General features: G+C 44.7%; 1 protein-coding gene across 1 annotated transcript; it reads left to right on the top strand.

The window, feature by feature from the left end:
- Positions 1-67,858: 67,858 nt before the first annotated feature.
- On the top strand, positions 67,859-137,600 carry LYPLAL1 (lysophospholipase like 1). The gene is made up of 5 exons (XM_073553335.1): positions 67,859-68,012; positions 92,886-92,985; positions 114,857-115,026; positions 133,397-133,512; positions 137,317-137,600. Exons 1-5 carry the CDS (start codon positions 67,904-67,906, stop codon positions 137,551-137,553), a joined length of 732 nt encoding a protein of 243 aa, XP_073409436.1. The 5' UTR covers positions 67,859-67,903; the 3' UTR covers positions 137,554-137,600.
- Positions 137,601-144,179: the final 6,579 nt, after the last annotated feature.

Here is a 144,179-nt window from a genome sequence, read left to right as displayed (position 1 = left end):
TACATATATACTACATGCATGCTACATACATACTACATGCATGCTACATACATACTACATGCTACATACATACCACATATATACTACATACATACAATACATTCATACAATACATACATAGACATACAGTACATATAACATAGAGTAACATACTTACCAATACTTGTCACATTGTTCCCCGAAGCCATTGTCTTTTCCGGGATAAATATTAACATAACAAACCACAAAAATACTCACCCACGATCCGAAGCAGTCCACGAGTGTGTCCCACGACGATCTTGGGTAGAGAACTGCAGCATCAGATGATGCTGCCGTTCTCTACGGGCTGCAGGAATCCAATGACGGAAGGTAGGTATCCTTCCGCACTGTATTCCTCCGCCACTTAAAAAAAAAAAGTCCCTAGTCTCACTTTATGCCATTGCTGTGTGGGAATTTCCCACACAGCAATGGCATAAAGTGAGACTAGGGACTTTTTTTTTTTAAGTGGCGGAGGAATACAGTGCGGAAGGATACCTACCTTCCGTCATTGGATTCCTGCAGCCCGTAGAGAACGGCAGCATCATCTGATGCTGCAGTTCTCTACCCAAGATCGTCGTGGGACACACTCGTGGACTGCTTCGGATCGTGGGTGAGTATTTTTGTGGTTTGTTATGTTAATATTTATCCCGGAAAAGACAATGGCTTCGGGGAACAATGTGACAAGTATTGGTAAGTATGTTACTCTATGTTATATGTACTGTATGTCTATGTATGTATTGTATGAATGTATTGTATGTATGTAGTATATATGTGGTATGTATGTAGCATGTAGTATGTATGTAGCATGCATGTAGTATGTATGTAGCATGCATGTAGTATATATGTAGTATGTATGTAGCATGTAGTATGTAGCATGCATGTAGTATATATGTAGTATGTATGTAGCATGTAGTATGTATGTAGCATGCATGTAGTATATATGTAGTATGTATGTAGCATGTAGTATGTATGTAGCATGCATGTAGTATATATGTAGTATGTATGTAGTATGTATGTAGCATGTAGTATGTATGTAGCATGCATGTAGTATATATGTAGTATGTATGTAGCATGCATGTAGTATGTATGTAGTATGTATGTAGCATGCAGTATGTATGTAGCATGCATGTAGTATGTATGTAGCATGCATGTAGTATGTATGTAGCATGTAGTATGTATGTAGTATGTATGTAGTATGTATGTAGTATTTTTTTTTTTTTTTTTAACATTTAACACATTAGCCGGATGATGGGACTACTACTGTCCCATCATTGGCTAATGTGTCAATCACTGTCATGGTAGCAGGCATCGCCCGATGGGACTTGTAGTCCCATCGGACGATGCTTGCACAGACCCCCGGACATCAGCACAGCCCCCCGGCAGGCCGGCACAGCCCCCCGGCAGGCCGGTACAGACCCCCACAGGGTGCACAGACCACCGGCAGGCCGGCACAGCCCCCCGGCAGGCCGGTACAGACCCCGGGCAGTCCACACAGCCCCCCGGCAGGCCGGCACAGCCCCCCGGCAGGCCGGCAGAGACCCCCGGAAGGCCCGAAATGACGGCACATCATGATGCGCACACACCGCGCATCATGATGACGTCAGGCCGTCAATCAACTGAACTTCCGATTCCGATGCCGAATTCCGATATTGAAAAAATATCGGAAGTCGGTATCGGAATTCCGATACAGCAAGTATCGGCCGATACCCGATACTTGCGGTATCGGAATGCTCAACACTAAATACAACATATCTGACTTTCTTTGTATAAAGTATTCAGCCCAGTATTATGAAGTCATTAGCAAACAACCTCCTACTGTTGCACAGTCATAGTCTTACAGCACCATAGTGTAAAACAACATATCTGTTCTTAGCACCATAAACCGTGAGCCTGTTCCTCCATCCCCGCATCCCTGAAATGTGTTGCTTTCCTGCCCCTAGAACTCTTTGCCTCTCATTATTTGCACATAACTTCCATTCTTCACTCACTTTCTGGAGTGGGGCACCACCAAGAACAATGGAAAACTTCTTGAAATGCTATGTAGGACATTCCCCGTGGGTTGACTGCCACTAATCTGAATAGCTAAGTCCACCTCCACTGTCTGTGCATCAGCTATGGCAGATAAAGGGGAGCTGGCTCAGCTATTAAAATTCTTAGGCTCATCCTCCAAGCCGAAAGTCCAGGTGAGCACACGGGCCATGTGCTTCGGTGCCATTGGGAGATGAGGGATCGGGGAAACAGATAGCAGAGGTACCAGAGACTAAAGGGAGACCGGAAACAGATAGCAGAGGTCCTGGAGACGGTTGGCGGACAGGATACTGGGAATAGGTAGCAGAGGTCCTGGAGGCCACAGGTGGACAGGAGACTGGGAATAAGTAGCAGAGGTCCTGGAGGCTGCAGACGGACAGGAGACTGAGAATAGGTAGCAGAGGTCCTGGAGGTCGCAGGCGGACAGGAGACTGGGAATAAGTAGCAGAGGTCCTGGAGGCCGCAGACGGATAGGAGACTGAAAATAGGTAGCAGAGGTCCTGGAGGCCGCAGACAGACAGGAGACTGAGAATAGGTAGCAGAGGTCCTGGAGGCCACAGGCGGAAGGAGACTGGGAATAAGTAGCAGAGGTCCTGGAGGCCGCAGATGGACAGGAGACTGAGAATAGGCAGCAGAGGTGCTGGAGGCAGCAGGGGGATAGGATACCTGGGACAGGTAGCAGGGTTCCTAAAAGCCGCAGGCAGTCAGGACTCAGGAACGCTAGTCTTGATACCAAGGCTCATGTGTATGTCTTGGTAGCCCTTATATAGGCCTACGTAGATGATCACATGGCAGCAAGATGGACTACTTGCAAAGCCCTACATAGGGCACAAGAGAGTTTAGCGGACCAAGGAGAAAGGAGGGGATGCCAGGTCAGAGACAGTTGTGTAACAAAAATTATATAAAACAACACCATACGGAACCAAATATATTTCCCAATAGAGTCACCCACTTTATAGTGCCGACTCAATGGGAATGAAGAATGGACACTCCGGCATAACATATTACACAGGGAGAAATGGAGTACGAGTCCAATATCATAAAAAATGACAAGATTTATTAAACATGTAGTACTGACAAATTACATACATATATGACAAAACTGAAGGATCAGATAATGTCCGCTGCTTATTAGTCCTACAGATTACAATATAAAGTGCTTAGTGCTTATGATGGATATGGGCCATACTTAAGGGATAAAGAGGTAAGGAGAGATCCTAACAGGTGCGCATCCTGAAAAGAATCCCACTATCCCATGCAATAGTGCTTACCCATATTAAACTCCACCAGGACAACAAGCAGCGCCTCCACCGACGCGCGTTTCGCCTCTTTCTCAAGGTGCCGTGATGTGTTGTGTAAGGGACCAGGTTATATATCCTGTTACCAGGTGCTCAATCATGTGGCGCGTGTGTCCGGTGTCCTGCCCCGGAAGCTGCATCACCACCGGCGACAGCACACAAATGTGATCCGAATGGACTACAAGTGTGGGGTATTGACAGGATCCGTGCGGGAATAAGAGGGGGGTGACACGAAACGTGTTTTAGCTCAAAGGGAATACCGGTGGATTACGGTTCTTGATACCATCACACTGGCTGGACTCAATGAGCAGTTGAGTTTCAGCTCATATTTGTAAATTTTGTGTTGTGATATTAGTTTTTTGTGTTTTTTATTCATATATGTATGTATGTTTATTGTATTGGTTTGTTTCCCTATTCAGTTATTTCTAATTGGACACCGTAATTTCTAGGACGTTTGAGTGGGGAAGATCTGGAGGGACCCCCAGTGTTATATCCTTGGCTCAAGAACATCATATCAAGTTGGGTGAATGGGACTATATGTCAATTAAAAAGAAAAAAGAAGAAAAAAAGACAAAAAAGAAAAGAAGATAAATAATATTCATATTCACGTTGGTGTATCATATTATTCCTATATATATATATGTCACATATTTCTTGTTTTATTATGTGTGTACTTCTTTGAAGTACTTCACATGCACTCTTTTATATATAAAAAGATGACATAGTGGATAGTGTAATCACATAAATGTCTATTATAATGGATTAATATTTTATCAATCACTGATGTTCACATTTACTAATAATGATATACAGTAGATGTCATTAGATTGCATTCATGTAATATTTTAGCATTCGTTCACACACGTATTCATTTTGCACAGCCACCATTCTTAGGATCCATTTCCCCCTCCTTAGATGTATTGCCTAGACTGTGGCTCTAGTGCGCATGTCTGCGGTGCGTGCCTGTGGAGCATTGCTGAGGCGCACCAGTGACGCCACAGTGACGTCTTCTGATGCGCGACGCCACGCTGTCGCCGGTGGTGATGCAGCTTCCGGGGCAGGACACCGGACACACGCGCCACATGATTGAGCACCTGGTAACAGGATATATAACCTGGTCCCTTACACAACACATCACGGCACCTTGAGAAAGAGGCGAAACGCGCGTCGGTGGCGGCGCTGCTTGTTGTCCTGGTGGAGTTTAATATGGGTAAGCACTATTGCATGGGATAGTGGGATTCTTTTCAGGATGCGCACCTGTTAGGATCTCTCCTTACCTCTTTATCCCTTAAGTATGGCCCATATCCATCATAAGCACTAAGCACTTTATATTGTAATCTGTAGGACTAATAAGCAGCGGACATTATCTGATCCTTCAGGTTTGTCATATATGTATGTAATTTGTCAGTACTACATGTTTAATAAATCTTGTCATTTATTATGATATTGGACTCGTACTCCATTTCTCCCTGTGTAATATGTTATGCTGGAGTGTCTATTCTTCATTCCCATTGAGTCGGCACTATAAAGTGGGCGACTCTATTGGGATATATATTTGGTTCCGTATGGTGTTGTTTTATATGCTTGCTATCTGTGTTTTCACAGTTACCAATAAGGAACATATGGATTTCCGTGAACGCAAGAAAGCGTGGCAGACTGAACTTGATAAAGTTTTTAATGAAGGATCTGGTATTAATACGGATTGTAAACTTGGTGACACTAGTACATTGATTATTAAATATAAAGAGCTACTCAACAAACGTACACGGTTATGGTGGAATAAGGCCGGTTTCACATTAGCGCATTTTATGCGCACGCACGGCCGGGGGTAGCTCCGCCCCCGAGCCGGCTCTCTGCCCGGCGTGCCCGCCCCTTGCCTGTAGCGCCGCCTCCTAGCGGACGGCGGCGCCTGCGATCGGCGCACCCTATCTTTAGCATAGGGTGCGCCGATCGTGCGCAGGTCGTGCGCTAGTTGCGCTTTGACCTGCGCTGCGCACTTTTGACGGTGCGCGCCAAAATCGAACTTTTCGGATTTTGGCGCGCACGGCGCACTGTCATAAGTGCGCAGCGCAGGTCAAAGCGCAACTAGCGCACGACCTGCGCACGATCGGCGCACCCTATGCTAAAGATAGGGTGCGCCGATCGCAGGCGCCGCCGTCCGCTAGGAGGCGGCGCTACAGGCAAGGGGCGGGCACGCCGGGCAGAGAGCCGGCTCGGGGGCGGAGCTACCCCCGGCCGTGCGTGCGCATAAAATGCGCTAATGTGAAACCGGCCTAAGGCATTCATGGATAAATACCTGATCTGTGGCCTCATACCAAGAGGCTTACGGTTACAGGTGTTTCCAACTTTCAATATCAATGACAGTGATTTTGTCAATCAGTGGGAGGATGCTGCTTCCACATGCTCAAGGAAATATATGGAGTTACTGTCTAAATATAATGAAAAACAACTGAATGAATTGGATGTAGAAATTGGATCTATACAGGATGAGGTGAATAAAAATCTTACTGGTGAGATGGTAGCCAAGGTGAAATTGGAGGTGGAGACATCTTTAAAAAAATGGGAGACGGAGATTGTTCAGAGAAAAACTAAAAAATATCAGCGTGATTTTACTGATCGGCAACAAGATCGGATGTATAAATGGCGTTCCCGCCAAACGAATAGTAATAATAAAAATCCCATAAGAGGAAGGTCCACCTCATTTTCATCGGTATCATCATTGGAAGAATCCATGAACGGTTCAGATGGTGTACGGTCTTTGTGGGATAGGAGGGATCATGTGAGAGATGGACGTTGGAAGAATGGAAAAACCAACAAAAGAAAAATGGTTAATTCGCCAAAGAGTGATAAAAAAGCTTGTACAAATACATTAGAGGTAATTAACCTCTCCTCTCATGCGCTCTCTGATCTTCACAAAAGTGTATTACAACTTGGTTTATCGTTCTCTCCAGTAAACAATTTTGATTATTTTACAGCGGTAAAGGATCTCCACCTGTTTTCCCGAAAGATCATCCTTAGAAAATTACATTCACGCCCTTTGTCAGATCAAAATCGGTCTCAGAAGCTGAGGCAATACGCACTCTAGAAGATTTGGAGAGTGAGTCTAACGGAGATTCGGTAAGTGGATCTTTGCCCCCTATTGCAGCCAGATGCACCACGTTTCCCCCTTTCTCACTATGTCCCCAGGTTGAGATATTTACGAGGTTGGTGACTGAAGATCTTAAAACCATCACTAATTATAAAAAAAGTGATAATTTGACTCCACAACAAAGAGAGGCTCTATGTGAAATTGGAAGTTGGGATGACATAGTTATTAAATCGGCTGACAAGGGGGGAAACGTGGTACTTTGGCCTGTAGATAAATATGAAAAAGAGGCCTTTAGACAATTGAGAAATAAAGAAAATTACTCTCAGTTGCCAAACAGTCCTCTTAAGATCTTTCAGAATGAATTACATAATATTCTTGAAATGGCATATGAAAGAGGCATTATAACCAAAAAAGTTTTGCAGGGCCTGTTGGTTCATACTCCGGTGGTTCCCACTTTTTATCTTCTCCCCAAGGTCCACAAGGATCCTGTGCTTCCTCCTGGACATCCTATTGTGTCTGGCATGGGGGGGCTATGCGATCCAGCCTGCAAATTCATTGAATACTATTTACATCCGCAGGTTGAGACGCTGCCCTCCTATGTCAGAGACACGAATGATGTCCTTAGGAGATTGGATGGCCTGTTTGTGGATGCGGATATGATTTTGGTGACAGCAGATGTCGAATCGCTGTACACCAGTATTCGACATGTGGATGGACTGAGGGCTTCCAGATTTTTCCTGGAAACAAGTAATTTAGATCTGGACATGCGTGAGTTGGTCTTGGAGCTGTTGGAGTTCGTTCTTACCCACAATTTCTTCACTTTTAAGGATAGATACTTTTTACAGAGACAGGGCACCGCAAAGGGAGCGGCTTGTGCGCCATCCTACGCTAATCTATTTTTGGGTTATTGGGAGAGGGAGATTTTCTCGGATGGCGCACAGGCCGCTCCCCAGATTGCAGGATGGTTCAGATATATTGATGATGTTTTATTCATCTGGCAAGGCCCTGTCTCTGAATTACATGACTTTGTGGGTGTTCTGAACCAGAACAGCTTCAACATCCATCTCACGTATGTTTTTCACCATCGTCAAATTACATTTCTTGATGTTATGTTAAAAGTACAGGATGATGGCTTTATCCATACTGATTTATATAGAAAGGAGACTTCTGTAAACGCCCTTTTGCACGCATCCTCGTCACATCCGCATTCCACGATCAGGTCCATTCCAGTCGGACAATTTCTGCGTGCCAGGAGGATTTGCTCAACTGATGCCTTATTTGAGGCTCCAGCGGTGGACCATGGGGAAAGATTTGTCCAAAGAGGATATAGTGGGAAATGCATTAGGAGAGGTTACTGGCGGGCCAAAAAGTCTTCTAGGGCTGATCTCTTGGGAAACAGGTGGAAAAAATCCAAACCTAAAATGGATGGAGAAGTAAGATATATATCAACGTACAATCATAAATGGGACCTGATGAGATCCATTTTGAATCGACATTGGGCGGTTCTGAGGACTGACCCAATTCTACGTGAGTGCCTTTCTGAACGCCCCCTTATGACTGCATAGAATCATAGAATCATAGAATCGTAGAGTTGGAAGGGACCTCCTGGGCCATCTGGTCCAACCCCCTGCTCAAAGCAGGATTCGCTAAATCATCCCAGTCAGATGTCTGTCCAGCCTCTGTTTGAAGACTTCCATTGAAGGAGAACTCACCACTTCTCGTGGCAGCCTGTTCCACTCATTGATCACTCTAACTGTCAAAAAGTTTTTTCTAATATCTAATCTGTGTCTCTTCCCATTCAGTTTCATCCCATTGCTTCTAGTCTTTCCTTGTGCAAATGAGAATAAAGTTGATCCTTCTACAATGTGACAGCCCTTTAGATATTTGTAGACAGCTATTAAGTCTCCTCTCAGTCTTCTCTTTTGCAAACTAAACATTCCCAAATCCTGCAACCTTTCCTCATAAGACAGGGTTTGCAGACCGGTCACCATTCTGGTCGCTCTTTTCTGAACTTGCTCCAGTTTGTTGATGTCTTTTTTAAAATGTGGTGCCCAAAACTGGACACAATATTCCAGATGAGGTCTGACCAAAGAGGAGTAGAGGGAAATAATGACTTCACGTGATCTAGACTGTATGCTTCTGTTAATACATCCTAGAATTGCATTTGCCTTTTTTGCTGCTGCATCACACTGTTGACTCATATTCAGTCTGTGATCTATTAGTATACCCAAGTCTTTTTCACATGTGCTGTCACTTAGCCCTATTCCTCCCATTCTATATATGCTTTTTTCATTTTTATTGCCCAGATGTAGTACTTTGCATTTCTCCCTGTTAAAAACCATTCTGTTAGTTGCTGCCCACTTCTCCAGTTTATTTAAATCTTTTTGAATCCTCTCTCTCTCTTCTCTAGTATTAGCTATCCCTCCTAGCTTTGTGTCATCAGCAAATTTAATCAGTTTACCCTCAATTCCTTCATCTAAATCGTTGATAAAGATGTTGAACAATACAGGGCCCAGGACAGAGCCCTGTGGTACCCCACTTGAGACATTCTTCCAACTGGATGTGCAGCCATTTACGACCACTCTTTGGGTCCGATCACTAAGCCAGTTATGAATCCACCTAACAGTTGCCTTGTCCATTCCATACTTAGTCATTTTTTCAATAAGGATTGTATGAGAGACTTTGTCAAATGCTTTGCTGAAGTCAAGATATACTATATCTACAGCATTTCCTTGATCCACCCAATCAGTGATACCGTCATAGAAGGAAATTAAGTTAGTCTGACATGACTTATTAGTTAGAAACCCATGCTGACTCTGTTTAATCACTTCATTCTTATCCAGGTATTGACATACATGTTGTTTAATAATTTGTTCAAAGATCTTTCCTGGTATAGAAGTCAGACTCACCGGCCTATAGTTGCCTGGGTCCACCTTCTTCCCCTTTTTGAAGATAGGAACAACATTTGCTCTTCTCCAGTCTTCTGGCACTTCTCCTGTTCTCCAAGAATTTTCAAAGATTATGGAGAGGGGTTCAAAAATTTCTTCTGCTATCTCCTTCAGTACTCTGGGGTGTAATTCATCTGGACCTGGAGACTTGAATTCATTTAGGTTAGCTAAGTGTTTCCTCACTATCTTTCTGTTTATAGATATCCTGGATTCTTCTATTCCCTTAATAGGACAGTGAATAACAGTTGATGTTGCATTTCCTTTCTGAGAGAAAACAGATGCAAAATAGGAATTTAAAAGTTCAGCCTTCTCAACATCCTGTCTTACCATTTCATCATTTTCATCCTGTAAAAATCCTATAGCATCTTTGACTTTTCTTTTACTTTTCACATATCCCCAAAATCCTTTATTATTGCTTTTGACATCTCTTGCAAGCCTCAGTTCATTTTCAGCTTTAGATAATCTGATTTGTGCCCTGCAGGTTCTGCAGACAGCATTATATTCTTCTTTAGATATGCCTCCCTCTTTCCATTTTATAAACATTTTTTTCTTCCTTTTTAGCATGTGCTTAAGTTCTGTGTTCATCCATCCTGGTTTCCTTAAATGCTTCCTATTCTTCCCTCTTTTCAGAATTGTTAACAACTGTGCTTTGAGAATTTCATTTTTCAAGATTTCCCATCCTTCCTGGACATTTTTGTCTTTAAGGATATCCAGCCATTGGATCCCTCCAATTCTCTTTCTGAATGCATGGAGGTGTAACACCCTTAAGAATATGTTAGTTAGAAGTCATTATACCACTAAAAGCACAGATTTCTTTCAGGCTGGCACACCCAGAAATGGATTTTTTCCATGTGGTGGGTGCCTAGCATGTAGGAATCTTCGGAGATCATTATCGTTCACTTCATCGGATGGCCGTCAAGAATTTAAAATCAGAGGTTATATCTCGTGTAATACCACATATGTGGTTTATTATGCAGTTTGCCCGTGTGGGCTAATATATGTTGCATTAACTACACGTGAACTACGTGTCCGCATAAGAGAACATGTGAGAGATATAATGGCCGCCCGTGAAGTGGAGGATATTAATGTTCTCAAACCCATTCCGAGACATTTTCGGTTGAAACACAAATGTGATCCGAATGGACTACAAGCGTGGGGTATTGACAGGATCCGTGCGGGAATAAGAGGGGGTGACACGAAACGTGTTTTAGCTCAAAGGGAATGCCGGTGGATTACGGTTCTTGATACCATCACACCGGCTGGACTCAATGAGCAGTTGAGTTTCAGCTCATATTTGTAAATTTTGTGTTGTGATATTAGTTTTTTGTGTTTTTTATTCATATATGTATGTATGTTTATTGTATTGGTTTGTTTCCCTATTCAGTTATTTCTAATTGGACACCGTAATTTCTAGGACGTTTGAGTGGGGAAGATCTGGAGGGACCCCCAGTGTTATATCCTTGGCTCAAGAACATCATATCAAGTTGGGTGAATGGGACTATATGTCAATTAAAAAGAAAAAAGAAGAAAAAAAGACAAAAAAGAAAAGAAGATAAATAATATTCATATTCACGTTGGTGTATCATATTATTCCTATATATATATATGTCACATATTTCTTGTTTTATTATGTGTGTACTTCTTTGAAGTACTTCACATGCACTCTTTTATATATAAAAAGATGACATAGTGGATAGTGTAATCACATAAATGTCTATTATAATGGATTAATATTTTATCAATCACTAATGTTCACATTTACTAATAATGATATAGATGTCATTAGATTGCATTCATGTAATATTTTAGCATTCGTTCACACACGTATTCATTTTGCACAGCCACCATTCTTAGGATCCATTTCCCCCTCCTTAGATGTATTGCCTAGACTGTGGCTCTAGTGCGCATGTCTGCGGTGCGTGCCCGTGGAGCATTGCTGAGGCGCACCAGTGACGCTTGCGGGTCAATGACGTCACAGTGACGTCTTCTGATGCGCGACGCCACGCTGTCGCCGGTGGTGATGCAGCTTCCGGGGCAGGACACCGGACACACGCGCCGCATGATTGAGCACCTGGTAACAGGATATATAACCTGGTCCCTTACACAACACATCACGGCACCTTGAGAAAGAGGTGAAACGCGCGTCGGTGGCGGCGCTGCTTGTTGTCCTGGTAGAGTTTAATATGGGTAAGCACTATTGCATGGGATAGTGGGATTCTTTTCAGGATGCGCACCTGTTAGGATCTCTCCTTACCTCTTTATCCCTTAAGTATGGCCCATATCCATCATAAGCACTAAGCACTTTATATTGTAATCTGTAGGACTAATAAGCAGCGGACATTATCTGATCCTTCAGTTTTGTCATATATGTATGTAATTTGTCAGTACTACATGTTTAATAAATCTTGTCATTTTTTATGATATTGGACTCATACTCCATTTCTCCCTGTGTAATGTGTAACAAAAATTAGCAGTCAGGCAGCCCCCTATACACACAGAACTGGTTTCCTACCAACACAGGACTGAAAGTGGGACTTCATAGTCTCTTCTTTCTGGTCCCCTCTTACCCACCAGAAATCCCCACCGAACCAATGACTGAATAATGCTGGTCACTGTTATGGCCAGTGATCGTTTGAGCGAGCATATCCAATGTGTAAGGATGGAACCAGGTTAGTATTAGTTTTTCTGATTATTTTTGTCAGTCTGAGAAATTTTTAAGAGTAATTTTTATCGTTTTCATAATTCATTTAATAAAACTTAAAAATATGATAAAACTACAAAAAGTTTAGCATCATGTGACATACAACGTAACTCTGGTTAGTGGGAGTGCACTGTTATTCTCTAGGGGGAACACCGCACTGATATAACATGGGCTGGCCACTGTTTGCAGAACATCGTGCTTGTTATTTTGACACGATGATGATGTCTCACGTCATGAATGGGAGAAGCACTGAAACATTTTGTAAAATTAGTCTCCGGGGAGCTTATTGCCAAAGAACTGACATAGATTTAACGAGGAACATGAGTCCTGAAGACCTCAGCATACTCTTGGGTGAAAATTAGATTTAGCAGTTTAGGGGATTAAGAGATTTACTTTGTTACTGAATGTTGGGTAATTAAGAGTTGCTTTGTGCGAAAGGTATTTACTGTGCCTCATTGGACTTGACAGAACACATGTACAACTTTACAGAGCAAAGGGATATTTTAAGATCTAAAAAAATAGCCTGTCTCATCGTTTTGGGCTTTTTTTTCTTTTGAATTTATTGCTAAGATTCAAGTCATTAAAATTCTGTCTTTACAGAAGAAAAATGTCTTAATTAATGAGATTTGTCTTTATTTTCCGTATCCAGAAGTTTTGCCGATTCAACTGCAAATTCAGTTCATGCAAAACGACTCTAAATACCAAGAATTTCCAATTTCTAAGGAGATAAACTGGGATAGTCACTGGAGAAAGATCAGGTAACTTCATCAATCATAGGCTGAATTTTACAGAACTCCTCAGAGAAAAGGAACCTCAAATGGTCTGGGCAGATAGTCCAAGCTTAGGAGCCATCCTTTCCTCAAAAGCGTCTCACTTGGTTTGGCACTGACTTAACAAAGGAAGATACACGTAGGGACCCTCCCTCCTCCAGGGTCTCAGTCAGTTTGACACAGGCTTTACTTAACTTATGTAACCTATAAGAAATCTTCCAACCTCTAACAGTGCCTTAGTTGGTTTGGCGCTGACCTTGGCAGGAAAAAATTCCAAAGAAATCTCCCATTCTTCACCATTACCTCCACTGGTTTGACACTGACTTAACCAGGGAAAATATTCTAAGGAACCCTTCCATTCTTATACATTGTTTTAATCAGTTTGGTAATGAATTAAGGCTAATAGACACTAAAATAACTCCACATCTTCATCACTGCCTCAGTTGACAAACCCAGGGCAGATAGGCTAAAGAAACCTCTTCTGCTTCACCAGTTTCATCTAATGGACACTCTGGGAAATCCTCCTGTTCTCCCGTCTTTCATGACTGCCTCCATTGGTTTGAGACAGACTTAACCAGGGACACTGTAGGAAATCTCTTCTAATGTGTCAGTCGGTTTAGCATTGGAAGGCCTTAGTTGATTTGGCACCAACTTAACCAAGAAACATATTTTAAGGAACTCTCTCGTTCTTATCCAGTTCCTCAGTCAGTCTGACACCGAATTACGGTTAATGGACACTAAAAAACTCTCCAGTTCTTCACCGTTGGATGGAACCAGGGTAGATAGGCTAAGGGAACCTCCTATTCTTCATACCTTCATTGGTTTGGCACTAACATAACCGGAGAAGATATTATAAAGAACCCTTCCATTGTTAGCCAGTGTCTGTTATTTTGGCATTGTCTTAACCAGATCAAATAGTCTAAGCAACCTCATGTTCTTCAGTTGTTTTGGCACTGGCCCATCCAGTTAGTCTGCAGAAACCTCCCGTTCTGTTCCAGGGTCTCCACTGATTTGGCACGGACTTAACAGGGAAAGATATTCTAAGGAAAGGAACCCTTCTCTTGTTATCTAGTTTGGGTTTGGCACTGATTTATCTAGACTGGATAGTCTAAGAGCCTCCCCAGTTTTTCACCAGAACCTCAGTTGGCTGAGCACCAGACTTTCTCGGTTAGATTCCCAGGAGGCAGCCCAAAGTAGGTATTGTCTGATGACAAAAGCACTTCTGCAGATATTACAGAGGATGAAGATGGAGGTATAGAAGTATGCCATAAGATTATTGAATATCAGCACCAGGAAGATGATCAGAACTGAGCAGAAGTACCAGGGAAAAGCCACAGATGTAACTAGGGGACAAGCTGAGACCATAACCAGGAACACAGGCAAGAAGAATTATAGGATTAAATCCAAGGGGTGAAACTGGAATGAAATCTGAACCTAATGCAAGGTAACCTAATAATCAGAGAAATAATCAAGATGAAGGATACAAATGATAAAGACGAATTCAAAGTCGACTTGTCAAGACAATTTACTGCCTGAACTAATGGTACGGCTGTATAGCTCTTGGAAGAACAATAATAATGATATCTGTCTTGTAGTAATCCGATGTGCGAGCACGGAGAAATTAAGCTTTGAAACCATATGCAAATTAACTTAAGAGTGCATTAGGGGTGTACCTATGCGCTCTGAGAGCATTGACACATGCCCAATTGCACCTCCAGGCTAATTTGCATGTGTCTGCAAAGCTTGATTTCTCCACTCTCGCAAATTAAATTACTATAAAACAGGTATCATTGTTATTGTGGTACCATGAATATAAATCCGTACCATTAGTTCAACTATTAAAATTGTCCAAAAAGTTTCCCTTTAAATATGCCACATATGAATAGTGACACTGCTGTGAACATAAGGTGACAAGTCACCAAAAAAGATGATTTATCGGTGCTGGATCATGTGGAGTTGAGTCTGATTCTGCAAGAAAGTAGCCATGTTTTTCTAAATCCTGTACAACCCCTCAGCTTTCCTTCCCCACATCCGTGCGGAGCACATGTAAGTTACAGTCCTTATTATTTAAAATTAGACATTTGTGCTCGTAAAGAAAGAGCAAAAAATGTCAACCAACAAAGAAAAATAATCTTCATCTCAGGCCGTTAATGATATATTTATACCAGCCACTGTGTAATAATAACACATTAGGAACCTTGTGTAACTAAATAATGGCAGAACTGAATAAGGCAGTTCCCGAAATGCGTTTAGCCGTGGTTGTCACTCTTCTGCTTTGCTAGGCCTGTAGGGTTATATTCGTACGAATGTGATAATTTATGGATGTCACAGGGTCTGAGTGTAGCGCTGTGTGCTCATCCACATCTCGGATGACCACAAGTGCCGTGTGATACTATTTAAATAATCGCTATATGGTACGCAAAACGAGCAATTCACAATGTTTTCCACATGAAGCATCAGCAGGTGGAGATACTTCTAGTAAAGGAAGTTTTCTTTGCACCACTGGTAAGTTCTAGATTGTTCCAATGTAGGGTTCATCCCACCCCACCCCAGCTTACAGTGCGGGTCCTAGTTGAAACATGTGAGGTTTAGACAGACTTCATGGAAGTGACGATGCAGATGCGTGAGAATAGTGACAGTAAGAACTGTGCATGGAAACAAATACTGAAGAAAATGACTGTTATTTCAAGTTCTTACATGGTATATTCTGAAGACATGACCATCCGTTGCAAATCCATACAAGTCAATTGGAAGCTCAAAAGATACCCAGATATTCAGCAAGGCTTGTCTGCCTAGCTAAATATCTGTTTGTCTGCTGCCTCTCGGATGTTCTTAATGGTTTCCCTCCCCCAAAGTGCTATAATTTTCTCAGATTTTCCTCCCTCCAGTCTTCAAATCCTAGACCAAAACCCAATCGATGTGTTATTTTGGCAAAAATCAAGTTTAATGCCCCATATGCTAAGTAGTCAATGAAATGGAGATGTCTGGTGGTTGCTTCCTACTTGGTCTTCTTCATGCTTGAGTTCCATCTAGTTTCCAACATCCACTAGTCCTCATGACATCATGATGGGAATCGGGCCTTGATGTCATGACATTGTGAGGCCTACTGGGCACTAGAGACCCAATGGAACCCATGGCATGAAGAAGACTGGCAATCTGTAATTGAAGACTGGACCGGAACGACCAAGTCAGGAACCGTGCCCACAAGCTATCTATTTTTGTTCACCCTGTATTTATTGTTCTGTGGGGTATAGCGAGAGCCCCCTGAGCATTATAAGACTCAATCAATTTGCATCAATAAATTAAAATTTTCTGGTCAAGTTTCGAGTGATCTGCTGAATTCACATTTTGGTAAATTCTCACATCAATAATTGGAAGAGTATAAGAACATTTCATACACAAGGAGATAAAAAAAAAGATGTCACAGACAGAAAAATATTTGAATGGGAAATGAAAATGTTGTGACGGGTCCTCTGTAAAGTTCAACTATAAACTAAGCATGAATTAATATTTCTCAATTTCATCATCATCCAAGCCTCCCACTGCTTTATTGTGAAATCATTTGGAAATCCCAACCAGATCCCCACCGACCGTGCCGTCATGGTGGCCTAAGTAGAAAGCTAGGATATCTCTCTGTGGGAAAGATTATCTACAGGTTGTAATAAGATAAATTTACATTTAGACCCCAAGAAAATTACTAAAAAGATCAAATATCACGGAGTAAAGGCCCATCGCCCCCCAGAGAACAGAACTATATACAGGGCCTCTAATAAAGACTATGCAAAAAAATATCCACATGTTTATTAAGGGCCAATTAAACTTTACAGTTGGTTATAAATGTAATAATTTTATTGATCCTCCCTAGGGTTAAATCTATATTAAATGGTAATAACCGTGCAGATATATGTAGACGCTTTATTAAAATATAACTAGATTTAATCGTCGTCTACCAGCGAAGGAGTTTAGGTTCATATAAGGGTAAAGTGTAAGAAAACATATGGATCCTCATTTTGATACTTTCCCAATTTTTGAAGCTGGTGCAATAATAGGCTGTGTTCGCTCTTGTGTTACCCCTTTTACCGGGGTTTCCGGTATTTCTCACGACAAGAATGACACAGTCTGTAGAAGAAAAAAAAAAATTGCGGAACTCCCAACCTGAAACAGTAACGTTCCTCACAAATTATGTCTGCATCCAAAATGTTCAAGTGTTCTACCTACTACCTGTTCTACATACATAGTTCCAAGACGAAGTAAACAAGAGTACACATGTGCATGTAAGGGAGGGACAATACTGTAGTCGTGACCTGAACAACCGCAATATTTGTGTCCAGTCCTTCCCCTACAGAAAACTGTACTCCTCTATTCAGCATACCTGCGTCCTCAGATTCAGCTTCCTCTGGGTACTTCCCAGGCGACAACGGTCCCTCTTTCAGGTGACCCCCAGCAATGGAGACACAGTCCAAGTTAACTTTAACATTTTCTTTACTGAGTATTTCACAATTAATGCATCGAGACATTTACTGGTTTCCTCATCTTTCCCTTTCTGGCTGTCGCTTCTGTGCAGTACATGAACTGTCCTAGACTGCTCCCCAGTTCCTTCCTGGCCTAACTTCGCCATGATGACAATGCCTTCTGCCTGTTTCGCACCAGACTCGAAATCATCAGTCACCAGGTTTGGTTGCCTCTGGTAAAGCATCCGGCCCATCTGTATCGATCTCGTCGAAGCTCCAACCTCCTTCATCTCCTCAGTCCAACCGACTCCTGCTCTAAAAGCATCTGCCCAGGCGATAAGTCGCCACATCTTTCCTTTCTTGTTCTGGCCCACTGCTACGACACGCAGCGGCCATGGCTAACGTGGGCTGTAGCGATTCAACGTTATGTGGCTGTCAAGCTGTCCGGGCCTATAGTCCATGTGGACCCTAGGGTGCCCTGGCCCCGTCTGACTTAACTTCCTACAAGCTTTCCTGTTACTACCCGGCAGCCCCTCCTACAATTAACCCTCTATAACCATCCTATAAGCTATGCCTATAAGGCCCACTAGTATGCCCCCCATCTAGTGGCCCACAACAGAACTACACTTACCCTATGTGTATGAACTATGTACTAAAGTGGCCTCCTCTAATGTCCCCAAAAGGATGCACTTAATTACCCTATACTAAACATCAACATTAATATTAATCACTTTATCTTATATACAGTGTAGCTCTAAGGAACACAAACTCTAGAGCATGGTAACACATATGTATGTGGCAGTAATAAAGTGAGCAGTAATACATCTTTATATGTAGCAGTACTGCAAGCATTCAACCTATACATTATCAATATCAGCAATATGTACATATTAACACATCAAAGGCAATTAGAGGAAGGGAAGAAGAACATTATATCTCAGCCACTTACATGCACACACCGAGACCCCTTTGGAGGGTGTTTAGGAATGCAGAAATAACAATTGTACAGTTACCTCCCTTATATCTAAATCGGCGTGATTAGCAGGATGTGGTCTCCCTGCGGGAAATGTTTTTGGGGGAGAACACACATGGTGCAAGTGATGAGATGGTGTCTGAATTTGGATGGCCTAAGATGGCGGCCAGAGACATGTACTCAAAGATGGCGATGGTTAGTGCGCTGAGAAGAATAAAGACCGCCTATGATGGGAGTGGATGGCACCAGGGAGCACAAAAATGTGCACAGCCCATTGAAATATCGGCCCAGAAGAGGGTATGTCCTGCAGCCAGGACCCAGCCAAGAGGTGCGCGCTGGAGGAGGCTGCAGTGTAAAACGAAGTACGGCCCATCAGGTGAAGAAAGGTGAGCGCACGAGGTGTGATCGAAAGCAGAGTCACCAGATGTGGCGAGTGATGCCGCTGAGGCAACCCAGTGGAGAAAAAGTGTGACCTACCACAGTAGCGCAACTCCACCTCAGACGTGGGAAGTAACCCATCTGAATGGTCAAAAGGGGCTATGGGAGGTAGTCTAGCCCAGAAGCAGACTGGTCTGGTGCATCAGAATATCTGGGTGTCCACATTCAGGACTTCCATAGTAAAACTTGTTGGTCCAGCACAAGCTATAGAAGAACCGGCGCAGACAAGGTATCCAGATCAGCCCTGAAAGTGGAAAAAGCCATCTTCCCCTACTGGATGAAAAGTCCATATGCAATTAACAAGAAACCCTCCTAGAGGTTGATAGGAGGATGTGGATGTATTCATTCCTATAGCTTGAGCTCCTGGTTGGCCAAAGTGGGGCCATGTTTGTAAGCTGGAGTCCAGTCGGATCTCAGGAAGACTTGAAGTTGAAGGCGTAAGATCCTTCTTCAGGGGTGACATTATATCCTCGTGTTCAAGAAGTCATGTACCGGTATGCGTTTTTGCTCAAATGAAATCTGAAGAACTGTTTCATACTCTTGTGGCCTTAAGATAGTCGAGTAGGCTGAACTTTAATTTTATTTTTTTTTACTTTTTATTTTGGTTTTGTTGTGCCCATTGTGCCTTTTTCTGATTACCAAGAAGAACTGGATCCAGTTAGTTTTTAAGGACTATAGCCATGTTCTGGACTGTGTAGCTTGCCTTTCGGCATCCTTAACTTAGAAGGACCAGGTACTGTGCTGATATTAGCAACCTGTGTAGAACAGGTCCAGATACCTCAAGACATCAGACATGATTGTATTTTATAGTGTGTTATACGAACCGGTTCTTACAAGTTCTGAATTGCAGAGGACTGCAATTATTAAAGATAGGGGTATAAAGGAGGAGAAGATGATGAACACCCTCTCTTAAGATCCCTGTCATTGTATCTAAAGTGACCTGTTTGTTTCATGTAATTATTCATCATGTAGACTGCAGTTTTCCTGTGAACAGTGGTAGACAGGGTTAACTGTAGGGCCAGCCCATGGTTTGGGAGGAGTAAATAGGCACTAGGAGTCAGTTCTTGTTTATCAGTTAGCTCCAATTCAGCTAGAGGAAAGGGAAGACTACACTCAGTATTGTGAGGCGCATTGGGTGTGTGTGCAGAGAGGAGCAGGCTCAAGAGAAGGCAGTAACATCCTGCAATATCCAGCTACAGAGATGGCAGTCTCTACTCTTACCAGACAAGTTGGGGCATCTACAAGAGACTTTTCAGTACAATTTTAGTGTTAGCCAGACCTGGAGATCAACATGAAAGAAGACTGGGTCAGCCAGGCTGAAATACATCAGGAAGGTGGTAGACACCTTTATAGGGTGTTTAGGGACGCAGAAGTAACAATAGGCCAGTTGCGTTCCTTCCACACATATGAAGCATCAGCAGTGTGTATAACTTTCCAGACCCGTAGATAATAATGTAGGTCGTTCCTTATAATCATCATCTTCATACTGACACGTTCTGCAGCTGATGTCGTTACCGAGGCCTGTTTTACCTTACAGTTGAGATAGTCCAAAATCATAGCAAGAGCAATGCCAATGGGATTTAAAAAGTGTGATTTTCTTTTCTCACTTTGTACAAATCCTCGCTGACGGGAAGTTTTATTCACTGCACGTGAGAGTCTGATAGTGAAAAGAGACATGAGATGGACATTCTGCAGATCTGGAGCCTCAGATGGTTTTATATGAGCAGAAATAAAAAAGAACACATGGCGGGATTAAGAGCAGCAAGAAACAAAGGCTAAGACATGAGAGATTATAAAGGGGTTCTCCGCTGAGATACAAAAGGGTCTTAAAAGGGCTTCTCCAACATAGACAATTTGTAGCATTTTACAGTAATTTGTCAGTAAAATTAATGGACCCCGTGTCGAGAACCCAATAGAATTTGTTGCATACCACTGGTGTCAGATAATGGTCTGACAGATCTGGCATTTTTGCTAACTTTATCCATGATGCAATGTCTTTATCGCCTTCGTACGGGACAAAACATGAAACCTCAGCTGCTGCAGAACATCATAACAAACACATCAGCTGCTGCAAAACCTCATAATATACCTCAGCTGCTGCATAATCTCATAATGCAGACCTCAGCTGCTGCAAAACCTCATAATACACAATTTATCTGCTGCAGAACATCACAATTCACACCTCAGTTGCTGCAGAACCTCACAATACACTTATCAACTGCTGCAGAACCTCACAACACACTTCAACTGCTGCAGAACCTCATAATACACACCTCAGCTGCTGCAGAACCTCACAACACACTTCAACTGCTGCAGAACCTCATAGTACACACCTCAGCTGCTGCAGAACCTCATAATACACACCTTAGCTAAACACAACACAGAACAATATGGAGAAACATTGTGTAGTTTCTGACTCTCGGTACCTGAGGTTATGAAAGTGATGGTAGTAGTATTTATTAGTGGTAGTTGTAGTGGCAGCAGTGGTAGTAGTAGCAGTAGTAGAAGTGGTGGTAGTAGTAATGGTAGTAGTAGTAGTGGTGGTAGTAGCAGTAGTAGAAATGGTAGTAGTATGGTAGTAGTAGTAGTAATGGTAGTAGTGTTAGTAGTGGTGGTAGAAGTGGTAGTAGTAGCAGTAGTGGAAGTAGTAGCAGTGGAAGTAATATCAGTAGTGGAAGTAGTAGTAGTAATAGTGTTGGCAGTAGTAGTAAAGTAATGATAGTAGTAGCGGTAGAAGTGGTGGTAGTAGCAGTAGTGGAAGTAGTAGTAGTGCTAGTAGCAGTAGTGGAAGTAGTAGTAATAGTGTTGGCAGTAGTGGTAGCAGTAGTAGTAATGGTATTAGTAGGGGTAGATGTGATGTTAGTAGTAGTAATGGTAGTGGAAGTGGTAGTAGTTGTAGTATTAATAGTAGTAGTGGTAGTACTGGTAGTAGTAGTAGTAGTGGTAGGAGTAGTAGTAGTATTATGGTAATAGTAATGGTAGTAGTAGTAATGGTAGAAGTGTTGGTAGTAGTAGTAGTGGTAGTAGCTGTAGTATTATTAGTAGTAGTGGAAGTAATAGTAGTACTAGTAGTGGTATTAATGGTGGTAGTAGTGATAGTAGTAGTAGTGGTAGTAGCAGTGGTAGTAAGTAATGGTAGTAGTAGTGGTAGTAGTCGTGGTATTAAGTAATAGTAGTAGTGGTAGTAGTAGTAGTAGTAGAGGTAATAGTAGTGGTAGTAAGTAGTAGTAGTGGTAGTGTAGTAGCAATGGTAGTAGTAGTAATGGTAGTAGTGGTAGTAGTAGTAGCGATAGTAGTAGTAGTGGTAGTAGCAGTAGCAATAGTAGTAGTAATGGTAGTAGTGGTAGAAGTGGCGGTGGTAGTAGTGGTGGTAGTAGTGGTAATAGTGGTAGTATAGGTGGTAGTAGTGGTAGTAGTAGTGATAGTAGTAGCAGGGGTAGTAAAGGTAGTAGTAGTAATGATGGTATTAATGGTAGTGGTAGTAGTAGTATTGGTAGTAGTAATGGTAGTAGTAATGGTAGTAGTAGTAGTAAGGGTAGTAGTATTCCTTATAATGAAATGAAGAAAGAAATTCTGACACACAGGAATGTCTCAGGATGTAACGCTCCTGATACTTTCAACATTTTACCAGCGTCTGTGTGATCTGATTGGCATGAAAATAAATAGAGAGGGTGGTCTGTTTAAGGCTCTTGTCCAAATCCAATCACATTATATTTTCCTAGTATCAACACTGGAGAATACTGTGGCTGTTCCACTAACAGAACGGCTTGGGAATATCTCCGGTGCAGATGGCTATGAGCACATGGCAGAGGTCAGCCCCTGCCCTTTATATTTTGGGAATTTATTACGTCGTGGGATCTAAAATTTACAGTATGTTAGACCAAATTCATATGTAAGGACCACCATGACCTGAGATCATTAGAAAGATGAAAGGAAGTTGTAGAATGTTTGGCATCGCTTCTTTTTATAAAAAAAAAAATTGCAAAAATGTGACAAAAATTTTAATTTGAGATATACAGAGGATCCACCCACATGTATTCATTATTCAAAACTTTTAACTGACTCCTCCGCCCATCACTGCCCCCTCCAACCACCCTCATCTCTGCTGAGGACTTTGCCACACACTTCAAAAATAAGATCAACCAAACAAGGCAAGTCTTCATTGTTCAACCACCACAACCTCTTTTGTATACCAGACCAATGCCCAAACCCGATAACCTCCCTCTCCAACATCACTGAAGGGAAGCTTAATTGTCTCCTCTCCAAATCGCACCTTACAACCTATGCACTCGATCCCATCTCATCCCACCTCCTCCCCAACCTCACAACCACACTTATTCCATCCTTAACCCACCTCTCCAACCTATCACTAACTTCTGGTACCTTCCCTTCTGGTTTCAAACATGCTACAATCACGTCTATCTTTAAAAAGCCAACCCTCGACCCAACCGCTATGTCCAGCTATCGCCCAATATCGCTGCTTCCATTTGCTTCCAAACTCCTGGAGCTGCACGTCCACGCTGAACTTTCCTCCCACCTCTCATCTAACTTTCTCTTTGACAATCTACAATCTGGTTTCCACCCCATCACTCCACTGAGACAGCCCTGACCAAAATTACTAAGGACCTACTCAGAGCCAAAGCAAACGGACAATACTCTATACTCCTGCTTCTAGACCTGTCCGCTGCTTTCGACACAGTTGACCACTGCCTCCTACTACATATCCACTCCTCTTTTGGCATCAAAGACCTCGCTTATCTTGGATCACCTCATACCTTTCCAACTGCACATTCAACGTCTCCCACTCCCACACTACCTCCTCATCCCACCTTCTCTCTGTTGGAGTCCCCCAAGGCTCTGTTCTAGGACCCCTTGTTAGCAGCGGATTAATCAGCGTAACATCCAGAGTCGGCAACACAGAATGTAAATTTATTCATATCCAGGTTGAACAGATTACAGCATGAAATGTGATCAGTCTGGTATCTGCTGTGGCTTACAGCATGGGAGCATTACAACAACAAGAAGGGAAGAGAAGGAGGGGGCATCCTGTCTGTTTTTTGTTTTTTTTTGTCACTGAACTTTGTTAACAATCTCACAATATGCACAATATATCAAACAGTACAGTAGTAGTTGTTGCAATACATACAGATCAATATGCATTATTCCAACACCCCCACTCAACAACTACTTATCCTCTTAGTCCCAGTGTGGTTCTCAATTCTTGGAACCTGGCCCGTGGCAATGGCTTTGTCATAATGTCAGCTGCCATCTTATCAGTTTCACAGTAAACGAACTGAATTATGCCACGATCTATCAAATCACGTAAATGATGATGTTTGACGTCAATGTGCTTGGTTCTAGCACTGATCTTTTCACTGCATGCAAGTTTAATGCATCCTTTGTTGTCCTCATAAATCACTGTCGTCTGAGTTGACGGTGTGCCAAGATCATCCAACAATTGTCTTAGCCAAATGACCTCCTGGCTTGCATAGGCTGCGGACACATACTCCGCTTCTGTAGATGACAAGGCAACAGACACTTGTTTCCTACTAGACCAGGAGATTAAACTTTCTCCAACTTTAAACAAGTATCCGCTAGTGGATTTACGATCATGCGAATCACCAGCCCAATCTGCATCTACATAGCCGGTGAGTTCTAGATCTCCCGTTGCAGACAGCTTTAAATTTACATCTTGCGTTTCTTTTAAATATCGGAGAAGTCTCGTAACAGCATTCCAGTCTCTTTGGCGTGGTTTTTTCCACATATCTGCAAAGGATTCCAACTGTTGTTGTGATATCCGGTCGAGTCATAGTTGATATGTATAGAAGTGCCCCCACTGCCTGACGATATTTCTCATTCTTTGGCAACAGGTCATCTTCTCCTTCCAGCTTCAGGTAGGATGATTCCATTGGGGTTGATATACCTTTGGCTTCTGACATTCCAAACTGATTCAGAATCGAATTAATTTTTGCACTTTGGTTTAGAAGAAAACTTCCATCTTCCTCTCTCTGGATTTGGATTCCTAGATAATATGTCACATTCTCAAGATCTTTTGTTTCAAAATGCTGGTTCAGAATTTCAGCCATTTTTCCAATTTCTGCGTCTTCCTGATGAACTACAATCACATCGTCCACATATAAGAGAATATACATCCACTTTCCATCTGTATATTTTGTGTGTAAGCATGGATCCGCTTGACCTCTTTTAAAACCTTCTTCCAACAAGACCTTATTCATCTTGGTATTCCATGCTCTTGCTGATTGCTTAAGACCATAAAGGGATTTTTGCAGTTTGCAAACAAGATTCTCTTCACCCCCTTTTACATAACCTTCAGGTTGAGTCATGTATACGTCCTCCTCAATGTCACCATTTAAAAAGGCAGTTTTTATATCCAAATGTCTGACATTCATCTTTTGCACAGCAGCTACAGCTAACAAAGCTCTGAACGTGGTCTGTTTAGCGACTGGAGCAAACGTAGCATCGTAATCTTCGCCATACTTTTGAGAATATCCTTTTGCCACCAACCTTGCTTTAAATCTGTGGACTTTACCTTCAGAGTCATATTTGGTTTTGAAGACCCACTTGCACATGATTGCCTTTTTGCCCTGTGACAGCTTGGTGAGTTTCCAAGTTTGAAGTTGATGAAGCGATTTGATTTCCTCATTAGCAGCATTGATCCACTTTGTTCTTTCATGGACAGGTAGTTCTTGCATTTCATCCCATGACTGCGGCTCTGATTCAGGTAGTGTCTTGACTATGTAGGATAGACGTTTAGCTGTTACGCCTCTGTTTGATCTTGAAGATCTCTTGATTTCAGATTCACCTGATTTTTCTGTTGTTCCTTCAGTGGTTGAAGAATCCAGCCAGACCTCTACATTGATGTCACAAAACTTGGGGGACACAAAGTTCTCATCAGTCACTACATCTCTACTTATTGTGACCTTGTTTGTTTCTGGGTGTAGAATCCAATAACCTTTCTGGGTTTCACTGTAGCCTACCAGGATCCCTTCCTTAGCGTGAGATTCCCACTTAGTTCGCCTTTCTTTGGGAACATGTACAAGCGCGTTACTTCCGAATATTCTTATATGATGTAGTTTTGGCTTTCTGCTGTTCCATTGCTCAAACGGAGTTTTCTCTTTAGCTTTACCTGGTAGTCTGTTCTGAAGATAGCAAGCTGTCATGATTGCTTCACCCCAATATGCTGTGGGCAGATTTGCATCAAACAACATACTTCTTCCACTTTCACAGAGTGTTCGGTTCCTTCTTTCCGCAACACCATTTTGCTCAGGATTGTACGGTACAGTGGTCTGAAACAGGATTCCATTTTTCTTTAAAATGCTCTGTATCTCATTACTTGTGTATTCAGTCCCATTATCTGCACGTAGAATCATTGGCATTCTCCCAAATGTATTATATACCTCAGCTAGATATACTTCAAGTTTCTCTGGAACTTCTTTCTTGCTGTGAAGCAGATGGACAACTGTATATCTTGAATGATCGTCAATAAATGTGAGAAAATATCTCTTCTTCCCAGGAGTCTGAGTGCTCATTGGACCACAGACATCTACATGTATTAAATCTAGTGTCTGTTCTGTGCTTGTAGTACTTCTCTTAGGAAAAGCTTTTCTAGACATTTTCCCTTTGATGCAGCTAGTACATTTCATTATCTAGTTACATAGATCAATTGTAATGTCCTCAGCTAGTTGCTTTTGAACTAACTTCCTTATTGCTTCTGGGTCTCTGTGTGCTAGGCGCCTATGCCATACATGAATGCAGTTATTGTGCCTTTCTTCCTGAGCAGCGTACACACACTCTTTGCATTTAAGCTGGTAAAGTTCATTTGTGATTTTTCCTTCTGCTAGTGTGTGGCCCTCTTTTGAGATGATGCAGCTATCATGCTTAAATGTAACTTCATTTCCTTGTTTTGTGAGTTTCTTCACAGATAGTAAATTACTCTCAAGACTAGGCACAAAGAGCACATCTTTTACTGGGATCTTCTTGCTTTGTGTTGGTGAGATTTGACAATCAATATAACCATCTCCTATACCTTGTGAAGTCATGTACTGACCATTAGCCATAATCACTTTCTCTGACTTACTTTGGTTAAGCTTAGAAAAGAAGTCCCTGTTATTAGTCATGCTCCAGAGTCTATACACCATGCATGCTTTGATGTATTTACACTGACAGTAAATGCAGTTTCAGTATTCACAGAATCATTTTCTGCAGACACAGCACTTTTAACCCTTTGAAGACTGCTTTGCTTTTTCAGCTGATTCATTCTAGCTTTCCAGACTCTGCAGTCGGCTTTCAAATGTCCTGATTTCTTGCAAACAAAACATTCACGTGTTTCTTTTAGGTGCTTTCTGTTATCATTTAGATTTTGTGTCTGTAAAGCAGATTTTGCATCGCATGTCCTGCTGTTTACACCTTCCGCTTTCCGCTTATATTCATCTAAGAGCTTCCCTCTGACATACTCCAATGTAAGCTCATCATCTGGGCGCGCATCTAGTGCGGTTACAAGCATGTCATAGTTTTCTGGAAGACCACTAAGCAGTAATGCGGCTACATGAAAGTCCTTCAAATCTTCCCCAATGCCTCTCAGGCGTTCTACAATCTCTAGAATGCTTGTTATGTAGTTCTGCATATCCTGGCCATTCTGTAGTTTAGACTGGTACAATTTTCTCATGAGTAGTGTTGAGCATTCCGATACCGCAAGTATCGGGTATCGGCCGATACTTGCTGTATCGGAATTCCGATACCGACTTCCGATATTTTTTCAATATCGGAAGTCGGCATCGGAATCGGAAGTTCAAAGTTGATTGACAGCCTGACGTCATCATGATGCGCGGTGTGTGCGCATCATGATGCGCCGTCATTTCGGGCCTTCCGGGGGTCTCTGCCGGCCTGCCGGGGGGCTGTGTGGACTGCCCGGGGTCTGTACCGGCCTGCCGGGGGGGCTGTGCCGGCCTGCCGGTGGTCTGTGCACCCTGTGGGGGTCTGTACCGGCCTGCCGGGGGGCTGTGCCGGCCTGCCGGGGGGCTGTGCTGATGTCCGGGGGTCTGTGCAAGCATCGTCCGATGGGACTACAAGTCCCATCTGGCGATGCCTGCTACCATGACAGTGATTGACACATTAGCCAATGATGGGACAGTAGTAGTCCCATCATCCGGCTAATGTGTTAAATGTTAAAAAAAAAAAAAAAAATACTACATACATACTACATGCTACATACATACTACATATATACTACATACATGCTACATACATACTACATGCTACATACATACTACATATATACTACATGCATGCTACATACATACTACATGCTACATACATACTACATACATACCACATACATACTACATACATACTACATACATACCACATACATACCACATACATACCACATATATACCACATACATACCACATACATACTACATACATACTACATACATAACACATATATACTACATGCATGCTACATACATACTACATGCTACATATATACTACATACATACTACATACATACATACTACATATATACTACATGCATGCTACATACATACTACATGCTACATACATACTACATGCATGCTACATACATACTACATGCTACATACATACTACATATATACTACATACATACTACATACATACTACATGCATGCTACATACATACTACATGCTACATACATACCACATACATACTACATACATACTACATACATACTACATGCATGCTACATACATACTACATGCTACATACATACTACATATATACTACATGCATGCTACATACATACTACATGCTACATACATACTACATATATACTACATGCATGCTACATACATACTACATGCTACATACATACTACATATATACTACATGCATGCTACATACATACTACATGCTACATACATACTACATATATACTACATACATACTACATGCATGCTACATACATACTACATGCTACATACATACCACATACATACTACATACATACTACATGCTACATACATACTACATATATACTACATGCATGCTACATACATACTGCATGCTACATGCATGCTACATACATACTACATACATACTACATGCTACATACATACCACATATATACTACATACATACTACATACAATACATTCATACAATACATACATAGACATACAGTACATATAACATAGAGTAACATACTTACCAATACTTGTCACATTGTTCCCCGAAGCCATTGTCTTTTACGGAATAAATATTAACATAACAAACCACAAAAATACTCACCCACGATCCGAAGCAGTCCACGAGTGTGTCCCACGACGATCTTGGGTAGAGAACTGCAGCATCAGCTGTTGCTGCCGTTCTCTACGGGCTGCAGGAATCCAATGACGGAAGGTAGGTATCCTTCCGCACTGTATTCCTCCGCCACTTAAAAAAAAAAGTCCCTAGTCTCACTTTATGCCATTGCTGTGTGGGAAATTCCTCAATCAATCAATCGCTCAACTCTACTCATGAGTTAAAGTTTATTGCTTAAATTTATCCTCTCATGCACCTTTTGCAGCTGCTCCCACATTTCTCTTGCAGTTTCACTTTTACACACATGCACAATCTGATCATCATCTATACTGAGTGATATGGTACTTTGTGCTTTCTGATCCATCTCTATCCACTCCTGTGATACTGGGTCAGGTTTAGGCTCCTGTGTGTATTTCCACGTACTTTCTCTTATCAGCAGCATTTTCACTTTGAATTTCCAGGATTGATAATTCTGGTTAGTGAGACTTGGTACTGTAAACTTCATGGAGTTGCTGCTGCTGGTGGCCATCTTTGCTGTCTTCCTTTCTTTTCTCTGTGCTCTGGGGATCTGGGACTCTGGGCGGCCCATAACCTGTTAGCAGCGGATTAATCAGCGTAACATCCAGAGTCGGCAGCACAGAATGTAGATTTATTCATATTCAGGTTGAACAGATTACAGCATGAAATGTGATCAGTCTGGTATCTGCTGTGGCTTGCAGCATGGGAGCATTACAACAACAAGAAGGGAAGAGAAGGAGGGGGCATCTGTCTGTTTTTTTTTTCTTTCACTGAACTTTGTTAACAATCTCACAATATGCACAATATATCAAACAGTACAGTAGTAGTTGTTGCAATACATACAGATCAATATGCATTATTCCAACACCCCTACTCTTCTCAATCTATACACTTGGTCTGGGGCAACACATAAAGTCCCACAGATTCCAGTACCACCTTTATGCTGATGACATTCAGATCTTCCTCTCTGGCCCAGACGTCACCTCTCTGCTGTCCAGAATCCCGGAGTGTCTATCAGCCATATCCTCCTTCTTCTCCTCTCGCTTCCGCAAGCTCAATGTAGACAAATATGAACTCATCATCTTTCCTCCATCTCACAGATCTTCCTTACCTGACCTATCTATCACAATTAACAACATCACGCTTTCTCCCATACCAAAAGTCAGCTGTCTTGGAGTAACCTTTGAGGCTAGTTTCACACTAGCGTTTATGAGCGCAGCGACGGCCTGCGCACGGCCGCCGCTAAGCCCCGCCCCCTGCCACGCCTCCGCCGGTAGCTCCGCCCACCGGTGCATGAGGCTGCATGCACCCTGCGTCCCCTATCTTTATCACTGGGGGTGCAGGCCGTGCGCAGTATGCGTTTGGCGGCGCATGCGTCCTTTTGACGGTGCGCCGACCTGCGCCAAACGCAACCTGCTGCAGTTTGGTTGCGTCGGCGCACCGTCAAAAAGGCGCATGCGCCGCCAAACGCATACTGCGCACGGCCTGCGCCCCCTGTGATAAAGATAGGGGATGCAGGGCGCATGCAGCATCATGTGCCGGTGGGCGGAGCTACCGGCGGAGGCGCTGCAGGGGGCGGGGCTTAGCGGCGGCCGTGCGCAGGCCGTCGCTGCGCTCATAAACGCTAGTGTGAAACTAGCCTGACTCTGCCCTGTCCTTCAAACCGCACATCTAAGCTCTTTCTACCTCCTGTTGCCTCCAGCTCTAAAATGTTTCCAGAATCCGTCCTTTCTTCAACCCTCATTCTACTAAAATGCTTGTGCATGCCCTCATCATCTCCCGCCTCAACTACTGCAACATCCTTTTCTGTGGCCTCCCTGCTAACACCCCCGCACCTCTCCAGTCCATCCCTAAAGGGAATCTGTCACCTCATTTTTGGCCTAAGAGATGCGGCCACAGCCATCAGGGGCTTAGCTACAGCATTCTGTAATGCTGTAGATAAGCCCCCGATGTAACTTGAAAGATAAGGAAAACGAGTTAGATTATACTGACCCGGGGATCCGGTCCGATGGTTGTCGCGGTCCAGTCCGGCGCCTCCCATCTTCTAGCGATGATGTCCTCCTTCTTACTTCTGCAGCGGCTCCTGCGCAGGCGTACTTTATCTGCCCTATTGAGGGCAGAGCAGAGTACTGCAGTGCACAGGTGCCGGGAAAGGTCAGAGAGGTCCAGTACCTGCGCACTGCAGTACTTTACTCTGTCCTCAACAGGGCAGATAAAGTACGCCTGCGCAGGAGGTTACACCGAGGGCTTATCTACAGCATTACAGAATTCTGTAGATAAGCCCCTGATGGCTGTGTCCGCAACTCATAGGCCAAAAATGAGGTGACAAATTCCCTTTAACTCTGCTGCCCAACTAATTCATCTCTTTCCTCGCTACTCCTCTGCTTCTCAACTCTGCAAATCTCTTCACTGGCTCCCATTCCCTCAGCGTATCCAGTTCAAATTACTAATACTGACCTACAAGGCCATGTATAACCTGTCTCCCCCATATGTCTCTGAACTAATTTCCTGATACCTTCCCTCATGTAATCTCCGGTCCTTCCAAGACCTCGTTCTTTCCTCCACACTTATTCGCTCCTCACCCAACCGCCTCCAAGACTTCTCCCGAATATCCCCCATCGTCTGGAATTCTTTGCTCCAACATGTCCAACTACCAACCACATTCAGATCCTTCAGACGGAACCTGAAAACCCACATCTTCAAGAAAGCCTACAGCCTGCAATGACCCCGCTACCTCCTCACCACTATCGGAGATATCGCCTCAACCAACACAAGAACTGCTGCAACCTCCCAACCGACTGTCTCCTTCCCCACCATCCTGTAGAATATAAGCCCGAAAGGGATGGGTCCTCTCTAGGGATGGGCGAATCTACTCGTTAGGACTCGTTACTCTGCGAGTAGTAGGGGACTCGCAGGAGTCGGTACTCTGCGAGTTTCCAAGCGATTACTCGCACAGTAACGAGTCCAATGCAAATGAATGGCAATCCTAGTTTTTGCAGAGTTTCTTAGCGATTTTGTGTCAGCAGCTGGACACAAAATCGCTAAGAAACTAGGATTGCTTGTATTAAACTGTGAAAAAACTAGCTAGGAGTTCTCTCTCTCTGTTTTGCAGCGATTCCTGTGCTGGGGGATTCCTGTGCTGGGGAGGAGGAGAATGGGGATGCGAGTTTTGCAGCGATTCCTGTGCTGGAGGGGAGAGAGAGAGAGAACTCCTAGCTAGTTTTGTGTGTCCTAGCTGGACACAAAATCGCTAAGAAACTAGGATTGCTTGTATTAAACTGTGAAAAAACTAGCTAGGAGTTCGTTCTCTCTCTCTCTCTCTCTCTCTCCTCGCATCCCCATTCTCCTCCTCCCCAGCACAGGAATCGCTGCAAAACAGAGAGAGAGAACTCCTAGCTAGTTTTTTAACAGTTTAATACAAGCAATCCTAGTTTCTTATCGATTTTGTGTCCAGCTGCTGACACAAAATCGCTAAGAAACTCTGCAAAAAAAAAAATCTGCATCCCCATTCTCCTCCTCCCCAGCACAGGAATCGCTGCAAAACTCGCATCCCCATTCATTAACATTGGACTCGCTAGACTTGCAACGAATAGGGAGTTTCCAAGTCGGACTCGTTACAGCCTAGCGATTCCGAATATTTCAGGATTCGCCCATCCCTAGTCCTCTCCCCTCTATATCAGTCTGTGATTGTTAGTTTGTTTACTGTAAGTGATATCTGTAATTTGTATGTAACCCCTTCTCATGTACAGCACCATGGAATCAATGGCGCTATATAAATAAATAATAATAATAAATGTATTTTTGCTCTATATGTACAGACCTTTAGGTGTGTGCCCATGTTGCATTTTTTAAGCGTTTCCACCACGTTTTTGCAGCTGCGGAAATGCTTAAAAAGCGCTAACAAAATGCATCACATTGATTTTCAATGCAATCCGCAATTGCCGTGCCCATGCTGCGGATGTTTCTGCTGCGGAATCGCATCGAGATAAAATCCGCAGCATGTTCATTAATTCTGCGGAATCGCTGCGATTCCGCCGCCATAGGATTGCATTGAAACGCTCACTTTACGCATGTGGCCATGCCCACCATGCGAAAAGTGAGCATTTCATGTGCGGATGGCACCCAGGATCTGGAGAAGAGGAAACTCTCCTCCATGCCCTGGGTACCATATTCCTGTAAAAAATAGAATTAAAATAAAAAATAGGGATATACTTACCCTCTGTCGGTCCCCGGAGTTCTCCCGGCCCTCAGAGGTGCTGCCAGCAAGTTCCGTTCCCAGGGATGTATTGCGCAAATGACCTCTGATGACATAGTGGTCATGTCGAGCAAGAAAGGGTCCTGAGACAAGCAGTTGAGCACAGAGTGGATGAGCTGGAGAAGGAAGTCTCTGAGCAAAGGTCACCTGTCAGCGTGTCAAACCATGAACAAGGACATATTGAAAGATATGGAGGTGCTTAGAGAGGCACAAGAGAAGCATCAGCATGAGCTTCTCCGGAGAGAGGATGAGCGTCGCTGACTGGCAGAGGAGCGGGATAAAGTTCTCCAAGAGCTCAAGACTGAGAAGGAGGTTAATGCCCAGCTCCAGAAACACACGGTTGAGAGTGAGCTGGAGAGGTTGACCAAAGAAGGGGGAGGAGGGAATCCAGCAGGGCAAGTGCCACGCAGATGGCCAAACAATGGACGTCGATGTCTTGGAAAACTGCGCTGACGCTCAGGACGAGGAGGTCCAACAGTATGTTCAAGAAGGTGAGACTTCGGTTTTCAAGTGCATAATAGAGGTATCCAAAGACATGCGAGAAGCGTGTGTCAGTAAGGATGTGCATGAGGCCTTTAAAAAGGCGGTCGAAGCGTGTAGTGTGCACTGGGCAACTGAGACTCAGCAGTTGGTCATACTGTCGACTCGGGAAGTCACAGTGAAGCGGGTGGCTGTCCTGAGGGATATGCATCTACAATGCCTCTGCATGAAACAGATGATTATGTTAAGGAATAAGGAAGCCACTCGACGTCTGGAGCTTGCGAGGGAAGCTCAAAATCAGCTGAGCTTTATGGAAGACATCATTCTGGTACCCAGAAATCTGGTAGGGAAAGTCATTGGAAGACTTGGAAAGGTCATGCTAGGGCTCGTGAATAGATCCGGTGTGGCGAGAGTGAGGATTCCACCGGATGGTGAAGTCCAGGCAGCTGGTGAAGATTGCATGGTTCCTTTCGCTGTTGTTGGCTCAGTGGAAAGCATTGGGAACCTTTGCATGCTCCTGGAATATCGGGTGATGTACCTACAAGAGATAGAGCAGCTGATCCGGGGAAAAATGCAGATTAAGGTACAGCTACAGGAGATGGAAAGAAGATGGCGACTGCTTCCAGCCTGGGACAGGGAGAGACGAGGGGCTCTTCTTGAGACTGGCAGTACATGGTCTGAAGCAAAGAGGGTTAGAGGTGATGACTCCTCTGTTAATTCAGGGCTGAGTAGCATAAGCCGGAGACCCGGTAGCGGACATAGTGACAAAGGGTCAGACTCAGACCAGCCAGTAGGCTCGACTGTACGGTGGACTTGGGTCGCCCTCCCAGGGCTGTGGGGTACTCGGTACCGGGCCGGTCTCTCAGAGGGGAATGTCACAGCAGCGGTGACCCGGTCAGTGGCCCTGGGCGCCCATGTAAAAGGGGTAGAGTGGTTGAATAAAGTTTATGAATGATTCGTGACGCCACCTGTGGTGTTCGGCAAGGGAAGTGTTAAGCTGACACCGCAGACAGATCCTCTGGGACAGATGGTGTGGAGCAGCAGTGATGTTATAGCCCTCCACAGGCAGGGCTGTAGTCCCAGGGCAGTGTAGATCGGTGAGGATAGATGTTGAGGAGGAGGGTGCAGTGTCTGGCACAGAGCTGTAGCAGTGCTGAAGAAGTTGCAGGAAGAAGGCAAGGACACAAGAAAGTGTAGTTTCTTTACCTTTACTTTGTAAGTGCAGTCCAGGGTTCAGATTACAGATGGCACAGGAGCTGATTAGCCTGGAAGCAACTTAGGAATCTCTCTATCAGATGGGTTGCGTATTCTCCTCTCTAGCGCTTACTTGAGGTACATGCAGTACTGTGTTACACTGATGTGGCGCCCCTGAGGCTCGGTCGCCACAGAGGTACTGCACCTTCTCCTAAGGTGTAGTGCCCCACCATCCAGGTAAGGTGGGAACTCCTTGCCGGACTCCAACACTTGCACCCCACACAACAGGGTAGTTCTGCACAACCACATAGCGGCTCAGGGCTATAGAGTAGCAGAGCACCTTTGGTGGTTCACTGCATGGAACACTGGATGTGCTGGGAGGTGGGTGGAGTTAGATATAAAAGAGTGGGAAGGTTTAGAATAGTGAGTTAGTTCAGTCTGGAGCTCAGGCTGAGAGCAGGCTGACAGGAGGTCAGTCTGACGGGAGGTCAGGCGGAGGGAAGACAGTCAGTCAGAAGAGGCTGAGGACTAGTCTTAGTGGAAAGAGCTCCCAAGGAAAGGAATAGAAGAAGGAGTGCTGCAGCTGCCTCAGTGATCTGAGCCAGCTGGCACGGGAAAGAGAAGAGAAGGAGAACTGCAACCTAAGCTTCCATAAGAGAGAGAAAGACAAGTACGGAATGAAGGAGTAGAGAGAACAGAGAGGAGTTGTGGGTTGGAAGAGGAATCCTGCCTATAGGTAGGTTCTCAGCGCAAGGCTGGGGCCCGGTCCCCGAGGACACTTATGATTCTGCAGCAGTCACCGGTGGAGTAGTTGGCTGTAAATGCACTACTCCCATCCAAGACTTGAGGCACAACAGCAAAACGGATAGAGAGCCGGGAGCGAGGCGTCCCCGAAGCAGGCTACAGCTGTCTGCCGTGCAAGTAGAGTTCTAGGAACATCTGTAAGGAGGCATTCCAGGGTAACTAAGTACTGGAGTGCTTCACACCACAAGGCGCATTGGCGGAGTCGTTCAGAAAGGTACATGTTGGCGGAGTGTTGGCAGGGAGAGTCCTATCTTGCCTGGAGGTTGGCTGAATCTCTACCCCGGAGGACATGGCGCGGAGGCAGGCACCAGTGTGTACCACGAACTGTGAATAAAGCTTTGAAACTGCAAGCCCTGGTGTCCTCCATTCATTCGTCGCTAGCACCTTCAGCACCGCTACATCTGGGTACCAGCATCCACACCATTCTGCGCCTCTCCTCATCCATTGCACCTACACTGCCCTGGGACTACAGCTCCACCTGTGGAGAGCTACACCATCTTTGCTGCACCACACCATCAGTCCCAGTGGATCTGCAAGCAGCGTTGGCTTAACATCTTACTTGCCAAACACCACAGGTGGCTTCACGAACTATCCATATAAACTATATCACAAATCCGCCATTGACTTGGGCGCCCAGGGCCACGGACCGGGTCACCGCTGCTGTGACACATTCCCCCCTGACACCAGCCCAGTACCGAGTACCCCACAGCCCTGGGAGGGTGACCCACTGACGTTCCTCCTTCTTCTTCCCTTTTGGATCTACCTCATATGGCAGACAGCTGTAGCCTTCTATCTCCTTTGGCTCACACCTCGCTGTTGTGGCTCCGAGTCTTAGATGGGAATAGAGCATTTACAGCTTCCTATTCCTCTGGTTTCTGTTGCAGGACCATCAGTATCCATACAGCCTTGGAAACCAGGCTCCAGATCATGCGCTTCAGCTGGGAATGAGCCTCAACTCTCTGCTCAATCTCCCAGCTTCTCTCTCCACATCTACACACTTCGCCCTCCTCACAGAACTGACTAATTTCCCTCCCTGGCCCTCAGAGAGCACTTCTCCCCCAATTCTGGTTCAGAGCTCCCTCTGCTGGCCCGGAGTGGGAACTGTGTTGCATGTTATGGTTAACTGCTAGAGAGACCCTTCATTGCTTCCAAGCCTGACATCACCCTCCCTGGAGGAAGGCAATGCCACTGTGGCGACCATACTCCTGGGGGCGCCACAGACTCATGACCGCAACAACCATGGGAGGCGGCAATGGAAAGAAAGGTCACGTGAAAAGGCACACTTAGAAAGTGGGTTGACTAAAGAGGTTCTGGTGACAGACAGATGGTGACTCAAGGGCTGAAGCCTAAGGTTGATATACTGACCGCTGAGGGTGGGGGTGGCCTAGCAAAGTGATGCGGAATGATGCCCAAAACCGACTGAGACGGTCCTCTCAACTTGTAGGGCAAGGTGACATGGGTGCCCTGTCTCGAGACCCTCGATTTAGGACAAGTGTTCAACTCCACAGGTTTGAACAGAGGGGGGGAATATGTGGTGTGACTGGTGGTCACATGGTTAATGAGAGGTATATGTCACAAGGATGGATGCTCCCTGCGATGCAACCCAGAGTATTTAGTGCACATGAGCACTAATATGGCGTTTAGTGCACCTGGATCCGGGTTGCGGGTAGCTATGAAAGATGGGAGGGTCTGACTACCCATATTACCTCACCTCTGGGTGAGGGTGCTAAATGTACCCCTTTTTCCCTGTGTGTATGGTTGTGAGGTTCAGGACCTGCAGTGAGGTCCTGACCATGTGACCAGCCCATGTGATCCATACCTCACCTGTGGGTGAGGTTACAGGCTATGTAATCGAGGTGTGTTTAGCACATGTGAGTGAGTGTTTGGTAGCCTGGCGGTGTGCACCGCATTGATGCAGTAATTGATGCAAAAGGAGCCCTGACCAAGTATTGCGTGCATTTACTGAACATACATTTCAGTAGGACAACATTTCAGATTTTAAACTCATTTTTTAAGCTGGTGTTATAAAGTATTCTAATTTACTGAGATAATGACTTTTGGGTTTTCATTGGCTGTAAGCCATAATCATCAACATTACCAGAAATAAACACGTGAAACAGATCACTCTGTGTGCAATGACTCTATAGAATATAGGAGATTCACTTTTTGTATTGAAGAGCTGAAATAAATTCACTTTTTGATGATATTCTAATTCTGTGAGAAGCACACGTGCTTTAACTCCCAGCGAAAGGTGGCGAGGGCTGGATGTGGCATGAGAGGTCCGCCGGTAAGTGAGCCCTAATGGGTTGGAGGTCGGAGTTCCTACCCGTAATTACTGAAGATGAGATCTAAAGAGTGAACGTTGAAAATTCCCTATTGCATACAGCAGTGTATCCATCTTTCCGCGTTAAACACAGGCTGCTCAGATTGCCTGTCCCTTGCAGCAGAGACCATGAGATCCACGTGGCGGCCATCACCCCGATTTCCCCCAGTTACATTGATGGCTTCAGAGTGGCAATATTTGTGAGAGAGTTTCCCACATTGTTGGCCTTTGTATCGCAGTGCGGAATATTCGGACACGATAATTATTCAGTTCCTTTACTTGCTAAGAAACAAACATACAAACAGTCTTGGCCGGGTGCTGGCTTACGTCAAAGATGAAAAGCTGCCGGCTTCCAATTCTGGTTCCCATTGGTAAGATAATGGAAACTTGGGATAATTGAGTGGACTGGGAAGGAGAGTCAGGGGTTGATTGCTGCTCGATCCCAGCGAATTGTGATAAATGGTGAAACCCCCCCCCGTCTCTTCCTTGCTCTATATTTAATGGTCACAATATAATCAACTTATCATCAGAAAATGACTTATTTAAATTTGTTTTTTTTTTGTTATTGAATACATATTTATTTTGTAGTTTTGGCATGTTTTTTCTATATCACATCACAATCGTCATTAAAAATAAAAATTTTAACATTTTCACACTGGTTGCTGAGACTCTAAGGGTTCGGGTACACGAGTGATGCGATCGTAACTCATGATGAACAAATGATGGCATCTGATGAGCGTGTGCAAAGATCATTGTAAAGAGAGGAAGAGGAGGTGAGCTGTGATGTCACCTATTGAGGATGGTGGATCCTGTGTTATCTACTGTATATAGAGGTGTAATCAGTCATTGTACAGAAAGGGGAGGAGGTGAGCTGTGATATCACCTATTGTGGATTCTGTGATATCTACTGTGCATAGAGGTGCTATTAGTCATTGTACAGGAGTAGGAGGTGAGCTGTGATATCAACTATTGTGCATGGCGGATCCTGCATTATCTAATGTATATAGAGGTGTTATCAGTCATTGTACAGGAGGAGGAGGTGAGCTGTGACATCACCTATTGTGAATGGTGGATTCTACATTATCTACTGTCTTAATAATAAAACTACTGAAAAATCTTTTGCACAGAACAAGTTTTTTATACAGTGATATGCAAACTTGAGAAAAATATAGATCTCTTTTAAATACAGGTAATTTTATGAGTCTCTACCTGTTTTACTTGTCTGGAATAAGCTAGGTAAAATGTATTATTAAGTTAAGATTTAGTCCCTGATTCATCAAGACCAGCCTTATTCACGCCGGTGATGAGGAGGTGTGCTTGATGAGGAGGCGCTTCTGAAAAGTGATGCCCGCCTCCGCACACTTCGCAACAAATCTTACATCTTGATACAGAATGTCTGTGTCTGCCTCTACATCCTCCTCCCTTCTCCATAGATTTTTATAAGCACCAACAACCATCTCCTATCTCTGTAATGTGTACATGTGTGCTCGCTGAATACAGACTTTACAGCTTTTACCCATGAATTGGAAGTGAAATATCAGCCTGGGAAGAGAAAGAAGCTTATTTATCTGATAAAATATATTCTATAGTTTCTTATTTTCATGTGTATTATTGAGTTATGAAATAAATATTAAACCGATGGTTCCACTTTAAATGTTCTGCTTGTGTGGCGCCCCTGAGGCTCAGTCGCCACAGAGGTACTGCACCTTCTCCTAAGGTGTGGTGCCCCACCATCCAGGTAAGGTGGGAACTCCTTTCCTCACTCCAACACTCGCACCCCACACAACAGGGTAGTTCTGCACAACCACATTGTGGCTCCTTGCTCAGAGGGTAGCAGAGCACCTTTGGTGGTTCCCTGCTTGGAACACTGGATGTGCTGGGAGGTGGGTGGAGTTAAGATACATAAAAGAGTGGGAAAGTGTAGGATGTGAGGTCAGTCTGACAGAAGGTCAGTCGGGTAGGAAGTCACTCAGACAGGAGTGAGGATCCCTGGAAGAAGGGATAGAGGAAGGAGTGCTGCAGCTGCCTCAGTGATCTGAGCCAGCTGGCACGGGAAAGGAAAAGAAGGAGAAAGACGTAGAACTGAAACCTAAGCTTCCATAAGAAAGAAAGACAAGTACGGAACGAAGGAGTAGAGAGAACAGAAAGGACGTGGGTTAGAAGTGGAACCCTGCCTATAGGTTCTCAGCGCAAGGCCGGGGCCCGGTCCCCGAGGTAGTATGGACACTTATGGTTCTGCAGCAGACACCGGTTGAGTAGTTGGCTGTAAATGCACTACTCCCATCTAAGACTTGGGGCACAACAGCAATTGAATAGAGAGCCGGGACTCAGGAGAAGGGAGTCCCCGAAGCAGGCTACAGCTGTCTGCCATACAAGTAGAGTTCTTGGAAACATCAGTCAGGAGGATCTCCAGTGTAGCTCAGTTCTAGGAGATCTTCACACTTTAAGGCGCTATAGAGGAGTCGTTCAGAAAGGTACATGTTGGTGGAGTGTTGGAGGGGAGAATCCTAACTTGCCCGGAGGTTGATTGAGTCTCTGACCCGGAGGACACGGCACGGAGGCCGGCACCTGTGTGTAATACAGACTGTGAGTAAAGCTTTGGAACTACAAGCCTTGGTGTCCTCCATTCATTTGTGCGCTAACACATTCAGCACCGCTACAGCTGGGTACCATTCTCCACACCGCCTGCACCTCTCCTCTTCCATTGCATCCACGCTGCCCTGGGGCTACAGCTTCACATGTGAGGAGCTACACCATCTAGGCTGCAACACACCACCAGCCTCAGAGGATCTGCATGCAGCGTCGGCCTAACATCCTACTTGCCGAACATCACAGGTGGCGTCACGAACTATTACACCATTTACATTCCCCCATTGATTTGGGCACCCAGGGCCACGGACCGGGTCACCGCTGCTGTGACACATCCCACTGACACCGGCCCGGTACCGAGTACCCCACGGCCCTGGGAGGGCGACCCAACTTGGCACCACGAACAGGATGACGAGACCCGATGCCATCGGGTTCTGTGTGCCTGAGATTTGTTGGACTTTGAACTTTTGAAAATGTGCAGAAGACCCAATTTAATAGACTGAGACATGAATATTAAAAATGGCCGCTGGCGCGGAGAAGAAGGGCGTGAAGAGATGGGAGGTCCTAGGAAAAGACCGCGAAGAGTCTTGGGCCTCCCCTGCCTGAATTACTATGTGACAGCAACATGACCCACCCCCCGAGGGGTTCGTATACTGGCTTGGTATGGAGGCGCTGGAAGAAGATGCCGCCCCCGGAAGGAGGGGCAGAAGAAGCCAGTGGCGGGAAAGGGGCCGAGGTGGGGAGAAGAACGCCAGAACGCCATTTTGGAGAGAGATGGAGGGAGGCCTGTAGAGCGCGCGGAGGTTAAGTTGGATCTCCCCGGCGCCATGGCTGAAGGCTCTGACCCCGTCTCTGAGATGAACCGCCAGCAGCTGGAGGATGACATCGCCCAGCTGACGTGCCGTCTGCGATTGAGGCAGGAGGCCTTATGGAGGCTGAGCAGGCCGCACGCCCAAGAGGGGCCTACACCACCGGCACCTCTGGACCTGGTACCTTCACCAACGGTACCTGCCACCGCTGCACTGGACTGTCCTCAGGCAGCGCCAGTTTACACCTCCACGCTGTCCATACAGGTAGTCGCGGCCTGCCCAGAGGAGTCACCGGAGGCCCCTGCGGACCCGGAGCCACCATCCACTCCACCACGGCCGGCACCCAGACCAGCCATTCCGGTGGATATCCCTGCAGCGGCCCACCGTCTCAAGCCTGTACCAGAGCCGGAACACTGCCAGGAGGCCCCAGGTATGGCTGCAGCCCCTGCACCTGGGAAGGCCCTGGAGTGTATGCCCGTGATAGTGGCGAGACAGGTCGTGCTGGACCTTGTCTGGGACCGGGATACAAGTCCCGGGGGGGAAATGTCTGAACCCCTAATGGTGGTGCCGTGGGCCCCAGTGGGTAAAAGCAGTATCCGGGAGGAGGAAGAGAAGGTTGAGGCCTATTGTCAGCAGGTAACCAGCAACAGAATGAAGACACCCAAAGTAGCACATCTGGTAGCAGTTCCCAATCAGCTTCCAGAACCCCAGGAGGGGATCAGCATTAATAACTCTCGTTACCCAGGAGGGTTTATTTGCACCGTTGTGCCTCTTGTTTTATTTTTGACCATCATGGTTAGTTTTTGTTTTCCCAGTGTTGACCTGTGTTGTTGGCAACCTTTCTATTGAACTTCTGTGATCATGAACTTGGAGTGCATCACAAACTTTATTGTAAATAGTTGCACCTCTTTAGGTGCTCTCTCTTGGTTTTACATAAGGACACTTTTCGAAGAAAGAGTCTACCTCAACGGACACTGCAAGAAATCCCGGCTGGGAGTGGTGTCCAGCACTTACAATAATTTTTGAAAAGTTTTACTGTGAAATATTTGATAATGTGTCTTATGATAGTAAATGGCTTTTATATTGAAGTAAGAATGTTTTGATACGTAAAGATGAAAAATTTGAATAAAGAATTAAAAATTTTAGGTGACGAACCAGGTATTTACGGTTGTCGTCCAGAGTCTAGAAGAGACAGTGAAAAGAAAGAAATGTATTGATAAAAGAATACTGAAGTGATAGTGAGTGTAAAGATTTGCACTTTTGACTTAGAATTATAGATATGCAATTAGGAATTGTTGCAACGTTTAAGAAACAGTGCCTCTCATATTGGGAAATTATAGTATAAGAGATGTTGTTCAGCATTGAAAAATTTTGTATGTTCCTGTACTGTCAACTTTGTTTATCTTGCAGCCCGCGGACGTGCTGTGTTTAACGGGGGGTATGTGGCGCCCCTGAGGCTCAGTCGCCACAAAGGTACTGCACCTTCTCCTAAGGTTTAGTGCCCCACCATCCGGGTAAGGTGGGAACTCCTTTCCATACTCCAACACTCGCACCCCACACAACAGGGTAGTTCTGCACAACCACATTGCGGCTCCTTGCTCAGAGGGTAGCAGAGCACCTTTGGTGGTTCCCTGCTTGGAACACTGGACGTGCTGGGAGGTGGGTGGAGTTAAGATACATAAAAGAGTGGGAAAGTGTAGGATGTGAGGTTCAGTCTGACAGAAGGTCAGTCGGGTAGGAAGTCACTCAGACAGGAGTGAGGATCCCTGGAAGAAGGGATGGAGGAAGGAGTGCTGCAGCTGCCTCAGTGATCTGAGCCAGCTGGCACGGGAAAGGAAAAGAAGGAGAAAGACGTAGAACTGAAACCTAAGCTTCCATAAGAAAGACAAGTACGGAATGAAGGAGTAGAGAGAACAGAGTGGACGTGGGTTAGAAGAGGAACCCTGCCTATAGGTTCTCAGCGCAAGGTCGGGGCCTGGTCCCCGAGGTTGTATGGACACTTATGGTTCTGCAGCAGACACCGGTGGAGTAGTTGGCTGTAAATGCACTACTCCCATCTAAGACTTGGGGCACAACAGCAATTGGATAGAGAGCCGGGACTCAGGAGAAGGGAGTCCCCGACGCAGGCTAAAGCAGTCTGCCGTACAAGTAGAGTTCTTGGAAACATCAGTCAGGAGGAACTCCAGTGTAACTCAGTACTAGGAGATCTTCACACTTTAAGGCGCTATAGAGGAGTCGTTCAGAAAGGTACATGTTGGCGGAGTGTTGGAGGGGAGAATCCTAACTTGCCCAGAGGTTGATTGAGTCTCTGACCCGGAGGACACGGGCCGGAGGCAGGCACCTGTGTGTTTGTGTACAACGGACTGTGAGTAAAGCTTTGGAACTACAAGCCTCGGTGTCCTCCATTCATTTGTGCGCTAACACATTCAGCACCGCTACAGCTGGGTACCATTCTCCACACCGCCTGTACCTCTCCTCTTCCATTGCGTCTACGCTGCCCTGGGGCTACAGCTTCACCTGTGGGGAGCTACACCATCTACGCTGCAACACACCACCAGCCCCAGAGGATCTGCATGCAGCGTCAGCCTAACATCCTACATGCCGAACACCACAGGTGGCGTCACGAACTATTACACCATTTACATTCCCCCATTGATTTGGGCGCCCAGGGCCACGGACCGGGTCACCGCTGCTGTGACAGATCCCGCTGACACCGGCCCGGTACCGAGTACCCCACGGCCCACTTGTAATGTTCTGTGGAAGGTTTCCTCAATAAGAAGTCTATAGATTTTCTTTGGGTCTGATGTTTATTACAAGACACAGAGAACGGTCATTTTCTTCTGAGATCTTCGTGTTTCTCCAGATGCACCTGAGCAATAAAATCTTTCTGTGCTTCATGCAGACAGGACTCCTGCATATTAGCTAATATATATTTACCTAAAATTGTCCGTCATCAACTTCCGTCTGGATGTGCTCAAAGCCCATAGTTCATCGCGCCGACCAGAAGTACGCCAACCGCCATACTGGAATACCCAAGTGATGGGTATTCCAATATGGCACCCTGTGGTGGTACCAGGCCCTTCTGCAGTACCACCAGTGGGACACCCACGCTGGACCCCCCGCCGCCACTGGACCCGCAGCCAGAACCTGCCTCTGGACCCACCGCCAGGACCCGCCGCCGCCTGACTACACACTCCGGATCCCGACGCTGCCTGTCCACCCACCTCCGTGCAGTCACAGCCGGCAGGAAAGACCGCGGCTTGCAGCCTGTGCTGGAGATGGCCACCGCACCTCATCTCCAGCACAGGCCGCAAACCTGCGCTATAGGTCGCATGTGCAATGGTACCCTATCTTTAACATGGCGGCCGCAGGGTATAGCGCTTGAATGCGCTTATCAGCGGTTTTGTGCCCTGTGTATTTGACACATGTGCGCCCTGACGCCATAGACACTACATTTTAATTTTCCACACAACCTGCTTAAAAAAATACATCCTATGCACTCCTATAGTGGCAAAATATGCAGCATGATAATTTTTTGAGCGGAATGGTGGCGATAACGTTGCCATAGGAGTGCATTGAAAGGATCACTTAACGCATGCGGCTATGGCCGCCATACGTAAATTTAGTGCTTGATGTGCGGATGGTACCCAGGGTCTGGAGTAGTGTATACTGTGTTCCTGGCCAGGCTAAAATAATCTGGTAAGCAATATATTAAAAAAAAAATACAATAGGGATATACTCACCCTCCCGCGGCCAGCGGAGTCCTTTCAGCCGGTCACCACGCTCCCGGCATCTTCCATTCCGTTGCCATAATGGTATGGGCAAATTAGGTCTCATGACATCGCGATCTGGCAACCGTCACGTCATCTAACATCACTTTTTTAAAAAGAATTGGGAGCCGAACATTCCGTGAGCGCCGTTGACTCTATTGGGGGACATTGGTTTTGCTTTTTTGGAACATGCTGTCTTTTAGGACAGATGCAGAATAGGCGGCGGTGTGAGTTTATTAAATTGCGGTGAACTTTGCCCAGCTATTACGCTACGTGTGCACATCGCCTCTTTTTTTTTATCAGTAACATTTATTTATATTTTAGTTGCAGGAGCGACGAAGGAGGAAGCGAAACAGAAGAATGCGGGTGCACCCGCTTGTAGCTGAGCGACAGGAGAAGGGACATTTTTATGTCCTTTACCAAGATTTGAGGCGGTAAGTTCAAAATATCTTTAATCCGTCTATTAAAATATTATCTACAGCAACTAACCATTTTTTTCATCGTATAATTTCAGATTTCCGGACAAATTCATCTTGTTCTGCCGGCTGTCCATCCCGGCATTCGACCGATTGTTAGATATATTAGCACCACATCTGACCTTTGCCGATACCATAATGAGGAAGGCGATCACGGCTGAGGAAAGGCTGCTCATCACCTTGCAGTAAGGCCGGTTTCACATTTGCGCTTTATAGCGCAGTGACGGCCTGCGCACGTCCGCTGCTAAGCCACGCCCCCTGCCAGCTCACTGCCCTCCCCATCCGGTCATCGCCGCCTACTAGCGCACATGGACGCTTGCGATCTGCGCACCCTATCTTTAGCATAGGGTGCGCAAATCGTGCGCTGGCCGTGCGCTAGTAGGATTTTGCCGTGCGCTGCGCACTTTTGAAGGTGCGCCCGTGTGCGCCGAGCGCAGCATGTTGCACTTCGGCGCACTCGGCACACCTTCAAAAGTGCGCAGCGCATGGCAAAATCCTACTAGCGCACGGTCAGCGCACGATCTGCGCACCCTATGCTAAAGATTTTTTGTTTGTATGTGATTCGGCCTCTTTCACACGTCAGTGTGTCAGGTCCATTTCTGATTTAGAACAGTTGCGCGGTTCTCAAAGTGTCACAAACACGTGGACACAGACAACACACATTGATGTCCTCTGTGTGACACGTATTGCAATCATTCTCCCCTTCTTTGCTGTATTTCATTGCCATCAGGGAATAATGGGCTTTTTCTTCACTACCTGACACCGTCTCTTTGCGTCCTGTTGCACTTCTTCCCTGGCAGCCATCCGTGTGGGAATGATACACTGCATGGGCAGCAGACGGTTGACATATATCTGCCGCACACACACTGACACATAGATGGACGTAGATATCTTTTGTACATTTTTTCATGGTGTCTCTTACATCGGGATATGTTAAACACGTTTAATTACATGTTTTTCTCAGATTTCTAATTTTTTTTTCTTTTTCTTTGCAGGTTTTTGGCCACAGGAGAGAGCTACAGTTGTGGCCAAAAGTATTGACACCCCTGCAATTCTGTCAGATAATACTCAGTTTCTTCCTGAAAATGATTGCAAACATAAATTCTTTGTTATTATTGTCTTCATTTAATTTGTCTTAAATGAAAAAACACAAAAAGAATTGTCCTAAAGCCAAATTGGATATAATTCCACACCAAACATAAAAAAGAGGGTGGACAAAAGTATTGGCACTGTTCGAAAAATCATGTGATGCTTCTCTAGTTTGTGTAATTAATAGCACCTGTAACTTACCTGTGGCACCTAACAGGTGTTGGCAATAACTAAATCACACTTGCAGCCAGTTGACATGGATTAAAGTTGACTCAACCTCTGTCCTGTGTCCTTGTGTGTACCACATTGAGCATGGAGAAAAGAAAGAAGACCAAAGAACTGTCTGAGGACTTGAGAAACCAAATTGTGAGGAAGCATGAGCAATCTCAAGGCTATAAGTCCAAATCCAAAGACCTGAATGTTCCTGTGTCTACCGTGCGCAGTGTCATCAAGAAGTTTAAAGCCCATGGCACTGTGGCTAACCTCCCTAGATGTGGACGGAAAAGAAAAATTGACAAGAGATTTCAACGAAAGATTGTGCGGATGTTGGATAAAGAACTTCGACTAACATCCAAACAAGTTCAAGCTGCCCTGCAGTCTGAGGGTACAACAGTGTCAACCCGTACTATTCGTCGGCGTCTGAATGAAAAGGGACTGTATGGTAGGAGACCCAGGAAGACCCCACTTCTTACCCCGAGACATAAAAAAGCCAGGCTGGAGTTTGCCAAAACTTACCTGAAAAAGCCTAAAACATTTTGGAAGAATGTTCTTTGGTCAGATGAGACAAAAGTAGAGCTTTTTGGGCAAAGGCATCAACATAGAGTTTACAGGAGAAAAAAAGAGGCATTCAAAGAAAAGAACACAATCCCTACAGTCAAACATGGCAGAGGTTCCCTGATGTTTTGGGGTTGCTTTGCTGCCTCTGGCACTGGACTGCTTGACCGTGTGCATGGCATTATGAAGTCTGAAGACTACCAACAAATTTTGCAGCATAATGTAGGGCCCAGTGTGAGAAAGCTGGGTCTCCCTTAGAGGTCATGGGTCTTCCAGCAGGACAATGACCCAAAACACACTTCAAAAAGCACTAGAAAATGGTTTGAGAGAAAGCACTGGAGACTTCTAAGGTGGCCAGCAATGAGTCCAGATCTGAATCCCATAGAACACCTGTGGAGAGATCTAAAAATGGCAGTTTGGAGAAGGCACCCTTCAAATATCAGGGACCTGGAGCAGTTTGCCAAAGAAGAATGGTCTAAAATTCCAGCAGAGCATTGTAAGAAACTCATTGATGGTTACCGGAAGCGGTTGGTCGCAGTTATTTTGGCTAAAGATTGTGCAACCAAGTATTAGGCTGAGGGTGCCAATACTTTTGTATGGCCAATTTTTGGAGTTTTGTGTGAAATGATCAATGTTTTGCTTTTTGCTTCATTCTCTTTTGTGTTTTTTCATTTAAGACAAATTAAATGAAGATAATAATACCAAAGAATTTGTGCTTGCAATCATTTTTAGGAAGAAACTGAGTATTATCTGACAAAATTGCAGGTGTGGTGCCCCTGAGGCTCAGTCGCCACAGAGGTACTGCACCTTCCTCTCTCCTAAGGTGTGGTACCGCACCATCCAGGTAAGTTGGAGGCTTCTGACCACGCTCCAACACTCGCACCCCTTCATATTGAACTAGCGATCATGAACTTGGAGTGATCCAAAAACTTTTACTTGTAAATAGTTGCACCTCTTTAGGTGCCCTCTCTTGATTTTACATATGGACACTTTGCGAAGATTAAGTCTACCTCATTGGAGCATGACTCCAATCAAAGGACACTGCAAGAGATCCCGGCTGGGAGCAGCGTCCAGCACTTACAAGAATTATTGTTGAAAGTTTTAACGTGAAGTATTTCATAATGTGTTTTATGATAGCTTTAATATAGAATGAGAAATGTTTTGATCCAGAGATGAGAGATATGAATAAAGAATTGGAAAAATATATGATGAACCAGGTATTACCATTATCACTCAAAGAAAGTAGCAAATGTGCACTAGAGAGAGAAAAAGAAAATGTGTACTAGAGAAAGAAAGATGGAGAATACTGAAGTGATAGTGAGTCACAGATAATAGCACTTAGAATTACGTATAGTATGAAAAATTGCACTTTTTGACTTAGAATTTTTGGTAGTTAATTAATAACTGTTTGCAACGTTCAAGAATGAGTGCCTCTCATATTGGGAAGTATAGTATAAGAAATGTTTATTCAGCATTGTAAAATTTGTATGTTCCTGTACTGTCAACTTTGTTTACCCTGCAGCCCGCGGACGTGCTGTGTTTAACGGGGGGGTATGTGGCGCCCCTGAGGCTCAGTCGCCACAGAGGTACTGCACCTTCCTCTCTCCTAAGGTGTGGTACCCCACCATCCAGGTAAGTTGGAGGCTCCTGACCACGCTCCAACACTTGCACCTCACACAATAGAGTAGTTGAGCACAACCACATTGCAGCTCCTTGCTTAGAGAGTAGCAGAGCACCATTGGTGGTTCCCTGCTTGGAACACTAAACGTGATGGGAGGCAGGTGGAGTTTAGGATACATATATATGAGCAGGATGGTTTAGGATGACAGGTCAGTGAGGAAGGAAGCCACTCGGAGGGAGTGGGGATCCCTGGAAGAAGGGATGGAGGAAGGAGTGCTGCAGCTGCCTCAGTGACCTGAGCCAGCTGGCATGGGAAAGGAGAGGAAAGAAGGAGAAAGATGTAGAACTGAAATCTGAACTTCCATAGAAGGGAAAGACAAGTACGGAACGTAGGAGTAAAGGGAACACAGAGGACGTGGGTTGGAGGAAGAACCATGCCTAGAAGTTCTGAGCGCAAGGTCGGGGCCCGGTCCCTGAGGTTGTATGGACGCTAATGGTTCTGCAGCAGACACAGGTGGAGTAGTAGGCTGTAAATGCACTACTCCCATCTAAGACTTGAGGGCACAACAGCAACACGGATAGTGAGCCGGGACTTTGGAGTAGAGAGTCCCCGAAGCAGGCTACAGCTGTCTGCCGTGCAAGTAGAGTGGAAACCGGCAAAGGTCTTGGGGCTGGGAGCGTTCCGCAATCTTGAAGAATTTGCTGACCAATCTGTGATGATCGCAACACCCGAGAGTCCCCAGTACTGCCATAGGCACCAACGTCGATGGCAACAAATTTGTAATGTGCATCAGCCACCGCCATCAGGACAACCGAAAAATACTTCTTATAATTAAAGAAGCGTGATACTGATCATGGTGGCTGCTGAACCCTTACATGTTTACCATCAACTGCACCTATGCAGTTTGGGAAATTGGCCACAGACTGAAAGCCTGCTGCGACCTGCAGCCAAGTCTCCTCGGTTGGGGAAGGAATGGAGGACACCAGGGCATGTAGTTCCAAAGCTTTACTCACAGTCTGTAGTGCCCGCTTCTGTGCCGTGTCCTCCGGGTCAGGGACTCAGTCAACCTCCAGGCAAGATGGAATGCTCCCTTCCACACTCCGCCAACTTATGTGCCTTTTCTGAACGTCTCCTCTGTAGCGCCTTTAAGTGTGAAGATCTCTTAGTACTGTGTTACACTGGAGTTCCCCCTGACAGATGTTCCCAAGAACTCTCCTTGCATGGCAGACAGCTGCAGCCTGCTTCGGGGACTCTCTACTCCTGAGTCCCGGCTCTCTATCCGTGTTGCTGTTGTGCCCTCAAGTCTTAGATGGGAGTAGTGCATTTACAGCCCACTACTCCACCGGTGTCTGCTGCAGAACAATTAGTGTTCATACAACCTTCGGGACCGGGCCCCGGCCTTGCGCTTAGAACTTCTAGGCAGGGTTCTTCCTCTAACCCACGTCCTCTATGTTCCGTTTTACTCCTACGTTCCGTGCTTGTCTTTTCCCTTCTATGGAAGCTCAGACTTCGGTTCAATGTCCTTCTCCTTCTTTCCTTTCCCGTGCCAGTTGGCTCAGATCACTGAGGCAACTGCAGCACTCCTTCCTCCATCCCTCTTCCAGGGATCCCCACTCCTCCCGAGTGGCTTCCTCTCTCCTACTCAACCTCTGAACTCAACTGAACCCCCATCCTGGAACCGTCCCGCTCTTTTATATGTATTCTAAACTCCACCCACCTCCCAGCACGTCTAGTGTTCCAAGCAGGGAACCACCAAAGGTGCTCTGCCTCTCTCTAAGCAAGGAGCCGCAATGTGGTTTTGCTGAACTACTCTATTGTGTGGGGTGCGAGTGTTGGAGCGTGGTCAGGAGCCTCCAACTTATCTGGATGGTGGGGCACCACACCTTAGGAGAAGGTGCAGTACCTCTGTGGCGACTGAGCCTCAGGGGCTCCACATACCCCCCCATTAAACACAGCATGTCCGAGAACTGCAACACAGGAACATACATTTTTTGTAATGCTGAATAAACATTTCTTATACTAAACTTCCCAATGTGAGAGGCACTGATTCTTGAACGTTGCAAACAGTTATTAATTAACTAAAATCCTAAGTCAAAAGTGCAATTTTTCCATACAATACTTAATTCAACGTGCTACTGTCTGTTACTCACTATCACTACAGTATTCTTCATCAACACATTTCTTTTCTCTCTTTAGTGCACATTTTCTACTTTCTTTCAACTCTGAGTGACAACAGTGATGCCTGGTTCATCATATACATTTTCAATTCTTTATTCAAATCTCTCATCTCTGTATCAAAACATTCCTAATGCTATATAAAAGCCATTTACTCTCATAAGACACATCATCATCAAATACTTCACATTAAAACTTTTCAATAATTCTTGTAAGTGTTGGACACCGCTCCCAGCCGGGATCTCTTGCAGTGTCCTTTGATTGGAGTCATGCTCCAAATGAGGTAGACATTATCTTCGCAAAGTGTCCTATTTAAAACCAAGAGAGGGCACCTAAAGAGCTGCAACTATTTACAAACAAAAGTTTTTGGACCACTCCAAGTTCATGATCGCTCAGTTCAAATGTAAGGGCTGCCAACAAAACAGGGCAACTCTGGAAAAACAAAACTAAACCATGATGGTCAAAAATAGAACAAAAGGCACAACGGTGCAAATAAACCCTCCTGGGTAACGAGAGTTATATTGTAGGTTACTAGTGCTGGTCCCCTCCTGGGGTTCTGGAAGTTGCTGATTGGGAACTGCTACCAGATGTGATACTTTGGGTGTCTTCATCCTGTTGCTGGTTGCTTGCTAATCGCATGTACTCTGCCTCCCACAGGGAGAGATAGGGACTGGTCGGGGTAATTGAAAGGGCCATAGAAACGTCTACTGCCTGCGGGGATGGCATATCCGCTACCTCGTTGGTGACTCAGCCGGCGCTGTCACTGGTTCCTCGGAATCCGATTCTTCAGCATCCATCGGGACCTCGGCTGGCAGCACTGCAGCCTGAGGCTGCCGGAGGAGGTCAATTGGGCCATTTCTATTTGTGGGTTCCGTTCCCAAGACTAGGGTCAGGTCGGGGGCGGTGGTCGTACCTTGTGCCTTCAGGCGAGGTTCCAGTCCCGGCACCTGGTAGTGGAAAGCGGCAGCCGCAACTCCCGAAGTTGTTGATGGGGTGGACCGCAGCTGGATTCGGGCAGGGGCAAGGCCGGTTTGAGACGGGGTCGTCGGTGGAGGCCGGTACAACCGCTCCCGGTCCAGACGGGGATGCGGTCCCGGCCCTCCATTCTGCTACAGAGCCCTCATATATCTCCTCCGGACGGGACTCATCCAATGGCAATATCGGTTGTGAGGTGGTGGCGGCCGCTGCAAAGGGTGTATCAGCGGTCGTAGCCTCTGCAGGGGCGGCCTGGGGGCAAGTGGCTTCTCCTCCCCCTGTTCTTCTGTCTTCTTTTCTCTTTCCATCATGGCGTTCTGGCGTTCTTCTCCCTCCTCTCTCGTCCCCTTTCCCGCCACTGGCTTCTGCCCCTCCTTCTTGGGGCGGCGTCTTCTTCCAGCGCCTCCATACCAAGCCAGTATACGAACCCCTCAGGGGGTGGGCCATGTCGCTGTCACATAGTAATTCAGGCAGGGGAGGCCCAAGACTCTTCGCGGTCTTTTCCTAGGACCTCCCATCTCTTCACGCCCTTCTTCTCCAAGCCAACGGCCATTTTTGAGGTTCATTTTACAGTCTATTAAATTGGGTCTTCTGCACATTTTCAGAGGGTTTAAGTCCAACAAATCTCAGGCGCACAGAACCCGATGGCATCGGGTCTCGTCATAATGTTCGTGACGCCAAGTTGGGTCGCCCTCCCAGGGCCGTGGGGTACTTGGTACCGGGCCGGTATCAGTGGGACGTGTCACAGTGGCAGTGACCCGGACCGTGGCCCTGGGCGCCCAAGTAATAGGAAGATGTTGAATGATGGAATGTAGTTAAATAAATAGTTTGTGATGCCACCTGTGGTGTTCGGCAAGGGAGGTGTTAAGCCGATGCTGCAGACAGATCCTCCGGGACAGATGGTGAGGTGCAGCAATGATGTTATAGCCCTCCACAGGCAGGGCTGTTGTCCCAGGGCACTGTAGATGTGGAGACACTTAGATGGTGTAGTGCTTGGCGCAGGGGATGTAGCAGTGCCAGGCGGACGGACGCAGGAAGGAATGGAGGACACCAGGGCATGTAGTTCCAAAGCTTTACTCACAGTCTGTAGTGCCCGCTTCTGTGCCGTGTCCTCCGGGTCAGGGACTCAGTCAACCTCCAGGCAAGATGGAATGCTCCCTTCCACACTCCGCCAACTTATGTGCCTTTTCTGAATGTCTCCTCTATAGCGCCTTTAAGTGTGAAGATGTCCTAGTACTGTGTTACACTGGAGTTCCTCCTGACAGATGTTCCCAAGAACTCTACTTGCACGGCAGACAGCTGTAGCCTGCTTCGGGGACTCTCTACTCCTGAGTCCCGGCTCTCTATCCGTGTTGCTGTTGTGCCCTCAAGTCTTAGATGGGAGTAGTGCATTTACAGCCCACTACTCCACCAGTGTCTGCTGCAGAACCATTAGTGTTCATACAACCTCGGGGACCGGGCCCCGGCCTTGCGCTTAGAACTTCTAGGCAGGGTTCTTCCTCTAACCCACGTCCTCTGTGTTCCCTTTTACTCCTACGTTCCGTACTTGTCTTTCTCTGCTATGGAAGCTCAGGCTTCAGTTCAATGTCTTTCTCCTTCTTTCCTTTCCTGTGTCAACTGGCTCAGATCACTGAGGCAGCTGCAGCACTCCTTCCTCCATCCCTCTTCCAGGGATCCCCACTCCTCCCGAGTGGCTTCCTCTCTCAGACTCACTCACTGACTGACTGACTGACCTGTAATCCTAAACCATCCCACTCATATATATATTCTGAACTCCACCCACCTCCCAGCACGTCTAGTGTTCCAAGCAGGGAACCACCAAAGGTGCTCTGCCTCTCTCTAGGCAAGGAGCCACAATGTGGTTTTGCTGAACTACTCTATTGTGTGGGGTGCGAGTGTTGGAGCGTGGTCAGGAGCCTCCAACTTACCTGGATGGTGGGGCACCACACCTTAGGAGAAGGTGCAGTACCTCTGTGGCGACTGAGCCTCAGGGGCGCCACATACGCACACAGGTGCAGCCTGATATGTACAACCTGTTAAGGAGTAATTAATATCCAGGTCCGCTTTCCCAGGTGGTAGATATCAGGCCACAGCTGTCTGCGTAGGCTTTGTGGGCCTAAAATTTGGGGGGACCCCCACGGCATTATTTTGTTTTTTGAGGCCCTTTTTTTTATAGCCAGAAAAGCTACGCAGACAGCTGCGGCCTGATATGTACCACCTGGGAAGGGGTTAATATCCAGGTCCCCTTTCCCATAGCTTATCTAGCTCTAAAAAATGGGCCTCAAAAAAAAAAATTATGACGTGAGGGTCCCCCATCTTTTAGGGCCAGAAAGGCTAAGCAGACAACTGTGAGCTGATATTTGCAACCTGGGAAAGGGTTAATATCCATGTCCCCTTTCCCAGGCTAGGAATATCAGCCCGCAGCTGTCTGCGTAGCCTCTCTGGCTCTAAAAAAAAAGGGGGACCCCCCCAAAAAATGACGTGGGGTTCCCCCTAGATTATAGGGCCAGAAAGGCTACGCAGACAGCTGCGGGCTGATATTCATAGCCTAGGAAGAGGCCATGGATATTGGTCCCCCCCGGCTACAAATATCAGCCCGCAGCCGCCCCAGAAATGGCGCATCAATAAGATGCGCCAATTCCGGCACTTAGCCCCTCTCTTCCCACTCCCGCACAGCGGCGGCGGGATGTGGGGTAATAAAGGGGTTAATGTCACCTTTGATCGGTGACATTAAGCCCGGTTAATAATGGAGAGGCGTCAATAAGACGTTGATCCATTATTAATCCAATGTTAGAATGCGGGGAAAAAAACACAGACACATTAAAAAAAATTTTTTAATGAAATAAAAAACAGTGTTTTTGACAATATTTTATTCAACGCTTAATCCAATGCGACGCCCTCGATCACCTAGAGAAAAATTAAAAAAACAAACCAATTATATACCTACCGTTCCGTCGCAGTCCATTAAACCAGTGCCCCACGACGATCTGCCATGGAGAACAGTCACATCAGTAGATGTGTGATGTGACCATTCTCCATGGCTGCACAAACACACTGACAAGAGCTAAGCTCCTGCAGTGTGTACTGCGCATGCGCCAGAGTTTACCAGAATTCAGTGGCTCCGGTAACCTCCCACACACAGCTATAGTGCCGTAAAGCGAGGTCCCGGAGCGCCCGAACACCGGGAAACTCGGCGGTACACTGCAGGAGCACCGATCCTGCTAATGTATTGCCCGAAGACAGCGGAGATCGCCGTGGGGCACTATTTTTTGGGCTATTTTCGGCGGACAGTATTTTTTTGGGGGGAAATGTTTTTTTTTCCTTTATTCACAACCGAGGGGAGCGAGGGCTTCTGGGAACAAGATGGCCGGGCCTGTATGGTGAGTATAGAGTATATGTTTGGTGGTGTACTGTATGTCATGTCTGTTACATGTATGTTGTATGTAATGTATGTTACATGTATGTTATGTGTTTTGTTACGTATTTAGCACTGTACAATTGTGCTCGGCGGCCGCAGGGCCTACTCTCCCATCCCATAGCCGGATGGGAGCAGCAGGCCCATGCGGCGATTGAGCACAATTGTCGCCCTACCGTCGCATGAAGACACACTCAGACAGACACATACATACATATATACATACATACATACATACCAAGTCTATCAAACGTCCCACGTCCATCTCCATGCGACGGTAGTCCTCCATCTTCCTGGAAATATGGTGACTGCACACTATACTCCGCCCACACACTACACTTCCTCCCACATGACATCATTTCCCCCATTCTGCAGCGGTTTTTACACCCAATCCGCACGAAAAACCGCAGATCTTTTTACATCTGCGGTTTTTCTGCGGATTTTGCAATGAAAGTCTATGGGTGCGGAACCGCTGCAGAACCGCACAAAGAATTGACATGCTGCGGAAAAAAAACGCAGCATTTCCATGCGTTTTTTTCCACAGCATGTGCACAGCGGTTTTTAATTCTCATAGACTACAATGGTACTGTACACCGCAGGACAAAAACCGCTGCGGAACCGCAGCAAAATCCGCATCGTGTGCACACACCCTTAGAATCGTTTCAAAACGTTATATTCTCTGTAGAAACAAGAAAAAAAGTCAAAGTCTGATATACAATAATACTAACGTTCTTACCCCTTCCCACTTCATACCATATTAATGGCGCTGGTGCAATGTCACACGTATGCAGCTATCAGTCATAACAGACATCACTGAGCGGTGAAGAGAATAACGCTATCTGCTGAGAATGGCTCCGGCCCGGTGTGGAATATAACAGGCATCGAGTGAACAATCAGAAGCAGGAAAATGGGAAAATGTGAGGATCTGAGCGACTGAGATAAAGGCTAAATAGTGATGTCTAGAAGCTTGGGACAGGTTGTAACAGCGTGTACCTCCACCGGCCAATGTCCCTGGACTGTAATGTAATCAGGCCTAGGTCCACCTCGCTTGCATTGCATTTAGTGGGCAATTCTGTCTTTGTTCTCAGTATGGGACTCGTCCAATACACAAACCTGTGACAGAACAGAGCCGGAATCTTCTCAATGTAGCCACGTTAAAAGTTGGTGTGAACCTCCCCCATCGATGGGCTGATCCCAGGACACAGGACAATAGACTCATGCGTTGGCCGACTCAGTTGTGTGGTGACTTGCGAAGGCCTGGGATCTTATGCTGAGGCGAGATCCCTGTGACCCTGCGTATTGCTAGAGCTGCCACGTGGTACTGTGTTGTGTCCCTCATCTGCTGGATCCATTGAATTCATCCAAGGACTATTTCTATTTTCTTGGTGTCGGACTGCCGGGTGGCGCCCCCGGATCTGCTCCCTTTGTGTGGACTCATTGTGGACGCTGCAGAATTAACTTAATTTGTGCTGCCCAATTCCCTGTTCCAATAAATCTCGTTAGATTGTTTATCAGTCTGGTGTCTCTTCCTGCTCTGTTGCACACCCCGTCACACAGACAATCTCCAATGCAGTTTTTATAAGTTAATCCCAGTATGCGGCAGATCTTGTGGGGTGTTCCTGGTATACAACAGGTCTGGTGGGTTGATCCTAGTGTACGGCATTTCTTGTGGGGTGATCCCAGTCAGGGCCGGACTGGCCATTTGGCAATTCTGGCAAATGCCAGAAGGGCCTGTCTGGTCATGGGCTGCCTTGTCTGCTATGTTGTTAACAGAATCAGTGCTCTCAAGACACCCATACTGTTAAGAGTTGTGACTGAGCACAAAGTTGCTGACTCCGTCACTTACCCTAGCAGGCCACGGGTATCATAAGAAATATTGGCCTTGTAGAAAATCTTCCTTTCTTCCATCCAGGGTAATATTAATAATATATCCCATCTTGTTCATGGGGACAGGGACAACATGGGCCTGTGTGATTTCAAATGCCAGGGCTGAATTTCAGCCCCAGTCCGCACATGATCCCAGTACACAGTAGATCTTGTGGGGGGATCCCGGTACACAGTAGATCTTGTGGGGTGATCCCGGTACACAGCGGGTCTTGTGGGGTGATCCCGGTACACAGTAGATCTTGTGGGGTGATCCCGGTACACAGCGGGTCTTGTGGGGTGATCCCGGTACACCGCGGGTCTTGTGGGGTGATCCCAGTACACAGCCGGTCTTGTGGGATGATCCCGGTACACAGCGGGTCTTGTGGGGTGATCCCGGTACACAGCGGGTCTTGTGGGGTGATCCCGGTACACAGCGGGTCTTGTGGGGTGATCCCGGTACACCGCGGGTCTTGTGGGGTGATCCCAGTACACAGCCGGTCTTGTGGGGTGATCCCGGTACACAGCGGGTCTTGTGGGGTGATCCCGGTACACAGCGGGTCTGGTGGGGTGATCCCGGTACACCGCGGGTCTTGTGGGGTGATCCCGGTACACAGCGGGTCTTGTAGGTTGTTCCTGGTATACAGCCGGTCTTGTGAATTGTAGTCAGTATGTGGCAGGCCTTGTGGGATGTTCCTGGTATGCAGCAGGTAATGGGTGTTCCAGGTATACGGCAGCTCTTATGGAGTGTTCCTGCTATATGATAGGTCTTGTGCGGTGTTCCCAGTCTATGGCATTCCTTGAGGGTGAGATCTTAGGCAAGAGAACAATGACAGATGTAATAGGATATAATACAGAAGTAAAGCAGCACGTTAGGTAACAAATCCAAAGATCGAATTGTAAGAAATGATGAAACAGCCTTACTAAAAAAAATACGTTATTTATTCTGCACAGTGAACATCATAAAAAAAAGAAAAAAAAGATGAGTGTTTTTTATGAATTCTCTTTTCCATAAATAGCAATATAATCAATAAGTCCCGTGAAGCCCTAAATGGTGTCAGTGAGGGTCACACCGACTCATCAAACTACTGGGCATAAACACTCATCTCTTGTAAGAGGGCACATGATGATGCATGGACCCAAACTTCCTATTCACTTTCGATTTTTAAAATGGTAAAATTATTTATAAGCAATTCTGTTCCATTCAGGTCAAGGCTCTGCAGAGCCCAGTCCTTGGGTGCCTGAGCCCTGATCTTGGGATTGTTGGGGGTCCAAATGGCCAGACTTACAGCAATCAGCAAGTTATGCACTATCCATTGGATAGGTGATAACTAGTTATTTTGGGCATAACATTAAATCCCCCGGATCAGAGATGACTCTGATCCTAGTAGTTGATGCCATTGTGTATTATGACTATTCCAGGTGCGATCCACTGGGTATAATGGACTTTCTGTTGATGGTTCTTACAGGGTTAACTCAGATGTAGACAAGAAAAATGTATATTTTCCATTGAATCCAAAAAAAAATGAAAATATAAGAAATGCAATTTACTGCAAAGTCATCATAAACCTGACTGACAGAACCTGATTAAAACTGTTGAGTCAAAACAGTGATCTCCTCGACTAAAATCCATGACCTGGATGGCGTTCTTCTCAGACGTCTCGAAATTTTTCCATAAAATGCCTGATTTCGACCCTTTTTTTATGGAGAATGTTTGTCATTTTGTCAGATGTTCTTCCCTAAACAGGTTTCATTGTGACTTCATAGATTTCCCCGGAGTCGTCTCCGTTATTAAGTTAAAATAAATTTATTTAAATATTGCTGTCAGAGTTCAAGCGTCAGAATCGTTTTGGGCTCTTGACAAATTCCATTGTAACGACATAATTCTGACCTAAGGTAGTAAAATTTCCACCGACTTCCATTAACTTCAGCAGCTAAAGAGACGTCGTTCCAGTACTTCCAAAAAATCAGTTCATGGAGGTGAAAAGTTATTTTCAGGGAAATACGAAACTAACATTCCTAAAAGGGATAATGCTATAGTGGACATACAGGAGCTTCTCACAAAACTAGAATATCAGCAAAAAGTGAATTTATTTCTGTTCTTCAACACAAAAAGTGAATCTCCTATATTCTATAGTCATTACCCACAGAGTGATCTGTTTCACGTGTTTATTTCTGCTGATGTTGATGATTATGGCTTACAGCCAATGAAAACCCAAAAGTCATTATCTCAGTAAATTAGAATACTTTATAACACCAGCTTGAAATATGATTTTATCCCCTTTCTGCCATGTGACGTACTATTCCGTCCATGTGCCCTGGGACTTAATTCCCAGGGACGGGATAGTACGTCACAGCGATCAGCAGCGCCCACGTGATGAGCGCCGCTGATCGCGGCCGGGTGTCAGCTGATTATCACAGCTGACACCCGGCACAATGTTTCAAGGGGTTAACCCGACACGTTAACCCCTTGCACACCGAGATCAAACACGATTGCGGTGTACCGGGGGTTAAAGGGAAGCCTCGGCAGGGAAGGGGCTCCCTCCGTGCTTCCCTGAGCCCCCCTTAGAAGCGCAATGTGCAGCGTTGCTGCGGGGGGGTCCATCCCTGCAGGTCCCCGAATCCAAGATGGCGACGGGGACCTTCGGGGGCCTGCAGGGAGCTGGCTTCCTCAGTGCCTGCAAAGTGCAGGCAAGGAGGAAACCTGCACACTGCCTGTGACAGATTGCTGATCTGTCACAGTGATCTGTGATGTGACAGATCAGCGATCTGTCACATGACAGTTATGTCCCACCTGGGACAATGTAATAAAGTGAAAAAACAAAAAAAGTGTAAAAATAATTTTTAAAAAATTGCAAAATAAATTAAAAAAAAAAAAAATATTCCCAAATAAATTCATTTTTTGGAAATAAAAAAAAAACAATAAAAGTACACATATTTGGTATCGCCGTGTCCGTAACGACCCGCCCTATAAAACTATCCCATTATTTAACCCCTTTAGCAAGTCCCTTAAAAATTAAAAATAAAAAACGAAGCAAAAAATAATGATTTACTATCATATCGCCGAACAAAAAGTGCAATAACGCGCGATCAAAAAGACGCATATAAATATCCATGGTACCGCTGAAAACGTCATCTTGTCCCGCAAAAAACGAGCTGCCATACAGCATCATCAGCAAAAAATAAAAAGTTATAGCTCGCAGAATAAAGCGATGCAAAAATAATTATTTTTTATATAAAATTGTTTTCATTGCATAAAACCGACAAAACATAAAAAAAAGACCTAAATGAGGTATCGCTGTAACCGTACTGACCCGAAGAATAAAACCCCTTTATCAATTTTACCGCACGCGGAACGGTGTAAACGCACCCCCCCAAAAGAAATTCATGAAACGCTGGTTTTTGTTCATTCTGCGTCCCAAAAATCGGAATAAAAAGCGATCAAAAAAGTCACATGCCCGAAAATCGTACCAATAAAAACGTCAACTCGTCCCGCAAAAAATAAGACCTCACATGACTCGGTGGGTCAAAATACGGAAAAATTATAGCTCACAATATGTGGTGATGCAAAAACTATTTTTACAATAAAAAGTGTCTTTTAGCGTGCGACAGCCGCCAAACATAAAAACCGCCATAAATAGTAAATCAAACCCCCCGTTATCACCCCCTTAGTTAGGGAAAAATAATGAAATAAAAAAATGTATTTATTTCCATTTTCCCATTAGGGTTAGGGGTGTGTTGGGGTTCGGGTTTGAGTTATAATTGGGGGTTTTCCACTGTTTGGGCACATCAGGTGCTCTCCAAACGCAACATGGCGTCTGATTTCAATTCCAGCCAATTCTGAGTTGAAAAAGTCAAATGGTGCTCCTTCCCTTCCAAGCTCTGCCATGCACCCAAACAGTGTTTTACCCCCACATGTAGGGTATCAGCCTACTCAGGACAAATTGCAAAACAACATTTGGGGTCCAATTTCCCCTGTTGCCTTAGGAAAATAAAAAATTGGGGGCAAAAATATCATTTTTGTGGAAAAAAATGATTTTTTTATTTTCACGCCCGAGCGTTATAAACGTCTGTGAAGCACTTGGGGGTTCAAAGTGCTCACCACACATCTAGATAAGTTCCGTGGGGGGTCTAGTTTCCAAAATGGGGTCACTTGTGGGGAATTTCAACAGTTTAGGTACATCAGGGGGCTCTCCAAACGCACATGATCTGTTGCTGTCCGTCAAAAAACGGATCCGTCATCGGATTCCGTTTTTTCATTTCTGTTAACCCCAAAGGCCTTTCTGGTACCAAAAAATCTCTCTCTCTCTCATCATGTTCCTTTACATTTCGATATCTGCAGTTTCTACGAATCCGTCAAAAAAACGCAACAAACGGATGACAAAAACGGATGCAACTGATTAATCGGATCCGTTTTTTCGGCGGATCCACTAGACGGATTAGTCGAAAAAGCGGATCAGTTGCACGTTTTTCACTAATATCAACGGATCCATGAAAACAGCGGATTTTGACTGATGCCAAAAAACGGAAGTGTGAAACAGGCCTTAGGAAGAGTATTTCCATAAGTGTTTTTACAGTCTTTTGATTGGACATTGAATGGCTTACAGAGATTTACTTCACAGTCCACTACAACTTGACATTTACTTTCTTTTCTTTACACAAGGTGTTTTTACAACCTCTTAGGCTATGTGCTAAGTGCACACAAGGCAGCTGCTGAGTTTTTCCAAGCAGAGCCCATTCAGGAAAATGCCAGAGATAATACACGTAGTGATGTCACAGTACAGGGATAATACACGTAGTGATGTCACAGTACAGGGATAATACATGTAGTGATGTCACAGTACAGGGATAATACATGTAGTGATGTCACAGTACAGGGATAATACACGTAGTGATGTCACAGTACAGGGATAATACACGTAGTGATGTCACAGTACAGGGATAATACATGTAGTGATGTCACAGTACAGAGATAATACATGTAGTGATGTCACAGTACAGGGATAATACATGTAGTGATGTCACAGTACAGGGATAATTACATGTAGTGATGTCACAGTACAGGGATAATACATGTAGTGATGTCACAGTACAGGGATAATACATGTAGTGATGTCACAGTACAGGGATAATACATGTAGTGATGTCACAGTACAGGGATAATACATGTAGTGATGTCACAGTACAGAGATAATACATGTAGTGATGTCACAGTACAGGGATAATACATGTAGTGATGTCACAGTACAGGGATAATACATGTAGTGATGTCACAGTACAGGGATAATACATGTAGTGATGTCACAGTACAGGGAAAATACATGTAGTGATGTCACAGTACAGGGATAATACATGTAGTGAGGTCACAGTACAGGGATAATACATGTAGTGATGTCACAGTACAGGGATAATACATGTAGTGATGTCACAGTACAGGGATAATACATGTAGTGATGTCACAGTACAGGGATAATACATGTAGTGATGTCACAGTACAGGGATAATACATGTAGTGATGTCACAGTACAGGGATAATACACGTAGTGATGTCACAGTACAGGGATAATACACGTAGTGATGTCACAGTACAGAGATAATACACGTAGTGATGTCACAGTACAGGGATAATACACGTAGTGAGGTCACAGTACAGGGATAATACACGTAGTGAGGTCACAGTACAGGGATAATACACGTAGTGAGGTCACAGTACAGGGATAATACACGTAGTGATGTCACAGTACAGGGATAATACACGTAGTGATGTCACAGTACAGGGATAATACACGTAGTGATGTCATAGTACAGGGATAATACATGTAGTGATGTCACAGTACAGGGATAATTACATGTAGTGATGTCACAGTACAGGGATAATACATGTAGTGATGTCACAGTACAGGGATAATACACGTAATGATGTCACAGTACAGGGATAATACACGTAGTGAGGTCACAGTACAGGGATAATACACGTAGTGATGTCACAGTACAGGGATAATACACGTAGTGATGTCACAGTACAGGGATAATACACGTAGTGATGTCACAGTACAGGGATAATACACGTAGTGAGGTCACAGTACAGGGATAATACACGTAGTGAGGTCACAGTACAGGGATAATACACGTAGTGATGTCACAGTACAGGGATAATACACGTAGTGATGTCACAGTACAGGGATAATACACGTAGTGATGTCACAGTACAGGGATAATACACGTAGTGATGTCACAGTACAGGGATAATACATGTAGTGATGTCACAGTACAGGGATAATACATGTAGTGATGTCACAGTACAGGGATAATTACATGTAGTGATGTCACAGTACAGGGATAATACATGTAGTGATGTCACAGTACAGGGATAATACATGTAGTGATGTCACAGTACAGGGATAATACACGTAGTGAGGTCACAGTACAGGGATAATACACGTAGTGAGGTCACAGTACAGGGATAATACACGTAGTGATGTCACAGTACAGGGATAATACACGTTGTGATGTCACAGTACAGGGATAATACACGTAGTGATGTCACAGTACAGGGATATAAAACGTAGTGATGTCACAGTACAGGGATAATACACGTAGTGATGTCACAGTACAGGGATAATACACGTAGTGATGTCACAGTACAGGGATAATACATGTAGTGAGGTCACAGTACAGGGATAATACATGTAGTGATCTCACAGTACAGGGATAATACATGTAGTGATGTCACAGTACTGGGATAATACATGTAGTGATCTCACAGTACAGGGATAATACACACAGTGATGTCACAGTACAGGGATAATACATGTAGTGAGGTCACAGTACAGGGATAATACATGTAGTGAAGTCACAGTACAGGGATAATACATGTAGTGATGTCACAGTACAGAGATAATACATGTAGTGATGTCACAGTACAGGGATAATACACGTAGTGATGTCACAGTACAGGGATAATACATGTAGTGATCTCACAGTACAGGGATAATACATGTAGTGAGGTCACAGTACAGGGATAATACACATTGTGATGTCACAGTACAGGGATAATACACGTAGTGATGTCACAGTACAGGGATAATACACGTAGTGATGTCACAGTACAGGGATAATACATGTAGTGAGGTCACAGTACAGGGATAATACATGTAGTGAGGTCACAGTACAGGGATAATACATGTAGTGAGGTCACAGTACAGGGATAATACATGTAGTGATGTCACAGTACAGAGATAATACATGTAGTGATGTCACAGTACAGGGATAATACACGTAGTGATGTCACAGTACAGGGATAATACACGTAGTGAGGTCACAGTACAGGGATAATACACGTAGTGAGGTCACAGTACAGGGATAATACATGTAGTGATGTCACAGTACAGGGATAATACACGTAGTGATGTCACAGTACAGGGATAATACACGTAGTGATGTCACAGTACAGGGATAATACATGTAGTGATGTCACAGTACAGGGATAATACATGTAGTGATGTCACAGTACAGGGATAATTACATGTAGTGATGTCACAGTACAGGGATAATACATGTAGTGATGTCACAGTACAGGGATAATACATGTAGTGATGTCACAGTACAGGGATAATACACGTAGTGAGGTCACAGTACAGGGATAATACACGTAGTGAGGTCACAGTACAGGGATAATACACGTAGTGATGTCACAGTACAGGGATAATACACGTTGTGATGTCACAGTACAGGGATAATACACGTAGTGATGTCACAGTACAGGGATAATACACGTAGTGATGTCACAGTACAGGGATAATACACGTAGTGATGTCACAGTACAGGGATAATACACGTAGTGATGTCACAGTACAGGGATAATACATGTAGTGAGGTCACAGTACAGGGATAATACATGTAGTGATCTCACAGTACAGGGATAATACATGTAGTGATGTCACAGTACTGGGATAATACATGTAGTGATCTCACAGTACAGGGATAATACACACAGTGATGTCACAGTACAGGGATAATACATGTAGTGAGGTCACAGTACAGGGATAATACATGTAGTGAGGTCACAGTACAGGGATAATACATGTAGTGATGTCACAGTACAGAGATATTACATGTAGTGATGTCACAGTACAGGGATAATACACGTAGTGATGTCACAGTACAGGGATAATACATGTAGTGATCTCACAGTACAGGGATAATACATGTAGTGAGGTCACAGTACAGGGATAATACACGTTGTGATGTCACAGTACAGGGATAATACACGTAGTGATGTCACAGTACAGGGATAATACACGTAGTGATGTCACAGTACAGGGATAATACATGTAGTGAGGTCACAGTACAGGGATAATACATGTAGTGAGGTCACAGTACAGGGATAATACATGTAGTGATGTCACAGTACAGAGATATTACATGTAGTGATGTCACAGTACAGGGATAATACACGTAGTGATGTCACAGTACAGGGATAATACATGTAGTGATCTCACAGTACAGGGATAATACATGTAGTGAGGTCACAGTACAGGGATAATACACGTTGTGATGTCACAGTACAGGGATAATACACGTAGTGATGTCACAGTACAGGGATAATACACGTAGTGATGTCACAGTACAGGGATAATACATGTAGTGAGGTCACAGTACAGGGATAATACATGTAGTGAGGTCACAGTACAGGGATAATACATGTAGTGAGGTCACAGTACAGGGATAATACATGTAGTGATGTCACAGTACAGAGATAATACATGTAGTGATGTCACAGTACAGGGATAATACATGTAGTGATCTCACAGTACAGGGATAATACATGTAGTGATGTCACAGTACTGGGATAATACATGTAGTGATGTCACAGTACAGGGATAATACACACAGTGATGTCACAGTACAGGGATAATACATGTAGTGAGGTCACGGTACAGAGATAATACATGTAGTGAGGTCACGGTACAGAGATAATACATGTAGTGAGGTCACAGTACAGGGATAATACATGTAGTGATGTCACAGTACAGGGATAATACATGTAGTGATGTCACAGTACAGGGATAATACATGTAGTGATCTCACAGTACAGGGATAATACATGTAGTGATGTCACAGTACTGGGATAATACATGTAGTGATGTCACAGTACAGGGATAATACACACAGTGATGTCACAGTACAGGGATAATACATGTAGTGAGGTCACGGTACAGAGATAATACATGTAGTGAGGTCACGGTACAGAGATAATACATGTAGTGAGGTCACAGTACAGGGATAATACATGTAGTGATGTCACAGTACAGGGATAATACACAGTGATGTCACAGTACAGGGATAATACATGTAGTGAGGTCACAGTACAGGGATAATACATGTAGTGATGTCACAGTACAGAGATAATACATGTAGTGAGGTCACAGTACAGGGATAATACACAGTGATGTCACAGTACAGGGATAATACATGTAGTGATGTCACAGTACAGGGATAATACACACAGTGATGTCACAGTACAGGGATAATACATGTAGTGATGTCACAGTACAGGGATAATACATGTAGTGATCTCACAGTACAGGGATAATACATGTAGTGATGTCACAGTACTGGGATAATACATGTAGTGAGGTCACAGTACAGGGATAATACATGTAGTGATGTCACAGTACAGGGATAATACATGTAGTGATCTCACAGTACAGGGATAATACATGTAGTGATGTCACAGTACAGGGATAATACATGTAGTGAGGTCACAGTACAGGGATAATACATGTAGTGATGTCACAGTACAGGGATAATACATGTAGTGAGGTCACAGTACAGGGATAATACACAGTGATGTCACAGTACAGGGATAATACACACAGTGATGTCACAGTACAGGGATAATACATGTAGTGATGTCACAGTACAGGGATAATACATGTAGTGATCTCACAGTACAGGGATAATACATGTAGTGATGTCACAGTACTGGGATAATACATGTAGTGATGTCACAGTACAGGGATAATACACACAGTGATGTCACAGTACAGGGATAATACATGTAGTGATGTCACAGTACAGAGATAATACATGTAGTGATGTCACAGTACAGGGGTAATGGACATTCACAGCCCCTGCAGACAGTCCAGTCCCGCGGGTGGGGCAGCGCTGCTGTGACCCGGGATCTGCGCCTGTAGTTGTAGGTGACGCTTTGTAGCCAACGCTGGCGGCAAGCAGTAACCTGTGAACAGTGCGCATGCGCGCTCCGAGCGGTCACGTGGGTGTCATGGCGGCCTCCTTGTCTCGTTGTGTGGTGTCTCCTGCCGGAAAGCACTCGGCCTCCGTCATCTTCCTGCACGGATCAGGTGCTGTCTCCTCTCCTAATCCTCCGGGTGTCATTTTCTCTTCCTGCGCTTCAGGGAAAAGGAACCACAAGTGTCAGCAGAGCCGCTTCTCGGGTGTTGCTGCTGGTACTTGTAGTTCTGCAGGCGTCGGGTTTTCTCCCTCGGATCTGGTTTCTCTGTATATAATGTATATTGTGGGGAAACCTCACAGGAGGAGGGTCCGGAGCTGAGAGCAGGGAGAGAGAGTTCACTTTTTAAGAGTGATTTTCCCCTTTCCTTTAATAAATGTAAATGTTTATTAACCTGTGATGAAAATATGTCATGGAATAAGAAAGCGTGAAAAGTTACGCGGGGGCCACGATTATCGGAGCCCTAAAGGGATCAAACAATAAGTAAAAAATAATAATGTCTGTGTGTGTATATAGTATATATACAGTTAATTAGAATCTGTCCCCACACTTTTATACCCCCTCACGTTACACCCCAAAAAATAATGAAAAAAAGACTATTTGTTATAACCGAATCCATAAAGATCCCACCGTTAAATATAGGAAGTTAATTAAGGCTGGGTTCCCATTGCGTTAATGGCTCTGCGTTCAGCGCATCCCTCATAGTGGCGCTAATGCCATGTAACGGACGCCGCCATTGCCTGCAATGATAGAAGCGCGTGCCAAAATCGCCATGCAATAGCAATGATGCGTTACTTCATGATGCGCCCTCGGACGCGGTCTGCAGTGTTTTCGGGTGCGTCAAGACTAGCGCACAGCGAATGGACGCCTTCGCTGTGCATAGACCTGTATGGGCTAGTGTATGGTAACGAACTGCTACCGTGCTTTTAGCGCATACGTTAGCACTATGGTCGCAAAAGATGTCAGAAATTACATCTGCGTTAGAGCATCCGTTAAACGGATGCCCCTAACGCAATGTGAACCTAGCCTTACCCCTGTGGAAAAAGTAATAAGGAAATAATAAAATCAGCAGAAAAGCAGGTTTTTGTTTTCTAGCGCAATAACAAAATATCAGCCGTACCCCAAAATGGGGCCAATAAATCACCTGCTCAGTGCACAAAGAACCACAATGGAAGGATAAACTAAAGAGTTCTGAATCTCGGGGAATAGCAAGAAAAAACAAAGTTCGGAATGTCTTTTAACCCCTAAGGCCTGGATCACACTTCGTTTTTTAAAATCCGTATAAATCCGTCGTTTTCCGTTAAAAAACGGATCCGCCATTTTTTTTTGAGGATCCGTTTTTTTTGTCCCATAGACTTCATTAGCGGCTACCGCGGATCCGTCAAAACAACGGATCCGTTTGCTGCAAAACGGAAACGGATCCGTTTTTTCACACTTTGACGGATGCATGCGGATGCCAAAAAACGGATGTGTGAAACAGGCCGTAGTCTATGTGCACACGTAGTTTTAGGTGCTGCGGATTTGGGAAAATCCGCAGGTCAAAAGACCTGCAGTTTATCACCTCTACAATGGAGGAGATGGTAAACCGCAGCGGAATCCGCAGAAAGCAGTGACATGTCAATTCTTTCTGCGGATTAGAAACCTCAGCAAATCCGTGCAGAAAATTCTTCAGCGTCTGCACTGCGGTTTCCATTTTACATAGAGTTAAATGGTACTGTACACCACAGGGACTCGCAGGGCCAGAAATGCTGCTGATCCGCAGCAAAATCCACATCGTGTGCACATAGTCTAAAGTAAAAAAACTATACGAGTTTAGTAAAATAAACGATATCAGTGAAAAAACTACAACTCGTTTCTAAACAGACGAGCTCTTGTCCGGCTGTGCTGTGGAAAAAAAAAAAAAAAAAAAAGAGGAGGATAATTGTAATAGCCAAAAAATGGCTGGGTCTTTAACCCTTTAGTGCAGTCACATACATTTGCGCTATGGGATGAAGGAAATGTTGTTTAAATGGAAATTTGCTCCCTGCTCGTGCATACCAGCTCCTATCAGCACCCTGTGATGCAGTGGGGGGGCGCCGATGGGTTGTTTTGACAGCTGGGGCTCTGCTGAAGGCCCCCGACATCGCCATCTATATTCTGAGCTTCCATGGAGACCACGATCTTCACTATATACTGCAATACTGTATAGTGTAAGCGATACGACAATCGCAGGTTCGATTTCCCTGTGAGGACTAAAAAAAAAAAAAAAAATGAATAAAAAATATTAAATCTTTTTTTTTTTTTATATATATATATAAAGATGAAAAAAATGTATAAAAATTTAAATCGCTTTTTTTTCCCCCTCACCTTAAAAGTATAGAAATAACAAAAACAAAAAGGAAGAATATATTTGGTATCGCCGCACTCGGAAAAGTCTGATCTATTAACATACTTTAAATTACTTCACCCGATCGGTAAACACTGTACCGAGAAAAAAAAAATCAAACTCCAGAATTGCCGTCTTCCTGTCATCACTCCTCACTAAAAAAAAATAAAAAAAATACAGTAAAAATAAATAGGTCAAAATGTGTTATGCACCCCAGATTATTATCAATAAAACCATCAGCTTGTCATAAGAACAATCTATTACACAGCTCCATCCACAGAAAAATAAAAATGTTACCAGTCTTGCAAAATGACGAAACAAACCCAAATTTATTTAATTTTTTTTTTTTTTTTTTTTTACAAATTTCTGATTTTTTTCTCCATTTATATGAAAAAAAAAATGTGTATACAAGTTGGTATCGCTGTAAGACCGGAGTCACACTACAGCGAGATACGGCCGAGTCTCGCAGGTTAAAAATAAGCTCTGGCACCGGTACTCCGGAGCGGAGCGTGCAGCTCCATGTATTGCTGTGCGGCCGCACGCTCCGCTCCGGAGTGCCGGCGCCAGAGCTTGGTTTTAACCTGCGAGACTCGGCCGTATCTCGCTGTGTGAGATCCCGGCCCAATCGTAACACCCTGAACAATCACAATTTTTGCACCGTAAAAACAAAAACCGTGGTGGAATTACATTTATTTCCCAATTTCACTGCAGTTGGATTTTTTTTTCTTGTTTTCCAGTACATTGAATGTTAAAACAAATGGTGTCATTCAAAACTAGAACTCGTCCTGCGAATAACGAGCTCCCACACTGCTAAGGGGACAGAAAAATTAAAAAGTGATGGCTTGTGGAAGAAGGGTAGGAAAAAATTAGAGTGCAAAAACAAATATTGGGAAGAGGTTAAGGCTATGTGCACACGTTGCGGATTCTGCTGCGTTTCCGCAGCGGTTTTGGCCCAGCGGAAACGCAGCATTTCCGCTGACAAGGTACAGTACAATGAAAGCCTATGGGTTTTCAAAAACGCTGTGCTCACGCTGCGTTTTTTTCCGCGTGGTTTTGCTGCGGTTTACAAACCGCAGCATGTCAATTGTTTGGGCGTTTTCCGCAGCGCTTTCACACCTTTACCATAGTAGAGGTGTGAAACCGCAGGATAATCCGCAGATAAACCGCAGGTCACTTGACCTGCGGTTTTACCTGCGGATCTGCGCGGAAAAAAACGCAGATGAATCTGCAGCGTGTGCACATAGCGGATAAAGAGAACACCCCCAGGCACGCCAAAATATGCAATAGCAATCTGCTCTGATTATTGCGGTTTTGCTGCAGTTTTTTGTTTTCCCCCCTTTTTTATACATTTTTTGGTGCAATGTTTCTTTTGTGTGTTTTTTTTTTAGTGCAGAAATGCATCGATTCTGCACTTAAAAACGCACTTTCAGGCTCCCAATAGATGTCTACGGGGGAAAAGCAGGCAACAGTTCATTATCGGCTTTAATCACGAGTTTTCATTAAATCGCATGAAGAGGTTTGTCTAAGCTGCGGTTGAAAGTCTGCATTCACTCCATGTGACTGTACACTTCTAGATCCCCACAGCGCGCACCACAATCTGTTGGGATTCTCCGCTGCTTGTGGCCAAAGCAGGCGATCATGTAACCTTAAGTAAACGATTTGCCTACTTCCGGCAACATTCCGACTAGACGTGCAGCCTCAGCTAAGGCAAGGCCGAGGCCTGCTTCTAGTCGGCATGTGACCATGTGTATGCAAATCGCATACTTGTGGTGATGTGACCTTTCGCTCTTGTTGCCAACAGCGGAGAATCCCGACAGTGTTTGGTGCACACGATGTGAGAATTCAGAAGTCTACAGTCACATAGAGCGACTGCAGACTTTCATCTTAATCCATGGACAAAACAGAATTCATCATCTTTCCCCCATCTCACTCTACCCCTCCACCAGACCTATCCATCAATGTCAATGGCTGCTTTCTTTCCCTAGTCCCTCACGCTCGGTGCCTTGGGGTGATCCTCGACTCTGCGCTCTCTTTCAAATCACATATCCAAGCCCTCGCCTCCTCCTGCCGCATCAAACTCTAAAATATTTTCCGGATCCGCTCATTCCTCAACCACGAAACCACAAAAACACTAGTGCATGCACTTATCTCCCGCCTCGACTACTGCAACCTCCTACTCGCTTTCCTCCCCTCTAGCACTCTGGCTCCGCTCCAGTCCATCCTACACTCTGCTGTCCGACTAATCCACCTGTCTCCCCGCTATTCCCCAGCCTCCCCACTATGCCAGGCCCTTCACTGGCTTCCTATTGCCCAGAGGCTCCAGTTCAAAACCCTAACCATGACATACAAAGCCATCCACAACCTGTCTCCTCCATACATCTGTGACATGGTCTCTAGGTACCTACCCGCAGGCAACCTTTGATCCTCTCAGGATCTTCTCCTCTACTCCCCCCTTATCTCTTCTTCCCACAACTGCATACAAGACTTCTCCCGTGCTTCCCCCATACTCTGGAACTCTCTGCCGCAACACATCAGACTCTCACCATTATTATTATTATTATTATTTATTGTTATAGCGCCATTTATTCCATGGCGCTTTACATGTAAGGAGGGGTATACATAAAAACAAGTACAATAATCTTAAACAATACAAGTCATAACTGGTACAGGAGGAGAGAGGACTCTGCCCGCGAGGGCTCACAATCTACAAGGGATGGGTGATAATACAGTAGGCGAGGGTAGAGCTGGTCGTGCAGCGGTTTGGTCGATCGGTGGTTACTGCAGGTTGTAGGCTTGTCGGAAGAGGTGGGTCTTCAGGCTCTTTTTGAAGGTTTCAATGGTAGGTGAGAGTCTGATATGTTGTGGTAGAGAGTTCCAGAGTAGGGGTGATGCGCGAGAGAAATCTTGTATGCGATTGTGGGAAGAGGAGATAAGAGGGGAGTAGAGAAGGAGATCTTGTGAGGATCGGAGGTTGCGTGCGGTAAAGTACCTGGAGACGAGGTCACAGATGTATGGAGGAGACAGGTTGTGGATGGCTTTGTATGTCATGGTTAGGATTTTGTAATTGAGTCTCTGGGCAATTGGGAGCCAGTGAAGGGATTGACAGAGGGGAGAAGCTGGGGAATAGCGGGGGGACAGGTGGATTAGTCGGGCAGCAGAGTTTAGAATAGATTGGAGGGGTGCGAGAGTGTTTGAGGGGAGGCCACAGAGCAGGAGGTTGCAGTAGTCAAGGCGAGAGATGATGAGGGCATGGACTAGGGTTTTTGCAGATTCTTGGGTGAGGAATGAACGGATTCGTGAAATATTTTTGAGTTGAAGTCGGCAGGAAGTGGAAAGGGCTTGGATATGTGGTTTGAAGGAGAGATCAGCGTCAAGGATTACTCCGAGACAGCGAGCTTGTGGGACTGGGGAGAGTGGGCAGTCATTTACTGTAATTGATAGGTTCGTAGGGGGGGCCACGTGAGATGGGGGAAAGATGATGAATTCTGTTTTGTCCATGTTGAGTTTCACAAATCTAGCGGAGAAGAAGGATGAAATAGTGCAGACATTGAGGGATTCTGGTTAGTAGGGAGGTGATATCTGGTCCAGAGATGTAGATCTGTGTGTCATCAGCATAGAGATGATACTGAAAGCCATGAGATTCTATGAGCTGTCCCAGGCCAAAGGTGTAAATAGAGAACAGCAGGGGCCCAAGGACTGAACCTTGTGGGACTCCGACAGATAGGGGGCGAGGTGAGGAGGTGGTGTGTGAGTGGGAGACGCTGAATGTCCGGTCTGTTAGGTATGATGAGATCCAGGATAGAGCCAAGTCTGTGATGCCGAGGGATGAGAGGGTCTGTAATAATAGGGAATGGTCCACTGTGTCAAAGGCAGCCGACAGGTCCAGGAGAAGGAGGACAGAGTAGTGTCGCTTGCTCTTGGCGGTTAAGAGGTCATTGGTGACCTTAGTAAGGGCAGTTTCAGTGGAGTGGTGTGACCGGAAGCCAGATTGTAAGCGGTCGAAGAGGGAGCAAGAAGAGAGATGGGAGGACAGTTCAAGGTAGACGTGTTGTTCCAGTAGCTTGGACGCGTAGGGGAGAAGTGATATAGGGCGATAGTTAGATACAGAGGATGGGTCAAGAGAGGGCTTTTTGAGGATAGGTGTGATGGAGGCATGTTTAAAGCTTGAGGGGAAAACACCAGTTGTTAGTGATAGGTTGAAGAGATGGGTTAGGGTTGGGATGAAGACTGTGGTGAGGTTTGGTATGAAGTGGGATGGGATCGGGTCGAGTGCACAGGTGGTGAGATGTGATCTTGAGAGTAGAGTGGAGAGTCGATCTTCTGTAATGGTGGAGAAGTTGGTTTTGAAGGTGGAGGGCTGGGAAGTTGGGGGGAAGGGCTCTGGGGGTTGTTGACCAAAACTGTCTCTGATGTTATCAATCTTCTGCTTGAAAAATGAGGCAAAGTCTTCAGCTGAGATGAGTGGGGAGGGAGTAGGTGCTGGGGGGCGGAGGAGAGAATTGAAGGTGTTGAATAACTGTTTAGGGTTGTGAGACAGGGAGGATGTGAGAGATGAGAAGTAGGTTTGTTTAGCTGTGGCGAGTGTGGTCTTGAAAGTAGTGAGGGACTGTTTGAATGCGATGAAGTGCTCGTTGGAGTGGGATCTTTTCCATCTGTGCTCAGCAGCCCTGGAAGCTTGCCTCAGCTCTTTGGTCAGGCTGGTGTGCCAGGGCTGTCTGTTGATTTTGCGAGTTTTGGTATGTGTAAGTGGGGCAGCGGATTCCAAAGCTACAGCTATTGTGGTGTTATATAGAGCGGCAGCATCATCCGCATTGTGTAAGGAACTTATATCTGTAAGAGGGAGGAGGGATTCAGAGAATGAGTGTAGGTCAAGGTGTTTAAGATTCCTGCGAGGGTGTGAAAGTTTGTGGGGTGGGGATTGTAATAATAATAATAATCTTTATTTTTATATAGCGCTAACATATTCCGCAGCGCTTTACATTTTGCACACATTATCATCACTGTCCCTGATGAGGCTCACAATCTAAATTCCCTATCAGTATGTCTTTGGAGTGTGGGAGGAAACCCACGCAAACACGGGGAGAACATACAAACTCCTTGCAGATGTTGTCCTTGGTGGGATTTGAACCCAGGACTCCAGCTCACTGAGCCACCGTGCCGCCCACGGAGACATGGAGTGAAGAGGGAAGAGAATGTGAGAAGGTTGTGGTCAGAGAGAGGAAGAGGTGAGTTAGAGAGGTTAGATAGGGAGCAGAGGCGGGTGAAGATGAGGTCCAGTGTGTGGCCATCTTTGTGGGTGGCTGTAGAAGACCATTGAGTGAGGCTGAAGGAGGAAGTGAGAGATAGGAGTTTAGTGGCAGCTGAGAGGGAAGTGTCAATGGGGATGTTGAAGTCGCCCATGATGATAGTAGGGATGTCCGCGGGAAGGAAATGAAGTAACCAGGTGGTGAAGTGGTCAAAGAAGGTGGTGGCTGGCCCTGGGGGGCGGTAGATGACAGCCAGTTGCAGGTTGGAGGGGGAGTAGATGCGCACAGAGTGCACCTCAAAGGAAGGGAGGGTAACAGAGGGTGGCAGTGGGATTGGGGTGAAGGAGCAGGTATCTGACAGGAGAAAACCAACTCCTCCGCCATGTTTGCTGCTGGGGCGGGGTGTGTGAGAAAGGTGGAAGCCGCCATACGAAAGTGCAGCAGGAGAGGCTGTGTCAGAAGGGGTGAGCCAGGTTTCGGTGATGGCGAGGAAGGAAAGTTTGGTAGTGACAAAAAGATCATGGATGTAGGAAAGCTTGTTGCAGACAGAGCGAGCGTTCCACAGAGCTCCTGTTAGTGGGACTGGGGAAGCGGGGGCTGGGTGAATGGGTATAAGGTTGGAGAGGTTACGGAAGGTTGTGATAGAGCGTGGATGGGAGGTAGAAATGACTGTGGGAATGTGGTGAGGAGGACCAGGATTTGGGGAGATATCACCAGCAGTGAGAAGGAGCAGAGAAAGTGTTAGCAGGTGGGAGCAGGAGAGGGCATGAGGGGGCTGTCTGTGTTTGGAGACAGATGATTGTATGGTAAGGAACAGTTTTGAGATGGAGGTGAGGTGGATGGGGAGGATTGAAGAAGAGATGAACAGTTCCTTACTAGGAGTAGGGATTAGGGGAATTAGCAGAAAGTGAAGGATTATAGGGGTGAAAACAAACAGAAACATTGTTTACAGTGACTGTGTACAGTTACCTTCAGTTCCCATTCTGGTTTTAATTCTTAAATTAATCTTCACACTTCTAGAACACACTTATAGGAATCACAATGCAGACTGAAGTCTTTATGCAGACTTGTGCTCTGCAATATATGTACAACTAAGTGCAGTCAGGTGTGAAGCAGAGAGGAGTGGTCTCTACTCTTCTTGGTCAGACAATTAAGAGTGGACCAGATGCATATGATCAAGCCAGAGCAAACAAGGTCATAAATAACACTGGGGTAAGCTGGGGTTAGCTGAAAGGCATACCATGTGAATGCTAGGTGCAGAGGCAAGTCTATGTGCAAAGCTGAGTGATGCACTGTGTGCCCTTCATAGACAGACAGCAGGAGAGCTGGGTGGATGGACATACCTGTCGGAAGAATAGAGATGCTTGTTAGAGTGCGATGGTGGCAGGTAGCAGGGCACAGTCTGTATACATCCTTCTGGTTTTAATTCTTAAATTAATCTTCACACTTCTAGCACACACTTATAGCAATCACACTGCAGACTGAAGTCTTTATCACTCACCATCAACGGAAACCTTCAAGAAGAACCTGAAGACTCACCTGTTCCGACAAGCCTACAGCCTGCAATGATCCTCGGTCTACTGAACCACCGCACGACCTGCTCTACCCTCTCCTACTGTATCCTCACCCATCCCTGTAGACTGTGAGCCCTCGCGGGCAGGGTCCCCTCTCCTTATGTACTTGTGTGTTCCTTGTCTTACACATGTTTATTGTACTTGTCTATATTTCCCCTTTTCACATGTAAAGCGCCATGGACTAAATGGCGCTATATAAATGGATAATAATAATAATAATCCTGGACCCCTTTAAAAGACGCAGCGTTTAACACGTGTGAATCTGGCTTCAGTAATGATGTCGGGTGGAGGAAATGTCAGCACTCTGAAACATGCACCCCCCATAAATCATCTGACCACACCATTGTCATTTCCAAGTATCAGTGCCCAAATAACACTGTTAGAACAGTCCCTATAACAGGGCCCCTGTATCAGTGTAGTGCCCGTCTCATTTCTTCCTTGTAGGCCATTTTCTTAGAATTCTGGAAAACCCCTTTACTCTATAACAGGAGTAGCCACACTCAGTGCAGGTAATTAATCTGGTGGCTTTATACGACCATAACTCATTTCGGTGGTCACTGTGTAAGACTCCCCTCGACCTTGTTTTTCCATGTGTCATGTCCCAAGCTGTTAGCTGCCCCCGTAAACCGAAATTAACATTCAGCGTTCTGCAATCATGCATTTGAAGACTCGTTAATTCTCTTTGTACCTCGTGCGGCCGACAATCATAACGGGCAGTAATTCCGATGTTAACGAGCTAGGCGCCACTAATGGGCATGAGGTCATCGGCTCGTTTGTGAGTCAGCGGCCGGCGCTTCGCTCCTTTTTTTTTTCACTTCTTAGGTTTTGTATTCTTATTGAGCATGAAGGCTTTTGGTTTGGGCGCCGTGTTACATCGCTACTGCTGCTTTCTGACACAAGATTAGTGTGGAATTAAGCAATTAAGAAAAAAAAAAGGCAACGTGACTCAGAGGAGCTTGGTGGTGGAGGAGAGAGCTGTAAGGCATTGATTACGTAGCGATTGTATAGTGACCCCTCTCTTTTGTAACGATCTGATTGTCGATGACAGTGGTCTGTACTCTTTAAATACAGTCCTGTAGATAAATACTGGGATTTTATAAGATTTTGGAGATCATTGAAGGGCAGGAGTGCGATACGTTTTTTTGGATGAAGAGGGACGAATTCACTGATTGGCATGAAACGAAGTAACCCTTTGTCTATGGATGTTATCGAGGGAGTTCTGTCTTCGTGAACCGAGCCATCCATAAGTTACAAGGCTGGCCATTCATATCAGTTCCCAAATGTGATGCCACATGTTAAGGTTGATGACACGAGAACCACTGGTTGGCTGCAGCGGTCACTGTAGGCGGAACGTCACCTTGAAAAAAACGCTGGTGAAAAGGAGCAGAGAGCACTGGAGCAGCACGGATCTTGATGACTAAGCAACACTTTCTTTGTTATATCAAATGCAGCCTTGTCCAACTTTCAGAACAAGTCCAAGAACTAAGGGACCGCGTACTGCATTTGCAATCCCGTTGCTTTCCAGGACAGGTGTAACCATTTCCATGAAATATATGGAGCTTCTGTATAGCTTCTCCAGTATTAGTTTTTACAGCACATCCTCACCCCGCATGTGCTGGTGAGGAGGAAATAGAAAATTTGGGTCCCCTGTACTAGCGATCATGGGAGCCCCAATAGTAACATTCACCACCTCACTTGTTGTCACGGTCACGCGTGTGTCTGGACGCAGCGACTACCGCAAGGCGAACCCTTGACACACGTGACCCTGGATACACCGCCTCCAGTAGGGCGAATTTAAATAATAAAACGTGCAGCTGGATACGCCGCCTCCAACTGGCGAATTTAGGTAATACACATTATATATACAGTAGTCTGGAAACCCCGCCTCCAGTAAGGCGAATTTAAATAATAAAGGGAAACCTGGGTAACATTAACAATGGTGGGCCTGCAATAGGGAAACGGGGAAGTGGAGACCTCCTGCACTCCCCTGAGCCAGAGTCCATGCACTCCTAACGTTACCTATGCCGGTTCCGCACCGCGCGACGCACAGGATACCTTTTAACCCTAGCTCGCCCTGCACCTTAAACCCTCACTAGGGAATTGGTCGGTGCGGAAACTTATCCCACCACTGCACTAAACACACATGAGGAAAAATGACAATACAGGGGAAACACCACTTAGCTTTGCTCTGTTGCGTACGCTCCTAGCAACAGAGCCCACCACCTGCGTGCATCTTCTCCTCCCGGATCCATCATCATAACCGGATCCATCACCATAGTACAGCCTTGGAGCAGAGTCCACCACCAGTTGTAGCTGCCCAGTAAACAGAGTCCCAAAGATGAGTCCAGCTTCTGCCAAAAAGTCGAGCATGCTTGAGTCTAGCTCTCAGCAACCAAGTCCAGCATGGTGAGTGCAACTCTACGCCATAGTCGCCACTCCACCAAACCATGCGAGCACTTCCTGCCGACACCAAAACTGCCACTCCACCTCTCCATGCCAGCCCTTCTTGCAGACTCCAACGATGAACTCCACCAATCCATGCCAGGACTCTTTGCAGACTCCATAGCTGACTCAACCCCTCTGGCTGGGCTGCCCAGGACTCTCATTCAGCTCCTTCATCACCCAGGCTTGCTTCCCAAATGACGAACTCACAATATCGCCAACGGTGACCAAACACACCTGACACTCTTTTATAGAGGATCACACCTGTTTTATAATTACGTGCACTTAACCAAAGAAACTAAAGTGCACTACCGCTCACCACCACCGGGGCAACTTAGAACAAACGACACCACGTGTAATATTCCAATGGCCACCGGGGGCAATCACACCACTTTGGCTCACAGCCAAAGGAAAAAAAGTTCATTATGTACATTTAACCTATCTGTTCCTCTCTGGATCATGACACCTGTGCTGTCTAAAACCTTGTAATTTTCTCAGCATATTGATTGCAGCATCCTCGCAGAAAATACGCAACAAATCCTGTGACTTTTTAGAATATTACATTTTTACCAGTTTTCCCCTCTGTAGGCTCTGTCTTTAATTTCCAGTTGTTTCTGAGCTACTGAGTGAAGGCTCCCATGATGAATGATGTCTCCCATACATGGCAGACACAGACATGAAGGATTCCTGTTCCTCTGTCTCCATGTAACTCATGCTCAGAAGTAGCAGCTTGGAAAAAGACATTCTTCAGCAGTGCTGAGCATGGTGGCTGTGAATCCAGTGTTGAGCATGGTAGCTGTGAATCCAGCTGTGGGATGAGATATAACACTTAGGCTATGTGCGCACGGCACCTTTAAGAATCACTGACTTTTCCAATGCGAAAACCTTTTGGGAAACGGTGAAGATCGTTATCCTAAAGCGTCTTCTCACACGTCTTTTCAGTTATTTTTGAGAGAATTCAGCTGCCGTCATCTTTGCTCTGTACTTTTCTAAACAAGGCCACCTGAAGAATGAATGTGAACCGATTAAAAGACAGAACATGTGCAGGTTATTCATTTTCACATTGCTGTGCATTATGTTTATTTTTTTGCAGCATACGCACATATTCTTAGTGGTAAGCAGTAGCACCGGTCGGCGTGTGCTTGTGCCTATTTTACTCTGCTCCCTCCAGGTCTCCCAAGACTTCAATAGGCAGTTGTAACCTGATCTCTCATTGAGCAGGCACTACTTGTTTTGGTTTTCGAGAGTGATTGATGAGTTCAGGAGGCAGATAGAGGATAGGAAGTGGCTCATAAATGGAGAAAGAAGCAGATTTCTCCATTGAAATACATTCTGATGAAACTTGGACAGAATATTTCCAGTAAGTTTGGAAAGTAGTGCCCCTCGGCGCAGGATGTCCTCTCTTATTCTGCAGCGCCATAATTTAATCCCTCTGCGGGTGAAGGGCTATGGGTGCACATTCAGGATATAATCATTTAAATGTGACCATCTACATTATGGAAAGGTGAAAGGAGATTACCGGAGCCTCGCAAATGAAGATTTTGAAGTTGCTTTCATGAAATGAAGCTTTCTGCCTCCCGTCTATTACCAGACATCTGCATTCTACACTGTGTGCTTGTTTACGGCTTAGACCTCATACACGCAGCCATATTGGTTTTCCATCTTGTATGGATCCGTAAATGGGCGAGTCTCATCGGACACACGTAAGAAACCAGTGTATGCTGCAATATGTATATTTTTTTCACACGAAGGTTTGGTCCTTGGAAAAAAAATAGTTCATCTGCACTGCTGAAAATACAGTCGTGTGAACTTAGTGAGGGATGTCACGAGACTACCCACTGATTCACTGATTGACTGCAGCGGTCAAATGCATTTCAAGCAGGAAAGAAAGTCTGTAGCTCTCGCTTCCGGCATAGATTGGCATTTGGCTGCTGATTGGCTGTGTTCACAATAAGAAATGACCTTTAATGTTATTTTTATTTATGTATTTTTTTTAGAAAATGTGTCACTTGCCATAAATATGTATTTTTATCCCTGGTGTAAAAGCCGCTGTCCTCCTGAATCCAGCGATGTTTCTCTTTTGTTCCTGCGCCTCTCCATTCCTGAGATATGGCTCTTTCTTCCCTGTGTGTACCTTCAGTCTTGTTATCCAAGTGGGCGTCGCTCTCAACCGTTCTTTACAGCTGTGATCTTTTGAGCACACCCAGTTGTTAAAAAAAAAAATTAGCGCTATATTCGGGGAGAATGAGGTCATATCTCGGGAACGGAAAGGCATAGAAACAAAAGGAAAACGACGCCGGATTCAGGAGAACGGCGGCATTTACAATAAATAGTGTTTTACTCTTTGCCACGACAGCACCCACTTGGAGAGAGGAACAGGAAACCTACAGAGATAAAAGAGGGCGGTCCGCCTCTCCCCCTCAGTTGGTTTCCTGTTCCTAAGGGGAACCGCAGGATACGCTACAGTCTTACCTGGGCCAAGGAACCGCCTGTGCAGTGTCTGCGAGAATGGCAGGGGTTCCGGTCCAGAGGCAGCGACGGGGGAGTGCTGGGGTTTGGCTCCCTCCTCGGCTGGTATGGACAGACCGGGCAGAAACACCGGTACCGGGTGGCGCCGACCGGGTGTTCCTCTGATGGAGACATGACACCGGAATTGCGGGAGGATCCATTCCGGTCCGTGTGGGGGCGCAGGAACCGGAGAATGCGGCAGCCTCCGGCGTTCCTAAATGGCTTCAGCGTCCAGGAGGACGCACATGCAGCGCAGCAGGAAGTGGTAAGGAGGAACTTCCGGGTTACCGGAGGTTCCTCGGCTCAGAGCGCACGCGCGGCTGGGCGGCACTGCAGGCATAGAGGCGCTCCCCGCCCCCTCCAGAGGAGAAAAAAAAAAAAAGGGAGCGATTTAACCTGCAGAGCACGGGCGGCTAGTGTCAGCGCTGAAGCGCATACTAATGAGTCGCAAATAGGCGCACCTGGAGGGGGAGGTACCAGGTATGAAGGGGCTTACAAAAGGCCTGGGGCACAGGGATATGGCGTGCAATCATGTCTTCACCAAGGCAGGACACGCATCCCCAGGCAGGCGATGCAGCAGCAGCCAAGGACCACGCAAGACGAGGTTCCTCGGATCGTAGCCACAGAAGCCACGCCAACAAGCCTCCTTCTCAGCCTCCTGAGCCGGTACCTACAGCTTCTCTGGGTGAGTGGACGATGCTCTGCCTATCAAGCTGATAAAATGTCTCTCTCTCTCTCCCTCTCCCCTCCGTCATTATGTCTCTACCTCAGACTAAGAGGAAGGAAAAATCAAAAAATAAAGAATGTGCCCTGTGTACACGTCCGCTACCGGACTCTTACACAAAAAGGCTGTGCAAAAGATGTATTAACGAAACGGCAAAACAGGCATCAACATCAGCCGCAGATATAAGGGCTATAATTAGGGAAGAACTACAGGCCTTAAACCGGTCTAGCAGGCCTACTAATATCGAAACTAATAAGCCAGCAGCAGGGACTGTAGACACCGATGAGGGCGAAGTAGCCTCGGATAGTTCCAATGCATCCACATCAGCAACCTCCTCAGATATGGAGGGCCGTTGCTGTTTTCCTTTAGACCATATGGACAATTTAGTTAAATCCGTGAGGAATACGATGGGATGCACAGACACAAAGGAGCCGCAAACGACACAAGAAATTATGTTTGCAGGTCTGACAGACAGAAAGAGGAGAGTTTTTCCGGTTATACCAGCGATAAAAGCTCTAGTTAAGAAGGAATGGGAGAGACAGGACCAGAGAGGGTATCTTCCCTCAACCTCAAAGAGAAGGTACCCCTTTAGCGACGAAGAGTTGTCGACATGTCATGGGTTAAGGTCCCGAAGGTGGACGCGGCAGTGGCCTCCGCCTCAAAGCAAACGATCTTACCAGTGGAGGACACAGGGGTTCTAAAAGACCCTCTTGACTGCAAAGCTGATGCCTCATTAAAGAGGGCATGGGAGGCAGCTACCGGCACATTTAAACCGGCAATAGCTATTACGTGCACAGCTCGCTCTATGCTGGTCTGGATCGATCAACTAGACCAGCAAATAGACCAGAAGATCTCCAGAGACAAGCTACGAGCCGCCATACCACTAATCTGTGGCGCAGCATCATATATAGCAGATGCTTCTGCTGATTCCTTACGCATGGCAGCCAGAACAGCAGGGTTGGATAATAACGCCAGACGTAGCCTATGGCTTAAAAGTTGGAGAGGTGACACCCAATCCAAAGCAAAGCTTTGTACCATTTCTTGCAAGGGTGAGTTCTTATTTGGGAAAGCCTTAGATGAGATCCTTACTAAGGCAAAAGAAAGGAAAAAAGGATTCCCTAACCCTCCTCTCCCATTTTATAGGAGGGAGTTTAGGAGAAGACCATTTGGCCGGGGAAGACCAGCAGAAAATCAAAACCGCTGGGCCACAAAGGAAGGAAAGGGCAAAGGTGCCATGTTTAGAGGGTCCTCCTTCCGCAGGGACAGGAACTGAGGAGCCAGTCCCTCCAGTAGGAGGGAGGCTAAAAATTTTTTTTCGAGAATGGGAGAAAATTACGGCTAGCCCTTGGGTTCTGGGCATTATTAAAGAAGGGTTAAAGATAGAATTCCATCATGTACCCCGTAATTCATTAATCTTAACATCTTTCAGCTCACCAATCCAACAGCAGGCTCTGGAGGCTGAGATTTGGAACCTACTGGACAAAAAAGTTTTGGTCCATGTGCCTAAAGGACAGGAAGGGAGAGGATTTTACTCCCCTCTCTTTCTGATACCTAAACCAGATGGATCATTCCGGACGATAATCAACTTGAAGAAATTAAATTAATTTATAATAAATCATAAATTTAAGATGGAATCTATAAGATCCACGATTAAGCTCCTCTTCCCCAATTGTATGATGGCAGGCTTGGATCTGAAGGATGCTTATTATCATATTCCCATCCATTACAGATATCAGAGATACCTCCTCGATGGCAAGATACAGCATCTCCAGTTCACAGCCATGCCATTCGGCATTTCCATCGCACCACGAGTATTTACAAAGGTGATGCTGGAAGTGATGGCTTTTTTACGCCAGAAGGACACACTAATAGTACCCTATCTGGATGATTTTTTGATAGTAGGGAATTCAATTCGGCAATGTAATGAGCGAGTTGCTGATACAATCTTGTCCCTACAGGCTCTAGGGTGGATAATAAACTTCAAGAAGTCCAGAATCGAAACGCAGTCCGTTCAGTCCTCCCTGGGTCTCGAGCTAGACTCCATATACCAAAAATGTCTGCTGTCACAGGTAAAAATTTCAGCAATTAAAAAGGTTAGGATAGCAATAGATCGTCCACACATATCTTTAAGGGAAGCAATGTCCCTCCTGGGATCCCTTACGTCCTGCATCCCGGCAGTTCGGTGGGCCCAGTTCCACACGAGGGAACTACAACACCAAATTCTCTTAGAGGAATCCCGTGACCGGGGGAATCTGACAAAGAAAATCACGCTATCCCAGGAGGTCCTAACCTCCCTCGCATGGTGGCTAAGGGATGATAACCTAGCGGGCGGAGTACCTTGGGTTATAACACCCTCCCGTATAATTATCACGGACGCTAGCCCCACAGGATGGGGAGCCCATATGGGGAATATTTTTGCCCAAGGCCTATGGGATATAGGCGAAGATCAGGATTCGTCAAATTTAAAAGAACTAAAGGCAGTCTGTCATGCATTATGTCATTTTCTTCCACAGTTACAAGGGGAAAACATGAGAATCCTTTCGGACAACACCACAGTAGTCGCATATCTGAACAGACAAGGCGGACTCGATCAGTCACCTTAATGTCTTCCACAAGAAAGATTTTATCCTTAGCCGAAAAACATTTTTTGTCTCTCAGCCCTCCACATAAGGGGAAGAGACAATTTGGAAGCAGATTTTCTAAGCCGCCATACACTGCAACAAGGAGAGTGGTGTCTGAGCCGGGGGATATTCACACGCATCGTGTCACTATGGGGTCTTCCCCAAATAGATCTCTTCGCCACCAGAGAAAACAGGCAGGTGCGAAGGTTCGCCTCTCTAAATATGACAGACAATCCGGAAATTCTGGATGCCCTCCAGGCCCCGTGGCGATTCAAACTGGCATATGCTTTTCCACCAATCATACTACTACCGCAGGTGATCAGGAAAATCAGAGCAGAGGAAGCACGAATAATCTTAATAGCACCATTCTGGCCCAGGAGGCCATGGTTTTCAAGCCTGCAAGCAATGTCAGTGACAGACCCGTGGGTGCTTCCTTCAACCCCCAGGCTCCTCTCGCAGGGGCCATTCTTCCATCCTCAAGTGGACAATCTCCACTTGACGGCTTGGAACTTGAAAGGGAAATGTTGAGATCAAGAGGATTCTCGGAGGGATTAGTCAATACACTCCTACAAAGTCGAAAAGTGGCAACGACAAAAATTTACACCAGGGTATGGAGAAAATTCCTAGAGTCCCACACAGCCCCTGATTCCGGAGAAATTCCGATAACAGCAATCCTAGAGTTCCTACAGAAAGGGAAGGAATTAGGGCTATCTGTTAACACACTAAAAGTCCAGGTGTCTGCTCTAGGGGCCCTCTATAGTTATAACGTGGCAGGCAATAGATGGATAGGCAGATTCATCTCGGCCTGTGAGCGGAGCGAGCCAGTGCACATACCTAGAGTTCCTCCTTGGGACTTGAACCTGGTACTGGAGGCTCTAACACGTCCTCCTTTTCAACCTTTAGATTCAATATCCCTTAAACACCTATCCTTCAAAACAGTACTGCTAGTTGCACTAACCTCAGCCAGAAGAGTTAGCGACATACAAGCACTTTCAATAGAACCCCCTTTTCTGTTGACATTCCAGGATCAGCTAATATTAAAACCAGACCCCTCATACTTACCGAAGGTAGCAGGGAAGTTTCATAGATCACAAGAGATCCACCTCCCTTCATTTTTTAGAAACCCTTCTACTCCAGAGGAAGAAAAGTTCCATACACTAGACGTTAGAAGAGCTGTATTACAATACATCGAGAGGTCTAGCAGCTGGAGGAAGAGTAGGGCTCTATTTGTTTCCTTCCAGGGCCAAAAGAAGGGATATGAAGTCACAAGGGGTACTTTGTCTCAGTGGATCAGAGACACGATTGGGCTGGCATACTCCGAGAGCAATGAAAATCCTCCGGAGGGTATCAGAGCACATTCCGCCAGAGCTATGGCTTCCTCTTGGGCAGAGAGGGGAGACGTCCCAATCGAGTCTATATGTAAGGCTGCAACTTGGTCTACACCCTCTACCTTTTATAACCACTATAGGCTTGATTTATCATGCTCATCTGACCAAGCCTTTGGTAGAGCGGTCCTCGGCACGGTGGTCCCTCCCAGGTGAAGGTCTCTGAAAGTCTCTCCAAGTGGGTACTGTCGTGGCGAAGAGTAAAAAGCCAGATTACTTACCGGTAATGCTCTTTTAATGAGTCCACGACAGCACCCGTTCACTAACCCTCCCTAGAAGTTAACATAATGTATATACGCCTTTCCTAGTGGTAAAATTGATAAAAATTGAATACTGGATAATATAATGGCCTAATAATTGGCGGTCCTCCTGGTACTCTGAAATCCAACTGAGGGGGAGAGGCGGACTGCCCTCTTTTATCTCTGTAGGTTTCCTGTTCCTATGGGCGGATCCCTCTCTCCAAGTGGGTGCTGTCGTGGACTCATTAAAAGAGCATTACCGGTAAGTAATCCGGCTTATTTATGGCAAGTGATTGATCCTCTTTAAATGTTTTTACATTAATGATTTGCAAATTCTGAGTCGATTGAGGTCATGGGTCTAAAAGTTATGCCCAAAAATGAAGTAACTGCCTCCTTTCTACTGTTGCATGAATCGTATTTTGCTAGTTACTTGTTTCGGGACTTTGTCGTTTTACTCCGTGATTAGCTCAAGAACTTTATATCCTCTGGTAAGCTCTTTGTATATGTATGAAATGATCTGCCGGGGTATAACCTTCCAGAAGAGAGCCTGGGCCTGATCATTAGTTAATCCCTTAAACCAAAATACTCTTTTCATTTGCTTTCTTTAGGCTGCGCTTATTTGAGGATTGTTCCTTGGTTCGCTAGTTGGCATCGTTATTATTTTCTGTTGGTTTTATGGTCTCTTTTTTTTTTGTTTGCCTGTGATTTCTAGCAATGTTTTTGCAATTTTGACTAAACACACAATAAACAAAAGTTTATTAAATCTGAAAATCCTTTCTTGGTGGAGGTCCAGTCTGCTGAAAAATTAAGATGGGAAGACATTTCATTGATTTGCTTTTTAAAAAAAAAAAAAAGAAGCTATATGCAGTGCAAAATGGATACTGATGGACGAAAGGAGAAGTGTAAAAGGGAACACCAAAAAATATAGATAAATTAAAAAAATTGAGCTTTTGGAGACCCTAAAACAAGGGAGAAGTCAGTGAACATGGAAATAATGGATGTTGTGAAAAGTTGAGGAGTATCAGTTTACTGCTTTTACGTAAAAAGGCACGGTACCTTCAACAAACTTTACATAAATCAACAGTCCAGGTGAATATAAGAAACTTTGTAATATATATTACTAAAGAAATATGGTTCTTTCTCCATTTAATAGCCACTTCTTTCCCTACTCACCAATCTCATCATCAACACCAACAAAAAAAAACAGCTCAACTCTGTCTATCAGCTAATTGGATCATGCTGAGCTCAACTCAAAGATCGTGCTGAGCTTTCAAACAAGTCTTTTACCTCAACCCCAGAACTGGATTCCCATTTACACAGCTCAATACTTCTCTTTAACTTCCTCCAAGCAGCTACTGCTTCTTCTGTCTGTGTGATAAAAAAAAAAGAACAAGAAGCAGACGTTTCTCTCTGTCTGCTAGATGGTATGTGGGAGGCATTGTAGCAGTAAGGGTATGTGCACACGCTGCGGATTCTGCTGCGGTTCCGCAGCATTTTTGGCCCTGCGGATCTGCAGCAGTTCTGCAGACATGGTACAGTACCATGTTATCCTATGGGTTTTCAAAACCGCTGTGCCCACACTGCGTTTTTTTCCGCGCGGTTTTGCTGCGGTTTACAAACCGCAGCATGTCAATTGTTTCTGCGGATTCCGCAGCGGTTTGGCACCTGTTCCATAGTCCAGGTGTCAAACCTCAGGGGAAAACCGCAGGCAAATCCGCAGAAAAAGCGCGGGTCACTTTACCTGCGGATCCGCGCTGGAAAACCTGCAGGTGAATCCACAGCTTGTGCACGCAGCCTAAGTGGGTACCCACCAGCTCAGAATGATTTGCAAGTTATGAGACACAGCCTGCAGAGCGGGAATCTTGTGAAATATCCATGATACAAGTCATGTCCTGGCCAGATATAGTGATATTCCTCGTGTACGTACACAACAGCTTATTCTGAAGTTACTTGAAAGTCCAATTACTCTTCATTCTGTTAGTACCTTTACTTTCCAGCCCGCTATAGGCAGTGAGTGGTCTGAAATTGCGCTTTATGACTCGAGCTTTTTTTTTTTTTTTTTTTTTACTCATGCATCATGCTCGACACCTGAATTGAGCAGATTGAAAAGCTCAGATTCTTACAAATATGACATTTTGGAGATTCAAAATGCATGAATCCAGCTAAATGGCAGCAAGCTGACCACCTTTATGCTGGATTTTGTGAGGGCAGGGAAGGGGTTAGAATAATAAAACACATGCATCTGTCCTAGGGTCTCGCCTGTTTTTCCTCAGCAGCTTCCTGACCCTCGGATCCGATCTACAGTTCTTCCGGGGCTGAGGCCAGAGATTTGGCGATTTATCTTACCCGGTTACTTGGAGGGTGTGATGAACAAAGCATGATTTAGTGCTCCAATGTTGAATAGCAAGGCCTTTTAGTATGATAATGAGATAAGGCCCAAAACAGAACTTCATGTCATGATCTGAATTTGATCTGACAGTTTTAAATTGCACAGAGTGAACTTTTTTTACTTTGGCAAGTGCCAAGTGACTTGACTGTCCCCGGTGGTGGTTAGTGGTATCGCACCTTAGGTTTAATGTGCACGTAATTATGAATCAGGTGTGGGGCTCTATAAGTGAGTCTCAGGGTGTGCAATCACTGCTGGTGATACTGATTGATTGATTCATTCTGAGTTTGTGAAGCCTGGGTGAACATGGAGCTGAAGAGGAGTCCTGCGCAGTCAGCCAGAGGAGACGAGTGGCAGCTAATGGTGTCTGCAGGAATTGCTGGCATGGCGTGGAGGAGACGCAGTTTATGGTGTCGGCGGGAAGTGCGTGCATGGCTTGGTGGAGTGGCGACTATGGAGAGAGTTGCACTCGGCATGCTCGACTTGGTTGCCAAGAGCTGTACTCAAGCATGCTTAGATTCTTGGCAGAGGCTGACTCCTCCTTGGGACTCTGTGACTGGACTGCTGCAACTGGTGATGGACTCTGCTCCAAGGCTGCACTATGGTGTAGGATCCAGGATGGTGATGGATCCGGGTGGAGGAGAAGACGCACGCAGGTGGTGGGGCTCTGTTGCAGGAGCATAAGCACAGAGCATAAAGCTAAGTGGTGTTTCCCCTGTATTGTCTTCTTTCCTTTTTGTGTCTCTAGTGCAGTGGTGGGATTAGTCTCCGCACCGACCAATTCCCTAGTGAGGGTTTAGGGTCAGGGCGAGCAAGGTTTTAAGGCTCGCGTGCGGCGACAGGTGCGGAGCCTGTATAGGGAATGTGAGGAGTGCAGGGACACTGGCTCAGGGGAGTGCAGGAGGTCTCCATGTCCCCATTCCCTATCGCAGGGCCCACCATTGTTAATGTTTCCCAGGTTCCCCTTATTATTTAAATTCGCCAGGTGGAGGCGGACTATCCATCTGCACGTATTATTATTTAAATTCGCCACCGGAGGCGCTGTATCTAGGGTAACATGTGTTATGGGTCCGCCTTGCGGTAACATCTGCGTCCAGACGCACGTGACCATGACACTTCAAAGCTTGAGTAGGAGCCATGCCAGCATGGGGCAGGAAGGGGCCTGGGGGCTTCAATTAGAATATACCTGTCAGCTAGACACAGAAATACACATCCATTGTCTCTCCCAGCCGCCCCGACTCCATCCTAGGATCATGGATTATGAGCACATCTTTCGAGTTATGGACTCATGGAAAATGTCCGAGAAACCCTGAGGAAATCGCGCATCTGGCAGTGCGACTCCTGAGTCGGTGAGGGCTCTGGGACCTGAGATATAGAGATTGGCCCTCCACAGCGACCCAATGGGGGCCATGTTTGCTCTCCACACGACAGGCAAAACAAACCGCATCCACTGGTACCCTCATGTCCTGATCCAATCATGCTGTTGAAAGTTACCCCCTTTCTTAGATATTGGGAATAAGTTGTGCAGGGAGCTAAAGGGTGGAGATTATTAGCCCACCCTCTGATATAGGACGAGGGACCCAGCATGCTTAAGAACAGCAGCACATGGCAGAGACACTCACTCTCTCTCAGAAGAACCAGACGATGGTGATCTAAGAAGGAACTGGGGACAGATCTGCCAAGGGGAGCAGCGGCCGCGCTTTGGGGTCTGTCCGGCAACTAAGATTCTTGTACATGTGGACTGTAGAGCTCCCGGCACCCACATGCAACCTACAATCTGGTAAATTGACCTCCAGCTTAATATCTCTAAGTTTTGTACCCGTATTGTTATATTTTACTCTGACTGCAAATCCATTGTAATTCCATTGTATAGCTTACTGTATATTTCTGTAATTATCTAGTGCGCCCTTAAGGCAATTAAACCATAAAATTAATCTTGGGCTGATGCTTTTACTCTGATTACGAATCTTAAAATACCCAGCGGGTAACAGGACATCCTCCCCGGCGGCCATTTGCTCTAGGTGCAGTTCCCTTACTGACCGGAGAGACAAAGGGGGCACCGGAGAGCTGTGCCTGTGTAGTTATGTCACATTGGTGACGTGGGAGGAACGGGTCCTGTTCTTCCACAGAAGGGTGCAGACACACATCATTGCTGTGCGGAGACCAGAGAATTGCCTCATGCAGTCATTGACATGTGAAGCCCCCCATGTGACTCCGACACAGGACTCGGCACCGGAGGAACTGAAGATTGGAGCGCTCCCCTCCCGTTTATTACGCTTTGGGGTGTGGCGAGATCTCAACATAATAAGCGGCAATCAGGGGAACTTGTAATTGAATCTGCCGGATGAAATTGAGCGAATGTACCCAAGACAAATTTGGAGAAATTCATCTCTACCCCAGATCCTTAGGGCTCGTGCACTCGACTGTGGTTTTGACAATGGCATTCATACCCATATTAATCTAAGGGGCCGTACACATGTTTGATTTGTTTTCCTCGGACTGAGTGGTTTGAGGGAAAAAGTCAAAACAAGCATGACTTCCCTCTGAAAATCAGATGGCACTCGCCAGTTAAGTTTATCAGTCCGTGAAAAATATCAGACCACTTGGATGACATCCGAGTGTGGTCCGATTTTCACTAAATGAATGGATGGAGAAACTTTATTTTTTCTCACGAGCCCTCTATGATTAAAGTCGGATTAGCATAATTGGGCTGATTTTCTCGGATAAGGAGAAAACGGTCGTCTACACCGGCCCTTAGGGCTCTTGCATACGGTCGATTTTCTTCTACAATTGCTATCCCTGATTTTCACACAATGCATTTGTACCTATGGTAGTTTGTGGTGCTGTTCACTTCTGATTTTTTTCTTCCTCTGACCAAAATATGATCAGAATAACTGGATCTTTATTGTCGGATGTGGAGGAAACTGTTGTGTGACCCTACGATTAGAATAACTCATTTTGTTAGTATTGTCCACATGTCCCTCAAGTTAAAGGCTGGGCTGTGGAGTCGGTAAGCCAAACCTCCGACCCGACTCCTCAATTTCTATGACACTGACTCGGGCTCCAACTCCATGACTCCTGACTCCTCAATTTCTATGACACCGACTTGGACTCCAACAAAATGGGCTCCCAACTCCACGACTCAGGGCCAAACCTCCGACTCCTCAATTTCCATGACTCCGGCTCCAACAAAATGTGCTACGACTCTACAACTCTGAATCCACAGCCCTGGTTACAGGGTTACCCCCTTCCTTAAAAGTTAAAAGCTATCCAAAAGATATGGAATGTCGCGGTTTGGGGTTGGAGTGCTCCATTGATCATCTGCTGGAGAAAGTCGAGTGCAGGGCTAGGCTACCTCCGACAGTCCCATAGTGAATGAATAGAGCAGTGGTGCTGGTGTACGGCCGCCACGCCACTCCGACAGGACATTCATGTTGGCAGTCTAGGGACGCTGTACCAAAGGTTGGAGCTGATGACTATTCCTGTCTTCTGTAGGTGACACAGGACCTGGAATTAAATCATGGATACGGGAAATCTTGAAGAAGGATTTAGCATTTAGCCATATAAAAGTGATTTTCCCTACAGCTCCGGCCCGGTAAGAATTTTTTATTTCTTTATTGTCGATTTTAAAGAGCTGTTCAGGATTTATAGAGGACTCGTCGCCTCTCCTGAGAAGTTTTAATAACTACTTAATAATATTTTCTTAGAATTCAGTGTTCTGCCGTTCCGCTGTTTTTCCTCCTAGAAATGTATGAATTGATTGAATGCTGGTGGTTACCAGCCAGATGATGGGCCATGCACTCCCTGAAATATGTCCGACAATGTATGGACACCCCTCTCCGATACAAGAGTTTTCAGTTATTTCATACATTTCTAGGAGCAATAACAGAGGAATGACACAATGCGGAAGATTTTCGAGGATTCTCCAAGATTGATGTTGTTGCAGCTCAGCCCCAATGGAAATGAGCTGCACTACAATACCCGGGTGTCACGATCCATTTTTGGATCTGTGTCAGATTCTGGATTCTCTTATATAAGCCTTTTTCCTTTTCATGCCATCGGGGGTTAATATTAGTTTTTTTCCCCCTGTGGCCGCTGGTGTTACTTCATGGTTATTTAGCCTGCTGGTGAGTTTTCCCTTCCCCCGGTGGCCACTGGTGTTACTGCATTGTGATTAATTATCTATGCAGGCGGAAACCACTCCCACCTTCCTACTTAAGCTCACCAGGTACACCAGCTAACGGTTGGTGATATTGTTCCTCTTTGGAGACCAAACAATCTGGAGTTCAGGAGCTGATAGAGTTCTTTGGTGTTTCAGTTGTACTCTGTTTTCAAGTGGCTAACTCTGCTGTCCTGGAGCATTGCAGCAGAGCAAGCTAAGTCTTGTCTTTTACTTTATTTAACCCTGAGGTGTCCGTATTACCCTTTCCTTCGTTTTTGGTGCAGTTTACTTTATTCCCTGTCTCACCTCCTGGGGAGGGGGTTGGGGTTTAGCTCAGGGCTAAACAGGAGATAGGGACAGGTCGGGGACTTGGGCCTCACTACCTTTAAGTGTACTCCCAAGTTAAGGAGAGTCAGAGCACCCCCTTAGCCTGAGGGGCAGTTCAGGAGCCGTGGTTCCACGTCTCCTGTTTCCCCGCAACTGCCCCGTGACACCGGGGTTTATGGCATCCAGATATGGGGATTTTCAAGATCACTACGTTATGTTAGAATTTTTTTTAGATTTTAGTGGGAAAAAAAGTTAACTTTGTAAAGATAAAGAATTTTGGTTCTCGCCTTTTTCTGAAACTTTTTTTTTTTTTTACTTCTCCGTTGATGGATCCAGGTGAGGGCTTGTTTTTTTTATGTGGCCAGTTGTAGTTTTTTTTTCCTTTTTTTTATGGCCAGAGCTTTGTCCCGCACATTCCTCACCATTCTATAAGTTTTCCCATTCATTTCAGGAAAATGTCTAAAAGATGAATCACGAATTGGAATCCCGAGATCCTATTCTCTTTTTCTCGCGGCTGATGTGTTACCGTTCAGGCTTGGATCACACTGTGAGTGATTCATGGACTTAGTTTCCCATAAATGAGGAAGCACAAAGCATTTACATGGGTGTCCTCCCGGCCGTGGCGTCTGCTGGTATTATCTGCAGGCGTCCCCAGAGGGTCAGTGGGTAGAGTCAGTGTTGTTTGGATCTTGGCCATGGGTTTCCCCCTCTGTCTTTTTATTACTGGTAAGAAGTCAGAAAGGCCATAAAAAGTGAGAAGAAGTCGGCCAAACATTCCCAATTCCAAATTCCTAGAGGCAATTACCAGCAAGGACTTACTATAAAGTGCTCGCCATGGTGTCAGGAAGCCGTTCTGCCACTCCCAGACCCATTGCTCAAGTGCATGATTAAAAAAAAAAAAGCAAGTTTGGACTCAAAATCCATCGGAAAGTCAATTTAGTTATTTTGGTTTTTTTAAATGGTGATTTTTGGGTCATGTGAAGGCATTAAAAAAATAATGAATGCATATTCACTACTACTAAACTCAAACTCAGGCCTATGGGAAAGTTATTAAAGGTGTTGTCCAGAAAAAAAATATTTAAAGAGGAACCATCACCAGATAAAAAGTTGGGGTTTTTTTGTTTTTCTTTTTTTGAATTCACCATACACATCCAGAGACATGAACCTTTTTATCTACTTCTAAATTTTATGTTTTTTTATCAAGGGGAGGGGTGTGGCTCACAGGATCCTCAGGGGCGTGTCTTTAGGCTGTCTCTCATAATTAAGCTATGAGCCATGCCTCCTGGTAAAGGCCATAAAAAGTAATAGAGATGATTAGATCGATTTGAGGGACCAGTGTTTGGGTTAGTGCTACTTGGCGGCTAGATGGGAGGCCTGTGGATCTCTTACCATCAGGCGTGGTCTTTGATTGGCCAGGGATGGCACCATGTCCACAGATAATGTTGCACCAGCCCTAACAGATCAAATGCCGCGCCGGGGGTGCCAGAAGGGAATAGTTGCTAGGTATGACTGGCCTGGATGCTGGACCGGAGTCCCACTAATCGATCAGCTCATCTCTAGTAGCAGTAAATGCAAACTCTGGAATCTGATGGCGGATTTCAGAAAGAAAAGTTAAAACAAAAAACTGAAGCAGAATATTCCGGAGAGCAACAGAAATAAAATACGAGTAAATAACGAACATTTCTGACTTGGTGACAATTCCTCTTTAAAGGGCTTGTTCAGGACTTATCTATTGTTCCATCTTTTAAGGATCAGTCATCAATGTCAGATCGGTGGGATTTCACCACCTGGTACCCATCGATCAACTATTGGCAGCTGCTTCCTGTGCTGGAACTAAACACCACAGCGCCATACTCGGCGTAGTGGCTGTTCTCGGGTACTGCGGCTCAGCTCCCAGTGAAGTGAACAGCAGCTGGGCTGCAGTACCCAAGAACAGCCACTACACAGTGTACGGTGCTGTGTTGTTTTTGCTGTGTTTATTTCTGGTTACATCAGGACCTGATAACAGCTAATTGGCGGGGTTCTGGATATCGGACCCCCACCGATTGGATATTGATGATGTATTCTATGGATTCACCTCTTACCTTTTAAATATGCCTAAATTAACACGTTATACAACTTACTAAGGCAGCCAACTTATTAAAGGTGTCCTGTTCTGCAGATGTCTTCTGTGGTCTCCGGAGGTCTATATCAATAAATCAAGGCAAAGGTAGCACGACTCCAGGTCAAAGCAAATACCTACTTTTGATAATTGCACTTTTATTGGTATGTTCTTTAACTTGTTATTTTGAGCATAATTACAGTCATATGTTAAAGTTTGGGCACCCCTATTAATGTTAACCTTTTTTCTTTATAACAGTTTTGGTTTTTGCAACAGCTATTTCAGTTTCATATATCTAATAACTGATGGACTCAGTTATATTTCTGGATTCAAATGAGGTTTATTGTATTAACAGAAAATGTGTAATCTGCATTTAAACAAAATTTGACCGGTGCAAAAGTATGGGCACCTCTACATAAAAGTGACATTAATATTTCGTAGATCCTGCTTTTGCAAAAATAACAGCCTCTAGTCGCTTCCTGTAGCTATTAATGAGTTCCTGGATGAAGGTATTTGTGACCATTCCTGTTTACAAAACAATTCCAGCTCAGTTAAGTTTGATGGTCGCTGAGCGTGGACAGCCCGCTTCAGATCATCCCACAGATGTTCAATGATATTCAGGTCTGGGGACTGGGATGGCCATTCCAGAACATTGTAATTGTTCCTCTGCATGAATGCCTGAGTAGATTTTGAGCGGTGTTTTGGATCATTGTCTTGCTGAAATATCCATCCCCTGCGTAACTTCAACTTCGTCACTGATTCTTGCACATTATTGTCAAGAATCTGCTGATACTGAGTTGAATCCATGCGACCCTCAACTTTAACAAGATTCCCGATGCTGGCATTGGCCACACAGCCCCAAAGCATGATGGAACCTCGACTAAATTTTACTGTGGGTAGCAAGTGTTGTTCTTGGAATGCTGTGTTTTTTAGCCTCCATGCATAACGCCTTTTTGTTTGACCAAACAACTCAATCTTTGTTTCATCAGTCCACAGGACCTTCTTCCAAAATGTAACTGGCTTGTCCAAATGTGCTTTTGCATACCTCAGGCGACTCTGTTTGTGGCGTGCTTGCAGAAACGGCTTCTATCGCATCACTCTCCCATACAGCTTCTCCTTGTGCAAAGTGCACTGTATTGTTGACCGATGCACAGTGACACCATCTGCAGCAAGATGATGCTGCAGGTCTTTGGAGGTGGTCTGTGGATTGTCCTTGACTGTTCTCACCATTCTTCTTCTCTGCCTTTCTGATATTTTTCTTGGCCTGCCACTTCTGGGCTAACAAGAATTGTACCTGTGTTCTTCCATTTCCTTACTATGTTCCTCACAGTGGAAACTGACAGGTTAAATCTCTGAGACAACTTTTTGTATCCTTCCCCTGAAAAGCTATGATGAATAATCTTTGTTTTCAGATCATTTGAGAGTTGTTTTGAGGAGCCCATGATGCCACTCTTCATAGGAGAATCAAATAGGAAAACTACTTGCAAGTGGCCACCTTAAATACCTTTTCTCATGATTTGATACACCTGGCTATGAAGTTCAAAGCTCAATGAGATTACAAAACCAATTTAGTGCTTCAGGAAGTCAGTAAAAAGTAGTTAGGAGTGTTCAAACCAAGAAAATGATAAGGGTGCCCATACTTTTGCACCGGTCAAATTTTGTTTAAATGCAGATTGCATATTTTCTGTTAGTACAGTAAACCTCATCTGAATCCAGAAATATAACTGAGTCCATCAGTTATTAGATATATGAAACTGAAATAGCTGTTGCAAAAAACAAAATTGTTATAAAGAAAAAAGGTTAACACTAATAGGGGTGCCCAAACTTTAACATATGACTGTATATATAATTTTGATAACGGCTGTCGTGTACTGACAAGGGACTGTGGACACCTACCTGATCCCTCGAACTAGGGGGCTGTCACCTGGATTACCCCAGAAGGTGGAGATGCCGGGGTCACGTACCTTGCTATACTCCTATCTTAAAAGTAAAAAAAAAAGTTATGTGATCAGTTCACCTATCCACGAGTGCACAGGATCCCAAATTCAAGGAAATCCAGTCCATAAAGAGAAGAAAGTTGATCCAGCAATTGAAAAAAAATGTTGGAATAAAGTTTTTGCATTTTATTTGATCACTAAAAACCTGACTCAAGGAAAAATCTATATTCTGAAATAAGAAAAAAGGACAAAAAGCAGCACAAGAAAAAGAAGGGCGCAAAAGCCTTCCAGGTATGTACCAAACCTTAAATATAGCAAAAACTGATGAAGGCAGCACATCAAAAATGAAGTATCCAGATGAAGTTTACTGGCCCATGTGCGACGTTTCGGTCCAAGGTGTGAACTTTTCTCAAGCAAAAGAAAGGTCCACAATTGGGACCGAAACATTGCACATGGGCCAGTAAACTTCATCTGGATACTTCATTTTTTGCTACATTCTAAAATAAATATATCATCTGAGGAGAAAGTTCCAAGAGAAAATTAATGTCCTGGTTGACATGTTTCAAAGTGATACTTCATATTCATTGCCTGGTTATGTCTTTACTGATGAAAAATTTGATTGTAATAAAAGTTTTGCATTTTATTTGAAGAGATGGATCAACTTTCTTCTCTTTATGGACTCCTAGCTTAAATCTTATCTGATCCCTCCTCCACTCAGGGCGGTGTGAGGCTGAAGTGTATAAGTTTACACTAACCAGACAGGCAAGGGAAACAAACAGGGATGAAAGAAAACTACAATCATACAAATGTACTCACAAAACAACAGAATGTAACACAGGGGAGGGAGAGGTAGGAATAGGAGAGGATGAGGATAAATATGGAAACCAACTCCACTCAACAGTATCCAAAACAACTCTCCAAACCGCCAACTCCAAACACTGAACTACTCCTCCAACCCCTAACCAGGAAGTAAAACTATCACTGGCAAATCCAAACTGCTAGTGACAAGCATATATACCAGAGATGAGTGCCCCTAACCAGGGAGTAGAACTATCACTGGCAAATCCAAACTGCCAGTGGCAAGCATATATACCAAAGGGGAGTGTCCCTAACCAGGGAGTAGAACTATCACTGGCAAATCCAAACTTCCAGTGGCAAGCATATATACCAAAGGGGAGTGTCCCTAACCAGGGAGTAGAACTATCACTGGCAAATCCAAACTGCTAGTGACAAGCATATATACCAGAGATGAGTGCCCCTAACCAGGGAGTAGAACTATCACTGGCAAATCCAAACTTCCAGTGACAAGCATATATACCAAAGGGGAGTGTCCCTAACCAGGGAGTAGAACTATCACTGGCAAATCCCAAGTGCCAGTGACAAGCATATATACAGAGGGGAGTGGCCAACACAGAACAGCTGAGACAATTCAGGATGGAGATCTCAGGAGATGAACTGAACCGTTACCTTCTGGCCCCTCTCTGTTGCGGTATGCCCGTGACAACACCTTTAATTATCTAAATGACCATGGAGGACTTAAATATAATGTGTAGTTTAGAAAACCTTTTGTAAATGTCATATTAGGGAATTCCGAGTTAATAAATGAGGGTTATAAAGAATGAGGACCCCTCTATAGGAGCTATGTAATGCTTTATGTCTTTTGTTGGGGGGTGCTACAGGTAAGTTGGACACTGACCCACAGATTACTGCAGCTAATACTGCTTTCTAATCCAGGAACTAGACACTGGGCTACGTACTGGAAGCGCCTCACTCAAGACCCAGCGTGTACCCCTATCCTATGAATATACCTGTAAATTGGATATTCGGCTCTGCTACATCTGTATGTATAAAATCTAGTTGTGACTCTGCTCTTCATCCAGCACTTAGTCATGACCTGGATTAATACTGACCACCTCCGACTTTTCCAGGAGCCCCCTAGACTGTGCTTGTCGTGGCCCCTTCATCCCTCCTTTTTAGTTTACATTTGCGGTTCTGTAGAGGAATTTTTGGCATTACAGCCCCTGGCCCATACACAAAATCTCTTTTTCATTCTTTTGCTGCTTTTTGATGAGTGTCGCAAATTGGACAGCGCTCGTACCGGTCATCCTGTTTTTCTAGGTTTGCAGAATGATTGTCACCGGCTGTATATAGCTTTATTGGTGCTCCCTGGCTATTACTTCACTTTTATATACTTTTTTTTTTCCAATTGTTTTTAAATTCTAAATGTTGAGGTTAATGAGATTTTCTTGTGCAGCAGCGAAAATAAATCACTTGTTCTCATAGAGCGATCAAACTACTGTAATAAGGCAGTATACACGGCTCCAGAGCTGGAAACACAGGCTTCATTCTGTAAATCAGCAATACCATCTAGTGGCTACTGCAAATCTTAACTCAAACTTGTGCATGAATGGTTTTTGCAAGGTATGGATATTGTATTTGGAGTGGTTGTCTGATAAGAATTCATTGTTAGATACCTATTAGGAAACTCTGGTGCAGGTTCACTCTTTTTGGATCCATATTTACTAGAAGGAGTAGAAATAGGGTCTCTGACGCTTCTGTGTTTGATATGAACTGTTTTTGGAAGTTTGTTTCTGCGGTGCACCGTGACTTCCGGTTTTGCGGAACGCCGTTTTTTTTCCAATACTTTTTCCATGGTATTGGAAACCCAAAAAAAGTCTCTGCAAGTTTTTTGCGGTCCGTTATTGCGGCAGACCGTAAAAATTGCGGTGATACAGCCCGCAATAACGGGACGCAAAAAACCCAGTAACTAAAAGAAGCCTAACACAAAAACTTTTTCTCCACTCATGGTTAGTGGTTGGGTGAAGCCATTTATTGTCAAGCTACCGTGTTTTCTCTTTTAAAATCCTAATGACAACCCAAAACATCCAAATGACCCTGATCAAAAGTTCACATACTCCATTTCTTAATACCTTGTATTGCCCCCTCTAACATCAATGACAGCTTGAAGTCTTTTGTGGTAGTTGTGGATAAGGTTCTTTATTTTCTCAGATGGTAAAGCTGCCCACTCTTCTTGGCAAAAAGCCTCCCGTTCCTGTAAATTCCGGGGCTCTCTAGCTTGAACTGCGCGCTTGAAATCTCCCCAGAGTGGCTCAATGATATTGAGGTCAGGAGACTGAGATGGCCACTCCAGAACCTTCACTTTGTTTTGCTGTAGCCAATGACAGGTCAACTTGCCCTTGTGTTTTGGATCATTGTCATGTTGGAACGTCCAAGTACGTCCTATGCGCAGCTTCTGGGCTGAGGATTGCAAATTTCCCTCCAGTATTTGCTGATAACGTGTTGCATTCTTCTTTCTTTCAACTTTGACCAAGTTTCCTGTGCCTTTATAGCTCACACATCCCCAAAAACATCAGTGATCCACCTCCGTTCTTTACAGTAGGAATGGTGTTCCTTTCATCATAGGCCTTGTTGACCTCTCTCTAAATGTAAAGTTTATGGTTGTGACAAAAAGTTCAACTTTGGTCTCATCACTCCAAATTACATTGTTCCATAAGTTTTGAAGCTTGTTTCTGTGCTATTTTGCATATTGTAGGCGAGATACTTTGTGGCATTTGTGCAGTAATGACTTTCTTCTGACCACTCGACCATGCAGCCCATTTTTCTTCAAGTGCCTCCTTATTGTGCATCTTGAAACAGCCACACCGCTAGTTTTCAGAGAGTCCAGTATTTCAGCTGATGTTATTTGTGGATTTTTCTTTGCATCCCGAGCAATTTCCCGGGCAGTTGTGGATGACATTTTTGTTGGTCTACCTGACCGTGGTTTTGTTTTTACAGAGCCCCTGATTTTCCATTTGTTAACCACAGTTTGAACGCTGCTGACTGGCATTATCCATTCCTTGTATATCTTTTTGTATCACTTTCCTGTTTTATACAGTTCAACTACCTTTTCCTGTAGATCCGTTGACAATTCTTTTCCTTTCATCATGACTCACAATCCAGAAACGTCAGTGGCTGGATGAAAGATGCAAGGGTCTGTCTGGATCCCAGAAACTCACTCAGCTTTCATGCACACTCACTGATTACAAGCAAACAGGTCACAGGTGAGGTAAGGATGTTACCTTTAGTAGCCAGTCAAACCCATTTGTGTCAACTTCTGTGCGTCTTATCAGGCCAAAATCACCAGGGTATGTGAACTTTTCATCAGGGTCATTTAGATGTTTTCAGTTGTCATTATGATTTAAACAGAGAAAACACAGTAGTTTGACAATAAATGGCTTCACCCAACCACTATCCATGAGGGGAGAAAAAGTTTAGGTGTTATCATTCATAGTCTATGAAAAAAGGCCAAGAAAGCAACATTTCTGCCGGTGTCTGTAAACTTTTGCGCACAACTGTATATTACATTGTTAACATGTACTAATATTCTTTCTGTAATCATGTAATAATCTTATACCTTTTTATATATTACACGTTTGGACGCATTGCTCCATTTCTTTCTCTGTATCGCTGGCCTTTGAACAATCTCTATAGTTCCCATATAGCTTTGTTTTTATATTTAACCATCTGTCTGCCATATTTAAGATGTGCTCTTACTTTGGGACAATATTACCCTGGATCACGGGTTTGTATCTCTTTTTATACCTCCTTTTGCAGCTGCTGCTTGACATTGAGTGTCACTAGTTATTTCCAGAATACACAAATCTGTCAAATTCATACAAATACCACATGTACTTGATATAATATATATAATCCAGCCCCCCTCCATCAGTAAGGTGGGGGTAGTGTTAACCCTTTCTTTCCCTGAGTGAACAATAGCCGTCCTTTATCTGCCGTGTGAGGTTTTCCACATGATAAGTACTGATGGGAAGCAGATGCTGACACGCGCTGCCTGCTACAGTTTGGTACCATAATAAAACAAAGCCAGCGTATGAAGCCGTGGCTGAAAATGCAAATCGCCTCAATTCATGAGATTTTCCCATATAATATTCTTGGATACTTACATTTCCACCAATTTCAATAATTTCTCATAACACAAAGCAAACTCTATACATTATGGCAACATGGAAGCAAAAGAGTAGACACCCTGCAATAGACAGCACAACTACTGGCATTTTTTTAAGCATCATCTGACAGTCCAACACTTGTTTTAAACACTAGAGGAGGTCTTGACTCTGCAGTTATGGGGTCATGGTGGTGACTTTTTTGCCCCCTCCTCTTCAGCACTCGGCCCCCCACGCTGTAACGTTACGGGGTCTCCATGTCGTCGCTAAGTTGCTGCGGTTCCTTCCACTTCTCAGTAATATCACTCACAGGTGATCGGAGAAGATCCAGGAGGAAGAAATGTCATTGTATCTTCGTTGTGGTTGTGTCCTGAAGAAGAGGTTGGATAACGTCGAAACCCCTAGATTTACACCCAGAGATAAAATCTTTTTCATCCTATTGAACTCTCTAATCCATTTATGGGATATCACCAGCAGCGCAGGAAAAAACGCCTATTGCTCTACTACTAAGGGGGAAGAAATGTCATGAACGGACTTGTTACACCGGTGTCTCCTATTACTGGACCGCGCTGGTATAGGGGAGCTCTTTACTACCAGCCGTTCTGCCACATGGTAGTAAAGGCAGATGACATGGCGGTGGGTTGGAGGTTATACACCGGGGGCGAGGTGTCAGTTGTCTTACCCCAGGGGAAAGGGGCTGTATGTTATACACCAAGGGCAAGGAGACGAATGTTATATACCAAGGGCAAGGAGCCAGACGATATACACAGGAGACAAATGTTATACACGGGGAGGGTGACTGGATGTTATTTACCGGGGGGGCAATGGGGCTGAATATTATACACTGGGGGGGACTGGATGTTATACATCAGAGGTGTGGGGCTGAATGTTTTTACCCAGGGGAGGGGGCACTGCATGTTATACACTGGGAGGAGAGCCCGGATGTCATACCCCTGTGGCAATAGGGCCAGATGTTATACACTGGGGTCAGGAGCCAGATGTGTGATAGGAGGCAAAAGTTATCGCCGCTGCACGTTTTTCCATAGAAGATGTGATACTAAACATAGGCCATGGAGAGAATGCTTCTTTGTTGGGGGGGAGGATGTTGGGTGACCCATACAGCCAATTGAACCCGATTTTAAAGAGGTGTTCTAGCCTCCTTTTGGAAGTGCATTGAGCAGCAGGGTGGTTTGCTGTTGAAGGGAAAAAAAAACTCTTTAAATCTTCTGCCTGAGCGAGTGTGAGTGAGCTGAGTGTGACCTGAGCGTAAGTGTGAACTGTGGTAAGTGTGTGACTTGTGATTCAGTGACTTTGTATTCAGGGAGTTTCCAAGGGAGGTATTACTGAATTACTGTTATCTTTTATTAATACTATTTATTATTTATTTATTTTTTTTTACTTATCTTTTCTGTCTGGTGCAATCCTTATTATGATGTGCTCCACTATTGCCAATGCCATCCAGTGTACGTCTTGCCGCATGTATGAAATCCTTGACCAGCCGGTCGAGGGTGCATACTGCTGTGCGAGATGTGAGCACGTTGTGCATTTGGAAGCCCAGATACTGGATCTAAATGTGCAGCTGGCAACACTGAGATCCATAGACAATATGGAAAGGAGTCTTCTGCTCAATGGGATAGATGAGGGGGGGGATGCTAGGTTGGAGCTGCAGGACAGTGAAGTAGCCAGCTGGGTGACAGTTAGAAGGCGGGGTGGAGGGAAGAGCGCCAGGGAGGCTAGTCCTGATCTGACACACCCCAATAAGTTTGCTAAGTTGGCAGATGAGGGGAGTGTCAGTGCAGGAGTAGCACTGCTGCAGCAAGGCATGTCCTCTGAAAGCCGGAGGAGTGTCTGCTCCAGTAAGGGGGGAAATAGGAGAGCAGGGCAGGCCAGACAGGTGCTGGTAGTGGGAGACTCAGTTATTAGGGGAACAGATAGGGCAATCTGTCACAAAGACAGGGATCGTCGAACGGTGTGCTGCCTACCTGGCGCTCGAGTCCGACACATCGCTGATCGGGTTGACAGATTACTGGGAGGGGCTGGTGAGGATCCAGCGGTCATGGTGCACATTGGCACAAATGACAAAGTTAGAGGTAGGTGGAAGGTCCATAAAGATGATTTCAGGGAATTAGGCTGCAAGCTTAAAGCAAGAACCTCCAAGGTGGTATTTTCGGAAATACTTCCTGTACCACATGCCACGCCAGAGAGGCAACGGGAGATTAGGGAGGTTAATAAGTGGCTCAGGAATTGGTGTAGGAAGGAGGGGTTTGGGTTCCTGCAGAACTGGGCCGACTTCTCAGTTGGCTACAGGTTCTACGCTAGGGACGGGCTGCACCTCAATGGGGAGGGTGCAGCTGTGCTGGGGAGAAAATGGCTAGAAGGTTGAAGGAGTGTTTAAACTAGAGACGGGGGAGGGTATTCCTTTTATAGGAGGGGAAGACAGTGCAGATAGAGACCTGGGCACAAATAATGAAATTGGGGGTGGGGTTAGAACAGTTAATAATTTAAGAAAGAATAGAGGTACAGAGAGATACATAAGGTGCAGGTATACTAATGCCAGAAACCTCGCCAACAAAATGGAGGAATTGGAGTTAATGTTGTTGGAACATAATTATGACATGGTGGGGATATCTGAGACATGGCTGGACGAGAGCCGTGACCGGGCGGATAATTTACAGGGCTATAGTCTGTTCAGAAATGACCGTACAAATAAGCGAGGGGGAGGCGTGTGTTTATATGTGAAATCATCCTTAAAACCCATCCTGCGTGATAATATATATGAATCTAATGAAAATGTAGAGTCCCTGTGGGTGGAGATAAGGGGAGGGGGGAAAAATAATAAATTACTGATAGGGGTTTGTAATAAGTCTCCAAAAATAATGGAAGGAACAGAGAATATCCTCATAAAGCAAATAGATGAAGCAGCGATTCAAGGAGAAGTCATTATTATGGGGAACTTCAACTACCCTGAAATACATTGGGGAACCGAGGGACAAGCAGAGAATAGTCAAAACGTAAGAAATTAATCATACACAGAGATAGCAGCGCAGTACAAGGGAGGCAGTCAGAGAGTAGTCAGGTCCAAGGCAAAAGAGTCATACATGGGAATAGCAGAGCATTACAAAAGGAACAGGCAGAACTCGTAACAGGGACAGAACCAGATCAAAATCAAGCTAGCATAAAGTATCACAGTCACAAAGCACACCAGGGTCACACACTCGGCCAAGGGTCTGAGTATAAGCGACAAGGAGTGAGCCCACAATGAGGCTATAAAAAGCCTCCCAGAATCTCAGAGTGAGGCTGTCCAGATTAACCTCTGAACTACCTGATCACATAAGCTCAGCAGATCATGACAGCCAGTAAGTTTAACCTCAACTGTGGGTAAAATCCTGGAGGGTTTTCTAAAAGATGCTATACTGGAGTATCTGAAGAAGAATAACCTCATGACCCAATATCAACTTGGGTTTACGAGGGATCGTTTCTGTCAGACTAATCTGATAAGCTTTTATGAAGAGGTAAGTTCAGGACTGGACCAAGGGAATGCAGTGGACGTGGTGTACATGGACTTTTCAAAAGCTTTTGATACGGTGCCACACAAAAGGTTGATACATAAAATGAGAACAATGGGGATAGGGGGAAAATATGTGTAGGTGGGTTAAGAGCTGGCTCAGGGATAGGAAACAAAGGGTGGTTATTAATGGAGCACACTCGGACTGGGTCATGGTTAGCAGTGGGGTACCACAGGGGTCAGTTTTGGGCCCGCTTCTTTTTAACATATTAATGACCTTGTAGGGGGCATAGAGAGTGGAATTTCAATATTTGCAGATGATACTAAACTCTGCAGGGTAATCAATACAGAGGAGGACAATTTTATATTACAGGAGGATTTATGTAAACTAGAAGCTTGGGCTGATAAATGGCAAATGAGCTTTAATGGGGATAAATGTAAGGTCATGCACTTGGGTAGAATGAACAAGATGTTTAATTATGTACTTAATTGTAAAACACTGGGCAAAACTGTCACTGAAAAAGACCTGGGTGTATGGGTGGACGACAAACTCACATTTAGTGGCCAGTGTCAGGCAGCTGCTGCAAAGGCAAATAAAATAATGGGATGCATTAAAAGAGGCATAGATGCTCATGAGGAGAACATAATTTTACCTCTATATACCGTATTTTTCTGACCATAAGACGCACTTTTTTCCCCCAAAATTTTGGGGGAAAGTGGGGGGTGCGTCTTATGGTCGCAATACACGGTACTAACCTGGTGGCTGGTGGCAGCGGGCGGTGCTCTGCGGTGCGGTGGTGGCAGCGGGCTGTGCTCGGGTGCAGGGGCGGCGGCTCCGCCGGCATTTCTTCGCAACCCGGAGGCCCCCGCAGTTCCCTTGCTGGCCGCTGCCATGTTGCAGTGGCCTCCGGGAGCATGGACGCCGGGAAGATGGCCGCCGGTCCGGGGACGGCGCATGCATGCGCAGCTTCAGATCTCGTCCAGAGATCTCGGGGGACGAGATCTCGTTGCCGAGATTTGAATCTCGTCCCCCGAGATCTCGGGACGAGATCTGATCCCGCGCATGCGCCGTCCCCGGACCGGTGGCCATCTTTCCGGCGTCCATGCTCCCGGAGGCCACCGCAACATGGCGGCGGCCAGCAAGGGAACTGCGGGGGCCTCCGGGCTGCGAAGAAATGCCGGCGGAGCCGCCGCCCCTGCACCGGAGCACAGCCCGCTGCCACCACCGCAGAGCCCACCTGCCCCAGCACAGCTGCCCCTGCTTCAGCACTGCTGCCCCAGCACAGCTGCCCCAGCCCTGCTGCCCCTGCCCCAGCGCAGCTGCCCCTGCCCCAGCACTGCTGCCCCTGCCCCAGCACAGCTGCCCCTGCCTCAGCACAGCTGCCACCACCACAGAGCCCACCTGCCCCAGCACAGCTGCCCCTGCCTCAGCACTGCTGCCCCAGCACAGCTGCCCCTACCCCAGCGCAGCTGCCCCAGCACAACCAACCTGCCCCAGCACAGAGCCGCCACCGCACGAGCCTGGACCACTAAATGACCCCTGTGACTACTTCTCCACCTGTGCCGGATCCCTTCCCAGGTAAGCTGAATTCGGACTGTAAGACGGACCCCCATTTGACAAATTATTTTTTTTTTCCCTATTTTCCTACTGAAAATTGGGGTGCGTCTTATGGTCCGGTGCGTCTTATGGTCCGGTGCGTCTTATAGTCTGAAAAATACGGTAAGTCACTAGTGCGACCACACTTAGAATACTGTGTACAGTTCTGGTCTCCGGGTATAAGAAAGACATAGCTGAACTGGAGCGGGTGCAGAGATGAGTGACCAGGGTTATTAGGGAACTGGGGGATCTCCAAGACAGGTTATTACACTTGGGGTTATTTAGTTTGGAAAATCGAAGGCTTAGGGGTGATCTTATTACAATGTATAAATATATGCGGGGACGGTACAAAGACCTTTCTAATGATCTTTTTACTCTTAGACCTGTGACGGGGACAAGGGGGCATCCTCTACGTCTGGAGGAAAGAAGGTTTAAGCATAATCACTGACGCGGATTCTTTACTGTAAGAGCAGTGAGACTATGGAACTCTCTGCCATATGATGTTGTAATGAGTGATTCCCTACTAAAATTTAAGAAGGGTCTGGATGCCTTTCTTGAAAAGTATTACAGGGTATATACACTAGTTTCCTTAATATTGCGTTGATCCAGGGAGCTAGTCTGATTGCTGTATGTGGAGTCGGGAAGGAATTTTTTTCCCCATGGGTTTTTTTTTGCCTTCCTCTGGATCAACATGTTAGGGCAGATTAGGATAGGATATGGGTTGAACTAGATGGACTTAAAGTCTTCCTTCAACCTTAATAACTATATTACTATGTTACAAAATGATCACCTACAGTGGGGAAAAAAGTATTTAATCAGCCACCAATTGTGCAAGTTCTCCCACTTAAAAAGATGAGAGAGGCCTGTAATTGACATCATAGGTAGACCACAACTATGAGAGTCAAAATGAGAAAACAAATCCAGAAAATCACCTTGTCTCATTTGGTAAGATTTATTTTGCAAATTATGTTGGAAAATAAGTATTTGGTCACCTAAAAACATGCAAGATTTCTGGCTCTCATAGACCTGTAACTTCTTTAAGAGGCTCCTCTGTCCTCCACTCATTACCTGTAGTAATGGCGCCTGTTTGAACTTGTTATCAATATAAAAGACACCTGTCCACAACCTCAAACAGTCTGACTCCAAACTCCTCTATGGTGAAGACCAAAGAGCTGTCGAAGGACACCAGAAACAAAATTGTAGCCCTGCACCAGGCTGGGAAGACTGAGTCTGCAATAGGCAAGCAGCTTGGTGTCATGAAATCAACTGTAGGAGCAATAATAAGAAAATGGAAGCCTTACAAGACCACTGATAATCTCCCTCGATCTGGGGCTCCGCGCAAGATCTCACCCCGTGAGGTCAAAATGATCACAAGAACGGTGAGCAAAAATGCCAGAACCACACGGGGGATCTAGTGAATGACCTGCATAGAGCTGGGACCACCATAACAAAGGCTACCATCAGTAACACACTACGCTGCCAGGGACTCAGATCCTGCAGTGCTAGACATGTCCCCCTGCTTAAGCCAGTACATGTCCAGGCACATCTGAAGTTTGCTAGAGAGCATTTGGATTATCCAGAAGAGTATTCTGAGAATGTCCTATGGTCTGATGAAACCAAAGTAGTAGAACTGTTTGGTAGAAACAAAACTGGTCGTGTTTAGAGGAGACAGAATGCTGAGTTGTATCCAAAGAACACCATGCCTACTGTGAAGCATGGGGGTAGCAACATCATGCTTTGGGGCTGTTTCTCTGTAAAGCGACCAGGACAACTGATCCGTGTACATGAAAGGGGCCATGTATTGTGAGATTTTGACTGCAAACCTCCTTCCATCAGCAAGAGCATTGAAGATGAAACGTGGATGGGTCTTTCAGCATGATAATGTTCCCAAGCACACCGCCAGGGCAATGGAGGAGTGGCTTCGTAAGAAGCATAAGAAGGTACTGGAGTGGCCTAGCCAGTCTCCAGATCTCAACCCCATAGAAAAGCTTTGTAAGGATTTGAAAGTCCGCGTTGCCCAGCGACAAGCCCAAAACATCACTGCTCTAGAGGAGATCTGCATGGAGGAATGGGCCAACATACCAACAACAGTGTGTAGCAACCTTGTGAAGACTTACAGAATTTGTTTGACCTCTGTCATTGCCAATAAAGGATATATAACAAAATTTTGAAAGGAACTTTTGTTAATGACCAAATACTTATTTTCCACCATAATTTGCAAAATAAATCTTGTCAAATCAGACAAGGTGATTTTCTGGATTTGTTTTCTCATTTTGACTCTTATAGTTGTGGTCTACCTATGATGTCACTTACAGGCCTCTCTCATCTTTTTAAGTGGGAGAACTTGGACAATTCGTGGCCTACTTTTTTTTCCCCACTGTATCTACTGGAATCAGTGATCGGTTGTGGCTCGGACTGGCACCACTCCTAATTTTTTGTATCTACACCCACCCCCCAGGTAAATTTGAATGGAGCAGCGCCATAGACTTTGAATTGCCGGACGGGGCACATCCGCCACTTCATTCAGCTTTTCCTAGCCGCACCCTTCTTAATTTTCCCAGTATCTCAAATCTCCATTTGATCAAAGCCCGTCTGTGCTAAAGCAAAACTGTAATCTGATGAAATGGTTTCTGAGATTAGATCGTTTCAGACGGCCGGCCTTGCGGTTAAACATGACGGTTATAGATTTAAGAAAACGTTTATTTGCAACCCAAGAAAAATAGAAAAAAATTGCCAAACTCTCCATCTTCTGTGAAGATACAATTGCTCAAATAAACATTTAAACAACTGTTCAGACTTAAGAGATTTTTTTTTTCAACTCTTCACGGTTCGGATCATATCAAAGGTAAGTGTGTATACAAGACAGTAATCCTTTCTCTGATTGTCAGAAAACGACTCGCCCGGGGATATTGTATTCCCTTTGGTTTTTTTTTTTACATTCTTCTATTACATGCGTGGTTTTGTCATAGACAAACAGTGAATAATAGGTACAATAATAACATAAGTTTTCTCGAAGCATTTGCCGAATGTGCGGCCAAAATGAGATAGAATCAGACCCTTAAAAGAAAGCTCCAGAGCCGCAGTATAGCTGCTCCGCTCAATGCGAACTTAATGCAGCCGCAGGACCTGGTAAGGACTGAAGTGCTATTGATCCATTTGGTACGTTCCCAGGATCAGTAACACTACACTCCCTGACAGAAGTTATGTCGCTTTTCCATATTATTTAAATAAAAGCTTATAACCTGACCTTAAATTCATCCATCGGTTGTATAAATTATTCTTTGGAAGGCTGAAACCCTCCAAAATGTGGTTTAGGTTAAGAAAATAAATTGGCATCAATGCAGAAGAATTGATTATTTAATGGACACAGAATGGTCAGATTTTGGCAAAACAAAAGTTTTGTCGCCTGGTCATATAATGCAACCAATCCTAGTTTACATCCTCACCTGTGCACAGTAAATGATTGGTTAATTAGTGGGTGTGTATAAAAAGAAACCCAGCACCCCAGACCTTCACTTGAGCTGCAACTTGAGCTCTGACAACATGCCAAAAATCCACCCTGCGACCAAAGCCTGGATTATCAAGAGGCTGAAGACCAGAGGTGGCGGGCACCTTTAGTGTGTCTCAGCATAAAGTATGAAGAATTAAAAAAAGATTCGAAGAGACTAGAGATGTGTTTGACAAGCCAAGGTCAGGCAGACCCCGCAAGACAACTGCTCAGGAGGAACGTTGGTTGGAAAATCGAAAGCAAGACCCTCTTCCACTGCAGCGGAGCTCAAACAGGCATGGTCACCTCAAGTCCCTGTGTCAACTAGAACAGTTTGTAGGATTCTGTCTCGAAATGGCCTCCATGGTCGAATCAGTGCCCAGAAGCCAGCAGTAAACAAAAGGCAAATAAAAAACTGTGTGGCATTTGCAAAGTCCCACAGCCTGCTAAACAGATAGATGCTGGAAAAGTGGCAGAAGGTGGATTTCTCTGATGAATCTACAGCACAGCCGGCCAAATACTGCAGGAGACCTACTGGAGCCCGTAAGGATCCAAAATACACCCAGAAAACAGTTAAATTTGGTGGTGGAAAGATCATGGTCTGGGGTTACATTCAGTATGGGAGTGTGCGAAACATTAGCAAGGTGGAAGGCAATATCAATTGCCTAAAATATCAAGAAGTATTAGCTACCTCTTATATTCCAAATCATAAAAGGGGTCAAATTCTGCAGCAGGATGGTGCTCCATCTCATACATCCATCTCTACAACAAAGTTCCTCCAGGTAAAAAAGATCAAGGTGCTCAAGGACTGGCCAGCCCAGTCACCAGACATGAACATCATTGAGCATGTTTGGGGTAGGATGAAAGAGGAAGCTTGGAAGACCAAACCAAAGAATCTAGATGAACTCTGGGAGGCATGGAAGACTGCATTATTTGCTATTCCTGATGACTTCATTAATAAATTGTATGAATCATTGTTGAACCACATGGATGCAGTCCTTCAATCTCATGGAAGTCACACAAAATATTAAATATGACTCTAGTAGAACCACAAGGTCATTCACCAATGTTATGCAACATATATTTGTATTTTAAATTAATTATTTGTTTGAATATCACATTACTTTCTGTGGCCGACAAAACTTTTGTCTTGCCAAAATCTGACCATTCTGTGTCCATTAAATGATCAATATTTGTGCATTGATGCGAATTTATTCTCTTAACCTAAACCACATTTCGGAGGGTTTCAGCTTTCAAAAGAATAATTTATACAAACAATGGATGAAATTAACGTCAGGTTATAAGCTTTTATTTACATAACATGGATAAGCGACATAACTTCTGTCAGGGAGTGTATTGTTCTGGGTGCAGCGTATTTTCGCTGCATCCAAATGCTGTGTTGTACAGTACAAGCACAGTGGATGGGATTAATAGAAATTCCATGCCCACAATGCTTTTTTATGCTCTGTAAACTCACAGTGTGGGTTTTGAAGCCACAGTATGTCATTTTCTCTTGCAGTTGCGCTCAGTCTTCTGTATGGAATTTACCTATAGACTCACATTATATGCGGAAAAGCCGCAGTTAAAAAATAAGCACATACGTTGTGTGCGTTTAGCAGGTTTTTTTAACCTGGTTTAACCTAATAATTTAAAAAAAAACAATGGGGTCCCGCCCCGCTTTATTTTTGATAACCAGCAAAGGTAAAGCAGATATCTGCGGGCTGATATTAGCAGGCTGGAAAGGTCCAACATGATCTCTCTGTCACCAATTTATTGGAAAAAAAAATTTAAAAAATTCCATGCAGGTCCGCCGTAATCCACCAAATATAATGTAGTCCAGAAATGGACATAAGAGACAGTCCCTCATTCACCAATTCATTGCCATGAAGTTCCATCGTAGTCCACGTTTCCCGAATATTTCTTCAGCGACTGTGAATATCAATAAAGTTACCACTATTTACAAGTACCGGGTAATGACTACAACGCTCATCAGAGCCACCGGGTCTCACTGCGCGTTCTGTGTTTGTGTTTATCTTACCGGGTTAGTTATGGGGGTGTCTGATAGACACCTCTCCATTACTAACTCATGGGCTTGATGGCAGCTGTGATTTTGACAAATCACACCTGTCATCAACCCCAATTACCATTACCCCGATTGCCATCCCACCAGGGCAGTTAGGAATAGCTGGGCAAAGTGCCAGATTTGGCGCATCTAATATGATACTGCAACTCTGCAGGCTTGTATTGTTAGGCTGGGAAGGGCCCAATAACCATGAACCTGCTCTACCTTGGCTGGTTATTAATAATAAGTCATTTTTTAATTCATTCATTCATTTATTAGGTTAATGCAAGTACAGTAAACTGCATAAGCAAATTTCCACTGATATCTATCCCATATCTTTCTGTTTATATCTTTGCACATCTACCAAAGAGAGACAAAAGCGCAAGTGAGCTGAGATGCTGAAATTCATCTGTGTGAAAGCCTGAACAAACACTGATAGTGGCAAGATACCTTTAATGCCCCGTAACACATAACGATGTCCCAGCGATCCCACCAACAGTCTGACATGGATGGGATCGCTGGGACATCGTTAGGCTGATCGCTGGTGAGCTGTCACATAGACAGCCCTCCAGCGATCAGGACCAGCGAGCAAGCTGGTTTCTAATGTAAACAACGGGTATCCAGGAGCCACGGCTCTTGGATACCCGCTGTTTACCTTGAAACCGGCGTACACGCTGGTTTCCAAGGTAAACATCGGGTATCTAAGAGCCGCGGCTCCTGGATACCCGATGTTTACATTAGAAACCAGCGTCGCTGATCGCTGGTCTCTCGCTGCCACACGCAGCGATGCGTGCTATCCAGCGGGAGACCAGCGATCTAAAAATGGCCCAGGCCGATCTAGCACGATCAGCGATACCCGGCAGGGGGGCCGGTCGCAGATCCCCGTCAAACACGGCGTCACAAATTCAGCGATCTCGCTAGCGAGATCGCTGTGTGTGACGGGGCCTTAAGGCTGGAATTTTTATTAAGTAATGGTATATTTTTAGGGTACACCATTATTTTATGATCGGTTCAGGTCTGAACTCTGGGTTCTCACTAGCTGCCACAATGCTGAACAAGTGTTGCAGCCCCTTTAGCGTTTTCTATGTGGAGCGACGCTCCCGGCCACCTAACTGTGCAGACAAACACAGCTGTGCAGCAGTCACCCGGTGGCCTGGACCGCACTCTGCAGGAATACACTGCTAGTTCTGGGACCCAGGATTCGGATTACCAGCAGTCATAAGTTAGTGGGGTGTAACTTGCCATCACTGTATTAGATGGGAATATGGTAGCCTCCAGTATTATGTATACAGTATTTCTGAAGTCTGCCGTGTTTCCTTCCTTCTAGACCCTACACACCTATGAACGGAGGCATCAGCAATGTTTGGTTCGACAGACATAAAATCTCCATCGATAGCCCCGAACATCTGGACTCCGTCAATTCGATGTGCCAAGTTTTAACAGATTTGATAAAGGAAGAAATGGCATCTGGTATCTCCAAAAACAGAATATTGCTGGGTAAGATTTACCTATTTACTCTTTATGGCTGCTTTGCTTGGGTTTTAACGCACAGAAATGTTTGGGGTTTTTTTTCGTAGACGTTACTGTGACAATGATCATGTTTTGTGACACCGAGTTCATTGCGTTGCAATATGAAAAATTTGGTTCAGAAGGTTTTTTCACCGTAGCGATTACAAAAAGTTGCACTTTCACGGAGCAAATCAAGATCACTGCCTTCTACATCAGTTTCCAACAAACAATTGGTGAAGGGTCACATGGTGTTAAAAGGGGGTTGTGTGAAATTACAAGAATTCGGAAAAATGCTGGCGGATACAGCACCACTCTTGTGCTCGGTGTTGCGGCACAGTCAACAATCAATGAAAAAGATTGATGATCCAAACCAGTCGCCATTTGTGGGATAAGCCCTAATCTGTCTGGTATACACAGTATTCAGGAAGTGCGGTACATTTTGGGACATATTTGTATAAGCTCAACCCACATTAGGCTTTATTTTGTACAATCCAAGATTATTGAGACGCATGGATGTTCATTTCTTCTACCTCCAGGTCCATCCAGTTGAATACCAGATTATTTTGCCCCGATAATAGCCAGACACTTTTTTTTTTTTTTGAGGGGGTAGGGTGAGTTGTACATATGTTCCCTGTTTCCGCATTAGGCTTTATTTTGTACAATCCAAGATTATTGAGAAGCATGGATGTTCATTTCTTCTACCTCCAGGTCCATCCAGTTGAATACCAGATTATTTTGCCCCGATAATAGCCAGACACTTTTTTTTTTTTTTGAGGGGGTAGGGTGAGTTGTACATATGTTCCCTGTTTCCGCATTTGCAGTTCTGTTTTGTCATGTTCCCTTTTTTGTCTTGTGGTATTAATTGCCATTTTCTGGTACCAACAAAATAGCGCGTGTGATTCATGAATGTGGCGCAAAATTGAAAATGGATTTGTTTTGCCTATCTTGAACTGATTTTGGGACTTTTGGAGCCAAAAGTTGCAAAAAAAATGCAACAACATTTTGGAGTACTCAAAAAGTACACCAAGGAAGGACTGGAGTGAAATTGCGGCAAAAAAGTCCTTATTCAAATAGTCAAATAGTTTTTGCTTTTTTTTCATGTAATTTTTTTTTAGTTCCTGTATAGAGACATTTTTAAGAGGTCTACTTATTTAGAAAACCCATTTTTAAGACCCTAGTAGGAGCACCTCTAGAGGATGGGGGGTCGACATCTATTACCCAGAGAGGAGAGAAGCAACAATCAGAATCCTTTATTCTGGAGGACACAGTACATCGTAAGCGCAACACCGACTGACCGATGTTTTCTATAAGCCCTGTGTAATGTTTCATTTCTCCTATGATGGCGCTGGCGCAGATTTAAGCACTTGCTCCTTTGCTTTCTTAAAGAATAAAACTGCAACGGCAGGAAAGTGGCCCTCGGCTTATCTGTCTACATGGGCTCCTTTCCTGAAAGTGCAATATCTAAAATAAGAATCACACTTTAAGATATCCTGTGCTGGAGGAAGCAAAGAAATGGTAAAGATTGGTGCTTGACGTCATGATTGAAATGGTAAGCTTAGGCTGGTTTCACATTTGCGTTTTTTAGCGCTGGAAAAAAACGCATACGTGCGCATGCGATTTTTCCCCTATATTTAACATGGGTGCGCATACCTGCGCGCTGGCATGCGCACGTATGCGATTTTCATGCGCTGCGTTTTTTTGGGGTGTGCGTTGGTATTTTCCAGACGCAGCATGTTGCATTTTTTGGCCCTGGAAAAAAGCGCATGCGCACGTATGCGCACGTTTTGCGCTAAAAATGGCCATTACAGCCTATGGATGCGCATACGTGCGCACTGGCATGCGCAGGTATGCGTTTTTTTAGCGCTGCGTTTTTGGGTGGTGTCCACTTGTTATCCTAGTTATAATCTTCTAAAGTCAAAAAAAAAAAGTCTATATAAAGGAGGTGCCTGCCAAAACTCTGCCACTACTACACTGACAGATTGAAGAGCAGACAGTCAACCAAGAACCCATTATATCAGCGAAGAATGTGAGTATATTACATTATATGCCTGTCCTTTTAAATTATGTATGTACTAATGATTTTTATTATTTTTACATGCAGTATGTCTTCAGAATCCGAGTATTCCCCATCGCGGCAGGAATTGGCGCAAGCAGACCGTGAGGTGATTATTTTCGTGCATCTGGTAAGTATATCTGCTGCTTCTCCAAATCTCTTACGTTTTTTTCAACTTTTTTAAGACATCGTCATCATCATCTGCGGACGGGACTAGTGAGGGCGAAGAGCAGGAGCAGCGAAGCCAAGTCCCGGTGGTGATACGGAATGTAAGTATCAAATGATTTGTAATGTTCTTTATTTTTTATCTTCTATTTTTACTCTTTTTTTTGTTTCTTTTTTTGTAACTTTTTATTCAATTTAAATTTGATTATTCTAATGAATGTGTTTTGTCTAGGTTCCACAACGGGATGAAGACGTCTACCTGGATAATGAGCAGCTCATCAGCCTGGTCCAGGAGCGTTCGCCGTTGTGGGACAGCCGTGACCGGCTGTACAAGGACAATGTACAAGGACCCGGCGGCTATGGAATGAGGTGGCCGCAGCGTTGATGGATGGCTGGGACAGCGCCACAGCATCCTCCAAAAAGGCGTTTAGTGAGTATCTCCCTGCTCTGTATTGTGCCGCAGTGACTGTTGTCCTTGACGGCACTGTTGGGTTTCGTGCTAGGCATATTCTAGCAGGAAACCCAACAGTGTCATCGGGGTCTACAGTGACTGCTTTGAGTATTGTATTGCTACATTGTGCCTCAGTGACTGTTGTCCTTGACGGCACTGTTGGGTTTCGTGCTAGGCGTATTCTAGCAGGAAACCCAACAGTGTCATCGGGGTCTACAGTGACTGCTTTGAGTATTGTATTGCTACATTGTGCCTCAGTGACTGTTGTCCTTGACGGCACTGTTGGGTTTCGTGCTAGGCGTATTCTAGCAGGAAACCCAACAGTGTCATCGGGGTCTACAGTGACTGCTTTGAGTATTGTATTGCTACATTGTGCCTCAGTGACTGTTGTCCTTGACGGCACTGTTGGGTTTCGTGCTAGGTGTATTCTAGCAGGAAACCCAACAGTGTCATCGGGGTCTACAGTGACTGCTTTGAGTATTGTATTGCTACATTGTGCCGCAGTGACTGTTGTCCTTGACGGCACTGTTGGGTTTCGTGCTAGGTGTATTCTAGCAGGAAACCCAACAGTGTCATCGGGGTCTACAGTGACTGCTTTGAGTATTGTATTGCTACATTGTGCCGCAGTGACTGTTGTCCTTGACGGCACTGTTGGGTTTCGTGCTAGGTGTATTCTAGCAGGAAACCCAACAGTGTCATCGGGGTCTACAGTGACTGCTTTGAGTATTGTATTGCTACATTGTGCCGCAGTGACTGTTGTCCTTGACGGCACTGTTGGGTTTCGTGCTAGGTGTATTCTAGCAGGAAACCCAACAGTGTCATCGGGGTCTACAGTGACTGCTTTGAGTATTGTATTGCTACATTGTGCCGCAGTGACTGTTGTCCTTGACGGCACTGTTGGGTTTCGTGCTAGGTGTATTCTTATTATTATTATTATTATTATTTATTGTTATAGCGCCATTTATTCCATGGCGCTTTACATGTGAGGGGGGTATACATAAAAACAAGTACAATAATCTTAAACAATACAAGTCATAACTGGTACAGGAGGAGAGAGGACCCTGCCCGCGAGGGCTCACAATCTTCAAGGGATGGGTGATAATACAGTAGGCGAGGGTAGAGCTGGTCGTGCAGCGGTTTGGTCGATCGGTGGTTACTGCAGGTTATAGGCTTGTCGGAAGAGGTGGGTCTTCAGGCTCTTTTTGAAGGTTTCGATGGTAGGTGAGAGTCTGATATGTTGTGTTCTAGCAGGAAACCCAACAGTGTCATCGGGGTCTACAGTGACTGCTTTGAGTATTGTATTGCTACATTGTGCCGCAGTGACTGTTGTCCTTGACGGCACTGTTGGGTTTCGTGCTAGGTGTATTCTAGCAGGAAACCCAACAGTGTCATCGGGGTCTACAGTGACTGCTTTTAGTATTGTATTGCTACATTGTGCCGCAGTGACTGTTGTCCTTGACGGCACTGTTTTTTTTTTATCAACAGTGGACAAAGTCCGAACACGGCGTTCGATCAAGGACCGCTTCAACAGTGATGTTCGTGCTGAGGGCCAGGTTCGCAGTGGATCTGCGTCAAGGACCAGAACTAGATACCGTCACTATCACGCGTTGCAGTTCCTAAGACCGGTCCTTGCCACGAGATCGTAAGTATTATACATTTTGGGTTTTTATTTTTATTAATCTGTGTTTTTCTAATCCACAGCTGATGCTTCTTGTAAAGGCATGGTAGTAATGATTTTCCTTTCTTCCACAGCACCTGGAGCAGCACCCTGCAACCTGGCCCTGGAGCGGTCCTTCCTCGGACGTCCTCTGACCCGTCCCAGCCATCCGACAGCCAGGAAGCACCTTGCAGGTCAACCACACACACAGCTGGTGACCAGGAAGCTGGGCCATCAGGTGTTCCCCTGTCCCAGGTCTCTGCCACTGGTTATGCGGGCACTACCCGCCAGCGGCAGAGGGCCTTGGACAGGAATGTCTTGCCCGAGTTTATGCATTTGAGCGAGACATTTAATTCCAGCCTCAAGTCACTGTCCGACAGAGTTGAAAGCGGTTTTGCACTCATGGAACGTGGTTTTAACCACTTTGAACACCGCTTCAATTCTGTAGAACAGCGCCTTGACCGTCTGGAGGCCGACCTCAACAGACCAGCACACCATTTTTTTAGTAAGATTGAAAAGGGCATGGCGGAACACCTTAGTCCTGATCAACAGCTGAATGTGCTGCAGGCCTGCAACAATGCTTTCTTGCAGGCTATGCAGCATAATCGGTACGGTCAGCAGTCAGTGGTGTCCTTTCCACCTGTGCCACCATTGACTCGCTTCACCTCACTACCGACTTGTGCTGCATACCACTGCACGGACACCTCTATTCAAAGCCAGGACACCCACCGTTACACCACCACAAGTCTGAGTGCAGCTGGTCACTTCACCGACACCACCATGGCAAGCGCTGCTCCTGTCTGGAGCACCACCGCCAATCCCATGCATGCGTGGAGCTCAGCCACCACTAGGCAAACATGGAACAGCCCTGCCGCTACAACAACATGTAGTAGCCCTGCCACCACCACTCTGCAAACCTGGACCATCACTGCCGCCACCAGTCCTCCTGCAAGGACGAGCACTGACAACGAAGAGCAGCAGCAGCCACCTCAGCAGCAGCCACCTCAGCAGCAGCAGCAGCCACCTCAGCAGCAGCAGCAACCACCTCAGCAGCAGCAGCCACCTCAGCAGCAGCCGCCACCTCAGCAGCAGCAGCCACCTCAGCAGCAGCCGCCACCTCAGCAGCAGCCGCCACCTCAGCAGCAGCAGCCATACCAGCAGACGGGGGACCTACATTCCATATTTGCCCCTAGTTCTAGGCGAAATCAATCAAGGCGGGCATTGGGCCAAAGTCGGTCCAGGCACACAAGCCTACGGCGACATGCCATTACAACTAATGTACCTGAACAGATTTCCTCTCCTCCAAGTGTTCCTAGTTTAATTCCCTTAACTGGACTACCTTCCCCCACAAGTTTTGTTGCCCCTTCCCCTCAAACACCGTCTTCAACTGCAAGTGTTGCATATTCCCTGCACACCCCCAAATTGAAACCATCTGCCCCCAAACGCCGTAAAAAATAATTTTTAGGTTTATTTTTGTGATAAAAAATAAATTTACATTTGTGGTTCACCATTACTAAGTTTCATTAATGTTGTTTGCGCCGCTCACACATACTGATGGGTAAATACATGTTAAAAACCAACCCAAGGCCTAGTATAGTCATATGTGAAATAACATGGACTAGTATAGTCATACCAAGGCCTAGTGTAATAACTCGAGTTTTACCAACTTGGATCTGGTTTCATGAAAAACAAACTGTTGAAACTTGTCTTAAAAATAAGTTTCTTTCTAGTTTCACCAGTTTGTTTTTTGTGAAACAAGATGCTAGTTGTTAAAAATCGAGTTAGGCCTTGGTATGACTATACTAGGCCGTGGTATTTCACATATGACTATACTAGTAGGCCCAAGGCCTACTATACTCATATTTGAAATACCACGGCCTAGTATAGTCATTCCAAGGCCTAGTGTAATAACTCTAGTTTTACCAACTAGAATCTGGTTTCATGAAAAACAAACTGTTGAAACTTGTCTAAAAAATAAGTTTCTTTCTAGTTTCACCAGTTTGTTTTTTGTGAAACAAGATGCTAGTTGTTAAAAATCGAGTTATTACAGTAGGCCTTGGTATGACTATACTAGGCCGTGGTATTTCACATATTACTATACTACTAGCCCCAAGGCCTACTATACTCATATTTGAAATACCACGGCCTAGTATAGTCATTCCAAGGCCTAGTGTAATAACTCTAGTTTTACCAACTAGAATCTATTTTCATGAAAAACAAACTGTTGAAACTTGTCAAGTTTCACCCGTTTGTTTTTTGTGAAACAAGATACTAGTTGGCCAAAATCGAGTAGGCCTTGTTATGACTATACTAGGCCGTGGTATTTCACATATGAATATACTAGTAGGCACAAGGCCTAATATACTCATATTTGAAATACCACGGCCTAGTATAGTCATTCCAAGGCCTAGTGTAATAACTTGTAATGGAGCAGATTACATGAGCAGATTACATTCATCCACTCAATGCTGACTTGTATTCCCCATGGACTTTCATTGGGGTTGGGTTTTGAGGGTTGTGTTTTGAGAAAATCACATACTTTGTTTTAAACTAGTTGCACAATTTTCTCTTGAAAAAAAATGGTTTCCTGATTCATGGCCTGCAGCTTTGCTCATTCCAATATATTTCACGCAGACTAGCAATGCTGCATTTTAACTCATATGTGTATTTACCTGCCCAGGTGTGTGAACATAAAAAAATTCAGTTATACATGTGAAGTTTTTTAATTAATTGGAGTTTAAAAAATATAGTGCACTCAGTAATGGTATCAAATAAGGATTTTTATTACCATAAACAAACAAAAACATTACACCATTTCATCTTGCCAGTGCACCCGTCCTACATCAGAAATAAAGTAGGCCGCAAATTTGTCCCTCATTTGGCCAACTTCAACGGATGACCTGAGAGTGTGCTGAGTGAATTCAGGCAATGGGTTAGGAGCATCATCGTCCAGTTCAAAGGTCGGGTGCTCTTTAGCCATCACAAAGTTATGTAGAACCACACAGGCCTTCACCACCTCATCGACTGTTTCAAGTTTAAGATTAATGGCCGTGCCCAGAATTCGCCATCTGGAAACAAGAATCCCAAAAGCACACTCGACAGTTCTTCTGGCCCTGGTCAGCCTGTAATTAAATATTTTTTTGGTGTGGTCCAAGTCCCGGCTGGAGTAGGGTTTCAGTAAGTTTCCGCACATTTGAAAAGCCTCATCGCCAACCATTACAAAGGGCAGTGGCGGAGCTTCGGTGTGAGGAAGAGGCCGTGGCATAGGGAAATTAAATTGGTTGCCATACAACCTCCGGCCCATGTCTGAGTTTTTAAAAGCCTGTGAGTCATTACCACGGCCAAATGCTCCAATGTCCACTGCTACAAACATACATCCGGCATCCGCAATCGCAATGAGTACTATTGAAAAGTACTTTTTGTAATTATAGTACTCAGATCCCGTTCTTTGGGGTTTGATGATCCGTATGTGTTTCCCATCAACAGCTCCCAAACAGTTGGGAAAATTGCATACTGTCCAGAATTTGTCAGCAATTTCCATCCACTTTTCAGCGGTGGGCAGGGGCATAAATTCTGGGCAAAGAACATTCCAGAGAGCCCGGCAGGTGTCAGCAACAATTCCAGACAAGGTAGAGATTCCAATACGGTACTGGAAGTGTAGTGAAGATAGGGTTTCTCCAGTCGCCAGGAATCTGTGAACAGACAAAGAAGTAAAATTAATATTTATGTATATTATTTTTAAAAACTATAAAATAAAATATTAGTACATTCACGAAAACTAATTACCCAAGGTTTTGAATACTAAATTTACAAAAAAAAACATCAGACCACACCCCTTGGTTTTTAAAACATACCGTAATGTCACCAGTAGCCGTTCCTCAGGAGGAATCGCACGACGGAGCTGTGTGTCCTGTCTCCGGATGGATTGTTGGACACGAGCAAGCAAATCCATGAAACTTTCGTGGGACATCCTGATATAATCTGTAAATTTCTCCGGGTTTGCCTGGAGCTCGCTGTAGAGGGTGTGGTATGCCCCACGGCTCTCCCGGAGTTCAACAATCGGATGTATCCACATACGCCGCCGTCTTCGCTGCCTCTCTCTCTTCCTTTGTTCATGGCAAGCAACTGCATACGCCTGAGCCATCGTGATGTCCAAATCCAAGTTGAAGTGAAAACTCTTCCAGCGCAGATCCATGGTCACGAGAAGAATCAAGCAAATGTGAAGAATACTGTAGACAGGGTCTATATATTAACATACCACACCCACAATGAAGTCCCATTGGTCTTGTGTGTTGTTGAATGGTTGTTTTTTCATTTTTGTGGGGTTTTTCAAAAATCTGTAAAAAAACGCTAACGCACAAAAAACGCATACAAACGCGCAAAAACGCTGCGTTTTTTTCCTGCATGCGCATAAAAATGCTTGAAAAAAACGCAGCGTTTGTATGCATTTGTATGCGTTTTTTTAATGCGTTTTTTTGCGGGAAAAACGCGCTGCAAAAAAAAGCAAGTGTGAAACTAGCCTCAGAGATGTTTTTGGTGAACTTGTAGTTGCGTGAAAAGTGTTCGCCCCCTTCCTGATTTCCTATTCTTTTGCATGTTTGTCACACTTAAATGTTTTAGATCACCAAACAAAATTAAATATTACACAAAGATAACACAAAATGCAGTTTATAAATGAAGGTATTTATTATTAAGGGAAAAAGAAATCCAAACCTACAGGGCCCTGTGTGAAAAAGCGATTGCCCCTATAAAACATAAATTAACTGTGGTTTATCACATCTTTGGGAAGCAGAGTTCATATTCCCTAGCCACATGCAGGCCTGATTCCTGCCACACCTGTTCTCAATCAAGAAATCCCTTAAATAGGACCTGCCTGACAAAGTAAAGTAGACTAAAAGATCCCCAAAAGTAATTGTCTGATAGGTTTAGTTCCCACCTCTGAGGATTCTTGCCGATGGGGAGAACATGCCATCAGTGATGCCTTTTCACCCATGCACAGTTGTCACACTTTTCACATAGTTCAGTTGAGAGCCTCTTTCTATAACTCAGTCAGAATTTGGAGGTGAAGACTGCGTCTCCTTTGATGGATATAGAGCAGAGACCGGCAATTAGTTTTCCAAGAGGCGACCTGAGTGAACAGGACTGTGGTGGAGGGCCTAACTTAATTCTGCTCCTTATTATTATTGTTTTATATACAGTTAGGTCCATATATATTTGGACAGAGACAACATTTTTCTAATTTTGGTTCTAGACATTACCACAATGAATTTTAAACTTTATAAGAAGTAGTAAATTGTAAGGCATTGATTAGCTGCTACAGGAAAGAATGCATATTACAATAAGCTCTATTGTATGTATAAGAATCAGATAGTTACATACTTAATTCTGCTCAATAGTAAGTAATAAAAATGTACAGTTAGGTCCATATATATTTGGACAGAGACAACATTTTTCTAATTTTGGTTCTAGACATTACCACAATGAATTTTAAACAAAACAATTCAGATGCAGATGAAGTTCAGACTTTCAGCTTTCATTTGAGGGTATCCACATTAAAATTGGAAGAAGGGTTTAGGAGTTTCAGCGCCTTAACATGTGCCACCCTGTTTTTAAAGGGACCAAAAGTAATTGGACAAATTAAATAATTGTAAATAAAATGTTCATTTCTAGTACTTGGTTGAAAACCATTTGTTGGCAATGACTGCCTGATGTCTTGAACTCATGGACATCACCAGACGCTGTGTTTCCTCCTTTTTGATGCTCTGCCAGGCCTTCACTGCGGTGGTTTTCAGTTGCTGTTTGTTTGTGGGCCTTTCTGTCTGAAGTTTAGTCTTTAACAAATGAAATGCATGCTCAATTGGGTTGAGATCAGGTGACTGACTTGGCCATTCAAGAATATTCCACGTCTTTGCTTTGATAAACTCCTGGGTTGCTTTGGCTTTATGTTTTGGGTCATTGTCCATCTGTAGTATGAAACGACGACCAATCAGTTTGGCTGCATTTGGCTGGATCTGAGCACACAGTATGGCTCTGAATACCTCAGAATTCATTCGGCTGCTTCTGTCCTGTGTCACATCCTCAGTAATCACTAGTGACCCAGTGCCACTGGCAGCCATGCATGTCCAAGCCATCACACTGCCTCCGCCGTGTTTTACAGATGATGTGGTATGCTTTGGATCATGAGCTGTACCACGCCTTCACCATACTTTTCCCTTTCCATCTTTCTGGTAGAGGTTGATCTTGGTTTCATCTCTCCAAAGAATGTTCTTCCAGAACTGTGCCGGCTTTTTTTGATGTTTTTTAGCAAAGTCCAGTCTAGCCTTTTGATTCTTGATGCTTATGAGTGGCTTGCACCGTGCAGTGAACCCCCTGTATTTACTTTCATGCAGTCTTCTCTTTATGGTAGATTTGGATATTGATACGCCTGCCTCCTGGAGAGTGTTGGTCACTTGGTTGGCTGTTGTGAAGGGGTTTCTCTTCACCATGGAGACTATTCTGCGATCATCCACCACTGTTGTCTTCCGTGGGCTCCCAGGTCTTTTTGCATTGATGAGTTCACCAGTGCTTTCTTTCTTTCTCAGGATGTACCAAACTGTAGATTTTGCCACTCTTAATGTTGTAGCAATTTCTCGGATGGGTTTTTTCTGTTTTTGCAGCTTAAGGATGGCTTGTTTCACCTGCATGGAGAGCTCCTTTGACCGCTTGTTTCCTTCACAGCAAAACCTTCCAAATGCGAGCACCACACCTCAAATCAACTCCAGGTCTTTTATCTGCTTAATTGAGAATGACATAACGAAGGGATTGCCCACACCTGTCCATGGAATAGCCTTGGAGTCAATTGTCCAATTACTTTTGGTCTCTTTAAAAACAGGGTGGCACATGTTAAGGAGCTGAAACTCCTAAACCCTTCATCCAATTTTAATGTGGATACCCTCAAATGAAAGCTGAAAGTCTGAACTTCAACTGCATCTGAATTGTTTTGTTTAAAATTCATTGTGGTAATTTCTAGAACCAAAATTAGAAAAATGTTGTCTCTGTCCAAATATATATGGACCTAACTGTACATTTTTATTACTTACTATTGAGCAGAATTAAGTATGTAACTATCTGATTCTTATACATACAATAGAGCTTATTGTAATTTGCATTCTTTCCTGTAGCAGCTAATCAATGCCTTACAATTTACTACTTTTTATAAAGTTCTCCTGTTATTCAGCTCGTGTACCTTGATCAATAGCCCACACACAGTATGATGCCCCACACACAGTATGATACCCCACACACAGTATGATACCCCCATCCAACACACAGTAATATGTCCCTAAAGCTCCTGCTACACATTATGATTCCCCCCAAATTCCCCATACAGTATTATACTTCCACTACCCCGCTTATACATTATGATGCCCCAGACATAGTATTATTACCCTACTGCCCCCCACACACACACAGGACAGTTCCTACACAGCTCCCCACATACAGTATTATACTCCACAACCCCCACACAGATTATAGTGGACCCCAAAGCTCCCCAAATAGCATGATGGATCCTATAGTTCATTACTCACAGTTTGATAACGCCCACAGCCCCCCGATAGAGTATGATACACCACAGCCCCCCATACAGTATGATACACCACAGCCCCCCATACAGTATGATACACCACAGCCCCCCATCCATACAGTATGATACACCACAGCCCCCCATACAGTATGATACACCACAGCCCCCCATCCATACAGTATGATACACCACAGCCCCCCATACAGTATGATACACCACAGCCCCCCATACAGTATGATACACCACAGCTAAGGGTACGTGCACACGCTGTGGATTGCAGTGCGGATTTGGCCGTACGGATTTTGTAAAATCTGCAGGTAAATCTGCAGGTCAAAAGACCTGCGGTTTTACCTGCGGATTGCTCTGCGGTTTTGCCCTGCGGTTTTTCATCTCCACAATGGAGGAGATGGCAAACCGCAGCGGAATCCGCAAAGAATTGACATGTCAATTCTTTCTGCGGTTTCAAAACCGCAGAAAAACTGCGCAGAAAAATCCGCACCGTCTGCACTGCGGTTTTGTATTGCCATAGGGAATAATGGTGCTGTACACCGCAGCAAAAACCGCTGCGGACCTGCAGCGGCCAAATCTGCTTGCGGAACCGCAGCAGAATCCGCAGCGTGTGCACACAGCCTGATATACAAGTAAAGTAAGGAAAGTAATCATCACATAAGTATTGACTAGTTCCTGATTTTTTTTCCCCATCCTCTTCCCGCAACCCAAACACATTGTTAGTAGATCAGAAAAGATGTAACGCACGGCCGATAGACGATACCCTGATCCAAACCGATCGGAATGAACTCATGGAACATTCTGGCCGCTGCTGCGCTTGCGTCGTGCGCGCGGAGGAGAAACACACAGAACTTCGGCTTCTGGCAGGAAATTACCTTTCGCTCTTGTGAAGACTTTATGAAATGCCGCAACGGTGACTCCACGTAGAGGGCAAGTCATTATGTCGACATTTTTTGGAGGCGATGTCAAGGAAGACGCACATTATTCTTACCGAACCTCAAAAAAGAAAAAAAAAAAAGAAAAGGATAAAGCATGTGTTTTATGCATCAATGTCGATCTGGGCTCTGAAATCCTATCTCTCCGAATCATAAAATGTTGCCACAAACTATAAATATTTATTGAAATCACTGTCTGCAAAGAATTTACTACAGTCTGCACCTTGGGAATACCGGGTTATTGAGCGATACGCCACAGAGTTTTTCATTTTCTTCCGTGGAAAATTCCATTTAAAGAACTTTTATTTATGTTTTGCTTTTTTTTGGGGGGGGGGGGGATGGAGGGGGGTAATCTGTGCTTACGTTTAGCCTTCTTCTCGTAGCATTCACCACATGAAAGTATCATTACTTAATATTCAACGCTGGAGGTGACTGCATCACCGAGGATTGTGCGTGAGTCATCCCCCCTTGTCTCTGCCAGGCTGTGACTAACTGGGTGTAAAATGTAACTTGGGTTTTCTCAGAAGTAATGCGATTTCAATGGGTTTAGTCCGCGGAGCGACTTATGCAACAGTGCCCATAAAATGTGATGGTTTAGTATGTGTGAGTGCATATATAACATTACTGTGGCAGTAAACTCTTCATGCCCCCCCCGAACCAACGGCAGAGTGGAGAATGGGTGTGGGAGAAGACATTTTTGCTTATTTTGGGTTCAATTTCATTAGGTTTATCTTAAAGTGGTTGTTCCACCATAGACGTTTATTATCAATCTAAAGGCGTGTATGTATAGTCAAGGTGTACACTGGGACGACTTGTATATATAGTGTGATCATACCCAGAAAAACAGCAGAATAGTGAGTGCAGCTCTGGGGTATAATACAGGAGGTAACTCAGGATCAGTAATGTAATGTATGTACACAGTGACTGCACCAGCAGAATAGTGAGTGCAGCTCTGGAGTATAATACACAATGTATCTCAGGATCAGTAATGTAATGGATGTACACAGTGACTGCACCAGCAGAATAGTGAGTGCAGCTCTGGAGTATAATACAGGAGGTAACTCAGGATCAGTAATGTAATGTATGTACACAGTGACTGCACCAGCAGAATAGTGAGTGCAGCTCTGGAGTATAATACAGGATGTAACTCAGGATCAGTAATGTAATGTATGTACACAGTGACTGCACCAGCAGAATAGTGAGTGCAGCTCTGGAGTATAATACAGGAGGTAACTCAGGATCAATAATGTAATGTATGTACACAGTGACTGCACCAGCAGAATAGTGAGTGCAGCTCTGGAGTATAATACAGGTGGTAACTCAGGATCAGTAATGTATGTACACAGTGACTGCACCAGCAGAATAGTGAGTGCAGCTCTGGAGTATAATACAGGAGGTAACTCAGGATCATTAATGTAATGTATGTACACAGTGACTGCACCAGCAGAATAGTGAGTGCAGCTCTGGGGTATAATACAGGATGTAACTCAGGATCAGTAATGTAATGTATGTACACAGTGACTGCACCAGCAGAATAGTGAGTGCAGCTCTGGAGTATAATACAGGATGTAACTCAGGATCAGTAATGTAATGTATGTACACCGTGACTGCACCAGCAGAATAGTGAGTGCAGCTCTGGAGTATAATACAGGAGGTAACTCAGGATCAGTAATGTATGTACACAGTGACTGCACCAGCAGAATAGTGAGTGCAGCTCTGGAGTATAATACAGGAGGTAACTCAGGATCAATAATGTAATGTATGTACACAGTGACTGCACCAGCAGAATAGTGAGTGCAGCTCTGGAGTATAATACAGGTGGTAACTCAGGATCAGTAATGTAATGTATGTACACAGTGACTGCACCAGCAGAATAGTGAGTGCAGCTCTGGGGTATAATACAGGGTGTAACTCAGGATCAGTAATGTAATGTATGTACAGTGACTGCACCAGCAGAATAGTGAGTGCAGCTCTGGGGTATAATACAGGATGTAACTCAGGATCAGTAATGTATGTACACAGCGACTGCACCAGCAGAATAGTGAGTGCAGCTCTGGGGTATAATACAGGATGTAACTCAGGGTCAGTAATGTAATGTATGTACACAGTGACTGCACCAGCAGAATAGTCAGTGCAGCTCTGGAGTATAATACAGGAGGTAACTCAGGATCAGTAATGAAATGTATGTACACAGTGACTGCACCAGCAGAATAGTGAGTGCAGCTCTGGAGTATAATACAGGAGGTAACTCAGGATCAGTAATGTAATGTATGTACACAGTGACTGCACCAGCAGAATAGTGAGTGCAGCTCTGGTGTATAATACAGGAGGTAACTCAGGATCAGTAGTGTAATGTATGTACACAGTGACTGCACCAGCAGAATAGTGAGTGCAGTTCTGGGGTATAATACAGGATGTAACTCAGGGTCAGTAATGTAATGTATGTACACAGTGACTGCACCAGCAGAATAGTGAGTGCAGCTCTGGGGTATAATACAGGGTGTAACTCAGGATCAGTAATGTATGTACAGTGACTGCACCAGCAGAATAGTGAGTGCAGCTCTGGAGTATAATACAGGATGTAACTCAGGATCAGTAATGTAATGTATGTACACAGTGACTGCACCAGCAGAATAGTGAGTGCAGCTCTGGAGTATAATACAGGAGGTAACTCAGGATCAGTAATGTAATGTATGTACACAGTGACTGCACCAGCAGAATAGTCAGTGCAGCTCTGGAGTATAATACAGGAGGTAACTCAGGATCAGTAATGTAATGTATGTACACAGTGACTGCACCAGCAGAATAGTGAGTGCAGTTCTGGGGTATAATACAGGATGTAACTCAGGGTCAGTAATGTAATGTATGTACACAGTGACTGCACCAGCAGAATAGTGAGTGCAGCTCTGGGGTATAATACAGGATGTAACTCAGGATCAGTAATGTATGTACAGTGACTGCACCAGCAGAATAGTGAGTGCAGCTCTGGAGTATAATACAGGATGTAACTCAGGATCAGTAATGTAATGTATGTACACAGTGACTGCACCAGCAGAATAGTGAGTGCAGCTCTGGAGTATAATACAGGAGGTAACTCAGGATCAGTAATGTAATGTATGTACACAGTGACTGCACCAGCAGAATAGTCAGTGCAGCTCTGGAGTATAATACAGGAGGTAACTCAGGATCAGTAATGTAATGTATGTACACAGTGACTGCACCAGCAGAATAGTGAGTGCAGCTCTGGAGTATAATACAGGAGGTAACTCAGGATCAGTAATGTAATGTATGTACACAGTGACTGCACCAGCAGAATAGTGAGTGCAGCTCTGGAGTATAATACAGGATGTAACTCAGGATCAGTAATGTAATGTATGTATACAGTGACTGCACCAGCAGAATAGTGAGTGCAGCTCTGGAGTATAATACAGGAGGTAACTCAGGATCAGTAGTGTAATGTATGTACACAGTGACTGCACCAGCAGAATAGTGAGTGCAGCTCTGGGGTATAATACAGGATGTAACTCAGGGTCAGTAATGTAATGTATGTACACAGTGACTGCACCAGCAGAATAGTGAGTGCAGCTCTGGGGTATAATACAGGGTGTAACTCAGGATCAGTAATGTAATGTATGTACAGTGACTGCACCAGCAGAATAGTGAGTGCAGCTCTGGGGTATAATACAGGATGTAACTCAGGATCAGTAATGTATGTACACAGCGACTGCACCAGCAGAATAGTGAGTGCAGCTCTGGGGTATAATACAGGATGTAACTCAGGGTCAGTAATGTAATGTATGTACACAGTGACTGCACCAGCAGAATAGTCAGTGCAGCTCTGGAGTATAATACAGGAGGTAACTCAGGATCAGTAAGGAAATGTATGTACACAGTGACTGCACCAGCAGAATAGTGAGTGCAGCTCTGGAGTATAATACAGGAGGTAACTCAGGATCATTAATGTAATGTATGTACACAGTGACTGCACCAGCAGAATAGTGAGTGCAGCTCTGGAGTATAATACAGGATGTAACTCAGGATCAGTAATGTAATGTATGTACACAGTGACTGCACCAGCAGAATAGTGAGTGCAGCTCTGGAGTATAATACAGGAGGTAACTTAGGATCAGTAGTGTAATGTATGTACACAGTGACTGCACCAGCAGAATAGTGAGTGCAGCTCTGGGGTATAATACAGGATGTAACTCAGGGTCAGTAATGTAATGTATGTACAGTGACTGCACCAGCAGAATAGTGAGTGCAGCTCTGGGGTATAATACAGGATGTAACTCAGGATCAGTAATGTAATGTACAGTGACTGCACCAGCAGAATAGTGAGTACAGCTCTGGAGCATAATACAGGATGTAACTCAAGATCAGTAATGTAATGTATGTACACAGTGACTGCACCAGGAGAATAATGAGTGCAGCTCTGGATTATAATACAGGATGTAACTCAGGATCAGTAATGTAATGTATGTACACAGTGACTGCACCAGGAGAATAGTGAGTGCAGCTCTGGAGTATAATACAGGAGGTAACTCAGGATCAGTAATGTAATGTATGTACATAGTGACTGCACCAGCAGAATAGTGCGTGCAGCTCTGGAGTATAATACAGGATGTAACTCAGGATCATTAATGTAATGTATGTACACAGTGACTGCACCAGCAGAATAGTGAGTGCAGCTCTGGAGTATAATACAGGATGTAACTCAGGATCAGTAATGTAATGTACAGTGACTGCACCAGCAGAATAGTGAGTACAGCTCTGGAGCATAATACAGGATGTAACTCAGGATCAGTAATGTATGTACGCAGTTTCTGCACCAGCAGAGTAGTGAGTGCAGCTCTGGGGTATAATACAGGATGTAACTCAGGATCGGTAATGTAATGTATGTACACAGTGACTGCACCAGCAGAATAGTGAGTGCAGCTCTGGGGTGTAATACAGGATGTAACTCAGGATCAGTAATGTAATGTATGTACACAGTGACTGCACCAGCAGACTAGTGAGTGCAGCTCTGGAGTATAATACAGGATGTAACTCAGGATCAGTAATGTATGTACACAGTGACTGCACCAGCAGAATAGTGAGTGCAGCTCTGGGGTATAATACAGGATGTAACTCAGGATCAGTAATGTAATGTACACAGTGACTGCACCAGCAGAATAGTGAGTGCAGCTCTGGGGTATAATACAGAATGTAACTCAGGATCAGTAATGTAATGTATGTACACAGTGATTGCACCAGCAGAATAGTGAGTGCAGCTCTGGAGTATAATACAGTATAAGTAATTTAATGTATGGGCACAGTGACTACACAAGTAACTGCGTTAAACAGCAATGCTTTTCTCTGCCGTACGCGCTCTACACCTGTGATTCCCTCTTGCACAATATTTTATGTAGGTGCTTGGTGTCTGACAACCTGGCAATAATTTGTTTAGGATGGTAAATACGGAGGATGTTCTCATTTGGTTACTAATGACATTTTCATGTTTATATTTTTTTTTTCCTTTTTTCAGGTGGATTTTCAATGGGTGGCGCTATGGCTATGCACTTGGCTTATCGTTACCATAGAGATGTTTCCGGGGTGTTTGCTCTATCAAGCTTCCTGAATGAAAACTCAGTGGTTTATAAGGTAATAAGGAAACCTGGTGATACCTCTTGTCAAAGGTATATGGTGCTTTCTCTATGTACAAGCCATTTCTCCTCCTGCCTTCATAAATCATTGTTCACTCTGAAAAACTGCTAAAATCTGATCTGCCTAAGACAGGACGGACTACCGTCTCAATGATGGATTGTGTTACAAATATTTTCAAGTTTTTGTAAGGTGAGGGGAAAGAGAAACATGGTGTCAGAACAGGCTGCTTTCTAGTGAGTGTTTATCTCACCCATGTGCTGGATTCACAGCTACACTGCTCAGTATCTCTGCATAATGTCCTCCATGCTTCTGGGCATGTGGCGCATAGAAACAGAAGAATAAGAATCCTTCTTGTCCGTGTGTGTTGTGTATGGAAGACATATTATTTAGTGTCAAGGCAAGTAATATCCTAATACAATTCATAATATGGCCAGAAATTATTATTTTGAAAAGTCACCTAAAATATTAGATACAGTTTAAATATGCAAATTGCCTCTTCAAAGAGCGAGAGGGCTTGTACTCTAGTGCCACCTATGGGAAGTAAGAAGCCTAAATGTCTGTAACGAGTCTTGTCACATGACCTAGGATGAAAACCAAACCATAATCTCATTTTTGAGAATGTATTTTGGGGTGTTCGCCCCTCTTCAGTGCTAAGCATGAAATCTGATTTGGTTGGATGAGAGGCCTCTGACTGAGTCTACAGGGTCTAAATGGTAGCGTTTCTCCTTGTGGAGAGTGACACGCCAGTTTAAGGAGACTTATAGGCCTAAAAGTCTTTTTCCACTGGCACGTCACTCTCCACAAGGAGAAACGTTATGCCTTAGATCTCAGGTACGAAGAGATTTTTTTTTTTTCTGACAGGTGTCACAAAACTTCTGATTGCTTGTATCACTCATGAATTTGTAGTGGTGTTTTGTGACTTGTATTCGATATTGAATTAGTACTTATGTGCAACCTGTTGGAATCAGCGATCCTACAAGTCACAATCAACCCTTTAACGAGTCTTATAATATGACTTAGGATAAAAGCCAAATCAGAATCTCAATTTGCAGACACGGTGTTTCGGGCTATTGGCCCTCGTCAGTGCAAAGAATGAGAACTGATGTGGCTAGGTGAGAGGCTCTGGACTGAGGTCTAAGGGGTAAGGTTTCTCCTTGTTGAGAGTGACATACCAGCTCTGGCTTGTCAAGGTAAGGAGACTTATTCGCCGTGCAACGCTCCTCTGGGAAAATAATATGCAAATTGCCTCTTCAGAGAGGAAGAGGACTTGAACTCTATAGCGTCACCTGTTGGTATTAGCGATCCTACAAGTCACAATCAACCCTTTAACGAGTCTTATAATATGACTTAGGATAAAAGCCAAATCAGAATCTCAACTTATGTGCATGCGTTATTGATGACATAACTAAGGTCATACATAAATATTACAAAGCTATCAAGACCTACTCTTCTATTAACATAAAGATCCGACTTAACTTGTTTTCTCCCGACAACCTCTATAACATGTTATCATCTATCTACAGGATAGCCCGTTTGGCCAGCGGGCCCTTTAACTGTTCAGAGAGCGCACGGACGGCCGCTATGTGGCCCGGCGCTGCCCCCATCGCTCATTCAACTTATCGGCATCATAGATGCCGATACAGTTGAAAGCAGTGATGGAGAAGAGAGCGTCAGACGCTCCCTCTCCCATCACTCCCTCTCTGCTTGTGACTCAGTGGGCGCACAATGATGTCACTTCATCGTGCGCCACGCTGCACCAGCAGTGGAGCCGATGAGACCGGAGCAGAGCCTGGAGCAGCGCGGGGGACAAGGAGTAGGGGTGAGTTTTGTGTGTCTGTGTGTGTGTGAGTGCAGAGGCTGCACTATACTGTGTGTGTGTTCGTCTGCACTATACTGTGTACTGGGGAGCAGCGCCAGCACTATATTGTGTGTTGGTGGGGAGCTGCACTATACTGTGTATTGGGGGGAGCTGCACTATACTGTGTATTGGGAGAGCTGCACTATCCTGTGTGTTGGGAGAAGCTGCACTATATGGTGTGTTGGCAGATCTGCACTATAAATGTGTATTGTGGAATGCACCTGCAATATACTGTGTGTTGGGGGGAGCTGCACTATACTGTGTGTGGGGGAACTGCACTATACTGTATGTGGGGGGAGCTGCACTATACTGTGTGGGGGTTGCTGCTCGATAGGGGGAGCTGCACTATACTGTGTGTGGGGGGAGCTACTCTATACTGTGTGTGGGGGGAGCTGCACTATACGGTGTGCTGTGTGCGGGGCTGCACTATACTGTGTGTCGTGGGAGCTGCACACTATACTTTGTGTGGGGGGAGCTGCAAGCTATTTAAATGTTTGAATAAATATACCGTATATACTCGTGTATAAGCCGAGATTTTCAGCCCATTTTTTTGGGCTGAAAGTCCCCCTCTCGGCTTATACGTGAGTCATATACGCCAGGGGGTCGGCGGGGGAGCGGGGGTGTCAGATCATACTGATCCCCCCCCTGGCATGGTCTCTGCAGTCCCCCTGCTTGTCCCACGGTCTCAGGCACCTTCCTTCAGCGGTCACGTGGTACCGCTCATTAAAGTCATGAATGTGCGCATATTCATGACTTTAATGAGCAGTACCACGTGACCGCTGAAGGAAGGAGCCTGAGACTGGGAGAAGCAGGGGGGCTGCAGAGACCGCGCCAGGAGGGGGCAAGTATATGCGATATTCACCTGTCCATGTTCCATTGCAGGGCGCCGCTGTGTCCTCTGGCTGTGATGTTCAGGCAGCAGAAGGCGCGATGACGTAGTTAGTGCGCGCCACGCCCTCTGCTGCCTGAACGTCACTGACAAAGGACCCAGCAGACAGCGGCGAGCAGCGGTGGATCGGGGACAGGTGAATATCTCCGGTGCCGGGGCCCTGAGCCAGCGGTGACATATACTCTATGGAGCATCTTATGGGGCCATTATTAACCTTTGTGCAGCATTATATGGGGTATATTTTGTATGGAGCATCTTATGGGGCCATTATTAACCTTTGTGCAGCATTATATGGGGTGTATTTTGTATGGAGCATCTTATGGGGCCCATCATGAACTGTATGGAGCATTATATGGGTCTTCTGATTCAATATGGATATTCAAAAACATTTAGCCTACTGATGTCTTAATTAATTTTACTTTTATTGGTATCCATTTTTATTTTTGAATTTACCTGTAGCTGCTGCATTTTCCACCCTAGGCTTATACGCGAGTCAATATGTTTTCCCAATTTTTTGTGGCAAAATTAGGGGGGTTGGCTTATACACGAGTATATACGGTAGTTGGCTTATGTTTAAGTTAATTTTATAAGGCCCCCGAACAATTCCAAATGGCCCTTGGCAGAGAAAAGGTTCCCAACCCCTGCCCTATAGAATGGAGCTGCTGTAGACCTGTATGACTGCTGCTCCATTCATTCCCTGCAGGACTTCTGAGCCCTGAACTCAACTTTTTCTGCAACCCCATAGTATGGCAATAGTATATATAGAGGGAGGAGTGGGCTGGCTTAGCTATTGAGCAGTCATCCAGCCCACTTTATGAGTAGTCATAATCAGATCTAATCTATATCTTCTGGTGACTGATGCACCTGTGTGTCGATCATATGTTCAAAACAAATTTTTCTTAAACATTAATAATTATAGGCAAATTGTCCAACATTCCATTATGTAATGAATTTGCTAAAACCAGAATGTTTCTTTAAGTATATATACCGTATATATATATATATATATATATATATTTTTTATTTTGACCGCTTTTTTTCCCATATTCTTCAGGACCTTGAAGCGACTCCGCAGAACCTACCCGAATTGTTTCAGTGCCATGGACAGGCTGACGAGTTAGTCTTTCACCAGTGGGGAGAAAAGACTTGCACACGACTGAAAGATCTTGGTGTGACTTCATCTTTCCACAGTTTCCCAAACCTTTTTCATGAACTCAGTCTACAGGAATTAGAACAGTTACGGTCTTGGATTTTAAAGAAATTGCCCGAGGTCAAAGCAAACGTGCAGTAAACCAGAAGAAAAAATGTAATAAATGTTTGTAATCAGAGATAATCGCATTTTGGTTCTGACTCTCGTTTTATGGGAAGCGTTTTCACGTTCCGAATTTCTTGATTTGTTTACGACTTTTACATCGTATGAAAATTATTTTTTGGTCCTATTTTGTTTTTGTTTTTTTAACACTGAGAAGTCATTCAAGATGTTCTGGGACAAAAGGTAATGTCCATATTGTACTATGTACGCAGCACTTTGGCTCAATGGTTAGAACTGTTTCCTTGCAGGATTGGAATTTTGTGTTTTTTGACTCAATGATTAGCATAGTGGTCTTGCAGCACTTTGGTTGTGTGTTTGTGGCTCAGTGGTTATCATGATTACATTACAGCACTGGAGTTCTATGTTTGTGGTTCAGTGGTTAGCACTGTTTCCGTGCAGCACTTTGGTTCTGTGTTTATAGCTCCATGGTTAACACTGCTGCCTTCCAGCATTGTGGTTCTGCGTTTGTGGCTCAGTGGTTAGCACTGTATTTTTGCAGCGCTGAGGTACTGTGTTTATAGCTCAGTGGTTACCAGTGTTGCCTTTCAGCACTGGAGTTTTTTGTTTGTGGCTCAATGGTTAGCACTGTTACCTTCCAGCATTGTGGTTCTGCGGTTTTGGCTCAGTAGTTAGCACTGTATTTTTGCAGCATTGAGGTTCTGTGTTTATAGCTCCGAGGTTAACACTGTTGCCTTTCCAGCATTGTGGTTTTGCGTTTGTGGCTCGGTGGTTAGCACTGTTTCCTTGTAGAACTTGTGTATTGTGTTTATAGCTCAGTGGTTAATTAATATTGTTGCCTTGCAGCACTGGGGTTCTATGATTGTGGCTCAGTGCTTAGCACTGTTGCTTTCCAGTATTGTGGTTCTGCGTTTGTGGCTCAGTGATTAGCATTGTATTTTTCTGCACGTGACTGCAGACTTGAACCCCCATGGATGGACAATAAAACTGATCCGTTTGTAAATTCACAGAAAGGATGTTTATATTGATTTTCCATTGCATTGCAATATTGGAGAAGACTGGACCAGGGTAGAGAGGTGCAAGTTAATGTCCAGATTTGGACAATATTTTTTTGGGCACAGGGATTCTCACACGATTCTATCAGGGATTCATCCGGAGATTCAGAGCTCCCTTGGAGAATATTCATAGAAAGTTCCCCCTCGAGGTGACGGCAGGCAGACAGAATTTAAGACTTTTCATGCAAAAGATATGGAGCTCTGACCCCATATAAATGTATATTATGAAATTAACAAGGACTGAAATTTCGATAAAAATGTAAAAGCAAAATGATGGTCAAAGGAGGATCTTCAATGGGGGTTCCAAGGTCCCATGAGAATGGAGTGGTAGTGCGCACCCCTCCTGATGGGACCACATAGACAGTAAATGGCGCAATGGTCGCGCATGAGCACTTCTCTTTTCACATTCTCGTAATTGACGGGGTTTGCAAAGACCCTCAACAATCATAAATAAATGTAGTTGTTGGAATAAACCTCCCGGTATTAATCGCCTCCAGGATCTTTTCTAGATACAAAACTGGTGCGTATTGTATCCAAAGGAGTTTTTTTTTTGGAAAATTGATGAACGATCAGGAGAGTAAGCCATCACTGTGTGTCATCCAGCTGGTGGACGATCGTCAGAAGCAACTAGCGGAAGAAAAAGGCTACAACGCGCTTGTGATTGGTAGTACTAATGTCAAAACACCTCTAGAACTCAAAACAATATCAGAACGAAGTTGCTTCCAAAGATATATTCATTTATTTCATCTTTTATTTCATCTCTTTATGCACTGGAAATTCACAGCCAATATATAAACTTGTTACAGCAGAGTATTTAAGCCCAATGTTTCGGCCCATCTGGCCTTTATCAAGGGTTAATTCGTTGGTGGGTGGTGCTGTGTGGCCTGGGGGAACGCGGTATCCACCAATAGCTGCGGCACACAGCACCACCCACCAACTAATTAACCCTTGATAAAGGCCAGATGGGCCGAAACCTTGGGCTTAAATACTCTGCTGTAACAAGTATATATATCGGCTGTGAATTTCCAGTGCATAAAGAGATGAAATAAAAGATAAAATAAATGAATATATCTTTGGAAGCAACTTCGTTCTGATATTGTTTTGAGTGCTAGAGGTGTTTTGACATTATTCATTCCATTATTTTCCTCCAATCACCACACTCCCTCCTTTTTTTACGAGTCCAAGAAGGACCTTGATTCCTCACATTTCTGATTGGTAGTACCCCTGTATATGTTACATTTAGCTGTGTGGGGTACAGCAACGCCAATCCATTCTGGTAAAGGTTTGTTTCACGAATCGAACCCAACCGATCACAAATTTTCCGTCTTGGTGCATGTAGTTGTCCATAAGGTAACAGTTTTTGGATCAAGCTATTTTTCTATGTTTGAGCAGTTTTTTCTCATTTTGTGTTCCTTTAGGTTACTTTTGTATAGTTTAGATTAAGTGCTAAGCAAAAACATTTTCCTGACCATTATAAAAAACAAAGGTAGGCCACATGTCGCTGGCACGCACCGTGCCGATAAGGCAAAATTACTTTCACGAAATGGGTTTTCCGAATAAAAATACATTCACGTAACTAAACCTGTTATTAAAAAGGGGCAAAAATGATTCTTTTTATAGTTTTCTTAAATTAAAAAGGATCCCAGATGTTTCATCCAAACGTAATGATGAAATAAACTGATTATGTGATAGAGAGAGAGGAATAAATAGCACACATTGTATCGGGGAAGGAACACGCTGTAAGGGGAGTTGAGATTTTATTTGGATTTTTCGTTTGTGTTGTCATGTACACTATAATTCAAGCGTTCGGAGGAAATGGAAAAATGAATGAATGGAAAGGAATAGTTATCGTTTTGGATCCGATGGTGTCACCTTTTTTCAAATTTAAACTCATTAATAGGGCTCAGGTTGAATTAAACAATGTAATGTGTTGAAAAAAAGTATTTAACCATCCACATTCTTTTTTGCTAATTCGTGCTCATTATCATAATTAAAGAAGTATTCGTTCTGATATTTGTAAAAGCAACTTCCAGTTTACACATAAACACCAGTATGATCCGGCGAGTCGTAATTTCTGTCGAGTGAGAAGATGACCAGAGCGGCGCTGGAAACTGGGAAAGAAAGGAATACACATGTGGTCAAAATTGTTGGTAACCCTCGTTTAATGACAGAAAAACCCACAATGGTCACAGAAATAACTTGAGTCTGACAAAAGTAATAATAAATCAAAAATCTGTAAAAAGGAACAAATGAAAGTCAGACATTGCTTTTCAGCCATGTTTTCACAGAATTAAAAAAAAATAAAACTCATGAAATAGGCCTGGACAGAAATGATGGGACCCGTAACTTAATATTTTGTTGCGCAACCTTTTGAGGCAATCACTGCAATCAAACGATTCCTGTAACTGTCAGTGAGACTTCTGCACCTCTCGACAGGTATTTTGGCCCACTCCTCAAGAGCAAACTGCTCCAGTTGTCTCATGTTTGAAGTTTGCCTTTTCCAGACGGCATGTTTCAGCTCTTTCCAAAGATGCTCAATAGGATTTAGGTCAGGGCTCATAGAAGGCCACTTCAGAATAGTCCAGTGTTTCCTCTCAGCCATTCTTGGGTGTTTTTAGCTGTGTATTTTGTGTCGTTATCCTGTTGCAAGACCCATGACCTGCGACTGAGACCAAGCTTTCTGACACTGGGCAGCACATTTCTCTCTAGAATCCCTTGATAGTCATGAGATTTCATTTTACCCTGCACAGATTCTAGACACCCTGTGCCAGATGCAGCAAAGTAGCCCCAGAACATAACAGAGCCTCCTCCATCTTTCACAGTAGGGGACAGTGTTCTTTTCTTCACATGCTTTATTTTTCCGTCTGTGAACATAGAGCTGATGTACCTTGCCAAAAAGTTCAATTTTTGTCTCATCTGTCCATAGGACATTCTCCCAGAAGCTTTGTGGCTTGTCAACATGTAGTTTGGCAAATTCCACTCTGGCTTTTTTATGATTTTTTTTTCAACAATGGTGTCCTCCTTGGTCGTCTCCCATGAAGTCCACTTTGGCTCATACAACAATGGATGGTGCGATCTGACACTGACGTTCATTGAGTTTGAAGTTCACCTTTAACCCCTTCACCCCCAAGGGTGGTTTGCACGTTCATGACCGGGCCATATTTTACAATTCTGACCACTGTACCTTTATGAGGTCATAACTCTGGAACGCTTCCATGGATCCCGGTGATTCTGACATTGTTTTCTCGTGACATATTGTACTTCATGTTAGTGGTAAAATTTCATTCAAATAACTTGCGTTTATTTGTGAGAAAAATGGAAATTTGGCGAAAATTTTGAAAATTTCGCAATTTTCCAACTTTGAATTTTTATGCCCTGAAATCACAGAGATACGGCACACAAAAAACTTGATAACTAACATTTCCCACATGTTTACTTTACATCAGCACAATTTTGGAACCAAAATTTTTTTTTGTTAGGAAGTTATAAGGGTTAAAAGTTGACCAGCGATTTCTCATTTTTACAACACCATTTTATTTTTAGGACCACATCACATTTGAAGCCACTTTGAGGGGTCTATATGATAGAAAATACCCAAAAGTGACACCATTCTAAAAACTGCACCCCTTAAAGTGCTCAAAACCACATTCAAGAAGTTTATTAACCCTTTAGGTGCGTCACAGGAATTTTTTTGAATATTTAAAAAAAAATGAACATCTAACTTTTTTCATAAAAAAAATACTTCAGGTTCAATTTTTTTTATTTTACCAAGGGTAACAGGAGAAATTGGACTGCAAAAGTTAATGTGCAATTTGTCCTGAGTACGCAGATACCTGATATGTGGGGGGGAACCACTGTTTCGGTGCATGGCAGAGCTCAGAATGGAAGGAGCGCCGTTTGACTTTTTCAATGCAAAATTGGCTGGAATTCAGATTGGACGCCATGTCACGTTTGGAGAGTCCCTGATGTACCTAAACAGTGGAAACCCCCTACAAGTGACCCCATTTTGGAAACTAGACCCCCCAAGGAACTTATCTAGATATGTGGTGAGAACTTTGAACCCACAAGGGCTTTACAGAAGTTTATAACGTACAGCGGTACAATTAAAAAATCATATTTTTTCCACAAAAATGATCTTTTCACCCCAATTTTTATTTTCGCAAGGGTAACAGGACCCTAAAAGTTATTGTGCAATTTGTTCTGAGTACGCTGATACCCCACATGTGGGGGTAAACCACTATTTGGGCGCATGGCAGAGCTCGGAAGGGAAGTAGCTCCATTTGACGTTTTTGGCTGGAATTGAGATCGGACACCATGTCGCGTTTGGAAAACCCCTGATGTACCAAAACAGTGGAAACCCCCCACAAATGACACCATTTTGGAAACTAGACCCCCTAAGGAACTTATCTAGATGTGTGGTGAGAACTTTGAACCCCCATGGGCTTCACAGAAGTTTATAACATAAAGCCATACAATTAAAAAATCATATTTTTTCCACAAAAATGATCTTTTCACCCTCAATTCTTATTTTTCCAAGGGTAACAGGACCGTAAAAGTTATTGTGCAATTTGTCCTGACTACGCTGATACCCCACATGTGGGGGTAAACCACTATTTGGGCGCATGGCAGAGCTCGGAAGGGAAGCAGCGCCATTTGACGTTTTTGGCTGGAATTGAGATCGGACACCATGTCGCGTTTGGAAAACTCCTGATGCACCAAAACAGTGGAAACCCCCCACAAATGGCACCATTTTGGAAACTAGACCCCCTAAGGAACTTATCTAGATGTGTGGTGAGCACTTTGACCCCCCCAGTGCTTCACAGAAGTTTATAATGCCCGGGCGTGAAAATAAAAAATTTGTATTTTTTCCACAAACATGATCTTTTAGTCACCATTTTTTTATTTTCCCAAGGGTACCAGGAGAAATTGGACCCCAAAAGTTGTTGTCCAATTTGTCCTGATTATGCTGATACCCCATATGTGGGAGAAAACTACTGTATGGGCACACGTCGGGACTCGGAAGGGAAGTAGTGACGTTTTGGAATGCAGACTTTGATGGAATGGTCTGCGGGTGTCATGTTGCCTTTGGAGAGCCCCTAATGTACCTAAACAGTGGAAACCCCCCCACAAATGACACCATTTTGTAAACTAGACCCCCCAAGGAACTTATCTAGATGTGTGGTGAGCACTTTGAACCCCCCAGTGCTTCACATAAGTTTATAACGCCCGGGCGTGAAAATAAAAAATTCGTATTTTTTCCACAAACATGATCTTTTAGTCACCATTTTTTTATTTTCCCAAGGGTACCAGGAGAAATTGGACCCCAAAAGTTGTTGTCCAATTTGTCCTGAGTATGCTGATACCCCATATGTGGGAGAAAACTACTGTATGGGCACACGTCGGGGCTCGGAAGGGAAGTAGTGACGTTTTGGAATGCAGACTTTGATGGAATGGTCTGCGGGTGTCATGTTGCCTTTGGAGAGCCCCTAATGTACCTAAACAGTGGAAACCCCCCACAAATGACACCATTTTGTAAACTAGACCCCCCAGGGAACTTATCTAGATGTGTGGTGAGCACTTTGAACCCCCCAG

The sequence above is a fragment of the Dendrobates tinctorius genome, unplaced genomic scaffold (assembly GCF_039654945.1).
Source record: "Dendrobates tinctorius isolate UK_male_01 unplaced genomic scaffold, ASM3965494v1 ptg000201l, whole genome shotgun sequence".
NCBI lineage: Eukaryota > Metazoa > Chordata > Amphibia > Anura > Dendrobatidae > Dendrobates > Dendrobates tinctorius.
The sequence above is the reverse complement of the archived record's forward strand: the minus strand, read 5'-3'. Positions and strand labels throughout refer to the sequence as shown.

Coding starts and splice junctions, on each gene's coding strand:
- LYPLAL1 (XM_073553335.1), top strand. CDS start 67,904: ATGCGCGCTCCGAGCGGTCACGTGGGTGTCATGGCGGCCTCCTTGTCT. Junction 115,027..133,396: donor CAAAAACAGAATATTGCTGG/GTAAGATTTACC, acceptor TCCTTTTTTCAG/GTGGATTTTCAATGGGTGGC. Junction 133,513..137,316: donor AAAACTCAGTGGTTTATAAG/GTAATAAGGAAA, acceptor CATATTCTTCAG/GACCTTGAAGCGACTCCGCA.